Here is a 103,967-nt window from a genome sequence, read left to right as displayed (position 1 = left end):
GACATACCACACATGGGAATTAATACTTTTATTGCCTGTATTATATTGAGTATAAAATTGTTAAATGAAACAACTCCTCCCTAAGTTAATGATAGGTATGGATGCAAATCTTTCATGGTATTCCATAGGGAGTGGTTTTTAAAGTGTGGCCTCTGGACCAGTACACAGTTCTCACTATCACCTGAGAACCTATTATAAATACAAATTCATGGGCCATGCCCATGGATCAGAAACTTATTGGATCAGAAACTCTGGGGGGTAGAGCCCAGTAATCTGTTTTAACAAGCCTTCTGGGTGATTCTGATGCATACTATTGGAAGTAGGATATGTCATGGAGTTCCTTACTTTTATCCAATAAGAGAATTCATTTTCAACTTGAACCCAAAATGGGAAGTGACTCTTCTTGCAGAGGAGTTTCCAGCACAACTGAAAGATGGTTGAAGAAGCTACAGGGCTAGGCAAATATTTCAAAGCTTTCCCCAGGGAAGTTAGCCAAGCAGGCAGACAACTGGCATGTTGCCAAGACTCCTGGAGAGTATAAACCTTCCTAGAAATCGACTGGGAAAAGTTGCGTTTAGAGTGAACTTTGAGGATGTTATAAACCCAGCCTAAAGACTTTCTGCAAATACTAATAAAAGCTCTGAAATACAGAACGTGACATCCTAGCACATGTAGAGACACAAACAGCATGTATCATATTTAGAAATAAGCAGATAATGGAAGAAAAAGTACTAGGATAGCTTATTCATTTTGCCTTTCTGGTTAAGAGCTCTCACTGGTTCCTTACTACTGACAAGTTATAACACTGAATGAGTGTTTACTCTGTGCCAGGTACTGTAGTAAGTACCTCAATAAACTATCTCATCAGCCCTGTATCCCAGGAAACCGAGACCCAAAGACGTATAGCAACATGCCCCCAGTCACATAGCTGGTAAGTATTGATACTAGGATTCAAACCCACAATGTTTGGCTCCAGAGCACCACTGCTTAACCAAAACTTCTACTGACCCTCTTCAGCGAGAACCTCATTACATACTCAATATTTAGAGGCTTGGAGTTCCCATTTCAGAGTGTGGATTTTTGTAGTTTTTAGTCTCAAGTTAAATAACCTCTTTATGTGTTATTATATATAGATAACTGGACTTTGGATTTCATCTGACTAATGCCATCAAGTTCTGATGGTCAAAGTGGGCAGTTAGATAAGTTTCACTTCTACAGGACACAGCTTTAATAAGGCTACTACTACAAGCATACTACGTTACTCTGAGTCCCGATATTGAGTGTTTAAATCATCTTGTTATAAAATGAGACATAAAGACATGCACGGATGGAGGCCAACTGATCCTAGTTATGGAAAAGGGGAATTGTAGAGGCTAAGGAAAAGCATTTTTAATCTGAGTGTTTTTGTCTGGAAATGGATTTGGTGAAATTGCCCAAACCCTTAAACTTATCCTCAAATGAAATTAATTCTGGGGTTGCCTGGGTGGCTCAGTCAGTTGAGTATCTAACTTCAGCTCAGGTCATGACCTCATGGTTTGTGGGTTTGAGCCCCACATCTGGCTCACTGATGTTAATGGAGAGCCCACTTCAGATCCTCTGTCCCCCTCTCAATCTGCCCCTCTCCTGCTCATGCTCTCTCTCAAAAATAAACATTAAAAAATCAATTTTTAAGGATCATGGGATTAATGGCTGTGTTGGGTTTTTTTTTTTGCCACATCTGTGCATAGCCAAGCACACTGCTTGTCACACGGCAAATAGTTGCATATTTGTGAAAAGAAAGGAGAAAAGAAAAGGAGGGAGAAAGGGAAGGAAGTTATAAAAGTAGATTCAAGTTCTTGGAATTTTTTTCAAAGAGAGAGATCACAGGCTGGGCAGAGGCAGAGAGAGAGGGAGAGAGAATCCCAAGCAGGCTCTGCACTGCCCGATGCACTGCAGGGCTCAAACCCATGAACCATGAGATCATGACCTGAGCCAAATCAAGAGTTGGACACTTAACCAACTGAGATACTCAGGAGCCCCTGAATTTTTTTGTGTGTGTATGTAACAGTCATAAATGGGTGTGGAACCTTTGAAGTAACTGCTTAGGTATTAATAAGACAGGGAAATAAATTAGAAATCTTATCCTTCATGTAGATGGGTACAATATATAAATATGAAATAAAGCATGTGGAAAATTATTACTTTGATTCAGTCCAACTTCTTGTGGGCAGCTTCATGGAAGCAAGTTAATTTTGCAGGCTTGCCATTCTAATGGAGTCACTAATTCATGCAGTATATATTCATTTACTATCAAACATTTATTGATGGCTTCTTATGTGCCAGATACTTGTGAGAAATAAACCCACTGACCCAGTCAAAGGAGGGATGCAGAGCCTCAGAGCACAGTGAAGCAAGGCTTTAATCAACATTCTTGCAACAGCAGGTGTCTGATGGACAGGCACACTCGGGGCAGTGACAGCAGACAATTTACCTCCTAGCAAGCAAGTCCCTCCCCTGATTCTTCATTGGCTGAGTATTCCAGAGGTTACAGCCTTACCCAGAAGTTGTCTATGCCCATGCAAGGCAACAAGAAGTCTGATTGGAACAAATGTACATTCCTTGAAGTGACACAGACTTCAATTCTTTGGTGCATGCTCATTGCAAAGCTCAAGATATGGAGAGGAAGTGAAGGGTCTAACGGTTTGGGACTCCATAGTTGGGGGAAGGGGTTGTGCATATTTCCAATAGGTTGTAAACCTATTGTTAACTAGACAGCACAGTTTTTATTTGGTATTTCTGAAAATGAATCATCTCACTTCTCACAGTACTGTAATGCATTGAAGTTATAAAAATGAATAAGATATGATTTCTGCCCACAAAAAGCTCAGATTGGTGGCAAAAGATATATTGTAGTGATGGTTACTAAAAACCATTGAATTGCACAATTTAGATTGGTGAATTGCACGGTATATTAAATATATATCAATAAAACTTTATTTTTTTAATGTTTATTTTTGAGACAGTGAAAGAGAGAGAGAGAGAGAGAGAGAGATTGATTCTGAAATAGGCTCTGTGCTGTCAGCACAAAGCCCAATGTGGGGCTTGAACCCATGAACAATGCAATCATGACCTGAGCCAAAGTCGGGCACTCAACTGATTGTGACACCCAGGCACCCCTCAATTAAACTGTTTCAACAAATATAAGCAGATATGCCTGGGTAGTGTTCAAAACCAGGAAGAGGTGGCCATAACTCAGGGAGGAGGGAGCCTTCATCAGTGAGTAAAGCTTGAGCCAAAATGTTTAAAAACTTATCTAGGGAGCTGGTGCAAAATATTCATTCTAAAGAGATGGGGGAATGAAGCGTGCGTGTGTATGTGTGTTTGGGCGGAAGAAGGATGTTGGCAGCTATTTGAGGCTGGGGAGATAACAAAGACCAGAGGGGAGCTCCAGTGTGTGAGTGTGTGTGTGTGTGTGTGTGTGTGTGTGTGTGTGTGTGTGTGTGTGTAGGGATAGAGAGTTACTGGAGGGTTTTAAATTCAACTGGGAAGTGATATAATCTGATCAAATTCATTTTAGATTAAACGACGCCGCCAACAGCTGTGACGTAATGGAAAGGATACTGATTTTTTTTTTTTCAGTCATAATAACCAGTATGTAGGTCTCAAACCTGCCATTTTAAAACTAGAAGTGTTGTACAAAATTTTCAAGTATTATTCAATTGATTCTAATGTTCCAGCGTGCCAGCAGAAGGAAATTGTAGAGCTGATTAATGTTAAGATTAATTTAGAACCACGTTGATCTTGGGTTGAGATAAAAAGAAAGTGAGTGGGACACCCGCCTTGGGTGGTAGTGGAAAACCTGGCGAATTTTAAAGTTTTTTCAGGCTGGAAATGGAGCGATGGAAGCTGGTGAGATTCTTCAGATTTTGTTTTTCATGCTTTCCTGGGTATTCTCACAATATATTAAAATTATCGTTCTGAGTTCATACGCAGAATCAAAGAGGAAAAAAAGAAATAAAACAGGGCAATGCCAACAGGACCGTATTTTCCACGAGGAGATTTCTCTGAAGATAGTTTAAGTTGCCTTACCGGAACCACGAAACATAGGGTCCTAGCACGGAAGACTAGCACGGGAGACTGAGTGTAACACCGCCACGGGGCACAGGCGTTGTTCGCCCTTCCCTGCAGGCCTGAGAGTCTGTTTAGGTTCCCGCCCCTTTTCCTCTTGCTCTTTCTAATCCTTCCCCCTCTGCCAATTCCGGAGAGGAACCCTTTTTAAGTTTCTTCCAAGTTGAAGCGTAGGACCCATTTCGTCAACACAATCCGGAATCGTCGACATGGCGGCGACCATAAGATACCTCCGTAGAGGTAAAGCAAGCAGTTGTCTGCGCTTAGGGGGAAAATAGGTCTGGCGTGGAGTCTCCAGTTGTAAGCCGGACTCTCCTAAGCAGGGGTCTGCACTGGGGCTCGAAAAGTTTCCTGCTGTTTTGGGGTTCTAAGTCCTCCAGAGGGTTATTGCTACTTAAAAGCGACCTTACCAGAGGTTTCACTCCTTTCTGGAGCCGTCCACCTTAGGGGTGGAGTGGGGGGTGGGGGGAGGGATGCACACTGCCCCCCCCCCCCCCCCCGGCCCCCGGCAGTCACCCGTAGGGACGGAGGCCAAGACAAGGTTCTGTCTCCGTTACTGGGGGTGTGGGCTGCGCGGGAAAGGAATTTGATTAAGAGAAGTGAGTTCTGGTATGGAAGAGGTGGTATATTTGAGTGACCTACATCTGTAAACTTGAACACTTTACAAAATACTCGTGGGGGCTTTTGGGAGTACGTTGTTGCAGGCAATTCTTTAACCTTGCCTAATTTGTATCAACATTTATCATTTGGAGACTAATTGTGTAGTACTTCTTGGTAGCAGATCTTTTCAGCACTTAGTAAGCTCCAATTGTCTAGGAGGACAGCCCTTTTTTGGTACAATGCTTTTTTTGTTTGTTTGTTTGTACAGTGCTTTTTAATTTTTGTTTTGTGTTTTTGAGGCACTGATACTTTTTGTTACTTAAGGTAGCTCTTTAAGTGGAGGCAGCCCCCAGCATCACTCGCATTTTACAGAGGAAGAAACATCCTGTTAAGGTATGTCGCAGTTCATATAACTAGTCAGTAGCAGAGGAAGAACTGAAGCTTCACTCACGGGCCAGTGATTTTTTTTTTTTTTTTTTTTTTTTTTTAACTGCCTCCTATGTTTTTCTTTGAGCTTCTTACAGGAACGTTTAGTGTCAAGACCAGCATTCTCTATTTGGGATAGTTGTTGCTTAAAAGAGTGGTGGCAAGAGATCACAGCTCCTGATTACTAAGTGAGCAAAAGAGACTAATAACATTATCTTCGTGTATGACAGAAATAACATTACATTAGACAAACCAAAAAGAGAACTAAAAGTTATTCTCTGCTTGTCACATTTTCTTCTCTTGTCTTCTAAGATTCCTTGCTCTCATAATTTTTTTTTTTTTTTAATTTTATCTCACTGTCATTTCTCACATTACTTTGCTGGTTCCTCCTCCTCTTACCTTGGGATGTCTCAGGGGCCAAGATCCCATCTTTCATCTTCATGTCTTTTGTATATAAATTCTTCACTCCTTGGGTGATCTCATTTAAGTCTCCTGGCTTTGACTATTGTCTATATCTTAATGGCTCTCAAATTTATGTTTGTTGTCCATATCTAATGGTTCTCAAATTTGTATCTACAGTTGGGACATCTCCTGAACTTTAGATTCTTAAACTCATCTGCCAGTTCTAGATCTCCACTTGTATATCTTATTAGCACTTAACACTTGTCTAAAATCAAGCTCTTCATATTCTGTGGTCTTTCTCATGTCATTTGATGATAACTTCAATGTTTCAGTTGTCTGGGCCCAAACCTCAGAATATCCTCAACTCCCCCTTTTCCCCATACTTCACGTTAAATAAATAGTTGACAAATCTTGTTGATTTTACCCTCGAAATAAAATCCAAAATCTAACTTCTCACAACTCTATAGCAACTACCTTGCATGCTGTTACCATTCCTCACCTGGATTTCTCTATATTCTCAACAAGTAGTGAAATTGGTCCTATAACTTACTCTTATGCTCAAAATTCTGAAAGTCTCCCCATTTTTCTAAATCTAAAGTCCTTAGAATGGCCTGCAGTTGTTCTGTCCATGTTGTTATCCACTATTGAGCACTTCAGACATAGCTAATTTGAATTGAGTGTGTCAAATACACATTAGATTTTGAGGACTTAGTACTGAAAACAGTAGAACACCTGAAATTTTTATACTGATAACATGTTGAAATGATAATATTTTGTGTTATTAGCTGTAATAAAATATGTTAATTTTTATTTCACTGGTTTCTTTTTTACCTTTTTTATTGTGGCTACTGGAAACTTTAAAATTATACATGTAGTTTACATTATACTTCCATTGGATAGCACTGCCTGAGGGTATTCCACATCATCTTGTTCCTGCTTAGTCCCACGCCCATTTACCCAGCTTACCCTCTGACCTGTTGACAGCTACCCTGTTCCCTCACTCATTGTGCTCTAGCCACACTAGCTTCCTTGTTCCCTCATCAACCCCAAGAACAAATCTGCCTTGGGAGAACTTTTTCTCCCAGCTGGGGTGAGTCTCAAACACTTTTTCTAGATACTTGTATGAGTAATTTTCTCATTTCTTTCAAGTCTTTGCTTACATGGCACCTTTTTGATGAGGCCTACTTTAACTTAAAATTGCAACCCACTGTCTTCTTGACTCAGTCACTTTTACCCACTGGGTTCCCCCCTCTCTATCACTACCATTTTGTGTTTAATAGTGTTATCTCCCCCCGCTAGGATGTAAGCTCCATGAGGACAGGGATTTTTGTTTGGTTTGTTCACTAAATGCTTAAAGCAGTGCTAGCACATGTTTTGTTGGCATATTCATTGTTGAATAAATGAAAAAAATCAATGGATCTTCAACAAAATGCCACCCCTCTTCCATGTGTTGTAATGAATAATATTTAAAGTAATTTAAATCCACTTTGTGCTTTCATTTATTCGAATTTACTTCCTTTATTCAGCAGATGTTTAGTGTGTGTGTGTGTGTGTGTGTGTGTGTGTGTGTGTGTTGTGTGTGTTTAAACAAACACTGTGCTATGTGATAGGGACAGAAATGGTGGGTAAGCTATACACATTCCCTCCCCATGATGCTTATCATTTATGAGGAGCAGACATTAATTGGTTAGTTATTTTCTTTAATTACAATTGTCCTAAGTGATGTGAGGGGAAAGTACAAGGTGCTATAGGAGTGTATGTGAGGAGGCCTAGCCTATTCTGAATCTTCAGGGAAGACTTTTCTGACGTAATAGTTTAATAGAGTCCCTGCAATATCCCTCAAAGATCATAGGATATTTAGGAATTAGCTATGGAAAGGGATTGGGGGGGGGGGTAGGGAGAATGTTACAGATGGAGGGAAGATTAATTTTATATTTGAAAATACTAAAGTGGTTAAAAAACAGGGTGTGTCTTAGAAACTGAAAGGAGGCCGGTGTATTTGAAGTATGGCAAGTATGAAAGAGAGTCCTGTTAGATGAAGATCACAGTAGGTTAGAAGTAGCTCATGGAGGACCTTGTTAGGAATTTACTTTATTCAATGATCAAGTCATCCAAGCATTTTAGGGATATCATGATATTTTCACTTTTAAATGATCCGTCTTACTGGTAGGTAGAAAAGAAATAGAGAAGACCAAGGGTAGAAGATAGAATAGTTTTGAATTTGTTGCAGTAATCATATGGTAGATGATGGTGGCCCAGAGTGTGGTGGGTGTAGTGGGAAGGCAAAGACTAGATGGATAAGATCTCCTAGGGAAACTGAGGATTACAGAACTCTAACCTTTCAGTTTCAGGTATAAGAATAAACTGGCAAAGGAGGGGTGCCTGGGTGTCTGTCAGTTAAGCCTACTCTTGATTTTGGCTCAGGTCATGATCTCACTGTTCATGATTCGAGACCCACGTTGGGTTCTGCACTGATAGTGTGGAGCCTGCTTGAGATTCTCTCTCTCTGAAGATAAATAAATGTTAAAAAAAAAAAAAAAAAGAATAAACTAGCAAAGGAGAGGGAATAATTTCTCTTTTCCAAGGGGTGGGTGTGGGAGTGACTTGAGAGTACAGATTCAGGTAGGTTCATAAGTAGTTGAGATAATTCTATTTTCTCTGAAGTAGCAAGCAAGGTTATCTGCTAAGAGTGAGGGGAGAAGAAATGTGTTAATGGCATGTAATAATACACATAGACAAATTGACTACAGATGGATTAAAAACACAGGTATGATGATCTAACAGTGCTATTTAAATATAGTTGACCCTTGAACAGTGTAGGGATTAGAAGTGTGCCCCCCCCATTCCCATGCAGTTGCTAATATGCATATAACATTTTTTTTTAGTTTCTTATTTTTTTTAGTTTCTTTCTTTATTGAGTCTACCCCCAGCTAGTGGAACAGGGACAGACCATGGTAACTGTCACACACCCTCTCCCCCCCCCCCTCGCTTCCCCCTAACTCAAAAATGGAACTGCTAATAGCCTAATGTTGACTGGAAGTCTTACTGATAACAGTTGATTAACACGTATTTTGTACATTATATGTATTATATATTGTATTATTACAATAAAGTAAGCTGGAAAAAATGTTATTAAGAAAATCATGAGGAAGCGAAAATACATATACAGTACTATACTGTATTTATTGAAAATCTGCATATAAGTGGATGCACGTAGTTTAAACTTGTGTTGTTCAAGGGTCAACGTAGTGGTATTTTTTCAATTTGTTTTTTATTAGTCCGTCACAGTTTCATAGATTTCTGTTGAAAAGTTAATCTCTGGTTGTCCTGACTTGGGATTCCAAATAATGGTGGTAGATTGTTTTATAGTAGGTTGGAATTATTATATTCAAGAGAATTATTATTTTGCGGATCTTGCCAAGGTTATTGGTTTCTTGTTTAGTACAATTAGAATTATTATTTGAAAGTGTTTGCCAAACCTTGAATGGATAATTGCTGTTCCTTCATTTACCATGTGTGATATTTTTAACATTTATTTTTGAGAGAGAGTGAGCGCGTGTAGTCTTGGACAGAGGATCCAAAGCGGCCGCCACGCTGACAGCAGTGAACCTGATGTGGGGTTTGAATTCACGAACTGCGAGATGGTGATCTGAGCTGAAGTTGGCCACTCAACTGACTGAGCCACTCAGGCACTCCTACCATGTGTGATTTAAAAAAAAAAAAATTTTTTAATGTTTATTTATTTTTGAGAGAGAGAGACAGAGGGCAAGCAGGGGAGGGACAGAGAGAGAAGACACAGAATCTGAAGCAGGCTCCAGGCTCTGGGCTGTCAGCACAGAGCCCCACGTGGGGCTCAAACTCACAAAGTGAGAGATCATGACCTGAGCTGAAGTGAGATGCTTAACCCACTGAGCCACTCAGGTGCCCCTGCCAATTACTTTTCTTGCTCAAAATTATGTTTGTGAAATTCATCCATATAATATAGTCATTTTTATACTTCTCTAGCTTTCCATTATAGGAATATACCATAATTTATCCGTTCTACTGTAGGTAAATGTTTGGGTTTGTTTCTGCAGTTTTGCCATTATAAAAATGTTGTGATGATAATGATGATCTATTTAAATTCCAATATAGTTGACATACAGTGTTATATTAGTTTCAGTTGTATGATATAGTAAGTCAGCAATTCTGTACACTGCTCAGTGCTCATCATGATAAGTGTTCTCTTTAATCCCTCCCGTTCACCTGTATCACCTATCCTCCTACCCACCTCCCCTCTGGTAACCATCAGTTTCTTCTCTATAGTTAAGTCTGTTTTTTTGTTTTGTTTTTGTGTTTTTTTTTTGGTTTATCTCTTTGTTTTGTTTCTTAAATTCCACATGTAGGTGAAATCCTATATTAGTCTTTTTCTGACTGACATCACATACCATTATAATTTTTTTTTTTTTTTTTTTTTTTTTTTTTTTTACTTTTTTAGCAGGCTCCATGGACTAGCAGTGTGAGCTCCATGTGGGGCATGGTCTCACAAACTGTGAGATCATGACCTGAGATGAAATCAAGAGTCTGCTGCCTAACTGACTGAGCCACTCAGGCACCCCGCCATTATAATTTCTAAATCCATCTATGTTGTTGCAAATGGCAAGATTTCATTCTTTTTTTTTTTTTTTTTAATTTTTTTTTTTAACATTTATTTATTTTTGAGACAGAGAGAGAGCATGAACAGGGGAGGGTCAGAGAAAGAGGGAGACACAGAATCTGAAACAGGCTCCAGGCTCTGAGCTGTCAGCACAGAGGCCAATGCGGGGCTTGAACCCACGGACTGCGAGATCATGACCTGAGCCGAAGTCGGACGCTTAACTGACTGAGCCACCCAGGCGCCTCAAGATTTCATTCTTTATGGCTGAATAATATTTCTTTTCTTTTTTTTTTTTTAATTTTATTTGAGTGAGAAGGAGAGGGGCAGAGGGGGAGAGAGAGAATCCCAAGCAGGCTCCATGCTCAGTGCAGAGTCCAATGTGGGGCTCGATCCCATGACCCTGGAATCATGACCTCAGCTGAAATCAAGAGTTGGATGCTCAACTGACTGAGCCACCCAGGTGCCCTTTTATTATTTTTTAAGTAGGCTTCCTTGCCCAACGTGAGGCTTGAACTCACGAACCCGCTATCAAGAGTCGGATACTCCAGTACCACACTGTTTTGATTGAAGATTTGTAGTATATTTTGAAATCTTGGATTGTCATACATTCAGTTTTGTTTTTCTTTTTCAAGATTGCTTTGGCTATTCACGGTCTTTTGTGGTTCCATCCAAATTTTAGGATTATTTATTCTAGTTCTGTGAAAAATGCTGTTGGTATTTTGATAGGGATTGCATTAAGTCTGTAGGTCGCTTTTGGTAGTATGGACATATTAACAACATTTGTTCTTCAGTACATGAGCATGGAATATATTTCCATTTGTGTCCTCTTCAGTTTCTTTCATCAGTGTTCTATAGTTTTTAGAGTACAGGTCTTTCACCTCTTTGTTTACATTTATTCCTATGTATTTTATTATTTTTGTTGCAGTTGTAAATGGGACTGCTTTCTTAATTTCTCTTTTTGCTACTTCATTATTAATGTATAGACATGCAGTGGATTTCTGTATATTGATTTTGTGTCCTGTGAGCTTACTGAATTCATTTATCAGTTATAGTAGATTTTTAGAGGAGTCTTTTGGGTTTTCTGTATAAAGTGTCATATCATCTGCAAATAGTGAAAGTTTGACTTCTTCCTTACTGATTTGGATCCTTTTATTTCTTATTGTTGTCTGATTTCTGTGACCAGGACTTCCAGTACTATGTTGAATAAAAGTGGTGAGAGTAGACATCTTTGTCGTTTTCCTGACCTTAGGGGAAAAGCTCTCAGTTTTTCCCCATTGAGGATGATGTTAGCTATGGGTTTTTCATATATGACATTTATTATGTTGAGGTATGTTCCCTCTAAACCTACTTTGTGGAGGGTTTTTATCTTGAAAGGATATTGTACTTTGTTGCTTTTTCTGCGTCTGTTGAAATGATACTATGTTTTTTATCCCTTATTGATGTGATATACATGTTGATTGATTTGAGAATATTGAACTACCTTGCATCACAGGAATAAAGCCCACTTGATCGTGGTAAATGAGTTTTTTAATGTATTGTTGGATTCATTTTACTAATGTTTTATTGAAGATTTTTACGTCTATATTCATCGGGGACATTAACCTTTAGTTCCCTTTCTTGTTAGTGCCTTTATCTCATTTCAACATCAGGGTAATGCTGACCTCATAGAATGAATTTGGAAGCTTTCCTTCCTTTTCAATTTTTTGGAATAGTTTGGGAAAATTAGATAACTCTTTTTTAAGTGCTTGATAGAATTTATCTGTGAGGCCATCAGGTCCTGGACTTTTGTTTGTTGGTTGGTTGGAATTTTGATTACTGATTCAATTTCATAGCCGGTAATCGATCTGTTTATTTTCTGTTTCTTTCTACTTCAGTTTTGGTATATTATATATTTTTAGGAATTTACCCATTTTTATAGGTTGTCCAATTTGTTGGTATATGATTTTTCATAATACTCTCTTATAATCCTTTGTATTTCTGTGGTATCAGTTGTCATTTCTCCTCTTTCATTTCTCATTTTGGTTATTTGAGTCTTCTCTCTCTGATGAGTCTGGCTCCAGGTTTATCAGTTTTGTTGATCTTTCAGAGAACTACCTCCTTGTTTCATTGATCTATTGTTTGTTTTGGCTTTTTTTTCCCCATATATTTCTGCTCTAATCTTCATTATTTTATTCCTTTTGCTGTTTGGGGGTTTTGCTTGTTCCTCTTTCTTTAGCTCCTTTAGGTATACGGTTAGGTTGTTGATTTGAGATTTTTCTTGCTTCTTGAGATAGACTTGTATTGCTATAAGCTGTCCTCTTAGAACAGCTTTTGCTGCCTCCCGGAGATTTTGGACCACTGTGTTTTCATTTCCATTTGCTTGCATGTATTCTTTGACTTCCTCTTTGATTTCTTGGTTGACCCATTCATTGTTTAGTAGCATGTTATTTAGCCTTCATGTATTAGTGTTTTTTTCCAGATTTTTTCTTGATTTCTAGTTTTATAGTGTTGCAGTCAGAAAAGATACATGGTATGACTTTGATCTTTTTGAATTTGTTGAGACTTGCTTTTGTGGCCTAATATGTGACTTATTCTGTAGAATGTACCATGTTCTGCATATATCTGTTAGACCCATCTTGTCCAATGTGTCTTTCAAAACCATGGTTTCCTTGTTGATGTTCTGTTTGGATGATCTATCCATTGATGTAAGTGGGTTTTAAAGTCCCCTACTATTATTATTGCTATTGATTACTCCCTTTATGTTTGTTATTATCTGCTTTATGTTGGGTGCTTGTTGCATAAATATTTACAGTTGTTATATCTTCTTGTTCTGTTTTACGCTTTATGATTATACAGGGTCTTTCTTTCTTTCTTTCTTTCTTGTTACAGTCCTTGTTTTAAAGTCAATTTTGTCCAATATAAGTATTGCTACCCTGGCTTTCTTTTCACTTCCATTTGCATGATAAATGCTTTTCCATCCCTTTATTTTCAATCTTCATGTACTTTTTTTTTTTTTTTTTAAAGTAAACCCTACTCCAATGTGGGGTGTGAACTCATGACCTTGAGATCAAGAGTCTCATGTTGACTGAGCTAGACATGGCACTGCAATCTGCACATCTTTAGGTCTGAAGTGAGTCTTTTGTAGCCGCATATAGAGGGGTGTTGCTTTTTAATCCATTTTGTTGTGCTATCTTTTGACTGGAGTATTCAAAGTAATTGTTGGTAGGTATGTACTTATTGCCATTTTGTTACTTGTTTTATGGTTCTTTTTGGAGTTGTTTTTTGCTTCTTCTATGGTTTGTTGGTTTTCTTTAGTGATATACTTGGATTCCTTTCTCTTTATTTTTGCATATTTATTACTGGTCTTTGATTTGTGGTTTCCATTAGGTTTATATATAATATGCATACAGCAGTCTAATTTGATTATTACTTCAATTAGAACCCATTCTTTATTCCTCTCCTCCCACTTTATAGGTATACAGTGCCCTACTTTATATGCTTTTATTTTTGTAAATCCCTTGACTGATTTTTATAGGTGAACTTATTTTTACTTCTTTTGTGTTTCCTACTTTTCTTATTCCTACTGGTGGTCTTTACCTTCCACTCAAAGAGTCCCCTTTAACATTCTTATAAGGCTGATTTACTGGTCATGACTTCCTTTAATTTTTGTTTGGGAAACTGTCTCCCTCTATTTGAATGATAACTTTGCTGGACACAGTATTCTTGGCTGCAGTTTGTTTGTTTGTTTGTTTGTTTTTCCCATAGCACTTTGAATATATCTAGCACTCCCTTCTGACCTGCAAAGTTTGTGCTGAAAAATATGCTGATAGCCTTATGGAGTTTCCCTTGGATGTAACTTTTCTGTTGTTGCTTTTAAATTTTTTTCTTAATAACTATTTTCTGCCATTTTAGTTGGCCTTGAGGTGGACTTCCTTAGTTTGATTTTGTTTGGGGATCTCTACCTCCTGGATCTGGATTTTTGTTTTTTTTCCCCTAGATTTAGAAATTTTCAGCTATTATTTCTTCAAGTAAATTTCTTCTACCCCCTTTTCTTTTTCTTCTTCTGCGATTCCTATAATGTGAATGTTATTACGCTTGATGGTGTTGCTGAGTTCCCTAAGTCTATTTTCACATTTATTATTATTATTTTTTCTCTTGTTTAGCTTTATTGCTTTCCATTACTCTGTTCTCCAGGTTGCTACTGTTTTCCATCTAGTGTATTTTTAACCCCAGTTATTGAGTTTTTCATCTTTTTTTTTTTTTTATGTTTTCTATCTCTTTGTTAAAGGTCTTGCTGAGATTCTTTACTCTTTTCTCAAGCCTAATGAGTATCTTTATGACCATTACTTTAAATTCTTTGGGCCCCTGGCTTGCTCAGTTGGTTAAGCATCTGACTTCAGCTCAGGTCATGGTCTCATGGTCTGTGGGTTTGAGCTCCACATTGGGCTCTGTGCTGACAGCTCAAAGTCTGGAGCCTGCTTCGGATTCTATGTCTCCCTCTCTTTCTGTCCCTCCCATACTCGTGCTCTGTCTCTCTCTCAAAAATAAATACACATTAAAAAAATTTTTAAATTCTCTATCAGGCATATTATATATCTCCATTTTGTTTATATCTTGTCATTTTGTCCTGTTCTTTCATTTGGGACAAACTCATCTGTCTTCTCATTTTGTCTAACTCTCTGTGTCTGTTTTTGCATGTTAGAAAAGTTAGCTATGTCTCCTGCTCTTGAAAGTAGGACCTTATGAGGAATAGATTCTGTAGTGCCCTGCAATGCAATGTCAGTGTCCCCTATTCACCAGAACCTGGAACTTCAGGTGTGTCTCCCGTGAGTGTTGAATGTGCCCTGCTGTTGTGGCTGAGCCATGTTTGCCTTCAGTCCAGTCATCTGCAGTGGCTCTCTTTGTCTTTTATGGGCAGGATCTGGTCTTTATGGTGTCAGTGGGCCAGTCTGGGGCCCCCTTGGGCTCTAATTGAGTCAGGCCAGGTGTTTGTCAGAGATCCAGGAGCATCTAACTTAAGGTGAACATGGGGGCAGCGTGCTTGGTGCCAGCAAGGCCCTGAGTTAGCAGGGCAGGACCTCCAGAACTAGGGACTGAGTCAGGTTGTGTTGGAGGCAGCAGATCTGCAGAAGTGCTTGGGGTAGTGATGCATGGTGCTAGAAATGTTTATGTGAATCTGCTGTGGGAGGAGACCTGGATTGGAGGCCTGGCTGGAAGGGGCATGTCAGCAGGAGAACTGGGGGCAGGGTGCACTGTTAGCAAGTTAGGTAGCAAGTGTTGGCATTGTGCTGGTTCCCAAAGGTGTTGGTGTGTTTATGCTGGGGGTGAGGCATGGAAATGGCACTCACCAGCAATTTTGTTCCTGGAGAAGTCTCTCAAGGACCCTGGCTCTCCAGTACACAATGAGATTTGTATAAACATATCTCCCTCTCATATACCTGAGGCATTGTTCAACCTGCTGTGTCTGTGCTCTATCTCCATGGGGCTGTTTGTTGTGCTGTCTCTTTAAGGGCAAGGACTCAGTTTCCTTTTGCCCTCCTGGCTCTGCCACCTGTCTGTCCCTTGAGCTTGCTGATTTCTTTTAAAGTTCCAAATATTAAGCCTCGCTGATTGTAAGAACTCTGGAAATTCAGTCCCTCTGGTTTTCGAAGCCAAATGTCACGAGGACTGGTCTTCCTCCTCTGGGCTGTCTTGGTGTGAGGGTTTATTTCTCTGCTTTCTCTATGCCCATGGTGTTCCTTCCTCTTGTGGACAGTCTTGCAGTTCCATGTGGCTCCCAACCACATCCCTGTCCTTCCTACCCTCTTCAAAGTGGCCTCTTCTCTACGTTTAGCTGTGGAGAGTCTGTTCTGCCAATCTTTGGGTTATTTTCTGGGTTACTTACACTGAATTGGCCGTTATCTAATTGTGTCTCTGGGACGAGATGAGCTTATGGTCCTCATACTTTGCCATCTTCCCCAGAAGTCTCCTGATGTTATGATGATGTTATTTTTGTGCATGTCTCTTAGTATACATGGGCAGGAGTTCCTCTAGGATATATTCCTAGAAGTGGACTAACTGCATCATTGATATGTGTATGCCTAGACTCATTGAGTTGTGTCATATTGTTTTCCATAATGGTATTCCAATTCATACTCTTATCTGCTATGTGTAAAATTTATCCTTAACATTTTCAGCAACCCCAGACTTTTTAAAAAAAGTTTGGCCAGTCTGATGTATGTAAAACATTGCTGCTTAAATGCTCTCATCTAGAAACTGTTACCTGTCCACAATGAAATCAAAGCACTGTTCATTGAAGAAGTCTTATGAAAAAAATATTGTCAGCTGCAGCAAAATACTTAGGGCTGTGGTTTATTTTACATGCTGGTGTAATGTTAATTTAGAGGCCTACTGACCACTCTTTAAACAGCAATGTCAAATGGTATTTTATTGTGGTTTAAATTAATATTTATGTGACTACAAATGAGATTGTGCATTTTTCCGTGCATTTCATGCATCATTTATGTTGCCTTTTCAGTTAGAAACCTGTTCGTCTCTTTTATTTTTTTAATTAGGTTGATCTTACATATTCTGGATATTAATTCTTTGTTACATATGTTGTTATTCTCTCAATTTTGGCTTGTCTTTCACTTTCTTTAATAAACAGATAGTCTTGACACTAATAAGTCATTTTTTGGCCAGTGCTTTTGCGTTTTGTTTGTGAAATTGGTCCCTCCTAAATGATCAAAAAGATACTTTCCTGTATTCTGAAAGCTTTTAGTTTTGCCATTCAAATGTAAATCCTTGGTCCATCTAAATTTGATTGGTGTGTGGTGTGTGTGTGTGTGTGTGTGTGTGTGTGTGTGTGTGTGTGTTATGAGATAGGGATCTAAATCTATTCTTTTCCCTATGAATAATCTCTTTTCTTAACACCACTTAATTGAATTATTTGCACAATGATCTACAATAACATTTGTCATATTTCAGATATCCACATGTGTATGGGTCTGTTGCTAGGCTATTTTTGTTTTATTAATTTGTCTTTCTATACTTGTGCCAATAGCAAAGTGTCTTAATTACCATAACTTCATAACACATTGATCTCTGGTAAGGCGATTCCCTCCACTTAGCTGTTATTCTTCAGATGTACATTGGGCAACTCTGTGAATGTATTATACATATACAAAGAGAAAAATTTAAATTATTAAGAAATTCAGGATATATATTCCATAATAGCAGAGCTAACATACTCTGTTGAACCTGAACTACATTAAGTTAAAAATAAATGAAGACAGGGGGCACCTGGCTGGCTCAGTCAGTAGAACATACAATTGTAGATTTCATCATTGTAAGTTTGAGCTCTACATTGGGTGTACAGATTACTTAAAAACAAAATCTTAAACAAAAAATGAAGACAATTGTTGAATTAGATGTTTACTTGGCTTTAGTTTCACGTATTGTAGGTTCTATTATTATACTTAAAAAATTTTTTTTGATGTTTATGTATTTTTGAGAGAGAGAGAGAGACAGAGTGCAAGCAGGGGAGGGGCAGTAAGAGAGGGAGACACAGAATCCAAAGCAGTCCCCAGGCTCCAGCTGTTAGCACAGAGCCTAACATGGGGCCCAAACTCACCAACCCGGAGATCATGACCTGAGCCGAAGTCAGACACTTAACTGACTGAGCCACTGAGGTGCCCCACTATTACACTTTTTAAAGAATGGTTGAGACTCATAAAATATTGAATATTTTTGTTTTTTTGTTTTAGAAACATTGATTAAGAATATAAAAATTATGGATGTAATGATTAATGTATTTTTTTTCTTTCAAGTCTTGATACATCGTCAAAAGCATGGTCTTTCCAAGACGACTTGTCAGACACCTCTTTATCCTTGTTCTGTAAATGTTTGGGTGCCCAGCAGATATTTTGCTGCTGCTACAAAGTAAGTATTTTTTTTTAATTCATTTTGTTTGCTTTCATTTAAAATTTTGATTAAAAAACATTATGCTTTGTCCCATAAATATGTACAGGGACATATAGTTGTAAAAGTTTATCATCTCTGCTTTGATAGTCCTAAAGAAAAAAATATGACTTATTATAGTAATACTTAACATATATTGAACACTGGCATTCAATAATTAATTTATTTTCCACAGCAACTTTATGTGCAAGCTGTTGTTATAATGTTATGTTTTTGAGTTGAAAAGTAAGGCACTGATAGATTAGATAACTTGCCTAGGGTCACAGAGCTAGTAAGTGTTGGAGCTAGGATTTTGTGATATGATAAGAAATATTTATATTGGTCTCTGCCCCCAGTGCTTGATACAGAGCTCTTAAAACCTCTTGTAATTTTCTGGGTGCTAGGAGCATCTTTTGTTCTAATAAGGCAAATCTTGGTAGACTCTTAGGTGAGGGCTGGTCACCAGAAAGAGCAAGCCATGATTAGACTCTTTCAGCCCTGGGGTGCCTGGGTGGCTCATTCAGTTAAATGTCAGACTACAGCTCAGGTCATGATCTCATGGTTCTTGAGTCTGAGCCCCACATCAGGCTCTGGTGGAGCCTGCTTCGGGTTCAGTGTCTCCCTCTCTCTGCCTGTCCCCTGCTCGCTCGTGCTCTCTCTGTCTCACTCTCTCTCTCTCTCAGAAAATGAATAAAACACTAAACAAATTAAAAAAAAAAATAATAATAATCTTTCAGCCCTGCCAGGGAGAGAGGCTAGAGATTGAGTTCATAATTGATTGTGCCTCCATAAAAATCCCAGTACTGTGGGGTTCTAAGAGTTTCTGGATTGGTGAATATATACATGTGCCAGAAAGGTGACTCACCCAGACCCACTGGGGAGAGAAACTCTTACACTCTAGACTCTTTTGGACCTTCCACTATGTCCCTGTTCGTCTGTATCCTTTATCATATTTTTTATTGTATAATAAACTGGTAAATGTTAAGTAAGTGTTTCTTTGTGCTCTGTGAACTATTCTAGTAAATTATGAAGTCTGTGGAGGGGGTCACAGGACGCCATGATTTCTAGCCATTTGGCCAGAAATACCAGAGGCCCTGAATTGCAGTTGGCATCCGAAGTGGGGGCAGTCTTGTGGGATTGAATCCTTAACTTGTGGGATCTGATGCAAAATCCAGGTAGATAGTATCAGAATTGTGTTCAAGTGTTGGATACTTGGCTGATGTCAGATGATTGGTTGGTGTAGGAAAAAAAACCACATACATTTAATGTCAGAATTGTTTCTTATTTAACTGTATTCCTCGTTTTGCATCTTGCTTGCTTTTAACTTAACAGCGTATCATAGGCGTGCCTGGGTGACTCAATCTGTTAAGCATCCAACTCCTGATTTCAGCTCAGGTCATGATGTCACTGTTCGTGGGTTCTAGACCCACATCGGGCTCCTCCACACTAAACAGCATAGATCGTGCTTGAGATCTTCTCTCTCTGCCTCTCTTCTGCACTTGCTCTCTCTTTCTCTCTCAAAATAAAGAAACTTAAAAAAATGATATATCTTGGAGATAGTTTTAGATGGAGCGGTCTAGTTATTTTTTTTTAATGAGATGTAATTGACACATAATATATTAGTGTCAGGTGTACAACATAATGATTCAATATTTATATATTTTGGGAAATCCCCATAAGAGTAAGTCTTGTTAATATCTGTCACTATATAGAGATGTACTTTCTTTTCTTGTGATGAGAGCTTTTGAAGATTTACCCTCTTAGCAACTTTCAAACAGACCATACAGTATTATTAACTGTAGTCACCTTGCTACACATTACATTTCCATGATTATTTGTTTTATAAGAGGGAGTTTGTACTTTTGACCACCTTGGCCCATTTCACCCACCCCCGCCCTGCCTTTGGTAACCACCAATTAGTTCTCTGCTCTGTGAGTTCATTTTTTTTTTTTAAAGATTTCATGTATAAGTGAGATTATATGGTATTTGTTATTTTTTGTCTAACTTTTATCAGCATAATGCCCTGAAGGTCCATCCATGTTGTCTCAAATGGCAAGATTTCATTCTTTTCTTATGACTGAATGATAAATATTTCATTGTATACATGTGCCGTATTTTCTTTATCCATTCATCTGTTGATGGACACTTAGGTTGTTTCCATGTTTTGGTTCTTGTAAAATAGTGCTATAATGACCTGCATATAATATTTCATCATGTGAATATACCATAATTTATTTAACCATTTCCCTATTTCCCCCAATGATACACATTTATCTTTTCAATCTTTTGCTAATACAAATGATCCTGCGGTGAATAATCATGTACATAGATCTTGTCAAAGATTATGAATACGTTTGTAGTATAAACTCTGAGAAATAGAATTTTTGAATCAAAAGATATGTGCATTTATAATTTTGATAGGTAATGCCAAATTGCCTTCATAGAGATATTGACAATTTATGTTCTTGCCAGTAAATAGTATTAGAATGCCTATTTTTCCATATACAGTGTAGTTAAAATTTTTGAACTCTTGACAATAGCTGGGTAATGAATGGTATAATCAAGTTTTAATTTATGTTTCTTTTATTATTATTGAGGTTGTGTATCTTTTCATGTGTTAAAAAACCATTTATATTGTTTACTATGGATTTTCTTCATGTTCTATTCCAATTCTTTGTTGATTAGTAGGAGCTCTTTACATAAAATAAATTAGTACATATTGTGTACTATATATAACCTTTTAATTGCTGTGGAAGAGAAATGGACCAAGTTCTATGGGATCACAGATATAAGGCAAATTAATTCTACCTGGAAAAGGGTATGGCAAGAAGTATTTGAACTGGGTCCTGAAAGAATTTTGCAGGGGGGTTGAGAGAAAAGTATTTCAGTGGTACAGAAGCATGAAAGTGAATGATATGGACGAATACTGTCTGCTCTGGCTTGATACAGGATGAAGAGGGAGGTGGCAGAAATATAACTAGAAAGGAGCCTTCCTTTTCAGTGTGCATAGTACCCAGTGGATTCTTTTTTGTTGTTAAGTTAGAGGAGTATTGGGTTCTACCTGGTTACATCCCTATCCCTCCAGCAGTGAATGAGTGCCTGCATTCTTAACCTCTCTTGATATCATCAGTCTTTATTTCTTCTTCATTGTATTCTAATTTATATCTTTTGCTTATTTTTCTTTTGAGCAGTTTGTCTTCTGCTTTTTGAAAATATTTATTAGGGATATTAATTACTGTTAGAATATTTTATCTTTAAATGTTTGCTTTTATCCTATAGAAAATTTTCATTTTATGTCTTCCCCATATTCTCTTCCAGTGCAACTTTAAAAACAATTTTCACTCATCTAAAAACTATAGCATGAGAAATATGCAACGTAAAATAAAACTGGTAAATTATTAGCAGATGATTTCTTTCATGTCTGACAAATGAGAATTATTCAGTAGCTTGATGAGAATCATAGTATTTGTAATTTTAGTGGTGGTTTTAATTTTTTAAGGTACCAATTTTATAATATAGTGAGAAATACTTTTTGTATGGAAATTTTTTTTTTTTTTTAAATCAGAGCTGAGACAGGTTGGAGAGGCTTGTGCTTGCTTCTCTCTTCTCTCGTCATCTTGAATCTCTTCACTCCTCCATGTATGTGCATATACCCATGGTTTGCCAGTGGCAGATCCTAATAAAGAAAGGCCACTTGATCATCTCTGACTCTGGTTCTGTTTCTCTGTTGATAATAGGCTCTTTTTTCATGTATCTCAAATTTTTTGACTGTTGAACATCTTGTGTAGAACAGTTGAGACCGAAGTACCTAGTATTTATGCCTGGGAATGCACATGCCTCTTCTTGTCACAGTGTTCAATCAGTCCAGTCAGAAGTTGAGCTAGGTTTTGGTTTTGTTGTTGCTATGGTTACCACCCGCTTCACATTTCTGCATTTTACCTTGTGCTTAGGGTGGGGGGTGGGTTGCTAGAAGGTTTTTCTCAGCGTTTCTGTTTTATGCTCTGTTTTCTGCCTTGCCTGTGCAGCTGTGCCTCAGAGGGGGGGTCTCTCTGCATACTCTTTCCCCTCCCCTAGTGTAGATTGCTGTTGCTTATTAGTGCCTGCTAGGCTGGTGATGGGTGCAGGAGGGATATTGTTTTCCAAGTCCAGCCTTTTTCTTAAGTAGATGCAGTGTGGCTGGACCTTGGGAATGGGGTTTTCTCAGTATTTCTGTCCCTTCTCCTTTTGGTATTTATTTATTGCAGGTCTTGTGCCAGTGTCCAGGCCCTTCCCCAGCTTTACTGTACTGGTGAGGATACTGTGCTCAGGACTGTTTCCTGACCTACCCCTAAGGGTAGAAGTTTTGGTGTTTTTTTCTTTCTTTTCCCTACACCTGTGCCCTACATGTTTTCAGGGTTACATGCCTTTCTGGCAGCAGTGGCTAACTCTGTGCCTGCACTCTTTAGGAAGTTTTTTCTAGTCTCCTGGCCTGCTCCAGTCTTTCCCAGGAGCATATGGTGGAGGTCTGTGGAAAGGGCCTGTAAATTGAGTGTGAACTCCCCTCGTGTGTGGATTTCCCAGGGAGTTTCTAGTACTAAAATTGTAGCTGATTTTTTTTTCTTCTTACCTGCTTGCCTTCTATACTCTGCCATGGGTGAGAGTGTCCTGAGTATGCATATGGAGTGGGCATGGGGAATGTGGACTGATTCTCCTTGGATTTAAGGCTACTTAGTTGCCCTGTGATCTCAGCTTTGTGATGCATTCAAGAAAAGTCATGATTTTATCCAACTCTCTTATTGTTAGTGCTCTTTCCAGTTTTTATTTTTTAATTTTCATTTGTTTATATTATTATTGACTGTTTTATTCTTTTGGCTTTCACATTGTAAGCATAAGCAGAACTTCTGCATTTAGTTTCATGAATAAACCAGTGTCAGAGATATTAGTGAATTTATTTACAGGATTATACTAAGAAATAAGATGTTCAGATATTTGCATTCCATTAATAATTACATGCCCTAGGCATTTTGTCTTTAGTTCTGTTTAGTTCAGTGTAATTTGACAGAAGTTGTGTATCACCGTGCTGCCCGGATCCTATCCCCCAGTTCCTCTGTGTAAAGGGTTTTTCAGCCTTGAAGGGACTTGGATCTCTGGGGTCACAGATCTTCAGAGGTCTTGAAGTGAGCTTTATTACAGCGTTGATTTTGGGGCACCTGGGTGGCTCAGTTGGTTGGGTGTCCGATCGGCTCAGGTCATGATCTCACGGTTCAGGGTTCGAGCCCTGTGTCGGGTTTCGTGCTGACAGCTCAGAGCCTGGAGCCTGCTTTGGATTCTGTGCCTCCCTCTCTCTCTGCCCCTCCTCCATTCACATTCTGTTTCTCTCTCTCTCAAAAATAAATAAACATTAAAAAAATTATTACAGCACTGATTTTTTCTCATTTATTTGAGTATGGCTATGGAATTATTTTTTCTTTTACACTTTCGGTGTTAAGGGACAGATGAGGCAAGGGGAGAGTTATTACTTGAGTAGTCTCTTATTACTCATTTAATGTATGTGGTTGAGGTACCAAGGTAACTGCAGCAAAATTCTCTTTGATTCAAACTGCCAGGTATTTCTCCCTCACATTGGCAAACCCCTTTTTAGTATGATTTATTTTTATTCCCCAAGGATCACAGTATTTAAACTCTCCTGATAGGGCCTTACATTTGCATGAGCAACAGAGTTCTTCTGGATGCGATTCTAATGAATAAAGATAGCCATTTTTTGAAGGGTCATGGAAAATAAGCAGTCGGTCTACAAAATTAATTATTGACAGCTTTTATTGTGTGTTTTTTTAATTTTGGAAGAAAGTGTTTAATTTTAGAGTTCTATTTGATCTGTGTTATAATGTATTATGCTTTTTTTTTTTTTTTTCTTTATCCCAAACAGTGTTCTGGGGCACCTGGGTGGCTCAGTACATTGAGCATCCAACTCTTGATTTCAGTTCAGGTCATGATCCCAGGATTGTGGAATTGAGCCCCGTGTTAGGCTCCACGCTCAGAATGTGATTTTCTCTCTCTCTCTCCCTCTGCCCCTCTCCTCCGCTTGTGTTCTCTCTCTCTAAAATAAAATAAATCTTAAAAAACAATAGGGGCGTCTGGGTGTCTCAGTCAGTTAATCATCTAACTTGATTTTGGCTCAGGTCAAGATCTCATCTGGCTCTGTGCTGTCAGTGTGGAGCCTGCTTGGGATTCTCTCTCTCCTCTCTCTGCCCCTCTCCAGGTCATGCATGTGCTCTCTCTCTCTCTCTCTCTCTCAAAAATAAATAAACGAACATTAAAAAAAAAACACCTGTGTTCCGTTTGTAACTTAAAAATATTTTTCTTGAATCACCTCAAATATTTTGTGAAACAGAGATCAAAGTAGAAGTAAGTAGGGGTGCCTGAGTGCCTCAGTTGGTTAAACATCTGACTTCAGCTCAGGTCATGATCTCACAGTTCGTGGGTTCCAGCCCTGCATTGGTCTCTGTGCTGACAAATTGGAACCTGCTTTGGATTCTGTGTCTCCCTCCCTCTCTGCCCCTCCCTCACACGTGCGCACACACACGCACTCTCAAAAATAAATAAACATTAAAAAATTTAAAAAGTATAAATAAGTAAATTGCTGTATATCTCAATTCAGTCTCTTTATGTATCAGACTTCTTTTGGGTTTTGCAAATATTTATTAACATAAAAATCACATTTCAGTCCTTGGGAATTTGAGATTAATTGCAATTTGAATGGACAGGTTCAGCCATGATTACAAATTTATTGGTGAAATCAGCATTTATCTAAAGTAAATCTATAGGTTACAGCTAGGACATTTATTTGTTTTATTTTAGATGGAGATTTTATTACCAAAACAGGCGCTCTCAGGGTGCCTGGGTGGCTCAGTCGGTTAAACGTCCTACTTTTGATCTTGGCTCAGATTGTGGTCACATGGTTTGTGGGATGGGGCCCCAGTCAGGCTCTGAGCTGGCAGCATCAAGCCTGGTTGGGATTCCCTCTCTCCTTCTCTCTCTGCTTTTCTCTCTCTCTCAAAATAAATAAATAAACTTAAAAACAAAAACAAAAACAAAAAGCATGTTCTCCAGGCTCCTTCTTTTATTGGCCTCCCTGTTCTTTTACTAAATATAAAATAAAAAATGTGATTTCTCCACTTTGGAAGGTTCAGAATTTTGTGGACTACTTCCAAAGTAGCTGTTGAGGTGTGTTGTATCCATCCACTGGGGCACCTACTTAGACTTGTCATCAGTCCAGAAGGACACCTGTGTCCCATTAAAAATGAGCATTGTCATTATCTGCTATTCTGTTGAATTGCTTGTTAGCTGGGAGGATGCTGTTAATTGTGGTAATTAGGATTCGTTGAGTGCTAAAAGAATGGGAGAGAGAGAATCCCAAGCAGGCTCTGATCTGCACTGACAGCGTGGAGACTGATGCAGGGCTTGAACACATTTTTAAAAAAAAATTATTTTGCCATCATCTGTTTCTTACACATAAATTTTATAGGACCCCATATTAGTTTTCTCTTGCTGCCATAATAAATTACCACAAACTTTGTGGTTTAAAACATCCCAAATTTATTATCTTGCAGTTCTGTGGGTCAAGTCAGCCATGGATCTCACTGGGCTAAAATCAAGGTGTCAGCAGGGCTTCTTTCCAGACTGGAGGGGAAAACCTGTATCCTGTCCATTCCCACTTTTGAGAGGCTACCCACATTCCCCGGCTTGAGGGCCCCTTCCTCCATCTTCAAAGCCAAGAATGGCAGATTCTCTTTCATGCTCAAATTTCTTTTGTCACTTCCCACCTCTGTCAGATGCAGGTGAGAAAGGGGAAAGTTTCTCTACTTTCAGGGACTTGTGTGATTAGATTGTACTCTCTGGATTATCCAAATAATCTCCCTATCTGGAAGTCTTTAGCCCTAAGCACATCTGCAAAGTCCTTTTTGCCATGTAGATATTGCCTTTTTGGAAAGCCATTATTTTGCCTACCACAGAACCCAAACCTTTTTCTAGAATATTATTTAATTTAAAAACTTTATGGTTAAAAGATTATAGGTATGATTTGAATTAATGCTGAGAAAATATATTATCTCTAGCTGTCTTGTTTTTTTTTTTTCTTTTTTTTAGCTTCAAACTCTTACCTGCAATTACCTGCTGAACATATTTTCCTAGATATTTTGTAAACAGCTTGTTAGCTTTTGTTATATACCAGACCACTCAAGAGTTACTTATCATTCCCCACACATCTATGGCTCAGCTGATTTAAGCTTTGGATGGGTGTTTCTTATGACCTTGGCTGAGCTTGCTGCACATCTGTGAGTCTGCAGGTCAGCTGAGAATTGTCCAATCTAGCCTGGGGTTCTGTGGGGGCAGGTCTGTTTCATGTATCTCTCCTTCTCCTGCCTTTGGGCTAGCCCAGGCATGTTCTTATGAAAATGACAGAAATACAAACATACAAGTAGAAACATATGAAGCCTCTTTTTGGACTAAACTTAGAACAGAAAAACTGTCACTTTCACTTATTATATTGGCCACACTAGTCACATGGCCAATCAAGGTGCTAGGAAACATGCTGTACCCCATTAAGTGGGAGGAATTGCAAAGTTACTCAGCAAAGGGACTTGAGAGAGGGGATAAAGAATTGAAGTTAATGATGTAACCAACCCCACACCAAATTCTCTATTGCCCCAAACCGAACTCATCTCTGTGACTACTTTCCTCACAAGAAACCTGTTTTGCTTTCATTTCTGCTCTTAATGATACAGCTCTATGCCTAGTCACACAAGCCAGAAGCCTAGGAAGTATTCTAGAGTCTTTCCCCCTTTCTTTTTCTACGGTATTTTCTTTGTGAATATCTAATGTCTTATCTTCTTCAGCCTATTACCATCACTGCTCTGGAGGCTGTCATATCTCCTGGGGAAGCAAGGGAAGGAATAGTCTTTATATTGTGTCCAATCCAGCTTCCTTCAAATCCATCTCTTATAGTGGGAATAGTCTGTATGAAAATACAGATGTCACTCCTGTTCTGTGGCTTCTCATTGTTTCTAGTGAAGGCCCTCTATGATGTAGATTCTCCAGCCTCATCTTTTGATGTTTTGTGCCCTCTGTTTTACCCTTTGGTTAAGGAGTCACTAAAATATGGCCAGTGGGCCAAAAAATCTGGTCTGCCATCTATTTTGGTATGGTTCATGAACTAGGAATGGTTCTTACATTTTTTAGTGACACATGAAAATTATGAAATTGAAGCCATTGTTCATAAATAAAGCTTTATTGGAACACATCTACACTCATTCATTCTTCAGTGTCTATGGCTGCTTTCACATAGTGGCAGAATTGAGCTATTGAGATAAGTGACCATCAATTATTTGCTGTCTGGTCCCTTGCAGAAAAATTGTGCCCACTTTTCCCTAGTCAGTTAGAATTTATAATGGGTCTCTGTATGTATTTATATTCTATTTGATGACTCAGTACTTTTATTATGTGTTTCTTTGCCTGGCCAACTCTTTATTTTTTTATTTTTTTAATTTAATTTTTCTCTTGCTACTTTTAATGTTTTTTTTTTAAAGTTTATTTATTTATTTTGAGAGAGAGAGAGAGAGAGAGAGAGAGAGAGAGAGGGAAAGAAAGAAAGAGAAAGCACACACAAGCAGGGGAGGGGCAGGGAGAGAGAATCCCAAGCAGGCTCCACACTGTCAGCACAGAGCCAGATGCAGAGCTTGAACTCATGAACCAGGAGATCATGACTGAGTGGAAATCCAGAGTTGGATGCTTAAATGACTGAACCACCTAGGTGCCCCACTCTACTTTTTAAAATAGTAGCTTTATTGAGATATAATTTACATACCATAAAATTCACCTATTTAATGTGTACAATTCAGTGATCTTTAGTATATTCACACTTTTGCCGCCACCAACGGTGTCATTTTTAGAACATTTTTGTTAACTTACTCCAAAACCCGATGCCCGTTGTCAGTTATGCCCCATTTCTCCAACCCCCTCCTCCAGTCTCGGACAAACACTAAATCTACTTTCAGTCTCTATGGATTTACCCATTCTTGTTCTTTCATATAGATGGAACCATACAATATGTGGTCTTTTGTGACTGGCTTCTTTTCACTGGCATAATGTTTTTCAAGTTCATGCTTTTTGTAGCTTGTATCAGTACTGCATTCCTTTTCACTGCTGATTGATATTTTATTATATGGATATACCACATTTATGTATCCATTCATCTGGGTTATTGGACATCTGAGTTGTTCTTACATTTTGGCCGTTAGTAATGCTGCTGTGAACATTTGTGTACACTTTTTCATGTGGTCATAGGTTTTTGTCTTTCTTGGGTATATACTTGGGCTGATTCTTATCCTTCAAGAATCGATGTTAGGGTCATCTCTTCTAAAACCTTTCCTTAATTTATTAGGCTGGCTTAAATGTCTTCCATATGGCTTTGGCCTGGCTCTGCTAACACTGTCAGAGTACTTACCCCACTGTATTGAAATTATCTGTTTGCATGTCTATCTCTCTACTCCTTTAAATTTCTGGAGAGCAGCACCAATGCCTTATCTAACTTTGGATCACCTGCAAACAGTACAAAAGTTCACTTGATATTTGTTGAATTAGAAAAACTGTAAAGCAGTCTATGCTTTTGAATTAAAATAAACTTTAAAAAATTAAAATAAAATAAACTTTATATTTTGTTATTTTTTCTGTCTTACATTCATTGGCTTTTTTGAAAAAAGTTTCTTGGGACGCCTGGGTGGCTCAGTTGGTTGAGCATCCAACTTCTGCTCAGGTCATGATCTCACGGTTTGTGGGTTAAAGCCCCACATCGGGCTCTGTCAGTGCGGAGCCTGCTTCTGATCTTCTGTCCTTGTCTCTCTCTGCCCCTCCCCTACCCATGCTCTCACTGTCTCAAAAATAAGAAAGAAATATTAAAAAAACAGTTTCTTGGACTATGTATTGAGTAACTGATCTTGAATTTATCTTTTTTTAAGGCCTGCAAAGAGCACAAAAAAAGGTGTAAAAGACAAAACATCAGATGAGAAAACAGATGAAACAGAAAAAATAAAGTCATATTCCTTTATGGAAGACGAACCTGAGGATGATGTCTACTTAAAACGCTTATATCCAAGACAGATACACGAGGTGGAGAAGGCTATTCAGTTACTTAAGAAATTCCAAATTCTAGACTTTACTAATCCAAAGCAAGGTGTTTATCTTGATTTGACACTGGATATGGCACTGGGGAAGAAGGTATGTAGACTCAATTAAAAAAAATTTATTTGTGAACAGTGGCTATATGAATTGCTGTTTCTTAATTTTTCAAGTTCCTATTCCATATAACAATTTTTAGAAAATCTTATGCTTTTTCTGTACTTCAGGATGAAAAATGTTTGTCTTTATTTTCAAAATATAAAGTAGAATGTTGAACATATTCTGCAGAGTTGATGAACATGTATCTCCTATTCACCTGAAAATCACTGGTACAAATGTCAGCAAATTGGTGTTAAAATTAATTGAGGTATTGCTGTAACTTTGAAAAATGACTTAAGCTGCCTGGGTGTCCTATTCCTTTTCTGTAAATGAGAGTTTGGGATTAGCTCAGTTGCTTCAGGTGTGTTCCTTAGAGTCCTGCGTTGAGACTAAGTTTGCATGGATGGGGTGCCACGCCCGTCACTCTTGGCTGTAGCCAAAACCTTTCTGCACTCTATATGCAGTTCCATGGAAGACTTTTATTTATAAAACTCTAAAAGTAGTAAAAATACTGAGTTAGAGCTGAGGTCCATTACAGCTCTAAATTTTTTTAACTGTCTTAAGAAATCTAATTTTCTTGGAAGCAGTGTTTTAATTTTTATTCCAAGGATGTCTTTTTTTGGTCAAACTGAAAGGTACAGGTTTTGAATACAATTGAATAACCTCAACAGCAACAATAGTTGAACACTTAAGAGGAGGAGTACAGTGTAGTGCTTAAGAGAATGGGCTCTGGAATCAGATTACAGTATAGGTCAGAAGCTTGATGTCACCACTTACTTGCTCTTTGACTTTAGGCTTTACAGTTTAACCTCCTCAGATCTATATTTCTACCTCTTTAAATTTTTTTCTTTTTTACATTTATTTATTTTTGAGAGAGAGAGACAGCGTGAGCAGGGGAGGGGCAGAGAGAGAGGGAGACAGAGAATCAGAAGCAGGCTCCAGGCTCCGAGCTGTCAGCACAGAGCCCAATGTGGGGCTTGAACCCACGAACTGTGAGATCATTACTTGAGCTGAAGTCGGATGCTTAACCAACTGAGCCACCTAGGTGCCCCCGATTTTTCTCTCTTGATTAAGGGAGATAAAATGCTTAGTTCATGCTGTTTTTCAGAGGTTTAAATGAAATAATGCATGTAAAGGACTTGATAAGTGTTTAATTATCACAACCAACATTTATGGAAACTTCCTGTGTGCCAGCCACAATGCTAAGTGCTTTGCATGCATTTTCTCACTTAATCCTATAATAATCTCAAAAGAGGAAGCTGAGACAGAAACTGAAGTAACTTCTTCTAGGTCACAGGGTAGAGGGTAGAATTAGGATTTGAATCAAGGTCTTTCTCATTTCTTAGTTCTTATTTATTAGAAACAGTTTATACTGACCATGCTGTAATTTTATTTTATACTATAGTGTTACTGTCCTTTTATTTTAAAAATGTTGTAGTATCCAAGATGATCATTTTCTCAGTCAGCCATTAATGTATAGTTGACCCTTAAACAACATAGGTTTGAACTGTGAGGATCTACTTACATGCAGAGTTTTTTTGATAAGTACAGTACTGTAAATATATTTTCTATTCTTTATTTTCCTAATAACATTTTCTTTTCTCTAGTTTTCTTTGTTATAAGAATGCAGTATATAATACATATAACATACCAAATGTGTGTTAGTTGACTGTTTATGTTATCAGTAAGGCTTTTGGTCAACCATAAGCTATTAGTAGTTAAGTTTTGGGGAGTCAAGTTATATGCAGATTTTCAGTTGTGTTGGAGGTCAGTGCCCCGAACCCCTGAGTTCTTCAAAGGTTAACTGTAGTTTATGATGAAGACATTGTAGGATGACAGACTTCATTTCATAAGTGAAAATCACTTGTAAACTAATAACATTGAAAGGGTACTGTTGTCTTCCTAAGACATTTTTTTGTTTTTGGTAGAGTGCTTGTACAACAAGCCAATATTCCCCCAGGGGATGCTTTTATTGTGATTACTTGCCATTAAAAAATTTACTGAAACCCGGTTGTGACATGTTAATGGCAAAGGAATGCCAGTCAATAAAACTGAGCCTGATACTAAAATATGCGTAAGAGTTTGTGCCCTCTGAAAAAAAAAAAAAAAATCCCCCCACCCCCCAAAAATTCTCAGGTGGTTATCTCTACTCAAAGTTTTGCTAAAAAGATAAACTTTCAGTTTTATTTAGGGAACAACACATTTTCCCTTTCTTCTAGACCTTAAAACTGCACCAAAACTGTGGGCCTACAACTTGTTTCCATTTGAATTCTTTCTGAGTGATATGAGCCACAGGGCTAGACAGGTCCTTGGCTAGGAAACTGAACAAATTAGTTCTGAGGTCCTGTAGAATCTCCACCCATATTTGGGTGCCTCAATGCATGCCATTATATATTTTGGATTTTCCAACTGTCTTCTCAAATATTTCTGGAAGTGGGGGGGCAGTCCATGTTGTTTCAAAATAGTCCCACACAGAAGAGCCTTTCAGGCTTGGCAGCCTGTCTTAGATTAGGGTTAATATCACATAATTATTTAGAGCCAATGGTGGAAACTAGGGATCTCCTACTGAGCAGATTAGCTGGATATTTTTTGTTGTCCAGTATGCATAACTACACTCCTGTCCTCTTTGATGGTGACAAAAATTTGCATGTTCTTTTGAATTTACTTCAAGGCAGTAAACATTTATTGATATCCATTATGTAGAAATCATTGTACTAGGTGCTCAGGAAGATATGGATATGCAAGTACATCTCTTAATATATGAGTGGCTGTGATGAATGATATAGAGATAGAAGCCAAGTCCTGTGGTAGTATGGAGGTGAAGAGATTTAGACTTTCATTTATGGTTTCTTATGAAAGAAACATAGTCTCTTATTTTATTTTTTTAAATGTTTATTTATTTTGAGAGAGAGAGAGTGGGAGAGGGCCAGAGACAGGGAGAAAGAATCCCAAGCAGGCACTGCACTGTCAGCACAGAGCCCGACATAGGGCTTGAACTCACAAACCATGAGGTCATGACCTGAGCTAAAATCAAGAGGTCAAACACTCAATTGACTGAGCCACCCAGGCACCCTGAAATATAGTCTTTATGCTTTAAATTATAATCTGTGAATAGTTCTGGATTAATTAAAGGACATATGGTAAAATTAAAATGTTGAAAATAAAATGTCAGTTTTGTTTTTTATAGATGCGAGATATAGAAAATATAAATGAATTTTTCATAATTATTTTTCCATTGTTGTGTATTTAGAAAAAAGTGGAGCCATTTGCCAGTGTTCTTAGTTTTCCATACCCGTTCGTTTCAGAAATCAATAAAGTTGCTGTATTTACAGGGGTGAGTAACCTTTATTAACTTTTTATATAATTTAATTTTTTTTACATATAACATTAATCAGTGCTTAGATCAGCTGAGTGAGACTATTCATGTAGTCATTTTTTCCATTTGAGGTTATGTCATTAGTTTCAGAAAGAGCTAAATTAGAACATTAATTTTATCATTATTAATCTATCACATTATGTTTCTCACAAGAAACTAAAGAGAAATAGAGAATTCGTCCATCCTACTAGCTCCTGCTACTTGCACTAAGTCCTCTCCTCAAACAAAAACAATAAAATTATTTTAAAGGTAGGCCCACTTAGTCCTATGTAGACACAGAAACCACACTTTTTTTTTTATTTTTATTTTTTTTTGATGTTTATTTTTTTTTTGAGAGAGATAGAGCACAAGCAGGGGAGGGACAGGGAGAGAGGGAGACACAGAATCTGAAACCGGCTGTAGGCTCCAAGCTGTCAGCACAGAGCCCTATGTGGGGCTCAAACTCACAAACCATGAGATCATGACCTGAGCCGAAGTCGAACGCTTAACCGAGACACCCAGGCATCCCAAGAGACCACACTTTTAAAAATATCTAGTCCAGGGGCGCCTGGGTGGCGCAGTCGGTTAAGCGTCCGACTTCAGCCAGGTCACCATCTCGCGGTCCGTGAGTTCGAGCCCCGCGTCAGGCTCTGGGCTGACGGCTCGGAGCCTGGAGCCTGTTTCCGATTCTGTGTCTCCCTCTCTCTCTGCCCCTCCCCCGTTCATGCTCTGTCTCTCTCTGTCCCAAAAATAAATAAAAAACGTTGGAAAAAAAAAAAAATTTAAAAATATCTAGTCTGGAAAGACAGGAAAGTCGAGCTTGTAACAAAGTCATATGGCTCTTTGTCAATCTTGTATTATAAACATTTATTTGTAATGTATTTATGAATTTGTCTTGTAGAGTGTTTTGATTATTCTGTATGTGCCTTACTTTCAAGGAAGAGATTCTTTAACTTCTTTCCAGCAAAGTGGAGCCAAGAGCTGTTGGAATGCTACAAAACTTGAGTAACTTAAGGGAGTGATATATTTTCAAAGTAAAACCAAATGACATAAACGGAACATACAGAAAGAAAATAACTAATACTGTATATTTTTCTTCTGGATTTTCAGACAACTGGCTAAATTTTTTTACGTTTTCATTTTAATTCCAGTTAGTTAACATACAGTGTTATATTAGTTTTAGGTGTACAATATAGTTTTGATACTATCATTTTTAACGTAATTTTTCCTCTTCTATATTGGTTTGATGTCTCCATTTAAATTAGCAAAACTAAATGTATTTTAATCTTTTATTTTTGAAATATGATGTATTGAAGGCATTGGAGAGTTAGATTGGGCTTGGTAGGTTCCTAATATGTCGTTTCAATGTATTTCGTCATGTCGTAGTCAAGAAACACCTTAATCACCTACAAAGTAAACTTGTTCCAGATATAATATTTCTGATGCAACTAATACACAGTTGATACAGTTTTAATTAAGAGTAGAAGCCACAATTTTTACTTTGAAATGTGATATTTTTTCTGACAAAATACTTGAAAGCAGACTGAATTTATTTAAAGATTGATGTTCAAACTATTGTATTTTGATAGAATGCATCAGAGATTAAAATAGCAGAAGAAAATGGAGCTGCATTTGCTGGAGGAACTAGTCTGATTCAGAAGGTACAGTGTTGTTTCATGTTCATTAGTTATAGAAATTGTTCTGTTATCTTTGCCATCCGTTGATTTATTGCATGTGGAACAGAACCACTGTGCTTATATCTTTTGATAAATGGTTAGTAAAGCTTTGTAAAGCAGTGAAAAATTTTCTTATTCTTTTGAGTCTCATAATCAAGCTAAGAAAAAACTATTCAGACAGTCTGATACTAATTTTGCTTGATTTATATTGTGATTTTTTTTTCCTTGCTTCCTGTATGTTTGTGAGAGTTTTGTGGGTAGACTGGAAAGGGTACTATGACTCTGTGATTTTGAATGCAAGATTTAAAATGAAATTTAAATTATTCATGATTTGAAGATCAGATATTTGTTCTGCCTTCTTAGAGTGAAAAGTGTGATTAAATTTACAGATCACAAGGAATAGTATCTGACCTCTGTAGTAATATGATACTTCTCATTACTCTTAACTTGTACTCCTCAACCGCTTCCGAGTGGCATAGGCTCAGCACGAGACAGCAAGTGGCTCTGTAGCCTGCCTGGAGAAAGTAAAGCATTTGTGGAGCAGGCTTGAAACCAGAACAACTTGTTTTTTTTTTTTTTTTTTTTTTAAGAGGTGAGAAGAAGAGGCATGTCTATTGAATTTTGGGAGTTATTTGTGAAAATACAAGCGATTTTCCTTAACAGTTTATAAAATCTTCTAAATTTAATCATTTAACATTTTTTGGTTTTAGAACAGGAGAAAGTGATTTGAAAACTTATCTTTGTTCCATATCCAGATTTTGATTTCAGGGAAGTTTGAACTGGGCCTTTCCTTTGGGATGTCCTTGTAGTTTGTTTTTTTCCCCGCCCCAACAGTACTCTAAATGTGGTAGGGATTCTGGATTTTTAAAAGAAAATTTTTTTTTGTTTTCAATGTTTTATTTTTGAGAGAGAGAGAGAGAGAGAGCGAGCAAGGTAGGGGCAGAGAGAGAGAGAGACAGAATCTGAAGCAGGCTCCAGGCTCTGAGCTCTTAGCCCAGAGTCTGACGTGAGGCTCGAACCATGAGATCTCGATCTGAGCGGAAGTCAGACGCTCAACTGACTGAGCCACCCAGGCACCCCTAGGATTCTGGATTTTTAAGGAAGAGTCTCCAGAATGATTTTTGGGAGTAGCACTAATGGAAAATACAAAGAGATTATGTTTTCATAATCTGAGTCAAAGTCAGAGGGTGGTACCCAGTTCTTTCTGATGCATCATAAACTTTAACTTAATAAAATTTTAACATTCTCTTAATTTTTAAAAAAATAAACAATATCAGAAATTCTTTGGAATTAGAGAGTAGAGCTTAGTTTCCAGTATGGAAGGTCTTAGAGTAGAGATTTCATATGCAGTTCTTTGACATTTCAAAATTGCCTCTGCTTTCATATTTCTATGACTGAGAGCCCTGGATTCTGGAACCACATTACATGTGCTTAAAATCTGGGTCTGCTCTTTAGGACTGCATAGACTGACTAATCCTCCCTAAGCCCTCTGTTTCCTGATCAGGGATGTGTGGTCAATATTAGTACTGGCCTTTTAGTGTTATTGTAAAGACTAGATGAACTAAATCATGTGACATATTTAGCAGAATGCTTGGCAAATGTGGTAAGTGCTCGTTTAATGCAAATATTATTGTTAAGGGGACCATAGTAAGTTATTTAGGGAGTAAAGAATTTGTAAAAATAAGAATAGTAATAGGAAGATAAAATGCCAGAATCTGCTTAATTTTGCCATGGTTCAAGATTTTAGGGTTTATTGTGTAACCCCAAACCAAGTCTTTGAATGACATATTGTGGTAAAATATTATATGGAAAAAGAATCATTGGTAAAATATTTTTTGTCTAGGCAGTATTATTCTAAAAAGTTGCTTCATTTTGTAATCAACTAATTGTAGTAGTCTACTAATTAATTTGGATGTTTGCCTGAATTAATTAAAACTGTCTTTTAAAAATTAAGTATTATTCTTTTTGCTATTAAAATGAATTACAATATGGATAAATAAATTATAAGTGAATTTGTTTTCAACCATCCTACTCCTCTTTTATTTTTAGTTATTGGAGGCAAATAGAATTTTAGTTTCAGTTCTTTGTGAAAATAATTATAGATTAGTTTTTTTGATGCTCTAAATTTAGGAAAGCAGTGTGGTTGCTAGTGATTTGGTTGCTAGTGGTTATTTGAGTGGTATTAATTTTACATGTGATATATTGCAAAATTTTCAACATTGTTTCTTTAGTTTTAATGGACATATGAATTCAACTTTGTAGGATTGTATGTGCCATGTACACATTAGTCCTGTCTTCTACTTTATTACACTTTTGCCTAACATAACCCCATGGAAACATTTAACCTAGTAATGTTTAGAAACCTTTCTTTCTTTCTTTCTTTCTTTCTTTCTTTCTTTCTTTCTTTTTCTTTTAAAGGATGTGGCTGTTTTTAAAAGAACATCAGAAAATGTTTTGGTTCTCATGTTTTTCATAATTGGTAAATGTGTCTGTAGGATCTTTGTGTTTGAAGAAAAGAATTTTGCTTAATGTCTGCTTTCTAAGGGAAAGTATAAGGGAAATTACTACATTATACTCTTATTTTTAGAAGGATAAAGCTTTTCATATAATTTAAGGTTATCTTTTTCCCCTGAATTTCAGATTTTGGATGATGAAATTCAATCAGACTTTTATGTAGCTGTTCCAGAAATAATGCCTGAGCTTAATCCATTAAAGAAGAAACTGAAAAAGAGATTTCCAAAACTAACTAGAAGTAAGGGAGAATTCTTTTTGTTATTTTATGCTGTCAATAACTTTCTAATATGTATGTTTAGTTATAAAACAAAATTCCTAATATATACATAGAATTAATAATATGTTCTGGTGTTTGAATTTCGTGTTATATAACAACATGTAGATTTGATTCTTTTTTTTCCTTTGGCATTAATATCGGTAATCTAATAATTTGAAAACATAGTTACTTTATAATACCAGTTCTTTAAATTTAGGCCATATTCAAGTTTGAAATTAATGGCACATATTACCCCCTGGGTATGTTATCATTATACTATTTTATGCCTCTTTATCAATGTAATATGTATGCTTATTTATTTCAGCATTCTCTCTCTTTCTCCATTTATATATATATACATATATATGTATACGTATATATGTATATATATAAATGCTTACTTTGTGCGTGACTCTGCAGATATTTCCCTTAAAGAACTTTCCCCTCATGGATATTTCCCTCTTACGAAATCTAGTAAGAGGTAATGTTACTACATAGATAGCCATATCGTGAAGTATTGTATGAAAAATTCGCAAGGTGCCAAAGGTGTTCAGGAGAAATTTATACAGGAGTAGGGAAATCAGAGAAGACATGCTGAAGGAGGTAACATTTAAACTGTAACTTGAGGGGTGTCTGGGTAGCTGAGTCAATTAAGTGTCCAACTCTTGATCTCAGCTCTGGTCATGATCTCACAGTTCGTGAGTTCAAGCCCCACGTCGGGCTCTGCACTGACAGTGTGGAGCCTGCTTGGAGTTCTCTCTCGCTCTCTGTCTGCCCCTTTCCCACTTGTGCTCTCTCTCTCTCTCTCAAAATAAATAAACTTGAAAAACAAAAACAAAAAACAAAAAACGCTGTGACTTGAGAGGCGCCTGGCTGGCTCTGTTGGTAAAGTGTGTGGGATTCTTGATCTCGGGCTTGTGAATCGGGCCCCACCTTGGACATGGTGCCTACTTAAATAAACAAAAAACTGTACCTTGAATAATTGGATGAGTAGATTAAGGGGAATATTATTTAATTTTTTAAAATATTTATTTATTTATTTATTTATTTATTTATTTTTTCATGGTTCTTATGAGTTTTTTTTTTAATTTTATTTTTTAAACTTTACATCCAAATTAGTTAGCATATAGTGCAACAATGATTTCAGGAGTAGATTCCTTAATGCCTCTTATCCATTTAGCCCATCCCCCCTCCCATACCCCCTTCAGTAACCCTCTATTTGTTCTCCGTATTTATGAGTCTCTTATGTTTTGTCCCCCTCCCTGTTTTTATATTATTTTTGTTTCCCTTCCCTTATGTTCATCTGTTTTGTCTCTTAAAGTCCTCATATGAGTGAAGTCATATGATATTTGTCTTTCTCTGACTAATTTCACTTAACATAATACCCTCCAGTTCCATCCATGTAGTTGCAAATGGCAAGATTTCATTCTTTTTGATTGCTGAGTAATACTCCATTGTATATATATATACCACATCTTCTTTATCCATACATCCATCGATGGACATTTGGGCTCTTTCCATACTTTGGCTATTGTTGATAGTGCTGCTATAAACATGGGGATGCATGTGTCCCTTCGAAACAGCAGTATCCCATGGATAAATGCCTATTAGTGCAATTGCTGGGTCATAGGGTAGTTGTATTTTTAGTTTTTTGAGGAACCTCCATACTGTTTTCCAGAGTGGCTGCACCAGCTTGCATTCCCAATTGTTTATTTATTTTTGAGAGAGAGAGAGAGAGACCGTGAGCGGGGAGGGGTAGAGAGAGAGGGAAACACAGAATCCAAAGCAGGCTCCAGGCTCTGTGCTGTCAGCACAGAAACCGATGCGGGGCTCGAACTCACAAATAGCAAGATCATGACCTGAGCCAAAGTCGGACACTTAACCGACTGAGCCACGCAGGCACCCCGAGGGGAATATTATTTTAAATAAAAAGAATCTATTAGTCATATACATTGAAGTAAGTCAGATATTATATAGGCCATGTACATGAAAAGCCAGTTAATTCTCTTTGGCTTATAGTGAATAGTACCCATACATTGAAATGAAAGAGAATAATGGGAAATTATATTGGAAAGGAAGACTGATACCATATTGAGAAGGATCTTTTTTTATTTTAGAGTTTTCAGTAATCCCTACACCAAACATGAGGCTCAAACTCACGACCCTAAGGTCAAGAGTAGTCGCACGCTGTTTTGACTGAGCCAGCCAGGAGCCCTGAGAAGGATCTTGAATAAGATCCTAATAAGCTTGGACTTTTATTCTGTATTTAGCAAGAATCCCTTAGAAGTTTTTAACATGGGGAGTTCCTTAGAGCTTTAATAATCTAACAAGAGTTTGTAAGATGTATTGGCATGAATCAAAACTAGAAGTTGGGAGACAAGTTTAGGCACAATTGCCAGAGACTAATAAAGGTAATATTTAAAGTCTTCATAATGAGACTGGAGTAAGGAGACAAATGTCAAAGACACTAGGTCTTTGTGCTAATAGTTAGGAATGAGCAGTTTGAGGGGGAGAAAGGGAGGAGTCAAATGGTGAAATGTTGAAGCCTTGAGATCTTCTAAGTTGATATTAATGGAAACAATAGTTTTGGGAAGAAAATTGAGTTCATTTTCTGACATGGTTCGTTTTCGGTGTGCTGAAGTTTGGATAAAATTTTATAGTGTAAACAGAACAAATATTTTAAAATTGTTTTAGTAGACTGTATTCAAATTTCAACTCAAGTTGAGCTAAAAAAAAAATTCTAAAAGTCATCATACATGAACCACTAACACCTGAATTATAGATCATGTTCAGTACTTTAAGCAAATTCAAGTGGCTGTCCAATTATTTTCTTGTCCTAGAGTTTTGTTTGTTTATGTTTGTTAACTTGCATTGAATAACACATCGTTGTTAGATATCGGACTGAATTTGGTTGTTTTTATTAGGGATATCCATTACAGTAGTGTTTGTTGTCATGGAATCAGACTTCTGTTCTTTCCGAAGTAAGACTTGAAACTGAATGTTATTTTAAAATTTAAACCAGAATCATAGTTGAATTGGATGAAAATATTTCTCATATTTTTTGTAGTTTCTAATTAAATTCAAGCTCACTAAAACCAAACATACTAAATATAGTCAATTCAAACTGAAACTGGATACCAAATATATCAGTATCCAGCCATCTCCTTGCTTTGGGCAGTGAACTGATTTTTCACAGAAATTAATTTTGTCACCTTTGCTACTTTACCCATTTTCTGAATAATCCTTTTGGCCCCTATTTTCTTTATTCTTTAGCCTTGAGTTTTTATATTACCATTTGCATCATAAAGCTTGAGACTATTGTTTTGTAGCCTGGAAGGTTTTCAAATACCTTATTTATTTCAAATAAGAAAAGTGTCCCTAATGTTTATTTTTGGCTGCCTGAGTGGGCTCAGTCGGTTAAAGCACCCCACTTTGGCTCAGGTCATGATCTTGTGGTTTGTGGGTCCTAGCCTTGTGTTGGGCTCTGTACTGATAGCTCAGAGCCTAGAGCCTGCTTCAGATTCTGTGTCTCCCTCTTTCTCTGCCCCTCCCCCATTTACGCTCTGTCTCTCTCTCTCTCTCTCTCTCTCTCTCTCAAAAATAAATAAAAACATTATAAAATGTTTATTTTTATTAATTGACTTTATTTCCTACTTTCATAATGAGTTATAGCTTCTGTATACCACGCTCAAGTTTTCTAGATATGTAGCCCCACTGCCACTTACTTAAAGCATCTTGAAAAAATAGACCTTTCTCTAACATTTTCTTTTCACCCCTGCCCCCCTCAGGATCTGTTTAACAGCACTGGCAAAACACTTGTGTTCTTTAAACATGAAGACAAATGATTAACCTGTCAAAGATGTTAAGACAGAATACACCAGATGTGCATTAGAACAAATGAGGCTTGTATTATGCATTTTCAGAGCTTATTCCTATTTTTGTTTAGGAACATTTGATTCCCCTTATATCCAACAAAAGACTTTAGGGTAAAATAGAAACTATGTTTTGAGCAAATGGATGAAATTAAAAAACAAACAAACAAGCCCCTGCAGCTGAGCTCATTAGTTTCCCATTTTGTCTTACATTTTGTTTTACTAATGGGAGTGGGTGTAACTGTCTTGGCTGGATTGAGTGTGCACATTTTGCAGCATGTTTAATGCTGCATTTTTATTCATTTTATTTTAATTGCTTACGTAACTGTAGGCAAGTTCTCTGTTTTTCAAATGCATATTTGGCTTTTATTCCTAGTATTATTTCTTTTTTATTTAAAAAAAAAAAGACATCTAAAACTCGCTTTTTAAATTTCTTGAAGAAATTGGGCTTCAGTTTGCTTGTCCACTAGCTTCCCCCCTGCCAATGTAAGTGTCCTCTGAAATTCTTTCATCTCTAATAAAGATCTGTTTTGTTGATATTATAAATTTTTTATTGCTAACCAATTTTTTAGCACTTACTAAACAAAAAAATATGAGTATGAAAAATATCTTGACTTAATGGAATTAGTTTTTTATTACACATATTAATGCATTGGGGGTATTATGGCATATATGGAAATAGTTGAGTTTTTTTTTTAATTTTTAAAAAATTTTTGAGAGACTGAGCTCACATGACTGGAGGAGGGAGGGGCAGAGAGAGGGGGAGAGAGGATTGGAAATAGTTGAGTTCTTTTAAACCATGCTAAGTTATTGGCAGGTAGATAGAAAAAGGACATGATTAGGAAATTGGACTCACTAATGTGTGTTCCTTTTAACACATTGCTCTTAGAATTGAACATCAGTGCTCCAGTTGGAGTCTTGACAAAAGAATGTTGCAGCAGACTTGTCCAAAGAGTATTCACATATTACTGAGTAGGACACTGCTTTCTGTATGGAAGTTGGTGTTGCATCATATTTGAGAATAGTGGATGTAAATGTATTGAAACCTAATGTGCAGTATTTGTAACTTATTGAGTGACATGCTGTACTTAAGAATATTGCTTGCATTGTCAAAACACTTAGAACTCTTTGGTTATATTTTAAAAAATGCTAAGACATAGCAAATTTTTGCACAGTAGTGAATTTGAAATTTTTCAGAATTTCCCCCCTCATGTATTACTTTAAAGACTATTTATGTATGAAAGACTCCAGTGATGATTAGGAATAATTATAATTATAGATGAATTCTGGATATATTACAGCTGATTCTATTACTCTTTCTTTCATTTACTTTACTGTAGCCTCCTTGCCCTTCCTCACACACACTGAATGTTCTCTCTTCTCTGGTCTTTGGACTACTTACTGGCCCATCTGTCTATAATGCTCTTTGCTTATTTGCCTGGCTCACTTTCTCATTCAAATATCACCTAAATAGAGAGGCCTTCCATGACTATCCTATAGAAACTATTACCTCTCACTTCCCATTATCACTGTATTTTTAATTATTACAGGTTTTTATATTTTTTAGAACATCACTGTTAGTAGCATTTTTAGTTTGTTTTTTTTTTTTCTGTTACAGTATCATTGACTGTATTCTCTATGCCGTGCCTTTCATCCTTATGACTTACTCATTCCACACCTGGAAGCCTGTACCTCCCACTCCCCCCTTTACCCATCTCCCTCCTCCCCTCTGGCAACCACCATATTGTTCTCTGTATTTATGGGTTGTTTCTGCTTTTTTGTTTGTTTTGTTTTTTTAGATTACACATACAAATGAAATCATATGGTATTTGCCTTTCTTTATTTGACTTATTTCACTTAGCATAATACCCCCTTAGTCCATCCATGTTGTCACAAATGGCAAGATCTCATAATTTTTTATGGCTGAGTAACATTCCATTGTATCTATATACCACACCTTCTTTATCCATTCATCTATTGGTGGACACTTGGGTTGCTTCTACATCTTGGCTATTGTAAATAACACGGCAATAAACATAGAGGTCCATATATATTTCTTTAAATTAGCATTTTCATTTTCTTTGGGTAAATACCCAGCAGTGGAATTACTGAATTGTGTGGTATTTGTATCTTTAGTTTTTTTGAGGAACCCCCATACTGTTTTCCACAGGGGCTGCACCAATTCACATTCCTACGAACGGGGCACAAAGGTTCTTTTTTCACCACATCCTCCCCAGCACTTGTTATTTCCTGTGTTTTTGATTCTAGCCATTCTTATGGTTTAAGGTGATATCTCATTGTGGTATTGATTTGCATTTCCCTATAATTAGTGATGTTGAGCATCTTTTCATGTATCTTTTGGCCTTCTGCATGTCTTCTTTGGAAAAATGTCTACTCAAGTCCTAAAATGTCTACTCAAGTCCTCTGCCCATTTTTTAAAAAATTAGTTTTATTCTTATTTACTTTTTTAAAGTTTATTTATTTTGAGAGAGTGACAGAGAGAACAAGAGGGGGAAGGGCAGAGGGAGGGAGGAAGAGAGAGAATCCCAGGCAGGCTCTGCATTGTCAGTGCAGAACCCGATGCGGGACTCGAACCCACGAATTGTGAGATCATGATCTGAGCCGAAATCAAGAGTCTGGCGCTCAATTGACTGAGCTACCCAGACACCCCCTCTGCCCATTTTTTAATTGGGTTGTTTTTCTGGTGTTCAGTTGTATAAGGTCTTTATAGATTTTGTATGTTAACCCACCAGCAGTTACATCATTTGCAAATATCTTCTCCTATTCAATAGGTTGCCTTTTTGTTTTGTTGATGATTTTCTTCACTGTGCAAAAGGTTATTATTTTTGGGGGTGGTTCCCTTAGATTATTTTTCTTTGTTTCCCTTGCCTGAGGAGAAATATCTAGAAAAATGTTGCGAAGATTGGTGTCAAAGAGATTACTGCCTATGTTTTCTTCTGGGAGTTTAATGGTTTTAGGTCTCATATTTATTTATTTTTTATTATATAAATTTTAGTTAACATACAGTGTAATATTGATTTCAGTGATTCAGCTAAAATGTTGCTGCCAATAATAATCATCATTCTTTCTTTTGCCACATTCACAGATCTGTTTTTATTTTTTTGCTTCTTGAAACTTTCTTTTATACTGTACAATCTTAACTTGCCTCCTTTCTCACTAGCTATTCCTTCTTTGTCCTCCCTATCTTCTTTTATTCTACTTGCTTCTTCCCCATAATGTTCTTAAGGAAGAAAAGAGAATATTAGGGTAAAATATCTGATCATATAGTTTAGTTCTGATTATGTCATTATGGAAATTGATAGAATTAGAGGAAGAGAAAGGGAAAAGAAGAAAGAAAAAAGAGAGAAGTAAAGAACATAAAAGTACAAAGAAAAGAGAAAATGAAAAAAGAGGAGAGCAATTACATAGCAATAAGGGATAGCAGAGCCCTGGAAACAGCAGTGAAGATTTAACATTGGGCTGTACTGAAAAACATTAGGATAGTGGTTAACATAAACTTCTCTCAGTCTTGGATTTATCACTTGCTGTGACCTTGAACCAGTTTACCTAACATTATTGTGCCTCTGTTCATCTGCATAATGGGTTTCATGATAACATCTTTCTGTAGTGTTTTTGTTATAATGTATGCAAGTTTAGCACAGGCCCGGTGAGAAGTACATAATATAAATGAACCTCAATAATTGGCTCCCTACAGTTCCTAAGGTAGCTGTTTTTTCTTGTAATTACTTTAGGGGGTATTCATTATTTTTCATGCCTTCATAAATCATTTCTACCTTCATAGCTCATTTATTGAATAAGCACATAATAATTGAGTACCTACTATATGCCATGCAGTGCACTTAGTACTGAGGGTTGAAAGCAAAAAGATAGTTCCCATTTTGAAGGAGTTAAAAATTGAGAGGTGAGAGAGACGAGAACAAACTGCTGCACTAAAATGCAGAAAGTGTACTAGAGCACAGTCTCCAAAGTGCTGAGAGAAGTGAGGGAATACTTTGTAGAATCAAATTATATAAGGAAGATAGCAGTTAAATTGAGAGGTTAAGCATGAATAGGTATTTTCTACCTGGAGGACATTCCAGGTAGAGAAAATGGCTTGTACTAATGCACAGAAGAATGAGAAATTCAGTTGTGTTCAGGAAATTATAAATACCTTTCTGTCATTTGGTACATAATGTTTTATCAGATAGCGGTGGTCAGTGGGGTTAGACAGTGATAGGCAGTGGGCCAGATCTTGGAAGGCTTTGTGTGACGTACTGTGGAGATTAGATTTTATCGTTTTTGCAGTTGGGAGCCATTGAAAAATATTGTTCAGAAGAATAGTCTAAGATTTGCATATAAGAATGACTATATGTAGAAGCTGTGTAAGTGATAAGGTGGGAATGGGAAAATGATGAAACTCAAAGAACAGAGACCAGTAGGAGGCTAATGCAGTAGGCTAAGTACAAGATGAGTAAGGACAGAATCTGAGCAGTGGCAATGAAGACGGAGAAGAGGAAGGCTGTTGTGAGATATTGAGGAGGTAGAGTCAATAGGAACTACTGATTAGATGCAGGGGGTAAAGGAGAGAGAGGATCTATAATGATTCCCTAATTTCTGTCTTGACTAGCTCAGTGTATATTATGAAATATACAGGAGGTGAAACAGGTTTGAGCATGATCATAATATCAGGTCACAGAGGGAAGATGAAGATAGGTTGGCACAAATTTATTCTGTTTTCCTGGAAGTCACTATTAAGATGAAGTAGGTTGTGGTAGATAAATGTGCACATTGTAATATCTGAAGCAAGTAAAAAACATACACAAAGAGAGAAGATTAAAACTAAGTAGAGGAATAAAAAATTAAAAACTTACACTAAAATATTTTTGCTTAAAGAAGGAAAGGCAGTACAGGAAGAATAGAGGAACATATGAGATAAGAGAAATAGAAAACACATCAAAATAAAGACCCAAATCCAGCCATATCTATAGTTTTGTTAATTGGAAACAGGGTGAATGAACACTCCAACCAAAAGGCAGAGATTATAAAACAAAGAAGAAACAATTCAGTTATATGGTGTGTACAGGAGACACACTATATTCAAACATACACATAGACTGAAAGTAAAATGACAGGTAAAAATATACCGTGAAAACAGTTAAGCGTTAGTGACTTTGATTGACTATATTAATACCAGGCAAAATAGACTTTTAAGACAAGGACTGTTAGGAACAACCTTATGCCAATGAAATGGGCAAATTCTTTGTAAGACCCAAATCACCGAAGTGTTAAAAAGATAATAGAAAAGCTACATAGATCTATATCAACTAAAAAAATTCATGTAGTAATTTACAGCTTCCCACTGTGAAAAGTTCAGGGTCACATGACTTCTTACCAGTGAATTCTATCCAACATTTAATGCAAAAATAACACCAATCCTTCACAACCTTTTAAAGAAAATAGTGGGGAAGGAACACTTAACCAACTCTAATGAGCTCAGCATTACCCTGGTATCAAAAGTAGACAAGGACATCACAAGAAAACTACAGACCAATATCTCTCATAAGCATAGAAGCACAAATTCTTTTTTTTTTTTTTTTTAAACGTATTTATTTATTTATTTTTTTAGAGAGAAAGAGGGGGAGGGAGGGAGAGAGACCAAGCAGGCTCCACACTCAACATGGAACCTGATGCAGGGTTTGATCCCCGACTGTGAGATCTGACCTGAGCTGAAATCAAGAGTTGGATGCTTAACCAACTGAGCCATCCAGGTGCCCCAGAAGCACAAATTCTTAACAAAATATTAGCAAATTGAGTCCAGTATTATGTATATATGTATGAATGTCTATAAAGGTTAGTGAATATTAACTAATAAGGTTTATTCTAGGATTACAAAGTTGGTTTAGCACCTGAACATCAATATATATCATGCTAATAAAGGACATAGACCTTAAGATCATCTCAGTAGATGCAAGGAAAACATTTAACAAAATCTAACAGCCATTCATGCTAAGAACTCAGAATATTAGGAATAGATGTGAACTTCAACTTGAAAAAGCACATCTATGAAAAATGAACAGCTCATATCATTCTTAGTGATGCAATCATTTTAAGACTGAATGCTTTCTACCTAAAATCAGGAATGGTAAAGATTTCTACTCTCATCACTTATGTTCAACATTGTATTGAAGGTCAGTGAAATAAAGGGCCTACATATGGGAAAGGAGGAAATAAAACTGTCTTTATACCCAGAAGTTATGATCTTAAGTGAGTGAATACTAAATGAATTTAGTTGAGGTTACAATATATAAGATAAATACACAAAGTCAACTGTATTTCTATATTAGCAATAGCTAGTCAAAGTGAAATTTATAAAAGAGTTCCTTTCATAAGAGCATAAAAAAGTCAAATAAAATACTTAGGAATAAATTTAGCAAAAGATGTACAAGCCCTTCTCACAGAAAACTGCTAAATGTTGCTGAAAGTATCAGGAAAGGGACATGGCCTTGCCATGGATTTGAAGGATGATACTGTTAAGAGGGAATTTTCCCTAGATTTTCTATAGATTTAGTGCAGTCCTAATCAAGCTCCCAGAAAGCTTAAAAAACTTTTTTATTTCTTTTTTTTGGAAATAGACAAACTTTTTCTAATATGTAAGTGGAAATACAAAGGACTTGGAATAAAAAATGATTTTAAAAAGGAAGAACAGAATTGGAGGACTTGCATTACTTGCACTGCCTTTTAGTGCTGCTGTAATCAGGAAAGTGTGATATGGCATAAGGATAGATCAAATATTGAAAGTTAAAAAAAAATAGACCCAAGCCTAAGGGAGAACTGATTTTTGGTAAAGGTACCAAGGTTATATGGGGAAAGAATAGTTTTCAATGAATGTTTCTGAAATACTAGATATCCTTTTCCTCACATCAAACACAAAAATTAATTAAAAATGGACACAGATCTAATTGTAAGGGCTAAAGCCATGAAATTCTAGAAGAAAAATTTCTAGAAGAAAATTTTTATGGTCTTGGATTAGGCAAAGATTTCTTAGGACACAAAAAGCATAAGCCACAGAAGAAGAAATTGCTAAATTGGACTATAAAAATTAAAAACTTTGCTCATGAAAAGACACCACTAAGAAAACAAAAAGCCACAGATGAGGGTAAAATATTTGCCATGCATATATCAGACAAAAGATTTATATCCAGAATACAGAGAATTCTTATAACTCAGTAAGAAGACTATCAACCCACCTTTTCAAAAAGGGACAAAAGAACTAAACAGGCAGCTTATAAAATAAGATCTTCGAATGGTCATTCATTTGAGATGATGCTCAACATCTTGGTCATTGCGTAAATGCAAATTAACATTAACAAGCTTTGGTAGAAGATAAAGATATAGAAAAAGGAATATGTAGGGTCAAAGAAAGAAGATTTTATTTGTTTTGGGATGGAATTGGCCTAAAAGCTAAAATCTGCATCATTACCCTCAATCTATCACTCTGTTCTGGTTTCTGATTCTAACTGTACACTGTATGTTTTCAATATTCTGTCAGAACCTTCACTTCAGTATGTTTTAACGCAGAACTATTTCTGTTTTCTTCTCAAGCTGTATTCTTTCATATTCATCATTAAACATCACTATGATGTCAGACTCAAAATTATGAAGTCATTAATTTGTTCATTTTTTTTTAACTTTTAAAAAAAATTATTCATTTTTGAGAGAGACAGAGCATGAATGGGGGAGGGGCAGAGAGAGAGGGAGACACAGAATCCAAAGCAGGCTCTAGGCTCTGAACTGTCAGCACAGAGCCTGACACGGGGCTTGAATCCACGAGCCGTGAGATCATGACTGAGCCAAAGTCATACGCTTAACCGACTGAGCCACCCAGGAGCCCCTTTGTTCATTCCTTGAGCAAACATTTGTCCTTTTGTACTCCTTACGAATTACCTACCTACATTTAGATAGAGATATCGAGTAGGTGATTGGAGATCATGAGAAAAGTTGTGTCTGGATATATAAGTTTGGCAGTTATCAGAGGATAAATGGTCTTTAAAGCCATATGTGATTGAATAGAAAGAGAAGTCAAATGACTGAGCCCTGAGGTAATTTAATCTTTGTATATCACCTAGGTGAGGGTGGTGGCTCGGCCAACAATATTGAGTGGAATAGCCAGTGAGAGTATGTTTCAGACAACAAGTCAGAGTATTTTAGGAAAAGTAGAGATATACTGTGAAATGCTCTTGACAGGTCAAGTGAGAGGAGCACTGAGAAATGATAATTGGATTTTTCATTGTGAAGATTATTGGAGACCTTGACGGTACTATTTTCAGTGGATGATAACTTGATTGAAGTAGGTTTAAGAGAAAATAGAAGGAGAGGAAATAGAGAAAGGAGAGACAGCTGTTTCGAAAAGTTATACTTTTTTTTTTTTTAATTTATATCCAAGTTAGTTAACTTATAGTGCAATAATGATTTAAAGACTAGAATCTGGTGATTCATCCCCTACATATAACACCCAGTGCTCATCCTAACAAGTGTCCTCCTTAATGCCCCTTGCCCATTTAGCCCATCCCACCTCTCACAACCCTTCCAGTGCTTAGTTTGTTCCCTATATTGAAGAATCTCTTATGTTTTGTCTTCCTCCTTGTTTTTATATTATTTTTGCTTCCCATCCCTTATGTTAGTCTGCTTTGTATCTTAAATTCCACATGAGTGAAGTCATATGGTATTTGTCTTTCTCTGACTAATTTCACTTAGCATAACACACTATAGTTATATCCACGTTGTTGCAAATGGCAAGTTTTCATTCTTTCTGATTGCCAAATAATACTCCATTGTATATATGTATATGCCACATCTTTATCCATTTGTTTGTCGATGGACATTTGGGCTCTTTCCATACTTTGGCTATTGTTGATAGTGCTGCTATAATCATTGGGGTGCATGTGTCCCTTCGAAACAGCACACCTGCATCCTTTGGATAAATACCTAGTAGTGCAATTGCTGGGTCATATGGTAGTTCTATTTTTAATTTTTTGAGGAACCTCCATACTGTTTCCCAGAGTGGCTGTACCAGTTTATATTCCCACCAGCAGTGCAAAAGGGTTCCTCTTTGTCCTCATTCTTGCCAACATCTGTGGTTGCCTGAGTTGTTAATTTTAGCCAGTCTGACCAGTGTGAGGTGGTATCTCATTGTGGTTTTGATTTGTATTTCCCTGATGATGAGTGATGTTGAGCATTTCTTCATGTTTCTGTTAGCCGTGTAGATATCTTTTTGGAAAAGTGTCTATTCATGTCTTTTGCTCATTTCTTCACTGGATTATTAGGAAAACTTATAATCTTAAGCGAAGCATTGAATGGTTGCTGGAAGGTACTATGAAGTTGGAGACTTGTTTTATTTTAAGATGGGACATCTTAGGGGTGCCTTGGTGGCTCAGTCAGTTGAACATCTGACTTTGACTCAGGTAATGATCTCACAGTTCATGAATTCTAGCCCTGCATTGGGCTCTGTGCTGACAGTGTGTGGAGCCTGGAGCATGCTTCAGATTGCGTGTTTCCCTCTGTCTCTCTCCCCCTCTCCCCCACTGATGCTTGTTCTCTTTCTCTCAGAAATAAATAAACTTAAAAACAAAACAAAACAAAAAGAACAGGGGCGCCTGGGTGGCTCAGTCGGTTAAGTGTGTGACTTTGGCTCAGGTCATGATCTCGTGGTCCGTGGGTTCAAGCCCCGTGTCTGTGCTGACAGCTAAGAGCCTGGAGCTTGCTTCACATTCTTTGTCTCCCTCTCTCTCTCTGCCCCTCCCCTGCTCATGCTCTATCTCTCTGTCTCTCAAAGATAAATACATGTTAAAAAAAATTAAAATAAAAACTTTTTATCTATTTTCTTTCTGTTTTTGTTTTTTAAATATAATTGATTGTCAAATTGGCTAATATACAGTGTGTAAAGTGGGCTCTTGGTTTTTGGGGTAGATTCCCATGGTTCATTGCTTACCTATAACACCCAGTGCTCATCCCAACAAGTGCCCTTCTCAATGCCCATCACCTCTCCTCATCCCCTCCCCCCCACCCCCAACAATCCTCAAATTGTCTTCTGTATTTAAGAGTCTCTTTTGGTTTGCCTCCCTACCTCTCTTTTTGTAACTAATTTTTTTTTTTTTCCCCTTCCCTTCCCTCATGGTCTTCGTTAAGTTTCTCAAGACCCACATATGAGTGAAAACATGATATCTGTCCTTCTCTGACTGACTGATTTCACTCAGCGTAATGCCTTCCAGTTCCATCCATGTTGCTACAAATGGCATGATTTCATTCTTTCTCATTGCTAAGTAGTATTCCATTGTATATATAAACCACATCTTCTTTATCCATTCATCAGTTGATGGACATTTAAGCTCTTTCCATAATTTGACTGTTGTTGAAAGTGCTGCTGTAAACATTGGGGTAAACGTGACCCTATGAATCCCTTGGATAAATTCCTAGTAGTGCTATTGCTGGGTCATAGGGTAGTTCTGTTTTTAATTTTTTGAGGAACCTCCACACTGTTTTCCAGAGCGGCTGTACCAGTTTGCATTCCCACCAACAGTGCAAGTGGTTCCCGTTTCTCTACATCCTGGCCAGCATCAGTTGTTTCATGAGTTATTGATGTTAGCCACTGTGACTGGTGTGAGGTGGTATCTTAGTGTGACTTGGATTTGTATTTCCCTGATGATGAATGACATTGAGCATCTTTTCATGTGTCTGTTGGCCATCTGGATGTCTTCTTTGGAAAAGTGTGTATTCATGTCTTCTGCCCATTTCTTCACTGGATCATTTGTTTTTCAGGTGTTGAGTTTGGTAAGTTCTTTATAGATTTTGGATACCAACCCTTTATCCGATACATCATTTGGAAATATCTTTTCCCAATCTGTCGGTTGCCTTTTAGTTTTGTTGATGCTTTCCTTTGCTGTGCAGAAGCTTTTTATCTTGATGAGGTCCCAGTAGTTCATTTTTGCTTTTAATTCTCTTGCCTTTGGAGATGTGTCAAGTAAGAAATTGCTGTGGCTGAGGTCAAAGAGGTTGTTGCCTGCTTTCTCCTCTAGGGTTTTGATGGTTTCCTGTCTCACATTCAGGTTTTTCATCCATTTTGAGTACGGTATAAGAAAGCAGTCTAGTTTCATTCTTCTGCATGTTGCTCTTCATTTCTCCCAGCACCATTTGCTTAAGAGACTGTCTTTTTTCCATTGGATACTCTTTCCTGCTTTGTCAAAGATTAGTTGGCCATACATTTGTGGGTCCAATTCTGGATTCTCTATTCTATTCCATTGGTCTATGTGTCTGTTTTTGTGCCAATACCACACTGTCTTGATGATTACAGCTTTGTAGTAGAGGCTAAAGTCTGGGATTGTGATGCCTCCTGCATTGGTTTTCTTCTTCAGTATTACTTTGGCTATTCGGGGTCTTTTGTGGTTCCGTACAAATTTTAGGATTGTTTGTTCTACCTTCAGGAAGAATGCTGGTGCAATTTTGATTGGTATTGCATTGAATGTGTAGATAGCTTTGGGTAGTATTGACATTTTAACAATATTTCTTCTTCCAGTCCATGAGCATGGAATGTTTTTCCATTTCTTTGTGTCTTCTTCAATTTCCTTCATAAGTTTTCTATAGTTTTCAGCATATAGAACTTTTACGTCTTTGGTTAGGTTTATTCCTAGGTATTTTATGGTTCTTGGTGCAATTGTAAATGGGATCAGTTTCTTGATTTCTCTTTCTGTTCCTTCTTATTGGTGTATAGAAATGCAACCCATTTCTGTACATTGATTTTTTACCCTGTGACATTGCTGAATTCATGTATCAGTTCTAGCAGCCTTTTGGTGGAGTCTTTCAGGTTTTATATGTAGAGTATCATGTCGTTCGTGAAAACTGAAAGTTTGACTTCTTTGCCCATTTTGATACTTTTAATTTCATTTTGTTGTCTGATGCTAGGACTTCCAACGCTATGTTAAACAACAGTAGTGTGAGTGGATATCCCTGTCGTATTCCTGATCTCAGGGGGAAAGCTCTCAGTCTTTCCCCATTGAGGATGATATTAGCTGTGGGCTTTTCATATATGGCTTTTATGATGTTTAGTTATGTTCCTTCTATCCCAGCTTTCTTGAGGGTTTTTATTAAGAAAGGATGCTATATTTTGTCAAATGCTTTTTCTGCATCCATTGAGAGGATCATATTGTTCTTATCCTTTCTTTTATTAATGTGATATATCACATTGATTTGTAAATATTGAACCAGCCCTGTAGCCTAGGAATGAATCCCACTTGATCATGGTGAATAATTCTTTTTATATGCTGTTGATTTGCTAGTATCTTGTTGAGAATTTTTACATCCATGTTCACTAGGGATATTGGCCTTTAAGTCTCCTTTTTTGAGGGGTCTCTGTCTGGTTTGGGAATCAAGGTAGTGCTGGCTTCATAGAATGAGTCCAGATGTTTTCCTTCCATTTCTATTTTTTGGAACAGCTTGAGAGTAATAGGTATTAACTCTGCTTTAAATGTCTGGTAGAATTCCCTTGGGAAGCCATCTGGCCAAGGATTCTTATTCGTTGGGTGATTTTTGATAACTGATTCAATTTCTTCACTAGTTATGGGTCTATTCAAATTTTCTATTTCTTCCCGTTTGAGTTTTGGAAGTGTGTGGGAATTTAGGGATTTGTCCATTTCTTCCAGGTTGTCCATTTTGTTGGCATATAATTTTTCATAGTATTCACTGCTAATTGCTTGTATTTCTGAGGGATTGGTTGTAATAATTCCATTTTCATTCATGATTTTATCTGTTTGGGTCTTCTCTCTTTTCTTTTTGAGAAGTCTGGCTAGGGGTTTATCAATTTTGTTTATTTTTTTTTAAAAAACAGCTCTTAGTTTCCATTTATCTGTTCTACTGTGTTTTTGCATTCTATATTGTTTATTTGTGCTGTGATCTTTATTATTTTTCTTCCTCTGCTGGCCTTGGGGTTTCTTTGCTGTTCTGCTTCTAGTTCCTTTAGGTGTGCTGTTACACTTTATATTTAGGATTTTTCTTGTTTCTTGAGATAGGCTTGGATTGCAGTGTATTTTCTTCTTAGGACTGTCTTTGCTGCATCCCAAAGGTTTTGGATTGTTGTGTTTTCATTTTCATTTGTTTCCGTATATTTTTAAATTTCTTCTTTAATTGCCTGGTTGACCCATTTATTCTTTAGTAGGATGTTCTTTAACCTCCATGCATTTGGAGGTTTTCCAAACTTTTTCCTGTGGTTGATTTCAAGTTTTATAGCATTTTGATCTGAAAGTGTGCATGGTATGATCTCGGTTCTTTTATATTTATTGAGGGCTGTTTTGTGACCCAGTATGTGATCTGTCTTGGAGAATGCTCCATGTGAGCTCAAGAAGAATGTGTATTCTGCTGCTTTAGGATGAAAAGTTCTAAATATATTTGTCAAGTCCATCTGGTTCGGTGTATCATTCAGAGCTGTTGTTTCTTTATTGATTTTCTGTCTAGATGATCTGTCCATTGTTGTAAGTGGAATATTAAAGTCCCCTGCAGTTACCACATTCTTACCAATAAGATTGCTCATGGTTGTGATTAATTGTTTTATGTATTTGGGTATCCCTGAATTCGGTGCATAAACATTTATAATTGTTAGCTCTTCTTGGTGAATAGACCCTGTAATTATGATATAAGGTCCTTCTTTGTCTCTTCTTACAACCTTCAGTGTAAAATCTAGTGTGTCTGATGTAAGTATGGCTACTCCAGCTTTCTTTGACTTCCAGTAGCATGATAGATAGTTCTCCATCCCCTCACTTTCAATCTGAAGGTGTCCTCACGTCTAAAATGGGTCTCTTGTAGACAGCAAATAGATGGGTCTTGTTTTTTTTTTTTTTATCCATTCTGACACCCTATGTCTTTTGATTGGAGCATTTAGTCCATTTAAATTCAGTGTTATTATTGAAAGGTATGAATTTAGAGTCACTGTGTGATCTGTAGGTTTCATGCTTGTAGTGATGTCTCTGGTCCTTTGTGATCTTTGCAACATTCCATTCACAGATTCCCCTTTAGGATCTGTTGTAGGGCTGGTTTAGTGGTGATGAACTCCTTCAGTTTTTGTTTGTCTGGGAAAACCTTTATCTCTCCTCTATCTGGATGACAGGTTTGCTGGATAAACGATTCAGTACATTTTTACTATTCAGCACATTGATAATTTCCTGCCATTCCTTTCTGGCCTGCCAAGTTTCATTAGATAGGTCTGCTACTACCCTCACGTGTCTACCCTTGTAGGTCTGGAGAAGGGGATGTCTGGTTTGTCAGCGTCAGTCCCGCTCCACTACATATGCAGTTATCAGGCACAGAGGGGTGTGGTTTGGTGTAGGCCGGTCCTGTGGGCCCGCTGTCTGTTCCCTGAAGCTCCACCTTGTTGGTGATGGGGTGAGAAATGACGATACCCCAGTCTCACCGCCACAGACCTGGTGTCCCAAATCACTCTGTACAGGCCATCCTCACAGTGCCACTGGTGTGAATGAGGCAGTTTGTCCCATTCCTCTAATCCCGCACCTCCCTGGCACTTGGCTGGAATTTAAACCTTGATGTCTTAAAGGATCCTGCCCTGTGAGCCCCAGTCCTGGGAAAGAGTTGCTTCTATGCTGCCTCACAGTGCTGGGCACACGGTTTGTCCTGCTCCACTGACTCTCTTGCCTCCCTGGCGCTTGGCTGGGATTTAAGCCCCGCTGTCTTAAAGGGCCCCGCTCCATGCACCCCAGTTCCAGGGAAGTGCTGTTCTGTGCCCCGATATATGGCCTCTGGCTGGCGGGCACAGGCAGTCATTGTCCTTTCAAAGGTCATATACCTTCTTCCCATAGCACTCCAGGGAGTAGATTGCTTTCTCCCACTGTGGACTGTGCCTCTGAACTAGTTACTGAGCCCAGAGCTGACTCACCTCCTCCTCAGGTGCCTGAACATGGCAGCCGGCCCTGGTGCGGAGAAAGCCCTGCAATTAGAGACTGGATCCTTGTGTGTCCTGGTCTGTTGTTTTTCTCTTGTCCAGATACAGTCCTATGCTTCCTCATCCTCTCTTATCCCTTTGTGTCTCCACAGAAGGGGATCCCTCCCATCTGTGCCTAAGTTGCCCTTTTTATCTCTCCCAGTTTGCAATCTTGCACCTATGGCCTGCCAGGTTCTCCCCATGGGACCCTGGAAACGTCTCTGTCACTCTGCAGCTTGGACTTTTGGAATTCAAAGTCCTTTGGCCTCAATACTGCTGTGTTTGAGGGACGAGGGAACTTTGGGTCCCCCTACTTTTCCCCCATGTTGGATCGCCTCCTAAATAAGGTTTTACTCTAGCCCCAGAAAACGAAGGTAGACTCTTACCCAGGACCCCACACTTTTTACCTACTTTCATGTGAAATTCACTTAACCTGCTTTACCATAAAAAAGGAAAAGGAACTAGGAAAATCTCAAGATTTATCAGTAGAAATAATAATCACAGTCTAGAGGCAGCTCATTATTACTCATGGCTACAGAAGCTGACATGAAAAAAGAGCTAAGAATTGAAACTAAATTTATTGGATTCTAATGTCACTTTTTCCTCCATTATGGTAGAAAGACAAAGAACTGGATGTAGAAAGGAGAAAAATGAAATCAAGTTAAAAATTAAGAATATTCAAAGGGTCACACTGAAGACTTCAAAAATAAACTCCACCTTCCTACTGTTTAGTCATTAACATTTAACTCAAATTTAATATATAAAAATACATGTTTTTTATGTTTCATGACACGATAACTTGAAAATTTTTCAATTTTCTACATAGAAAATGTGAATTATTTTAAGAACAATAAATATTATGAGAAATGTGTGACTACCAAAAAACACACCAATCATATATGTCTCCAAAAATTCTCCCCATGATAAGTCAACATGAAGATCTCATTCTATAGAGAGCACAGTGTATCTTCAGCATATATAACTTCCAAGGATCATCTGGGGAGTTGTTCAGGAACACTTTACTGTGAATGAAAGCAGTTATCCACAAGGAACTTACAATCTAATTGTAATTGATAGGGAGAAAAGGGACGGGCAGATGGAAAAACTAGTATAAAATGCTACTTTTTTAGTATAACATTCTGATGTAGCTAGTAGTAAACCATATGACCACTAGTGTAATATAAACAGCAAGATGCAAATAGTGGTGTACAAAAAAACAGGTACCTGGTTAAATCATCTGTATCTCTACTTACATTTCTTTCTTAAGAGTAGTGCCTTACACATAGTGAGAGCTCAAGAGTTATTTTGACTAACCTGAATCTATGACCACAACACCTTCCTTCCTGTCACTATAAATGAAGAGTCTATCTTCATACCAGAGGCCAACCCTCTTCATTTGTGCACTGGATTCCCCTCTCCTTTCTCTCTGCTACATTGTCAGTTTTCTTAGACACTTTCCTAAATCATTGTTGTCAGCTTACAAACTTGGTATAAAATCTCCCATCTTTTTTTTTTTAAGTTTATTTATTTTGAGAGAGAGAGAAAACCCAAGTTGGGGAGAGGCAGAGAGAGAGGAGAGAGAGAAAGGAGAGAGGAGCCACTTAGGTGCACCAGTAAGTAAAAAGTTCTTAGAAGATTTCAAGACTTTGCTGTTTTTTATCATAAAAAATCTTACAGATTTTAATTTGTCCTTAATTTTTTTTATAATTTTTTTTAACTTTAAAATTTTTTTTTATTTTTGAGAGAGAGAGAGAGAGACAAAGCATAAGTGGGGGAGGGGCAGAGAGAGAGGGAGACACAGGATCTGAAGCAGGCTCCAGGCTCTGAGTTGTCAGCACAGAGCCTGATGCGGGGCTCAAATTCACAAAGAGATCATGAACTGAGCCAAAGTTGGATGCTCAACTGACTGAGCCACCCATGTGCCCCTGTCCGTAATGTTTTTAAAGTATGATAAGTATCATCCTTGCATATACTTATCTGTTGGTTATTACTGTGCAACAATATTATAACAAATTTAATGGCTTAAAATAGCACACATTTTCTATCTCGTGGTTTCTGTCTGTTAGGAATGTGTGTACAGCTAAGCTGGGTCCTCTGCTTCTGTGTCTAGTAAAGCTTCAAAGTATCAGGGCTGTGGTTTCATCTGAGACTTGACTGTGGAAGGATCTGCTTTTGGACTCATGTGGATTGTTGGCAGGATTCAGTTCCTTGCAGGTTGCTAGATTGAGGGCTTCCTTTTCTTGTCTTGTGGCCCTTTTCATATGTCTACTTACAACATTGCAGCTTGTTTCTTCAAAGCTAGTAAAGAAGAGAGTCTCCTCCAAGATGGGTGTTACAGTTTTATGTAATGTAATCAAGTACATATAAGCATTCTGTCTCTTGGTTTAGAAGCAAGCTGCAGCACCCATCTACACTCAGGGGGTGGAGATCATGAAAGGGCATAAACACCAGGAAATGGGCATCTTGGGGCCACTCTGAAGTCTGTCTGCCACAACTTGTTTGCTATATCTTAATACCCGATGAATGTTTCTCTTATTGAGTAGTTTTTGTTACTTGTTTATATGTAGTGATAACTTTGGATTTTTAATTTTTCTAACCAGAGTCCATTGGCCGTGACATCCCCAAAATGCTTGAATTATTTAAAACTGGACATGAAATTAAGGTAGATGAAGAAAGGGAGAACTTTCTCAAGACCAAAATAGCAACAGTAAGTTACAATGGAAATTACTAAATAACCATTTTTTTAAATTGTTTGAAACGTGACTGTTAAGTGACAAGTCCTTCAAACTTGTTCTTAGCACTAGTATCAGGAATAGCATTAAATATACAGATGGATAATTTTTTATTCTATAGGTTGAACTTATAAATTTGAATAGTACTTGAGAATTCTTTCATGTGCCCTTCAATGGTAATTACTTGTACTTTATCTTATTTGATTATTCTATATATGTATTTTTTGCTCTCTAACATTCTAAGCTTATTGAGAGTATAGTTAGATCTTATATATCCCTTGTGGGACATTGCATAATGCTGAGCCCATTGTAGGTATTTAATACTACTTTAATGGAATTGAGTAATTTGTTTTATTTTTATGAATTGTTTTCATTATCCCTGCTTGTGTTTTAAAAACTGTTTCCCTACTTATAGAAGATCCTGGAACTCAATTTCCAAAGCTGTTTTTAGGACGCTATTTTTTTGAAGGGAACATTCTGCAAGATTTCTTTTATTTTGAAATAATTAAGGATTCATGTGAAGTTTATTTAAAAAAATTTTAGCATTTATTTATTTTTGAGAGAGGGTGAGACAGAGCATGAGTGGGGGAGGGGCAGAGAGAAAGTGGGGACACAGAATCTGAAGCAGGCTCCAGGCTCCTAGCTATCAGCACAGAGCCTGACATGGGGCTCGAGCTCATGACTGTGAGATTATGACCTGAGCCGAAGTTGGACACTTAACTGACTGAGCCACCCAGGTGCCCCGAGAACATTGTTATAGATAATATCCAGTTTATAGGACTATGTTTTTAGATATGTAGTTATTTGTTCAAATCTTCTTTATTTTTAAGTTTATTTATTTTGAGAGAGAGAGAATGTGTGTGTGGGCTGAGGTGGGAGGTGGCAGGGGCAGAGAGAGAGAGAGAGGGAGAGAGAGAGAATCCCAAGCAGGTGATAGCATGGAGCCCGGTGTTCCATGAACTAACAAACCATGAGATTGTGACCTGAGCCAAAACCAAGAGTTGGACTCTCAACTGACTGAGCCACCCAGGTGCCCTGCTAATATCTTATTTTATGCTAAAGAATCTCAAAATATTTTTTTTCCTGTTCAGTAACCATAGGAATAATGGTGATATTGATAGTAAAAATTTAAAAGTGCCTAGCAAGTGCCAGGCACTATTCTAAACACTCTTCATATATTCTTTCTTTTAATCTTCTATACTATGAGAGGAAAATTATCATCCCCATTTTATAGATGAAGGCATGGAAGCCCCAAGAAGTCAAGTAATTTTTCCAAGATCTAGTATGAGGCAGAATAGGTATTTGAACCCTGGCAGTCTTTTCAGTCCAGGCTTTTTATCCAGAATCATCTTGCCTCATGCCTGGAATTATTTGAATAGCTGTTATTCCTCTACTCATCCTGCTCTTAAGAGGAATTCTGTGTTAGGGGGTGCCTGGGTGGCTCAGATGGTTAAATGTTGGACTCTTGATTTTGGCTTAGGTGATGATCTTAGTGTTCATGAGATTGAGCCCCACACTGGGCTCAGCACTGGCAGTGTGGAGCCTGCTTGGGATTCTCTCTCTCCCCCTTTCTCTTTCTCTCTCTCTTCCCCTCCCCTGCTTGCTTGCTCTCTCATTCTCTCTCTAAAAATAAATAAACTTAAAAAAAAAAAAGAGGAATTCTGCATTATAGCTAGTAATCTAAGCTAGTAGTCTAAGCTAATTGAGCTATTCCCACTATAGATCATCAGAAGTAGAGAAAAGGCACTCAACTTGTTTTATGGAAGGAGAACTTGCTTTAGAAAGAGGACAAAACAGGTTAATCTCATCAGGGATTGGGAAACCCCTCATTGCCATTATTACCATCAAAGCCTAGTACCAGTTTGTATGGCATTGTGGTCTGCTAGAATCTGATGTTGCACTTTCCGTATTTCCATAAAGCCCTTGTCAATGCTTCTTATTTGTTTGGGATGACAACATCGTAATGTAAAAAACAAAAAATGCCAATTTTACGAGGATTTTCTGGAGCTGTAGAGACTTAGGTTTGAATACCTGTCTTACTACTTACAGGATAGCAGACTTTAAACAAGTTTCTTAATGTTGTTGTGTCTAGATTTCCTGACCTATAGAATTTGTGTAGCAATGTTTATTTTACAATGTGGTTTTGAAAATTAAATAAAAACTTGAAATGGTAGCAGTAATTATTTTTCCTGTATTGGTTGGACTTTTGGAGACTATAGGACATCTATAAGATTATTTCTTTCCATCTGGATCTGTTCTTTTTCTTAAGTAAGGTTTTCAATATATTCAGTAGTTAATACTTTATATGGATCCTGACTCAGTGTATAAGAAACCTTGGCATTCATTCTTCTCAACAAATACCATAGTGATTAAGTGATTGATTACATGAGCTCCAGGTCAGACTACTTGTATCATTTAGAGATAGAATGCTTTTTCTTAATGAAAAAGAAATTAATTTCTGTGTTTAAAAAGAATTTTTTTGGATACTACATGAATGTTATAGTAGGTGATTAAGAGAGTGGGTTTTAAATTCATACTGTCTGGAATCAGAATCCTAATTCCAGATTAGAATCATGTTACCTTGCTCTCTGAGCCTCAGTTTTCCCCCATTCTCCATTTCTCCTAAATGCAAAAAGAAGTTAATAATAACACATACTTTCTAAAATAGGAAGGGATAGATGAAATAATGACATAATAAGTATAAAGCAAACTTCTGCTTTTGGCCAACAAAGAGTAACAGGGACCTGATTTACTCTTTCACCTAAGACAATCACCATTACCTTAATACCAAAACCAGGCAAAGAAAATAACAGTCTAATATCATTCATAAACATAGATATCAAAATTATAAACTAAATTTTAGCCAGTAGGGCCTAGCAATATATAGAATGGATATCATGTCATCACCATGTAGGGTTTACCCTAAGAATGATAACATTCAATGTTTAACATTCGATGATCAGTCATTAAAATTCACTGTATTAACAAACTGTAAATCAAAAGTCATCTGATCATCTCAGTAGATACAGAGAAAGCATTTGACAGAATCCAACATTCATTCCTGATTAAAAAGTCTCAGCAAACTAGGAAGAGAAGTTAATGTCCTCAACCTGATAAAGGGCATCAATGAAAATACAACAGCTGACTTTATACTTAGTGGTGAAAAACTGAATACTCTCCTCCTAAGATCAGGAACAAGACAAGGATATCCACTGTCACTGCTTCAGTTCAGCATTGACCTAAGGATTCTAGGCAGTGCAATCAGGCAAAAAAAGAGGCATCCTCATTAGAAAGGAAAAAGTAAATTAGTTATTATTTGCAGATGATATGATCTAGCTACTAAAACAAATAAGTAGGTTAGGAAAGGTTATAGAATACAAATACACAAAAATCAATTTTGCTTCTACATAACAGTAACAATTAGAAATTAAAATTCAGGCTACCTGGGTAGCTCAGTCGGTTAAGCGACTGGCTTCGGCTCAGGTCATGATCTCAGAGTTTGTGGGTTCGAGCCCCGTGTCAGGCTGTGTGCTGACAGCTTGGAACCTGGAGCCTGCTTCGGATTCTGTGTCTCCCTCTCTCTCTGCCCTTCCCTGACTTGTGCTCTCTCTCTCTCTCTTTCTCAAAAATAAATAAACATTAAAAAAAATTTTTTTTAATTAAAATTCAAAATAATACAGTTTATACTAATACCAAAAACTAGGAAATACTTAGGGATAAATCTGACAAAAGATGTGAAAGATCCATATACTGCAAGTTTCAAAACAGTTGAAGGAAATTAAAGGAGATGAGGTATACCATGTTTATGGATCAGTAAATCCAATATTGTTAAGATATCAGGTCCCCAAAGTAATGTATGGATTCAGCACATTCTCCATTAAAATTCTATTTAGCCTTTTTTTTTTATTTTTGTAGAAACTGGCAAGTTGATTTAAATGCATATGGAAATACAAAGGGTCTAGAAAAGCCAAAACAACTTTGACAAAGAACAAAGCGTTCTACCTGATTTCAAGATTTATAAAGCTATAGTATTTAAGATAGTGTGATATTGATGTCAAAAAACACAAAATGATAATGGGATAGACCAGAGTGCCAAGAAACCCAAAACAACATACATATGGACACCTGATTTAAAACAAGTTGCAAAGCCATTTTTAACGGAGAAACATTAGTCTTTTCAAGAAATGGTACCAGAACAATTGTGTATCTGTATACAGTAAAATGAATTTTGACCCATAACTTTGTTCCATATATAATTAACTCAGAATGTATCAAAGACTTAAATGTAAAGCCTAAAACCATAAAATTTCTGGAAGAAAAAGTTGAGTTAGGGAATTTTTTTTTTTTTTTTTTAGATGTGACATGAAAAGCGTGATCCATAAAAGAAATTGATAAATTGCACTGTATAAAAATTAAGTGTTTGCTCTTGAAAAGACACTGTTAAGAGAATTCAAAGATAAATCACAGACCAGGATAAAATATTTACAAATCATGTAACTGATAAATCCACAATTTATAAAGAGTTCTCAAAGCTCAATAATAAAACAATCCAGTTTTAAAAATCAGTAAAAAAGGGTACCTGGGTGGTTTAGTAAGTTAAGCGTCCAACTCTTTGATTTCTGTTCAGGTCCTGATCTCATGGTTGTAGGATTGAGCCTCGTGTAGCGCTCTCAGTGCGGAGTCTGCTTGGGATTCTCTCTCTACCTCTCTCTCTGCCCCTCCCTCGCTTGTACTGTCTCTCAAATAAATACATAAACGTTTAGAAAAATAAAAATCAGCAAAAATTTGAACATACCTCATCAAGGTGTGACAAACACATGGCAAACAGATGACAAACTAAAAGATGCTCCACATTATTAGTTGTTATAGAAATACAAATTAAAACCACAATGAGGTATCACTATACGTCTACTGGAATGATTAAAATTAAAAAGACTGACCATAGCAAGTATTGGTAAGGGTATGGAGATACTGGAACACTATACTGCTGTGGCAGTGTAAAATGATGTTACCTCTTTGGCAAACAGTTTGGCAGCTTGGCAGTTTAAGAAGTTTAACATCCACCTGCTAGATGATCCACTTTTAGATATTTATCCAGGACAAATGAAAACATATGTGCATACAAAGACTTTTTTTTTTTAATGTTTATTTAGTTTTGAGAGAGCGACAGAGCATGAGCAGGGGAGGGGCAGAGAGGGAGAGGGAGACACAGAATCCGAACCAGGCTCCAGGCTCCAGGCTCCGAGCTGTCAGCACAGAGCCCCATACAAGGCTCGAACCCATGAACTGTGAGATCATGACTTGAGCCAAAGCTCAACTGACTAAGCCACCCAGGCACCCCCATACAAAGGCTTTTGAACAAATGCTTATAACAGATTTATTTGTAATAGCTAAAAACTGGAAACATTCTACATGTCCCTCAATAGGTGAATGTATAAACAATAGAATAGAGTATTTAGCAAAAAACACATGATTGATACATACTTTAACATGGATGAATTTAGAAAAGATGATACTGAGTGAAAGAAGCCAGACAAAAGGAGTACACACTGTATGATTCTATTTATGTAAGATCCTCGCAAATGTGAATTTGTGTAGTGACAGAAAGCAGACCAGTAGTTTCTCTGGGCATAGGTAAATGGGGAAGGATGGGAAGGCGGGATTACAAGGACCACAAGGAATTTGGGGGATGATGGACATGTTTGTTATCCTGACTGGTGATGTGTTCATGAGTATATACATATGTCAAAACTTAATTAATTGACACTTTAAGAATGTGCAACATATCCTGAGGAATACTGTTTAGCAATAAAAAGGAATGAATTATGGATACATGCTCTGATGTGGATGAATCACAAAAACATGCTTGGTGAAAGAAATCAGACATAGAAACCACATACTATGTGATACCATTTATATGAAAAGATGAAAAGTAGATGAGTGGTTGCCTTGGGCGGGGGCAGGAGCAGTAAGTATAGGCATTAACAGTAATGTGCATGAGGGTGATATGGGATGATGAGGATGTTTTAAAACTGATTTATGGTGATTGTTGCACAACTTGATGAGCTTACTAAAAAGTCATTGGAAACATAAATTAGAAAATGGTGAATAATATGATATGCAAAATACAACTCAATCAAGTTAATAAAAATGTAGAGTATGTCAGGTATACCTCATTATAGTTACTTAAAAAGGAATAGAAATGTGTTTACAATTGTATGTGATATAACTATTATATGAATTTTATTTATTATCAGAGATAAAAAGATTTTAAGCAAAGTAATGTATCTTCCTTAAAAGTTTGAGATTTCCATGAGTGATGTTGGAAATATAGTTGGAAATATTGAAGATGTGAAGGTTTTTGTTCGTTTTTGCCCCCTGTGTGATATGAGGACTAGATTCAGATGCAGTATGCAGATGAAGGAGCACAGACAGCATCACATGCCTATTAGGGTTCCTCATTGTGGTATCTAGAAGGAAGGAAGGTGTCTAGAGCAGAGGTCGTCAACAAGCTATAGCCCATGGGACAAATACAGTTGTGGATTGTTTTTGTACAGCCTGTGATTAAGAATGCTCTTTACAACTTCAAGGCGTTGTAAAAAATAAAACAAAAAATTTGCTACAGAGATTGTATGTGGCCCACAACGCCTGACATATTTAAATTCTGGATCTTTAGAGAAAGAGATTTGCTGACCCTTGATCTAGAAAGGTGTTTTTGGAAGAGTGACATATATTAATTTTGTGTTTCTATTTGCCTGTAGAGGAGAGATTATCTTACATTAGTTAAATCATTTTGATATCCCTTGTTACAATTCTCAAAGGGTCTATACTGCCACATTGCTTTAAGATCCAGTTCTAGTATTGATGGAACATGAAATTGATCTTGATTAGTTTAAGCTGGTTTTCCTTCTGTATTAATGTGATAAGTATAATCAATTGAATGATCTTTCTTAGTTATCTGACGTGAAGATTAGTATCTTGGGTATTAGAACTCAACACTAATGCCTTTGTACATCAAAACTGCAAATGTTCTTATAGCCAGCCAATATCTAACACTTGTCAGTAATGTTACTTACAGGTAAATTAGTTTCTTTCCTAATCTTTCCTACCATTTGTACCTATAATTTACATATTCATGAAATTGGTTGTGACTGCGTGCTATCAGATCATGTGCTCCTATCAATGAAAATGCCTTTTAAATGATATGTTGAACATCATGCAAACACAACAGGTCATCACTGGAATATTTAATTTTTCAGTCAGTTATATTACTGTCATGTAGTCACCTTTTCTCATAGTGTGAAGAATATGTTGGTTGGGATAAAAGTAAGCTGCTAAGTGATCAAATTCAAGGGAAAGATTTTAAAGCATAAAACTAAAAGTAAAGATTCACAGGGGAGAAAAAGCACATTTCTTTAACTGAGCCCTAAGTTTTAAAAATTATGGTTCTTTTCATGAAAAAGAAATGAAACTAATGTAGAGTCTTTAAAATGTTGAGACATAATTATATACCTGGCTAGTGTATATATTCTAAATAGTAGTAGTTTGATTTCAGGTACTAATTAGATCATTTTAAAAGGATTTGTATGTGTTTATAATATAGAAAAACGGTATATAATAGTCATAATTCTGCTGCCTGGACTCTGTCAACTCTGTTGACAGTTAACAATTTTCAAATTAATATATACACTTGGTTAAATTTAATCAGTTTACAAAAAGGAAACACTAAAGCCCCTCTCCCTGCAATGTTTTCTTCTAGAACTTTTATTAATAGTTTTTTGTTGGGGCACCTGTCTGGCTCAATTGGAAGAGCATGCAATTCTTGATCTCGGGGTCATGAGTTTGAGCCCTATGTTGGGTGTGGAGATTACTAAAAATAAATAAACTTTAAAAGAATAGCTTTTTGTCATTCTAGAAATGTTAAAGCATAGCATAAACACCCTTAGAAAAATTTACTTACATACAAGGTATTATGTCACACACACTGTTCCATACCTTTCTTTTCCACTTAAAATAGCATGGATATCTTCAAAGATGCAAAGAGATCTGCTATGTTTTTTTTTTAATGGTTGTGTAGAGTTGTATTCCCTGGTGTGCATGTACAAGAATCAGTTTGCTATCAATGGACATTTAGATCATGTCCAATTTTTTGCTATTACAAATTAATACTTTAATGACATTCTTACAAATATATATTGCTGGTTTTTGCCAAGTATACCCATAAGATAAATTTCTAGAAATAGAATGTATATTCAAAAATTTATTGTAAGTATTGCTAAATTACCCTCTAAAGTGTTTACACTAATCTATAATTCATCAAATGGTGTGTTATGGTGCCTCACGCACCAGCATTAGATATTATCAAATGTAATCATTTTATCACTTTGTTAGGTGATACATTACTGGTGTGTGTGTGAGTCTGTGTGTACTTTTAACAGCTTAAAAATTCCAAGGTAAACATTACCATTGTTTTCTTCTTGGGTTCCAGTCTTCTGTTCTACTTGTTAAGATTCTGAGTTTCCTCATGTACCTCCCCTCCCCATTCTTGCTCCTTTTTTCTCACTTTTCTAGGCCTGTCCTGATTCTCCACCACTCTCTTTTTTTGTGTGTGGGCTCCTATGACTCCCTTTGCTGTGGACCCTGTCTGACTCACCTCTACCATGACTTGCTAGTGCCTACTAAATGAAATTGACAAGACCTATGGTCATTAAAGGTTGACTGCTTATGAAATTGAAGTGTTTACAAACACTGAGATTGCCTGGCATTTGCTAATTACTGAAAATAAGGTCTTTTCTATCCAGTGTTTGAGACTGACTTTTCTGACCCATAAAGAACTAGAGATTTTCACTGCTTCGTACATAAAAAAAATCCTCATTTATTGATTTTTCTTAAACTGTATCTCTGAATAGGAAAAATTAGTTCATTTACAACCTAATTTTAAAAATAAAAAAAAATAAAAACAAGAAACAACCAATTTAATGTATAAATTTTATTTAACAAATATTAAGTACTGACTCTGTGCCAGACACAATGTGATACAAAAAAAGAATAAGACCTTTTTTCTTTTTTTTTAATTTTTTTTTTTTTAACGTTTATTTATTTTTGAGACAGAGAGAGACAGAGCATGAACGGGGGAGGGGCAGAGAGAGAGGGAGACACAGAATCGGAAGCAGGCTCCAGGCTCTGAGCCATCAGCCCAGAGCCCGACGCGGGGCTGGAACTCCTGCATCATGAGATCGTGACCTGAGCCGAAGTCGGACGCTCAACCGACTGAGCCACCCAGGCGCCCCAAGACCTTTTTTCTTAAGAAAGATACCTAGTAGTGAGATAAGTATGGAAATAAATTATAGGAAAGTGTGATAAGTGTAAAAATAGAAATATGTATAAAATGTGAAGAAGTTGCATTAAAAAAAAAAGAGCAGTGATTTATGTAATCATAACAGCAAGTAGGTCAAGGATGGCTTCTATGAGGAGTTTGAAAATATATACCAGGTAAATTAAGGATCGTTTTTCATAATAATACACAAAATGACAAGTGGACTGCTATACATCTCTATTGGTTCAGCTGTTTTAAGGGACCAAATAACAGTGAGTTAACCACTGTAGAAACTTACTTTTCTCCCAGGTTTGAGCCAGTTGGTGGGTAGCTTAGGGTTGTTCTGTCCCAGAGTCATCCAGGGGTCAAGGTTCTTTCCCTTTCCGCACCCTCCCCCCCCCCCCGTCCCCCCGCCCTTGTTGTTGTTGTTGTTGTTGTTGTTGCTGTTTTCCCATCTCCCAGCATTTTTTATTCTGTGTGGTTGAATCTTGCCAATAACATGTGTAGCCTGTGTGAAGGAGGCAAGAAGGAGGTGGAGAGAAAGCATCTTTCTTTCAAGCATGTGAACCACTGACCTCATCAGTTCTGCCCGCATACCGTGCTTCAGAACTAATTCACATGGCTTTAGCTGAAGGTCTGTGCTAGCTGAGTGGCCATGTGCCCAGAAAAAACTTTATTTAAAAAAAGACTGGCTGGATTTGGGAAACAATTAAGGTTTTGGTACAGCCAAGGAGGAGCCAAGAAACCTTAAAGAATAAGAAAATGAAAGGAATTTTTGTTCATTTTGTTTGTTGCTGTATCCCCAGTAAATCATAGGTGCTCAATAAGTAATTGTTGAATGAATGAATGTACAAATGTATGAATAACAAAAGCTGCTGCCAATTGAAGATCAGTTGGAAATAATTAAAAGCCATTTTAAATGTATAGATAGTGAATCAATGTCTTCTATTATAAAAATTTGACTGATTTAGACCTAACTTTTCAAACAATCTTAATGGAGTAATATTGAAAGTAAAAATTTTAATTTGTCGAATTTCTCAGAATGAGAGTCAGAGTTAAGAATCCTGTCCTCTATTTATATGAATGCTTAGCCTAGTGTATATTTTGACATTACACAACAAAATTAAACTGTGTCCAGATATTAAAGCATAAACCTGCCAGAATAAAGACTTTGAAGTGCTTTTCACAGGGTGCCTATTAGTATTTTATAACATACCACAAATCCATTTTATGTTAGCTGTGAGGCTTTCAGAACATGCCTTATTTTTTTCTCACTGATAGATTTCTTGTGTGATTTAACATACTTGGCCTCTAGCCTACTTTTTCAGAACACTTCTAATTATAGGACAGCTGCCTTGTTGATATGCTCTCTTATTATTTTCCTTTATTTCTTATTTTCCCTTATTTTAAGGTAAAAATTCTTTCTAATTTTCTATTAATATTGGATTTTCCATCTTACAGAGATACATAGAATACTTTTATATTTATCAAATACTAAAATGTTCTCTGTCTCCTTTCACTTTGGTTAATGTTGACTGTCTCACATATTTCAGAAACAAGCATGATAATGTTGTAGTGCTGAGAACGGTACAGATCAAGGGACAGAACTTTTCATTAGGAAGAAATTACTAGAGCTATAAAATATGGCACATTAAGACTTGTAGTAGAAAGCATTTATCCAGAAGAGAGGACATGTACTATAGTTTAAAGGAAAATTTATAGTTGCTTACTTGGTGTATTTAACCTATCATACTATTTAATATCATAATGAATTATATGCCTCTCATGGCCTATTATACATACTCCTAAAAGAGCCTATAAAATCAGACCCGTGTTTCTGTATATATGTTTTCAAATAGCAACTAAGCTAACTTTTATGTCTGAGTCCAGTTTATTAGTATCTTACATATGTAAAAGTACTTATTATAGTTTTCATAGGTTTTAGGCTTTGATTTTCAAATGAATTCTAGTTGAAAAATCTTTTGTGATTAACAAAGTTGGATCAAGTTTAAGGATAAAGACATAGATTTGCATTGTAATGAGCACTGGACCTTTTAAAGGGTGCAATGTGCTGTGAATCTCCTTAGTTTCAGATTAATTTGTTTTTGTAGTTTTGGCTTCTTTATTAAGTGTTTTGCTGTCAGCACAGCAACTTGTCAGAGTTTTCCATACTTTATAAAATGTGTTTGACCTTCAAAAGAATGGTTAATGAGGGCCTACTGTATATTTTCAGTTAACTTTTTCTAACTTTTCAAAGGAATTATTTTCTAGTATACAGGTACATAAGGTGAGGATTTAAAATTTTTTTTTTAATTTTAGAGAGAATGTAAGCATGCTAGTGGGGAAGAGGGGCAAAGGAGAGAGAGAGAGAGAGTGAGAGAGAGAATCCCAAGCAGGCTTCACGCTCAGTGTGGAGCCTGACGCAGGGCTGGATCCCATGACCCAGGATCATGACCTGAGCTGAAATCAAGAGTCAGATGCTTAATTGACTAAGCCACCCAAGCACCCCTAAAGTGAGGATTTTTTAAAAAATGTTTATTTATTTTGAGAGAGAGAGCATGAGCTGGGGAGTGGCAGAGATAGGGAGAGAGAGAGAATCCCAAGCAAGCCCCATGCTGTCAGCACAGAGCCCGGCACAGGGTTCAATCTTGTCAACAGTGAAAACATGACCTCAGCCAAAATCAAGAGTCATATACCTCACCGACTGAGCTACCCAGTCACCCCTAAAGTGAGGATTTTTAAAATGACTTTTCAGGGGGGGTCTGGGCGGCTCAGTCGGTTGAGCATCCAACTTAGGCTCAGGTCATGATCTTGCCTTTTCCTGAGTTGGAGCCCTGCGTTGGGCTCTGTACTGATAGCTCAGAGCCTGGAGCCTGCTTCGGATTATGTGTTTCCCTCTCTCTTTGCCCCTTCCCTGCTCACGCTCTGTCTCTCTCTCTTTCATAAATAAATAAATGTTAAAATAAAGTGATTTTTCATTATAATATTTTATGAAAAAACATAAAATCAGGAATCTTGATGTTTTATCTTCATTTTATTGGAGAACACTGCAGGCTCCTTTGGTTCATAGCACTTTAGAAAAGAAAATCTGAAAGGCAATTAAACCATATTCATTACATTTCTGGTAAGAAAGTAAAGAAATTAAATACCACACATTTTCTTGGAATTTATTGCTTTATAAATTCTTCTAGTTAAGCTCTTATTTGTAAATACCCCCAATGTCTGCATATTTTTCTTCAGTTTTTTATTTTGAAAATTTTTAAATGAATGGAAAAGTTGAAAGAATAGTACCATGAACACCTACATACTATATTCTCATCACCTAAATTCACCACTTTTGTTGCATTTGCTTAGAAAAAGTAGTAAAAGTAGTTTGCTTAGCGAACATAGTAGATATCCTTTTTATTTTCTGAAACACATAAAATTAAGTTGCAGACATCGTAACACTTCACCCCTAAATATTTTCTCATGCAGAACCTTAGAACATTCTCCTATGTGTATATGCTTTCCAAAGTAATTTTTTTTAATTTTATTTTAATGTTTATTTAGTTTTTTGAGAGAGAGACAGAGGGAGAGAGACAGAGTGCAAGCAGGAGAGGGTCAGAGGGAGAGGGAGACACAGAATCCAAAGCAGGCTCCAGGCTCTGAGCTGTCAGCACAGAGTCTGACGGGGGCCTCAAACCCACAAACTGTGAGATCATGACCTGAGCTGAAGTCGGATGCTTAACTGACTAAGCCACCCAGGTGCCCCCAAAGTAGTTTCATTTTTTAATATGGCTTTTAGAATTTATTTATTGGTACTTTTTCTATTTATAATTTATTGATTTGTTGTTTTTCTTTATCCTGTTATCCTGAGATTTTTGCTCTTGTTGGTTTTTTTAATTTTCTAAATTTTGTATGACATTTGAGTTTTTATTTTTTTTAATGAAAGAGTTTAAATATGAATTTGGCTCTCTATATGTTTTTATATTTAGGTTTTTTTGGTCATTTTTAAAATAATGTGTCATGGTACTTTTTAAACTTATTTGGCAGAATATTTTAAAATTTGGAATTTTTTTTAGCTTGTTTAACTTTTTGTTGTATTCTAGTTTGACTGCCTTATTGTTGAAGAATGCACCCTTTGTAGTTTCTACTTTTAAAAATTTCTTGAGTCTTTCATTGTGGCCTGTGGTATAACATTAATAGTCTGTTTTCAAGTATACCAATGACACTTGAAAATAGCATGTATTATGAGCCTTCCAGGTAAAGATAGTGGATTGAACACCACAGTGATAACTGATTAGAAAATGCAAATGTAAGTCAGCAATGGAGAAAGCCAAAAAATTAGTACAGTCTAAATTTCAGAATCTTTAAAAAGGCTCAGGATCTGGCTTTAGATACTTCTGGAACCAGGTGTTAGTGGCATGTCTGGGAATGGGGCAAGAGACCTCTGAAATAAGGGAGATTCGTTGAAAACTATTGAAGATTCTTACATACTTCATGACACTGGGTAACTGCCCTTTCCCATGCTGGCAGATGGTTGGAAAGATTAAAAGAGAGAGTTTCTAACCTGAGGGAGATCAGGAGTTAAAATTGAAAATGGAGATAAGTGAATCTATGTATACCGAATGCTGAGAAATTCTTCCCCCCATCCCCTGCCCTCTTCTCCCTTGACTTGGCTTTCAGAACTCTGACAGGAGGAGATTAGATGAGTCTTGGTTCAATAACAACAACAACAACAACAACAACAATAATAATAGTAATAATAATAATAGCAGTAGTGGTAGTACTGTTTAGCAGTCAGATTTATTTTCAGGTTCCCCTTTCCCTTCTTTCTTCCATACCCTCTCTTTACTTTTTTATTTATTTTTTTCTTTTAATAGCTCTTTGAAGTTTTTCTTTTTTCTTTTCTTCTTCCCTCTCTTTATTTTTACTTTTCTTACCTCATTTCTACTCTTCCCTCTCTCTTTGGCTATCCACCTACATGTTGGGAAGATGAAAATATAATTAAATTTATGGGAAAATTAGTATGAATTAGTGGGAAATGAATACCACAGAATAGTTTCTCAGTGACATGTGAGTTAATTAACTTTGATTACATAAGGTATCTAATCAAAAGCTGTCTGGTAGACGTTGCCTGAGTTAATAATGCCATATCTTTAATTAATTATTTATTTAAAAACAATTTTTAATATAAAAGTTTGTTCTCTAAAGATGTTTAAGTGTTTTTCTTTAATCTTATATTATTAAACTGTTACATTATAAATTTTTTAAAAACATATTTGACAGTCTCTGAATTATTACTAATTCCAAGTTAGTGGCATTAGTAAGTTTATTATGAAACACTGATTCCTCCTTTAAGTGAATGGAATCCTACTTTTCCTATTTATTTTCTTATATCACAGGACAAGATCCCACTAGTATCAAGTAAAAAAAAAATCAAGTAAAAAAAGAAGAGTATTCTAAAGCAACTATGTACTTTAAAAATATGTATGTCATTTGTTCTTTTTCTGTTTAGAAACTATTTCTATTCTTTTTTTTTTTTTTTAATTTTTTTAATGTTATTTTTGAGAGAGAGAGAAAGTACAAGTGGGAGAGGGACAGAGAGAAGGAGACTCCAGCAGACTCCGGAAGAGATTCCAGAATCCAAAGCAGGCTCCAGGCTCTGAGCTGTCAGCACAGAGCCCGATTCAAGGGCTTGAACTCATGAACTGTGAGATCATGACCTGAGTTGAAGTCCAAGGTTTAACCAACTGAGCCACCTAGGCACCCCTCTATTCTTTTAATTAATATATACTTAGAACATAAAACCTTGAATAATTTGGACTGAGGAAGACTTCTAAAAACATCTCTGAATATGATTGAAAATTTGAAGAATATCTTTAAAATGTACATTTGTCATAGACCAGCTTTGACATGCACAGTTATCATAACATTAAAGAAAAACAGCTGTAGGGGTACCCCTGGGTGGCTCAGTCAGTTAAGTGTCTGACTTCGGCTCAGGTCGTGCGTGATCTCACGGCTTGAATTCAAGGCCTGCTTCAGGCTCTGTGCTGACAGTTCAGAGCCTGGAGCCTGCTTCAGATTCTCTGTCTCCCTTTCTCTCTGTCCCTCCCCAGCTCGCACTCTGTCTTTCTATGTCTCTCAAAAATAAGTAAACATTCAAAAAATAAATAAATAAATACAAACAGCTGTAGGCCTTTTACAATCACATAAATAACCAGATTTTGAAGACTTGTAAATGTTAATGGTATTGGCAGATAAAACCTATGCTCATTTTCTAAAAGGAAAAAAACAGGGCAAGACAGCTCAGATTTACATTTATACTGTATCATGCCAAGACCTGATTTAACTGGTGTTTCTTGTTCAGATTTCAAAAATACTTGGATCTTTGACACACTTAATATAAAGGCAATGACTTTGATGTGCTTTTCTCTCCTTTTTAAGGTTGTGGACATGGTTCATTCATAGGCATGTATCACTATACTTTGCTTATGTAATAGTGAATTGTTTTGTGGCAAGAATATTGTTAATGTGGCAGCTGATAAAAGCTGAAGTATATTATACAAAAATAAACAAGTTCAGGGCAAGGGAATGTAAACATAGTAAAATCTTATGTTGAAATCAGAGCCTCCAGTTTTAGCAAACATGTTACAACAGGAAAAGTGAATATGCTGAAGTTCAGTTGAACAGCAAGTTGTGGATAACATAGTACCTGGAAATTGAAGGGTTATTTTACAGCAGTGAGGCCTATAAGTTGAGAAAGTGGCAAGCTAGGAATATTGCTTAAAGCAGTTAGATACAAGCAACAGTTGGATAAAAGGTGGTAGGCCATTGGTTCATAGCTCAATGCTACTTCCCCTCTCCTTTTTCTCCATTCCTTCCAGTTGATAATTAGCTTCTCTTTTGTTACATTATTGGTGGTATACTACAGCATGCTGTGTCATAGATAAGGGAATTAAAAAGAGAAGAAAATAAACTATAGAATGTAAAGTCAAATTCTGTGCTTGTTCATATTAAAAGTGAAAGGGGTCGGGGGCGGGGGGGGGGGGGCGGGGGTGCCTGGGTGGCTCAGTCAGTTAAGTGCCGACTTCAGCTCAGGTCATGATCTCGAGGTTCATGGGTTTAAGCCCTGCATCGGGCTCTGTGCTGACAGCTCAGAGCCTGGAGCCTGCTTTGGATTCTGTGTCTCCCTCTCTCTCTGCTCCTTCCCCACTCGTGCCCTGTTTCTGTCTCTCAAAAATAAATAAACATTAAAAAAAAAAAGTGAAGGAAGTAGATTGGCAATAGATCTTAGATCTCCAAGCATATGGGGCTAAAAAAGAGGAAAGAGAAACTATTTATCCAGAACCCAATATGTGCCAGCATTCTGCTTAATCCCTTATTGTGAGAGCTATGCATATTTAACTGGGATGAATAATCCTTATAGTATTTTTTACATTATCTTTTGGATGGATATTTATCAGTGTTCTTCCCAGTAGGAGTATTAAATCAAAAATTGTTTATTATCACTTCTAGTTTTCTTACCTGTATACTGTTATGAAATTAGATAATTTCCTAGAACTTTTGGGAATTGAAAGTGTGAGTTTCACCTTTTACCAGATATAAATTATAGCATAAGAAAAACCATAACATTTGAGAGAAACAGCTAACTTTTCTTTTTTTTTTTTTTTTTTTAACGTTTATTTATTTTTGAGGCAGAGAGAGACAGAGCATGAACGGGGGAGGGTCAGAGAGAGGGAGACACAGAATCTGAAACAGGCTCCAGGCTCTGAGCTGTCAGCACAGAGCCCGACGCGGGGCTCGAACTCACGGACCATGAGATCATGACCTGAGCCGAAGTCGGACGCTCAACCGACTGAGCCACCCAGGCGCCCCTAACTTTTCTTTTTAATTCATTGTATTAACGCAATAATGTAGTGATCACTGATTAATAGAATAACATGCTGAAAAATATTTGTGTGATAACATGTAAAAGGGGAGTAAACCAACTTGCTTCCCTTTGTTTGTTAATTCATTTTTTAATAAGTAGTTGTCAGTATATTGCATGAACAGCTTTCTTTTGTTAACTTTATTTCATTAAAAAATTTTTTTTTAATGTTTATTTATTTTTGAGACCGAGGGAGACAGAGCACAAGCAGGGGAGGGACAGAGAGAGAGGAAGGCACAGAATCCGAAGCAGACTCAAGGCTCTGAGCTGTCAGCACAGAGCCTGACAGGGGGCTCGAATTCACAAACGACGAGATCATGACCTGAGCTGAAGTTGGACACTTAACTGACTGAGCCACCCAGGTGCCCCTGTTAACTTTATTTCAAAAGCCAGTGATAAGTTTGATAGCTTTTACTGAATTCTGTCTTTATTCAAATGTTGGGAGAAGAAATTGAATAGATCTGAAAGATAATTCCTTGTGAGTTTCATTAGTGTTACTTTCAAAAAAATAACATTCACTAATATAGTATTTGCAGTAAATAATAAAACACCAATAAGACCCTATTGTGAATTATCAAATATATTAAATAGAAACATAAAGAGGACCTGGCTGGCTCAGTTGGTAGAGCCTCTGACTCTTGATTCCAGGGTCATGAATTCACCTCCCCCATTGGGTGTGGAGCCTCGTTTAAAAAAAAAAGAAAGAAAGAAGGACAAAATTAAGCATTTTCTAAGTAGCTTTATTATAAGCAATGATGAAAGTTGCTTTTGCCTGAGAGCACCCTCCTTCCCCCATTTAGATTTTGGCAAAGATAAGGAATTTGTTAAAGTGATGTAAAGCATAACTCATATCACAACTTGTCTTTGCATGAATTTGTATATATTTGGAGACAAATAATGTATTCTAATACAGGAGTTGGCAAACAGTGGCTCTTTGGTCTGTTTTTGTACTACTTGTGAGCTTAGAATGGTCTTTTAAAAAAGGGGTGTTAAAAAAAAGGAATATGCAGCAAAAATCATATGTGGCCTTAAAAGCCTAAAATATTTGCCATCTGGTTCTTTGCAGAAAAAGTTTGCCAACCCTAAAATATAAATACATAATACATAAGCCTGAAGTTGTGGTTCCAGGTGAGATGATGTAATCACATGACAACCTGTCTCGCACTGAATGCAACTATTATAAAACCTGGACAGAATGCATGGAGTAGCTATTTGAAGACTCTGAAAAGTAAATAGTAGCAGGTGTATTAGGGAAGACTAGAATTTGAAGTACCACCACTCACTACTGGTGGTGAGTTTGCCATGTTTCTCTTGTGTTTTCACATGACCTGTTCTCAACATAGTTTGAAACTGAGAAGTGGACATTGGTGCAGACAGAGCTTCGGGAGAAGCCCTTTACCTCAGGCTTGAGAAATAGAGATAATGCATCCTAATGAGGACAGTTGGTGCCGAAGAGGATACAGGTACCTAAAATTTGAGACAGGGGAACCTTCCTTTCTGACTGGAGGATCTGAGGTCACAAGAGGATAGGGCACACTGTCTTTGCTTTTTTTCTCTTTCTGTTCTGTCAGTTGGCTCCCAATGCAGGAACAGTTACAGAGAATAAGTAGCAAAATGGGGTAAATAAAGCCCCAGCTTTCTGGGCAGGATTCCAAAAGGAGAGCCTCAGGGAACCAGAAAGTACTGGGAAGATCAACCTGGGAAAGGGACCTGATGAAAGTTGTTTATGAACTACTGGAGATGAAATTAATAGAGATGACAGAGGGTAGAACTTGAAAATAGATCATAGGAATTATCCAATCTGAGAAACAAAGACAAAAGATTGGAAAAAAAGATAAAGCCTTAGAGTCGTAGAGGCCAGTAACAAAGATCTAACTTTCATATTATTGGTGTCCCAAAAAGAAGGAAGTGTCATGCAGAAAATTACTTAAATAATGATATAATTATGGACAAACTCTCACACTTCTCTGGTAGAAGTACAAAGTGGTATAGCCACTCTGTGAAACAGTTTGGTAGTATCTTATAAAGCTAAACATATATTGTATAGCCCACAAATTTTCTGGGGTTTTATCCCATAGAGTTGAAGCATTCAAAGTAAAATCAAAACTTGGGGCGCCTGGGTGGCGCAGTCGGTTAAGCGTCCGACTTCAGCCAGGTCACGATCTCGCGGTCTGTGGGTTCGAGCCCCGCGTCAGGCTCTGGGCTGATGGCTCGGAGCCTGGAGCCTGTTTCCGATTCTGTGTCTCCCTCTCTCTCTGCCCCTCCCCCGTTCATGCTCTGTCTCTCTCTGTCCCAAAAATAAATAAAAAACGTTGAAAAAAAAATTAAAAAAAAAAAAAGTAAAATCAAAACTTAAGTTCACACAAATATCTGAACACATGTTTATAGGAACTGTTATTGATAATCATCAAAAGCTGGGAAAAACTCAGTTGTCCTTCTATATGTGAATGGATTAAAAAAAACCTGTCTGGTACATCGTACAGTGGACTACTACTCAGTGATAAAAAGGGTGTGAGTTGTTGATGGAACCACCTAAATGAATCCCAGAAGATTACATTCTATAACCCAAGTGAAAGTAGTCTCAAAAGATTATATATACTGACACCAAAAGCACAGGTGACAAAAGAGATAAATTGGACTTCATCAAAATTTAAAAGTTTCGTACATCTAAGGACAATATCAGAGTGAAAAGGCAGCCAAATGAATAGCAGAAAATATCTGCAAATCATATATATATGGTAAGAGACTTGTATCTAGAATACATGAAGAACTCTTATACAGTAGTCCCCCCTTATCCGTGGTTTATCTTTCCACAGTTTCAGTTCCCCATGGTCAACTGCAGTCTGGAGGCAGATGGTCCCTTGATGCACTGTCAGGAGGTCACTGACAGCCTAACACTATATCACAACACCTGTGTCATTCACCTCACTTCACCTTATCGTGTAGGCATTTTATCATCCCCTATCATCACCAGGGTGAGCATAGTACAATAACATGTTTTGAGAGAGACCACATTCACATAACTTTTATTACAGAATATTGTTATAATTGTTCTATTTTATTATTGTTCATCTCTTAACTGTGCTTAATTTGTAAGTTAAACTTTATCACAGATATGAATGTATAGGAAAAAACATAATTTAGAGGTTTGGTATTATCTTCAGTTTGAGGCATCCACTGGGGGTCTTGTTTCCCATGGATAAAGGGGGGCCACTGTAACTCAGTAATAAAATGATAAATAATTAAAAAAGTGAGCAAACGATCTGAATACACATTTCTCCAAATAAGATATACAAATGGCCAATAAAGACATGAAAAGATGCTCGGCATCATTAACCAACAGGAAAATGCAAATTAAAACCAAAGTGAGATACTGCTTCACACCTATTGGGATAGCTGTTATCAAAAAAACCCCAGAAATAAGTGTTGGCAAGGATACAGAGAAATCGGGACCCTTGTGCATTGCTGGTAGGGATATAAAATGGTGCAGTTGCCATGGAAAATGACATGACAGTTCCTCAAAAAATTAAACATAGAATTACAGTAGATCCATAGATTCTACTTATATATACCCAAAAGAATTGAAAGCAGGAACTCAGGTGTATGTAGAGCCATGTTCATAAGAGCATTATTCAAATAGCCAAAAAGTGGAAGCAACCCAAGTGTCCATGACAGACGAATGGATAAACAAAATGTATATTCAGGCACACTTTAGAGATTTTGCATGTTCAGTTCCAGAACCACCACAATAAAGTGGAATATTGCAATCAAGTGAGTCAAATGAATTTTTTGGTTTCTCACTGCATATGAAAGTTATTTTTATACTATACGTGGTCTGTTAAGGTGTGGAACAGCATTATGTCTAAAAGAACAATTAAAAAATAGTTCATTGCTAAAAAATCCTAACCATCATCTGAGCTTTCAGCGAGTTGTAATCTTTTTGTTGATATCAAGACATTCTGCTTTGATGCTGATGGGTGCTGACTGATCAGGGCAGTGATTGCCAAAGGTTGAGATGGCTGTGGCAGTTTCTTAAAACAAGTCAATAATGCAGTTTCCTGCATCGATTGACTCCATAACAAATATAATAATGGAAAAGTTTGAACTATTGTGAGAATTACCAGAATATGACTGAGGCATGAATTGAGTAAATGCTGTTGGAAAAATGGTGCCAATTAACTTGTTCGACATAGGGTTGCCACAAACTTTCAAAATGTAGTGTCTGTAAAGTACAATAAAGTGAAGCTTAAGAAAATGAGGTATGTCTGTATGTACCATGGAATGTTATTCAGTCTTAAGAAGGAAGGAAATTTGACACATGCTATATGTAACATGTATGGACCTTGAAGACATTATGCTAAATGAAGTAAACCAGTTGACAAAGGATACTCTATGATCCCACTTATTTGAGGTACCAAGAGCCATCCTGTTCATAGAGACAGACAGTAGAATGGTGATTCACTTGATTGCAATATTCCACTTTATTGTGGTGGTTCTGGAACTGAACGTGCAAAATCTCTAAAGTGTGCCAGGGGATGGGGAAAGGGAGAATGGGGAAAGTAGTGTTTAATGGGTGCACAGTTTTAATTTTTTGAGAGAAAGAGAGCATGAGTGAGAGAGGGGCAGAGAGAGAGAGAGAATCTCAAGCAGGCTCCACGCCTAATGTGGACCCCGCTGTGGGGCTTTATCTCACGACTGTCAGATTATGACCTGAACTAAAATCAAGAGTTAGCTGCTCAACTGACTGAGCCACACAGGCGCCCCTTATGTATGTATGTATGTATGTATGTATGTATGTATGTATGTATGTATGTATTTATTTAAAATCCAAGTTAGTTAGCATATAGTGCAACAATGATTTCAGGAGTAGATTCCTTAATGCCCCTTTCCCATTTAGCCCATCCCCCCCTCCCACAACCCCTCCAGTAACCCTCTGTTTGTTCTCCATACTTAAGAGTCTCTTATGTTTTTGTCCCCCTCCCTGTTTTTATATTATTTTTGCTTCCTTTCCCTTATGTTCATCTGTTTTGCATCTTAAAGTCATATGAGTGAAGTCATATGATTTTTGTCTTTCTCTGACTGACTAATTTCATTTAGCATAATACCCTCTAGTTGCATCCACATAGTTGCAGATGGCAATATTTCATTCTTTTTGATTGCCGAGTAATACTCCATTGTATATATATATATACACACACCACATCTTCTTTATCCATTCATCCATCGACAGGTGCCCTACTTTTAGACAAGAAAGATGGAAAAAGTTCTGGAGGTAGATGGTGGTGAGAGTTGCACAAAAATGAGAATGTACTTAATACCACTGAACTGTATACTTCAAAATAATTACAGTGGTAAATTTTTTGTATTTTCAGCACAGTTTTTAAAAAATTACAGAGGAAAGAAAAGAGGAAATGTTACATACTGTTATTTATTTGTATGACATTTTTGAGAAGACAAAACTATACAGTGACATATCAGGGTTTGCGAGGGTAGCAGTGGCTAAGAGATCACATCAGGAAGTTTTTTCTGTATCCTGTATTATGGTGGTTACTCAATTGTATGTGTGAGTTACAATGTGTGCAACTGTACACCTAAAAAAGGCCAATTTAACTGCTTTTTAATCTTGACGTCTTTCATATGTATAGAAGTAGTATGTATAAATTTATAACTATTGAAGTCTGAATTTAGTGGGATACAAACATGGAATAGTTTCCTCCATTTTCTTATTGTGCCATGGGTATGATTTCCTTTCTGTGTTCCCTTCCCTGGCACATTAGATAGATCTCATAGTTTCCAGTGACTGTCAGTAATTACAAGTGCAGTCTGATGCAGTTCAGAACTCTAATCTCCCATGCAAAGATTTCCCTTGCTCAGTTTGGAACCAGGTTTTTATTGTTCATGTGATCTGATGTGAGGAGGGCTTATGAAGTCTTCGCTCACAAAACCTCCCACTCTAGACCTTAGAGTTCTGCAATGACTTGATTCACTTCTGAGATACTTTGCCCCAATCTGTTTCTCAGGCCTGACTACCCTGGGGTATTAAGGCAGGAAAGGCACATGCCTCTGCTTATCTGCCTGAATTTGTTGCCCCCACTTGATCATTGCTGCTTCTCTGGCCAGCCCTTATTGGTTTGAGGTCTTTAATACCACATGTTCAGCCCACTAGTCTCCCCTTCTGACAGGTGCCCCCCTCATCTCCACAGAGTAGCTTCTTGGAGCCTTGCCTCCCCTCACTTGGCCTGCTTCTACTTAGGTAGGTGTTGATTATAATAGCACCTTTTTGGCGGCCTTAATTGTTGGTATCTTTCTTTAGAATATAGGGTATTAAATGCCTTTTTTTGCTTTCATATTTAGGACCTGATAATCAGTCCTGAAGAAACTTCCAGAAAAGCCCCATGCAACATCTTCTTCCAAACACATATCTAAGCTTACAACAGCTGTTAAAACAGTTGCTAAGCATTTTCCCTACTGTTACTTTAAATGGCAATGCAATTCTTAGCCTGACAAAACATTTTTTTTTGCTTCATCTGCATAGTAGATGGATACATAGTAGGATACCAGAAATCTCTCAGCACCCAACAAAGCTTTCTGTTAACCAAACAAAACAAAAATCTTTTTCATCGCACAAAAATTAATGGCTTTTTTTTGCCCATTCACTTCCTCAAACATCCTTCAGTCTGTCTTCCACATCAGGGGTTTGCAAACTGGCCTGGGGACCATTTCTAGCTCTCCACGTGTTTTGTAAGTAGCGTTTTGTTGGAACACAGGTGCAGTCATTCATTTGTGTATTGTCTATGGCTTCTTTCTTGCTAAAATAGCAGAATTGAGTAGTTGCAACACAGACTGTTTGGCCTGCAAAGCCCCAAATATTTACCGTCTGACCATTTATAGAGAAAGTTTGCCAACTGTTTTACGCATACCCTTCCTCTAGAATTCTTTGTAAGACATTGATCAGATATACCATTTGTCTGCTGAGAAACATTGAATAGCTTCTCACTGCTTGCAGTTCTAAATAAAATCTTTATCTTTATATTCACATCTCTTTGTAGTCTCGAATCACTACATCAGTTTCAAATTTAGCATTTCTTGCTATTTTCAGGGAAGCAGGCTAAAGTCTGGAGTTACCAATTGGCAGCTTACAGGCTGAATTAGGTCCCCAAACTTATTTTATTGGTCCTGGATAGTGGTTTTGTTTTGTTTTCTTGAATCAGCATTTAAAAACTAGATGATATCACAAAGAACTTCAGATTTCTGGTTCTTGACAAGTCAGGGATTCTGGTAACAGTGGACCCACAGCCCTCAGTGTAACAGTTTATTAGTGTCGAGTAGCTTACTATCTCCTCCATATGGAGTGTTGCTATCCACCTCTGCACAGCCTGTGTCACACAGGTGTTGTAGACATATGCACTCAAACCTAGGCCTCTTTCAATCCTGCACATTACCTGGTCTGGCCACTGTAGGCATTTGAGTTTGAGTTTGCAACCCTAGGCCCAGATATAATGAGTCACTTAATGGTAACCTGTTCTACCTTGTTATCACATTAGCTCATGCTGCTCCTTCTGCCTGGAAGATCTTCATTGTTCCTCAAAACTTTTCATCTTTTAAGACTAACTTAATCTTTAAGCCCGTGTATCACCTTCTTTGGGTAGCCTTCTCTGTCAAAGTCCATCACTTCTTCCTCTGTGCCCTTGTAGAACGTTGTTCATATAGAGTGTCACCTGTGATGTCGTATTTTGGTGACCAGATTCTAAGCTCCCTGAGGGCAAGTTTTGATTCTTACTCACCTTTCTGTTTCTAGCTTTCAGGATGATGATGGACAGAGTGGGGGCCAAGAAAGGGTTGCTGAATGATAGGGTGTAACCACCTAAAAGCTTGGAGGGTAGTAAAGGATTCATTTGGCAGAAAGAAAAATTCATATTTTTCCCACTTAAATGCATATTCTTTTCCGTTAAGTATTTCACTTAGTTTCCTCTTTTTCAGCTCTTAGTTTATAACAAACTCCTTTTGTATTTTCCCAAAACTTATACTTCATCTTTCGTAAGAATTACCAACACTTAAAAACTGTGTCCAAGGTAGAGGAAATGGGGTTCAGATTTACATTTCTCTGCCTTTAGAGCTCATGAACATAGCTGCTGAGCCACTACTTACCAGGGTGTGTGCACTTGGATAAGTTAACAAAGTTTTCCAAGTCTGTTTCTTTTCTTTTTCTTAAAGTTTTTATTTATTTTGAGAGAGAGAGAGAGAGAGAGAGAATCCCAAGCAGACTGATAGCACAGATCTGACGTGGAACTCAGTCCCACCAACCACGAGATCATGACCTGAGCGTAAATCAAGAGTCAGACACTCCACTGACTGAGCCCCCCAGGAGCCCTCTATGTCTCAGTTTCTAATGGTAAGAGAGCAATTGCAGTAGTTCCTATTTCAAAGGATTCTTAGGAGAAATGAATGAGAATGTTTAATGCTTAGAATAGAGCCTGGCTCAGAGAATTTACTCAATAAATAGAGCTGCTCAATCAATTATTATTATTACTTTCCTTAATGTTGTATAGAGGACACACAGATTATCTTCCTTTCCTTGGTTTAGACTGTAAGGAGTCATGGTGATTAAGAGGATTGGCCCATCTGCAGAATCTTAGAACATTGCATTTGGAAGAGATTTGGGAGGCCAGATGTTCTAACAAGTGCTTTCCAAAGGAGCAGTCCTCTTTACAGTTTCCACTTAGAGATGATCATACATTTAGAGGCTGTCAGAACATTTATAGTGACAGTAGTTGGCCACTTTAGGAGGATCATGTGATTGTTTAAAAATCATGTATATGTATTTTGCTTGTGTGTGTATTTTCTTTTTATCCTCTGTAAAAGGTAAAAAATTCAGCCAGATTATTTTCCTACACTGTAGTCCTTAGTCTTCCAAAATATTTTAAGACTTACCTTTTGGCTAGCAGTTCTCAAAAGTGTGACTAGGGATCCCTTTTAGCTGACACATTTTTTTCAGAAGCCTCTCTTCTCTCTTCCCCTTTCTTTTAATCAGATAATCCATGAAGCCTGTGAAAGCATAGGGTAATTTTTTTGTGTGCTTCTGTGCAGTTTTCTGGAGTGAGGTTTCATGACCCAAAAAAGTTTAAGAGTCATTGCTTGGGCGGGGCAGAGTTAAGATGGAGCTAAGATGGCTGCATCGTAGGAGGACCCTAGGCTTGCCTTGTCCTCCTTGAACACAGCTAGGTAATTCTGAAATCATTCTGAATACTCAAGAAATTGACCTGAGGACTGATAGAACAAACTCCACAATTAGAGGGAGAGAAGAGGCTGCTTGGAGGAAGGTAGGAAGTGTGGATACCTGGTTTAGGAGAGAAATGTATCTGATCAAAGGTACTGCAGAGGGGAGAGAGTCCTGGTTGTGGAGAAAGGCCAGAGAGAGAGAGAGTGGAACACACAGGGATAAATACAAAAACACTTCCCCAAAGCCATTGGCTGGGAAAAGGAGAGGGGCTGAATTTTGAGTTTTTGCAGCCAATGGAGCTCCAAGACTGGAGTTTCAAAGGTCCCCAGGCTTGGCTGTAATAAAGACCTGAGGATGCTGTCCTACTCCTGGAGTGGAGGCAGGCAAACAACCCAGGGCAAGCTGTGCAATCTGAAGATCACCTAAGGAGTGGGGAGGGACTGTGAGTACATTTTGGAGCGCATCTGTGAGAGGTGGCATTGCCTGTCCAGGGACAAAAGAACTGGTGGGCACCATTTCACTCCCCCAACCCCTCAGCATAAAACAACTTCAGTAAACAGCACAGTGCCAACATTGGCTGCCTAACCCGCTGAACACCAAGTCCCGCCCACCCTGCGCTCTGCTGGTACTGCTTTTCCGGGGTAAGTTTGCCTAACGACCGGTGCCAGCGGGACCCCTCCCCGAGAAGACCAGCACAAACCCCCACACCCACTATGTCTGCTGACCATAGAGTTCTGTAAAGGTTCAAGTCTAGTAGAAATGGCATCAGGTCTCTTTTAGCAAGCTGACTAGAGCACACCTGGTTAAAACTTGCCACATTTCTGGCTAAGGTCCAAATGCTCCCCACTGCAGCCAAGGAGAAACTCTGCAGAGAGAGGACTGACCTGAGGGATGGAGCAGCCATAACACAGCAGCAGAGTGCACGCAGCACACGCCAGAGACACTTCTTGAAGTGCTAGGCCCTGAAAATTAGATTCCCTCTTCTTCATAAAGCCATTACTCTCAGGATCAGGAAACATTACAGGCTTTCATAATACACAGAAGACAGAGACGAAATGCCAAGATGGAGGAATTTGTCTCAAAAGAAAAAACAAGAAAAGGTCACAGCCAGGGATCTAATACATCTCCCGAGGCCAGGGAAACAAAAGCAAAAACAGACTACTGGGACTTACATCAAGATAAAAAGCTTCTGCACAGGAAGGAAAACTGAACAAAACCAAAGGGCAAACTTTGGAATGGAAAAAGGTATTTGCAAATGACATACCTGGTAAGGGGCTAGTATCCAAGATCTGTAAAGAACTTCTCAAACTCAACATCCAAAAAACAATCCAATTAAAAAATGGGCAGAGGATGGGGTGCCTGGGTGGTTCAGTCAGTTAAACGCCTGACTTCGGCTTAGGTCATGATCTTGCAGTTTGTGAGTTTGAGCCCTGTATTGGGCTCTCTGCTGTCAGCACGATGTCTGCTTCAGATACTCTGTCTCCCTCTCTCTCTGCCCCTCCCCTACTCTCTTTTTCAAAAATAAATATTTTTTTAAAAAATGAGCAGAAGACATGAATAGACATTTTTCCAAAGAAGCATACAGATGGCTAACAGACACATGAAAAGATGTTCAACATCACTCATCATCGGGGAAATGCAAATCAATACCACAATGAGATATCACCTCACACCTGTCAGAATGGCTAAAATTAACAACACAGGAAATAGATGTTGACAAGGATGCTGAAAAAGGGGAACCCTCTTGCACCGTTGGTGGGAATGCAAACTGGTGCAGCTACTCTGAAAAACACATGGAGGTTCCTCAGAAAGTTAAAAATAGAACTACCCTTTGATCCAGCAATTGCACTAGCCGGTTTTACCTAGAGGATACAAAAATACTGATTTGAAGGGATACATGCACCTGGATATTTACAGCAGCATATCAACAATAGCCAAGTTATGGAAAGAGCCCAAATGTCTATTGACTGATGAATGGATAAAGAAGATGTGTACACACACACACACACACACACACACACACAATGGGATATTACTCAGCCATCAAGAAGAATGGAATCTTGCCATTTGTCAGGATGTGGATGGAGCTAGAGAGTATTATGCCAAGTGAAATAAGTCAGTCACATGTGATTTCACTCATTTGTGGAACTTAAAACAGGTGGGGGCACCTGTGTGGCTCAGTAGGTCGAGGTCTGACTTCAGCTCAGGTCATGACCCCATGGTTCATGGGTTCGAGCCCCACTTTGAGCTCTGTAGAGAATGCTCAGAGCCTGGAGCCTGCTGCTAATGCTGTGTTTCCCTCTCTCTGCCCCTTTCCTGCTCATGCCCTGTTTCTCAAAAATAAATGTTAAAAAAAAAAAAATTTAAAAAGAACAACAACAGATGAGCATAGGGGAAAGAAAAAGAGAGGCAATGCAGAAAACAGACTGTTAACTATGGAGAACAAACTGAGGGCTGCTGGACTGGAGTTGGGGGAGGGATGGGCTAAATGAGTGATGGGCATTAAGTGAGGGCACTTGTTGAGATGAGCACTGGGTGTTATATGTAAGTGATGAATCACTAAGTTCTACACCTGAAACTACTATTACACTGATGTTAACCAATTGGAATTTAAAAACCTGGAAAAAAAATCGTTGCCTTAGACACTTTCATGAATACAGTTTGCCTTGCATACATCTGCATCTCAAAGGGATGAAAAAATGGTCAGGAACAGCAGATTTTTAGTTTCTCATAATTGTAGAAACTCATGAAGACAGGTTAGGAATTGCATGGAAAGATGAAAATCTGATAGTTAAAGCAAAGAGAGTCACAGAGTTCACCTCCACCCAAACATCTTTGGTAAATCTTCCTTCTCATCTACTTAGGGAATTATTTTTGACATAATAAGGGAGGGATGTTAAGCAGAAGTAGGATTCAGAATTTTCATTTCTTGACACCATGTGTGCTACAGAATGAGAAATAACTGTCTTGCCCTATAGTGAACAGTCTTTAGCTAAACCTGGATAATATTGTGACTATTAGATATTCAAATACACACATATGCACATATGCAAATACAGTGCTTACCATAGTCAAGGTCCACCAGTCCCATTTTTTTTCTTTCCTGCTGTACCAAGTCTTATGCTCTGATATTGAGAATCTAACAGATAATACCATCTCCTCAAAATGGTTCATCCTTGCCTTTTTGCATGAGAATATTGTATGAGAGCACCATGGAAGTGCAGAGTAACTGAGATATTGGTAGAGAAGCTTGCAAATGTTGCTTTCCTGAGTTCTCTCTAGATTACTGTCAGCCCAAGTACATTTCCTGTGCAAGTTTTGATAAAATTCATGCATGCATACATTTTTTTTTTTTTGGTCCATAATTATCTTAGCATCAGTAGCCAATTAAGTAATCATAGTTAGGGATGCGTGGGTGGCTCAGTTGGTTAAGCCGACTTCAGTTCAGGTCATGATCTTGCGGTTTGTGGGTTCGAGCCCTTCGTCGGGCTCTGTGCTGACAGCTCAAAGACAGGAGCCTGCTTTGGATTCTGTGTCTCCCTGTCTCTCTGCCCCTCCCCCACTCATGCTCTGTCTCTCTGCCTCTCTCTCAAAAATAAATAAACATTAAAGAAATTAAAAAAATAACAGTTATTATGTAAATCATATATATAATATATAATATATATTTCATAATATATATAATTTTTCATAATTTTGTGTAATATCTAAAAGAAAAGGTAAAATGAAGTGTTATGGTTATAAATATATTTTAAAATTCCACAGAGGATACAGTACTAAAGATTAGAGGTGCTAAAATTTGGACAAAAATGTAAACTATGTTTATTTTTTTTTTAATTTTTTTTTTAACATTTTATTTATTTTTGAGACAGAGAGAGACAGAGCATGAACGGGGGAGGGGCAGAGAGAGAGGGAGACCCAGAATCAGAAGCAGGCTCCAGGCTCTGAGCCGTCAGCCCAGAGCCTGATGTGGGGCTCGAACTCATGGACCGTGAGATCATGACCTGAGCCGAAGTCGGACTCTTAACCGACTGAGCCACCCAGGCGCCCCAACTATGTTTAAAAACCTTTTTACATATTTTAGAACTTAATGAAATCATTGAAGGTATCCTAGTTCTGAAAGTTGCTGAGGAAGTCTTTGTTTTATATTTCTAAAGCACATGTTGCATTTGTGTAGCATTTTATTTTAGTTTACTGTAGGCAGTATAAGTCTACAGAAAGTATAGTTGAGTTTAGTGTATTATAGATAGTATAACAATGTAGAGCATAACTTAATAGTTATTAAATAATAAAAAAAATATGTTGGACATCTTGCTTTTTCTTGTATCTATTACTTTCCCAAATTTAAGGTAGCTGTAGGTCTTTAACAAAGGGTGAATGAACTTACTAGAGCCGTAACTGTTACCTCAGTGGATGATAGAAAGGACAATTTGATTAATGTGGAGAATAAGGTTTTTGTTTTGATTTAAATTTTTTTTAATGCTTATTTTTGAGAGAGAGAGAGACAGAGTACAAGCGGGGGAGGGTCAGAGAGTGAGGGAGACACAGAATTGGAAGCAGGCTCTAGGCTCTGAGCTGTCAGCACAGAGCCAGACGCACAGCTTGAACTCACAAACGGCGAGATCATGACCTGAGCCGAAATCAGATGCCTAACTGACTGACCCACCCAGGCACCCCATTTCTTTTAATTTTTTTTCAATGACTGATTTGATTTTTAACATAGCAAATGTAAGGTGCCTTTTCTGCCAGTGAACTACTTGATTCACTGCAGATTAAAATCTGTAAATTCTGTGGACTTCATAAGGTGAATTAAGCATTGCTTGATTTTTTTTTTTTTCCTATTAGAACTCCCACTTAAGGATTGGCATAAAGTGAAAATTCCTCCAATAATGTCCAAACCTTCTCATTTAGAGTTTGGTATTGCATCATGTTCAAGTGAGTGTCAAATAAATGTTGTCTGTTGGTAATGAGAATAATTTTTTCATGAGGAATTCTCTTTATGCTTATTACCCAGCACATTTCTTGCAATGGTCTCAGAGTCGTTGGAAAACAGAAACCTTGCTTGAACTTGAACTGTTACCATGTGATTTTTGCCAGTTATGCTATTATGAGTTTTACACAAATTTTAAAAAATTGATTCATTTGACAAAGCTTAAAATCCTTTAAACACTGGGATGGAATATAACTAATTTAAGTAGTGTATTTTAGAAGAGTAACATGCATTGAATTTGAATGATAAACACAGGGACTTTACAAATTTAGGAGCTAGGTTTTGGAGTTTTATGAGTAGTGCTTGTTCAGTATATATTTACTTACTGTAATTTTTGTTGAGTAGTGGGATAATTATTACCGCATAGAGTGTTACCATAGCATACTGAAAATGTCTCTGTAGCAGATATGTGAAATGTAAGTGTGTGTGTTAAGTAGTTTTATTTTGTATTCCTGAAAGTATGAACTTCTAAACATTTTCTTAGTTTCCTGTAAAAGTAAATTAATAAAAAAACTTCAAGAGGAAGTATCACTAATTCCTTGGGAGTAGGGATCAGGGGATGGCATATTCTGCCTCAGGATGTGCTTTGGGGAAATTACTTGGAAATTAAGGAGTCTCAAGTAGAACAACTTCAAAATACTTTACTATGACATGTTCCATAAGATAATTAAGTCTTGACATGTAAGGACATGTGAATGTAGCATTCTAAAAGAAGAGTTACAGAAACTTTTTCTTCCAGAGTAAGGTCTTTTAATAGATAGTTCGCATTAGTTGAATATTTGAAAGACACTGCCTAAAATAAATACTGATGCAGTTACTAAAAGTTGTATTGTCTTCTCACTTTCACATTATTAATGTTATATATCCTTTTCTTTCAGCTCGATATGCCAAGTGACCAGATAGTGGCGAATCTGCAAGCAGTTATCAGTGAAGTTTGTAAGCACAGACCACTCAGTTTGGGTGAGTGGTTTGCTTGGGTAGACTTCCCTATAGCTCTGTGTTTCTTTAGAAATGTAAAATATTGGGGTGCCTGGGTGGCTCAGTTGGTTAAGCATCCGACTCTTGATTTTGGCATAAGTCATGATTTCATGGTTCATGGGATTGAACCTTTCATCGGGCTCTGTACTGACAGCATGGAGCCTGTTTGGGATTCTGCCCGCCCCCCCGCTACCCACCCCCCCCCCACCTCTCTCTCTCTCTCTCTCTCAAAATAAATAGATAAATAAACTTTTAAAAAGTGTAAAATACTAAGAAAACAATCAAGCTGATAAGCAAGTACAATATACAACAGCAGTAGTATTTTCAGGGATTAAATAAATAAAATTTAATTCTCCAAAGGATTCCTAATTACCTTATTAACATGTTGTAGTTGTTTGGATAAGAGACCTCTTTAACATGAATAAGAAACATATCACGAAATCTTTGTAAATTCCCACATTATTTCTATCATTAAATGTAATAAACTTTGAAAGAAAACTGTAACTGATCGCCTTAAACTTACGTAGTGTTAAATAGAAACTAAAATCATTTATGAAATATTTTGAGTCCAGACCATTCACTTTGTCACTGGCATTAGCAATTGTCTTTCTTAATCTTACTTACATTAGGAAAGAACAAAGTTTTTAATTATGTCCTGAGAGACATTTCTTACAAACAGTGATTCATGGAGAGCAGTGAAACTTGATTGAGATATGGAAGCTGTTTAATAGGCTAGGAACACCTACAGTGTCCTTATTATTCCATTATGTGCTGTGCATAGTCTGTGCATATTTCTCTCGTGGCTGGTTGCAGCCAAAAAAAGGGTTCATTACACTCAATAGACTCTTCATTTATAGACTTAGCCTTATAGGACTCTGTCAGGTTTAGTTTTATAACCAAGTGTATAATTAAAACACAATCTTAAGCTATTTTTTTATCTCTTTGGGAGTTAAACACACTGGTGAATAAATACCTCATTTGTTAATTCTGCTGTCATAGATATGGCCATAGTACTTAGTAATTGTATGTGTACACATTCTTATATTCCATGGAGCAGTTTGATTGCAGTATAGGATCTTCTGAGGCTGTCACAGGAGTGGAATGATGGACAGTAAATCTCGAAAACCAATGTATACTCTTTTGTCATTTTTTTAATTGAAGTGTAATTGATCTACAATATTGTTTTAGTTTCATGTGTACAACGTAGTGATTCAACATTTGTATATGTTGCAAATTGATCACCACATAAGTCTAGTTACCATCTGTCACCATACAAGGTTAATAGACCATTATTGACTGTACCCCTTGTGCTGTACATTACATCATCCCCATGACTTATTTATTTCATAACTGAATGTTTGTATCTCTTGATCCCCTTCACCCACTTTGCCCCCTCCCCTCATACCCTTCCCCTCCTGGCAACCACCACTCTGTTCTCTGTATCTATGAGACTGGGTTTGCTTTGGTTTTGTCAGTTTGTTTTGTTTTTTCAGAGTTTACTTATAAGTGAAATCATTGATATTTGTCTTTCTGACTCATTTCACTTAGCATAATACCCTCAAGTCCATTAATGTCACAAATAGTAAGATTTCATTCTTTAATATGTCTGAATAGTATTGTAGTATTCCATTGTGGTGTGTGTATGTGTGTACCCCCCATCTTTATTCATTCATGTATAGATGGTCACTTAGGTTGTTTCCATATCTTGGCTATTGTACATAATGCCACAAGGAACATAGGGGTGCATATATCTTTTGATACTAGTGTGTTCATTTTCTTCAGATTGATACTGAAAAGTTGAATTGCTAGATCATATGGTTGTCTGTTTCTAATTTTTTGAGGAATCCCCATACTGTTTTCCAGGGTCTGCACAAATTTACATTCTCACCAACAGTGCATGAGAGTTCCCTTTTTCTCCACATCCTTGCCAACACTCGTTATTTTTGATAATAGCCATTCTGACAGGTATGAGGTGATAACTCATTGTGGTTTTAATTTTCATTTCCCTGGTGATTAATGATGTTGAGCATCTTTGGTGCCTGTTGGCCATGAAATGGGAAAATGTCTAGATTCTGTGCCCAATTTTATTTTTATTTTTTTTTTCAATATATGAAGTTTATTGTCAAATTGGTTTCCATACAACACCCAGTGCTCATCCCAAAAGGTGCCCTCCTGAATACCCATCACCCACCCTCCCCTCCTTCCCACCCCCCATCAACCCTCAGTTTGTTCTCAGTTTTCAAGAGTCTCTTATGCTTTGGCTCTCTCCCACTCTAACCTCCTTTTTTTTTTTTCCCTTCCCCTCCCCCATGAGTTTCTGTTAAGTTTCTCAGGATCCACATAAGAGTGAAACCATATGGTATCTGTCTTTCTCTGTATGGCTTATTTCACTTAGCATCACACTCTCCAGTTCCATCCACGTTGCTACAAAGGGCCATATTTCGTTCTTTCTCATTGCCATGTAGTACTCCATTATGTATATAAACCACAATTTCTTTATCCATTCATCAGTTGATGGACATTTAGGCTCTTTCCATAATTTGGCTATTGTTGAGAGTGCTGCTATGAACATTGGGGTACAAGTGCCCCTATGCATCAGCACTCCTGTATCCCTTGGGTAAATTCCTAGCAGTGCTATTGCTGGGTCATAGGGTAGGTCTATTTTTAATTTTTTGAGGAACCTCCACACTGTTTTGCAGAGAGGCTGCATCAATTTGCATTCCCACCAACAGTGCAAGAGGGTTCCCGTTTCTCCACATCCTCTCCAGCATCTATAGTCTCCTGATTTGTTCATTTTGGCCACTCTGACTGACGTGAGGTGATATCTGAGTGTGGTTTTGATTTGTATTTCCCTGATGAGGAGCAACGTTGAGCATCTTTTCATGTACCTGTTGGCCATCCGGATGTCTTCTTTAGAGAAGTGTCTATTCATATTTTCTGCCCATTTCTTCACTGGATTATTTGTTTTTTGGGTGTGGAGTTTGGTGAGCTCTTTATAGATTTTTGGATACTAGCCCTTTGTCCGATATGTCATTTGCAAATATCTTTTCCCATTCCGTTGGTTGCCTTTTCGTTTTGTTGGTTGTTTCCTTTGCTGTGCAGAAGCAAACCTTATCTTCATAAGGTCCCAGTAGTTCATTTTTGCTTTTTAATTCCCTTGCCTTTGGGGATGTGTCGAGTAAGAAATTGCTACGGCTGAGGTCAGAGAGGTGTTTTCCTGCTTTCTCCTCTAGGGTTTTGATGGTTTCCTGCCTCACATTCAGGTCCTTTATCCATTTTGAGTTTATTTTTCTGCATGGTGTGAGAAAGGGGTCTAGTTTCAATCTTCTGCATGTTGCTGTCCAGTTCTCCCAGCACCATTTGTTAAAGAGACTGTCTTTTTTCCATTGGATATTCTTTCCTGCTTTGTCAAAGATTAGTTGGCCATACATTTGTGGGTCTAGTTCTGGGGTTTCTATTCTATTCCATTGGTCTATGTGTCTGTTTTTGTGCCAATACCATGCTGTCTTGATGATGACAGCTTTGTAGTAGAGGCTAAAGTCTGGGATTGTGATGCCTCCTGCTTTGGTCTTCTTCAAAATTACTTTGGCTATTCGGGGCCTTTTGTGGTTCCATATAAATTTTAGGATTGCTTGTTCTAGTTTCGAGAATAATGCTGGTGCAATTTTGATTGGGATTGCATTGAGTGTTTAGATAGCTTTGGGTAGTATTGACATTTTGACAATATTTATTCTTCCAATCCATGAGCACGGAATGTTTTTCCATTTCTTTATATCTTCTTCAATTTCCTTCATGAGCTTTCTATAGTTTTCAGCATACAGATCTTGTACATCTTTGGTTAGATTTATTCCTAGGTATTTTATGCTTCTTGGTGCAATTGTGAATGGGATCAGTTTCTTTATTTGTCTTTCTGTTGCTTCATTATTAGTGTATAAGAATGCAACTGATTTCTGTACATTGATTTTGTATCCTGCAACTTTGCTAAATTCATGTATCAGTTCTAGCAGACTTCTGGTGGAGTCTGTCGGATTTTCCATTTATAATATCATGTCATCTGCAAAAAGTGAAAACTTAACTTCATCTTTGCCAGTTTTGATGCCTTTGATTTCCTTTTGTTGTCTGATTGCTGATGCTAGAACTTCCAACACTATATTAAACAACAGTGGTGAGAGTGGCTCTGCCAAATTTTAAATTGGATTTATTTATTATTTTATTGAGTTATATGAGTTCTTTATAAAATTTTGGATATTAACCCCTTATCGAATATGTGATTTGCAAATACCTTCTTCCATTCACTAGGTTGCCTTTTTGTTTTGAATGCTTTCCTTTGCTGTGCAGAGCTTTTTAGTGTAATGTAGTCCCATTTGTTTATTTTGTTGTTGTTGTTGCCCTCTGGAGTCATCCAGAAAACCTACTAAGACTGATGTTGAGGGGCTTACCACTTGTGTTTTCGTGTTTTATGGTTTCAGGTTTTAACTTCAAGTCTTTAATCTATTTGAATTAATTTTTGTATGTGGTAGGAGGTATTGATTTCCTTCTTCTGCATGTAGCTGTTCAGTTTTCCCAACCCCATTCATTAAAGAGGCCGCCCTTCCTCTGTTGTGTATCCTTTTATGTTGTAAATTGGCCATATATGTGTGGCTTTATTTCTGGGTTCTCTATTTTGTTCCATGAATACATATGTCTTTTATGTTAATTCCATATGGTTTTAATTACTGTGGCTTTGTAGCATAGTTTTGAAATCAGGAAGCTCGGTATCTCTGGCTTTGTTCTTTCTCAAGATTGCTTTGGCTGTTCAGGGTCTTTTGTGGTTCCATACAAATTTTAGAATCATTCGTTCTGTTTCTGTGAGCAATACCACTAGAATTTTGATAGGGGTTGCTTTGAATTTGTAGACTGTTTTGGGTAATATGTACTTTCTAACAATATTAATTCTTCTAATCCATGAACATAGAATATCCATTTCTTTGTATCATCTTCAGTTCCTTTCATCACCATCTTATGGTGTTCCATGTATTAAGCTTTCACCTCCTTTATTAAATTTATTACTAGGTATTTTGTTATTTTTGATGCAATAATATATGGGAATGCTTTCTTAATTTCTTTCTGATAGTTTGTTGTTAGTGTATAGAAACAACTGATTTTTGTTTATTGATTTTGTACCCTGACACTTTATTGAATTTGTTCATTGGTTCAAACAGTCTTTTGGTGTAGTCTTATGGCTCTTCCTATATATGATATCATATCTTCTGCAAAAAGTGACAATTTTACATCTTCCTTTTCTATTTGGATGCCTTATTTTGGTCTTGCCTGAATGCTATGACTAGAACTTCCAATACTATGTTGAATAATAGTGGGGAGAGTGGGCATCCTTGTCTTGTTCCTGACCTTAGAGGAAAAGCTTTCAACTTTTCACCATTGATTATGATATTATTTGTGGGTTTGTATATGACCTTTATTACGTTGGGGTATGTACGTTCTCTCTTTAAGCACTATGTTGAAAGTTTTTATTGTAAATGGATGTGACTTTTGTTGGGTGCTTTTTCTGCATCTATTGAAGTGATCGTATGATTTTTATTTTTCATTTTGTTAATCTGTATTACATTGATGTGCACATATTGAACCATCCTTTCATCCTGGAATAAATTCCACTTGATCGTGGTGTGTGATTCTTTTTATGTATTTTAGAATTTGGTTTGCTAATATTTTGTTGAGGGTGTTCATATACATGTTCACCAGGATTATTGGCCTGTAATTTTCTTCTTTTTTTGTTGTGTCCTTGTCTAATTTTGGTATCAGGGTAATACTGGCCTCATAAAATGAGTTTGGAAGCATTCTCTCATCTTCTTCAGTGTTTTGGGGAGAGTTTGAGAAGGCTAGATACTAAATCTTTGAATGTCTGTTAGAATTCACCAGCTAAGCTGGCTAATCTTGGGTTTTTGTCTGTTGGGAGGTTTTTGATTACTGATTCAATGTGTTTGCTATTATAAGTATATTCTGATTTTTCTGTTCTTCCTGATTCAATCTTGGAAGTTGTTTGTTTCTAGGTATTTAATAATTTTTTCTAAGTTGTCCAGTTTGTTGGTATGTAATTGTTGATAGTAGTCTCTTATGATCCTTCGTATTTCTGTGGTATCAGTTGTAATTCTCTTTCATTTCTGATTTTATTTATTTGAGCCCACCTTCTCTTTTTCTTGGTGAGTCTAATTAATGTTTGTTAATTTTGTTTATCTTTTCAAATAACAAGCTCTTAGTTTCATTGATCTTTTCTATTGTCCTTTTATTCTCTATTTCATTTATTTCCCCTCTGATATTTACTATTTCTTTCCTTCTCCTAACTTTGCATTTCATTTGTTGTTCTTTTTGTAGTTACTTTCTGTTTAAAGTTAGACTGTTTATTTAAGATTTTCCTTGTTTCTTGAGGTAGGCCTGTATTGCTATGAACTTCTCTCCTTTAATCGTTTCTGATTTATCCCATAGGTTTTTGTATGTTGTATTTCTGTTTTCATATGTCTCTAGGTATTTTTGATTTTTCCTTTTTATTTCTTTGATGACTCATTGGTTGTTCAGTAGCATGTTATTTAATTTCTAATGTTTTTGTGTTTTTTTCCAGTCTTCTTGTAACTGATTTCTAGTTTCATAACGTTGTGGTCAGAAAAGATGCCTGATCTGAGAGTTGCTTTGTGGCCTAATCTGTGATATGTCCTGGAGAATGTCCCATGTGCACTTGACAAGAATGTGGTTTTTATTTTTTTGTTTTTGTTTTGGATGGAATTTTCTGTATAAATATATTAAGTCCATCTGGTCTAATGTGTTGTTTAAGGGTGATGTTTCCTTATTGATTATCTGTTTAGATCATCTATCTATTGATGTAAGTGGAGTGTTAAAATCCCCTACTATTGCTGTCTCTCTTTTTAGGTTTATTAATATTTGCTTTATATATTTTGGTGCTTCTATGTTGGGTGCATAGATATTTATACATGCTATATTTTCCTGCCAGTTTGACCCTTTAATCATTATGTAATACCCTTCTTTGTCTTTTATTACGGTCTGTTTTAAAGTATTTTTTGTTGAATAAATTTAGCTACATCAGCTTTTTGTCAGTTTGTTTCCATTTGCATAGAATATATTTTTCCATCCCTTTACTTTCAGTCCTTACTTCTGAGCTGAGTCTCTTATAGGCAGTGTATAGTTGAGTCTTGTTTTTGTTTGTTTGTTTTTTTAAATCCATTCAGCCACTCTGTGTCTTTTGATTGAAAGATTTAGGGGTGCCTGGTGGCTCACTCGGTTGGCCTGGTGGCTCACTCGATCCAACTTGGGCTCAGGTCATGGTCTCATGGTTTGTGGGTTTTGGCCCTGCATTGGGCTCTGTGCTGGCAGCTCAGAGCCTGGAGCCTGCTCCAGATTCTGTGTCTCCCTCTCTCTCTGCCCCTGCCCTGCTCGCACTCTGTCTCTCTGTCTCTCTCAAAAATAAATAAACATTAAAAAAATAAAATAAAAAATAAAAAAAGATTTAGACCATTTATGTTTTAAAAACAAACATACTTTAAAAACAAAGTAATTATTGATAGGTATGTACTTATTGCCATCTTGTTCATTGTTTTCTGGCTTTTTTCCTTGTTCCTCTCTGTTCTTTTCTTTCTGTCTTTCCTTCTGGTCTTAATAATTTTCTTTAGTGTTATGTTTAGATCCCTTTCTCATTTTCTTTTTATGTTGCTATAAGTTTTTTTCTTTGTGGTTACCATGAGGTTCACATATACCATTCTGTGTATATAACAGTCTGTTTCATCTGGTAGCAACTTAATTGAAACTCATTCCAAAACTCTACATTTTTATTCCATCCCCTGTGTTTTATGGTTTTGATGTACATTTTAACACTTCTTGATGTCATTAACTAATTAATATAGGTTTAATTAATTTTATTACTTTTGTCTTTTGACTTTTATACTGGTTTTATAAGTGAGTAAATGCACTACTTTTACAATATACTTACATTTTCCAGTGACATTTTTACTAAGTATGTTTTCTTGTCATTCATTAGTACTATTTCCTTTCAGCTTAAAGAATTCCATTTGACATTTCTTGTAGGGTTGATTAAATGATCATGAATTCCTTTACCTTTTTCTTATCTGAAAAACTCTTTATCCCTTTTCCTATTTTGAATGATAACCTTGCTAGGTACAGTATTCTTGGTTGTAGATATTTTCCTTTAAGCACCTTGAATATGTTCTATCAGTCACTTTTGCCTGCAAAGTTTCTTCTGATAAATTTGCTGATAGCCTTATGGGGCTGCCTTTGTATGTATCAAGTTGTTTTTCTCCTGCTGCTTTTAAGATTCTGTCTTTAACTTGTGACATTTTAATTAGTGTGAATCTCTTCGGTTTCATCTTATTTAGAACTTTCTGACCTTGGATCTGGATGTCGATTCCCTTCCTCAAGTTAGGGTTTTCAGTTATTTTTCTCTTTTTTATAAGTTTTCTGCCCCTTTCTTCTCTTTCTGGGATCCCTATAATGAGAATATTACTTTGCTTGAAGTTGTCCTATGTGTTCCTTAAGCTATTTTCACTATTTAAAATTCTTTTTTCTTTTTGTTTCCTTCTCTGGGTGAGTCCATTGCTTTGTCTTCCAGGTTGCTGATCTGTTTCTCATTCAGTCTGCTGTTGAGCTTCTCCAATGTATTTTTCAGTTCACTTATTTTATTCTTCAGTTCCGTGATTTTTGTTTGGTACTTTCATATATTTTCTGTCTTTTTATTGAAGTTCTCCTGTGTTCATCCATGCTTTCCCCCAAGTGAGCATCTTTATGGCTGTTACTTTGCTCCCTTTGTCAGGCAGATTACTTATGATCATTTCATTAAGGTCTTTTTCTCAGGTTCTGCCTTGTTCTTTCATTTGGAACATATTCCTCTATCTCCTAATTTGGCCTGATTCTGTGTGTTTCTATGTATTGAAATAGCTACCTCTCCCAATCAGGAGTGGCCTGTATACAAGATTTTCTGTGGGGCTTAGAAGTGTAATCCCCCAGCCACCAGAGCCTGGTGCTCAAGGTATCCCCTGTGTGGGCTTCACGCACCTGCCAGCTGTGTGCGGGGAGGGTGGGGACGGGTGTGGGGTACTTGTCTGTCTATGACACGGGTATGGTAGGAATGAGGGGGTGGGCTGGGTCTCAACTGGCTGCCTGTGCAACAGGCTGCCTTATTGGGTGGGGTTGCTCACCTGGTTGGTTGCAGTTTGGCTGCCCCACAGCAAGGTTGCCCACCAGCTGTGCTCTGGATGTGGCATGGAAGAGGGGCAGAGCATGCTCAGTGGCCCTGATAGGTTAGAGTAGGATTGCCAACATGGCTCCTGCCAGCACTGGCATTAGCAAGGTTGAATGAGATTGCAAAAATGCACTCTTATCCCCAAAGAAAGTCTCAATAGGTTTCTTCTTTCCAGCAGTTGTTTTAAGATTAATAAGTGGGTTTCCTTCACATATGGTCTAGTGCTTTTCACACTGCTTCTTTTGCACCAGGTTGTGGAATGAGTTTATGTGTGAGCCCTTTAACACTGAGTTCCCTGTTCTTTCCAGTTCTGTGGTTCTCTTGGATGCACTCTGTTGGTTTTCAAAGCCATATGTTTTGGGAGCTCATCTGTCTGATACAGGACACAGTGGTTGGGGTGCCTAGTTTGGGGAACAAAGCCCTTGTCCTCAGGGAAAAGTTCTGTATTTTTGAGATCCCTCCCGATTTTCGGTCGCCTTGCCTGGAGTGGGGTTTTTGCAGACAGTATTGTCTCTGCCATTCCTACTTGTCTTGATGCAGCCCTTTTATCCTTTGTTGTGGAGATACTGCTCATCTGGTTTTCAGGACTTTTTCGAGGAATTTATTCCATATGTAGCTGTAGATATGCTGTGTCTGTGGGAAGAGGTGAGTTAAGGATCTTCTTATGCTGCCATCTTGAACTGTCTCTATCTTTCTTTGCCATTTTAAATGAAGTCTCTTAATTGTTCTTATGAAAAGCTTTTTCATTTTTAGGGAATTTTACTAAATGTTTAGTAACACAGAGATAGCATCTGTGATATTTCAAATAAATATTTAGAATATTGCCATCACATGTAAATATCACCACCTGCTCCCTTCACTTTCGACTTTGCAGTAAAATAAATTCTAGGTGATCATCTTGTGGAAGAGAGAAATGAATTATTATAGATTATGTAGTTTCAAGGGTAAATCTCTAATATGCTGGAGTTTCTTTAGTTTGTCTTCTACTCTAGAAAACAAATGATCTTGTGTTCCTTATAATTCAAAATCTTAGTTCAGTAATATCAGTACTTTTCAAGTGGAAAATATAACATGAGTTATATAAGGTTTGTTGTTGTATGTTTATATCTGCTCATTATGTATCTGTGGAGTAAAATAAAAGTTGATTCTTGTCTTTGTTTCCAGGACCTTTTGTGGTACGAGCTTTCCTTCGTACTTCAACAAGTGAAGGTTTGTTACTAAAGATCGAGCCATTGTTGCCTAAAGAAGTAGAAACCAAAGAAAATAACAAAGAAGATGCCTAAAAATGTTATATTATGAAATTATTTTCAGTGGATTAAGAAGCAATGGAGACAATTATAAAACTGTATAATTTCTACATTTGGTGTCTTGTTATTTCTTAATCATCATACTTGATTTTAACACTCGGAAAAAATCTTACAACACTTTCAAAAATAAGAAAAAATTTTCTCTGTCTGAACCTATATTAAATTGTCTTCCTTAGAATTTGGATTCTGCACGCTCATAATTGTAGCAGAAATTTCTAGCTTAATAACTTTCCCTTGAGAGCCATACCATTCTGAGGGAAAAGTAATATTCTCAATTTTCATAGGACAGAGAATGGCAGTCATGAGCTATATCCTAAATACGTCTATTTTCTATGGAGAAAGTATGGAAAGTGTTTTTTCTAAAAATTCTAAATATCATTTGTGATAGCATGCATATAGAAAATGACTAAGACGTTAAAATGTAGGTGGGAAAGCTTTTTTTCTTTTAGGAATTAATTTATAATATTTGTGGTTTTTTGTAGTAACAGTAGTGTATAATTTTATGGTGCTTTGTGCTATATATACAGTGTATAGTGTTTTCATACACTTAATCTCATTTGAGCCTGAATTCCTTTGCTTAATAGCAAGTAATAGGTTTGGTTAGTGTTTGTTGACTGAACATCCCATGATGTAGATAGAACAATTTCATTTAATGGAGAAGAATCAGGCTAGAAAGTTAAGTGTCTTTCACCAAGTGTCAGTTTGCAAACTGGTGTTGATCTTTAAGTATTTACTGGTAGGTGAAAAAATCAAAAACATAAGGATAATTTTGGCATGCAGTTGCCCACTGTCCTTTCTTTGGAATGATTTCCTTCACTCAGAGACTATCTTCTACTTTTTTATTTATTTATTTTTAACAAATGTTCAAATGCTGCTTCTTTCATGAAATAGTAGCATTGATAAATTCGTTGGTGGGATCTTCACTTCGTAAAGAATATTTTGGCAGCTTCATGTAGGTCTCCCAAATTGTTTTTGAAGTGGAAGTTGTCCGAGAAGTCCAAATGACCATGAGCAATCACTGTACCCCATTAAGCTTTTTTTCCCCCCACAGGAAAATTAAAATGTAAAGGCTGTTTACCAAAAACAGTAACTACAAAAGTTAACAGTAACTACAAAATAGTAACAGCAGTTACCTTCTGTTGAGTGCCCACCTACCATCTTATGCCTTTACTGCACTGTCTCATTTCATCCTCATAGCGGTTCGGTGAGGGGGGTTTGCTACTCCCACTTCACAGGTAAGGAAATTGAAACCTATGTGAGCTCCCCTAACCTAAGACTCACACCTAGATCTGTGTGATTTTAAAGCCTGTTCTCTTAACCATTGGGGTATGGTACCTCCTTTTTATATATCTTAAAAGATAAATCAACCTATTTATGTGACACTTTAAAATTTTGAAAATATTGAAGAATTATACTTCAGTGTCTTGGTATCTCTAGTTATGGGGTTATGGCAGAGTGGATGTGAGAAAGTAGAAATAAAAGGGTTAGAAGGAATGGCGTGAGAAAAGAGTAGTGTTAGGATGGAGAGAAAAAGGTATTTACTTGTTTTCCCCAATTACTGTCTTTTGAAAACTTACTGATTAATCATTATTTAGAGATCCTAATTCAGAGTAGAAGCTCTATTACTATGTTTGTAGATTTTCTTCTGATTAGTAGATTAAGTATGCTCTTATAATTGAAAGTTTTAGAAACACTAATAAACATAAAAAATAAATCTACTCATAATCCTACTGCTCAAAGATAACCAGCATGAATATTTTGGTGCTCTCCATTTTCAGTTGGCAGAGAGAGACAGAATATACACATGATGCTATAAAGTAAGCATTTTTCCATATTAATTAAAGTCTTATAGGAAAAGCGTCATTTTAATGGTTGAATAATACTCCATCCTATTGATGCTATAATTTATGGAATTATTTCTCAATTGTTGGGCACTTAACTCACTTTCAGATCCCCCTCCTCTATTATTTATAATGCTTTGGATTTGTAATTTATTTTCCTCTCTATTCCTTGCAGTGACATTACTGGGTTAAAAGGTATGGTATGGCTAGGAGTCTTAATTATGTCTTAGAAAGGTGCCTTTGTGATCAGATCAAACCTGAACAAGGAAATATGGTTGGAAAACTTACTCTGGGCAGGAACGTTCCAGGGTTTAATTAACTGGCCAATGGACAAATTATTCCCTACCCTTCCATTATGCATTTTTCCTTTTGGCTAACTAGAACTAATGTTGAGTGTTTATTATGGTATGTTTCTGGAAAAACAGAA

General features: G+C 37.1%; 1 protein-coding gene across 2 annotated transcripts; it reads left to right on the top strand.

The window, feature by feature from the left end:
* Positions 1 to 3,863: 3,863 nt before the first annotated feature.
* On the top strand, positions 3,864 to 101,749 carry MRPL1 (mitochondrial ribosomal protein L1). 2 transcript variants are annotated; one of them, XM_019466697.2, is made up of 9 exons: positions 3,864 to 3,888; positions 17,959 to 18,070; positions 29,080 to 29,338; positions 32,589 to 32,672; positions 34,283 to 34,354; positions 37,010 to 37,121; positions 58,589 to 58,695; positions 91,034 to 91,115; positions 101,557 to 101,749. In XM_019466697.2, the coding sequence occupies exons 1-9, from the start codon at positions 3,879 to 3,881 to the stop codon at positions 101,673 to 101,675; spliced, it is 957 nt and encodes a 318-aa protein (XP_019322242.1). In that variant the 5' UTR covers positions 3,864 to 3,878; the 3' UTR covers positions 101,676 to 101,749. The 2 variants fall into 2 exon arrangements, with proteins under 2 accessions (XP_019322242.1, XP_019322234.2); XM_019466689.2 differs by lacking the exon at positions 3,864 to 3,888 and adding an exon at positions 4,162 to 4,347.
* The last annotated feature ends 2,218 nt before the right edge of the window (positions 101,750 to 103,967 follow it).

The sequence above is a fragment of the Panthera pardus genome, unplaced genomic scaffold (genome assembly GCF_024362965.1).
Source record: "Panthera pardus isolate Hobbes unplaced genomic scaffold, ASM2436296v1 HiC_scaffold_13, whole genome shotgun sequence".
Lineage (NCBI taxonomy): Eukaryota > Metazoa > Chordata > Mammalia > Carnivora > Felidae > Panthera > Panthera pardus.
Note: the sequence above shows the minus strand (reverse complement) of the source record. Positions and strands in the feature narration are given on the sequence as shown.

Bases quoted from the DNA above. Each gene is read 5' to 3' on its own strand.
- MRPL1 (XM_019466689.2), top strand. From the start codon at position 4,317: ATGGCGGCGACCATAAGATACCTCCGTAGAG. The intron at 32,673-34,282 runs GTGAGTAACCTT...GTATTTTGATAG, and splicing joins AAGTTGCTGTATTTACAGGG to AATGCATCAGAGATTAAAAT. The intron at 37,122-58,588 runs GTAAGGGAGAAT...TTTTCTAACCAG, and splicing joins ATTTCCAAAACTAACTAGAA to AGTCCATTGGCCGTGACATC.